The sequence below is a fragment of the Rhododendron vialii genome, chromosome 3a, assembly GCF_030253575.1.
Source record: "Rhododendron vialii isolate Sample 1 chromosome 3a, ASM3025357v1".
In the NCBI taxonomy this organism is placed as follows: Eukaryota; Viridiplantae; Streptophyta; class Magnoliopsida; order Ericales; family Ericaceae; genus Rhododendron; species Rhododendron vialii.
This window is the reverse complement of record NC_080559.1, coordinates 6,365,353-6,506,790: the sequence shown is the minus strand read 5'-3', so window position 1 is coordinate 6,506,790 and position 141,438 is coordinate 6,365,353. Positions and strand designations below refer to the sequence as shown.

Genomic DNA, 141,438 nt, shown 5'->3' with positions numbered 1-141,438 from the left:
GGAGCCAGCACAATTCAAAGAGATAAAGGGGTTGCGTGGTTCTGTTTCCAAGGATTTTCCATACTTCCATGTCGAATTCGGATTAAACAAGGGGTTTGTCTGCGTCATTGACGATGAGCAGCAGTTCAAAGCCAACTTCGGACTCAATGTTATAAGGGGCATGCTGAAGTTGCCGGAAGAGGACATTTATGGTCGTAGGAAGCATGATTCAGAGGAGACACAAAAGCAAGCTGTTTCGAGTTTTGACCGAGATTGGGCACCTTTTGATTGGATGAAACAGCTCGAGTGAACACCTGGATTTGTATTCAGGGGTTTTGAGACCCCAAACAAACAAACGAATCAAATATCTTCCATCCTCTAGAATAGGTGGATAGAATACCCTTGGTAATAATTGTGGGAGTACAACAGTTGTGATATTTGATTCATTTGTAGAGTATAAATGAAACTTAAAAAATAAGTAGATGATAACTAAATGAACAAATGTTAAACAATCGTGCTTGATTAGTTGCTGATACAAAAAATAAGTAGATGATAACTAAATGAACAAATGTTAAACAATCGTGCTTGATTAGTTGCTGATACAAAAATTGTCCGAGAGGGAGGAGTGCAATTTTGTTCACCCTCCTTAAAAAGAAGGTGAACATTACTCTCCCTCCTATTTGTTGAAATGATGTATGTCTCACCCTTGCAATATATTTTTTGATAAGCATGATAATACTTTTTGATGAAATCCACGTTATTTCAATTAATAAAAAAGAAAGTCATATTGACATTCTCAAGGGGAACAAAACTCAATTAATAGAAAAGAAAGTCATATTGACATTCTCAAGGGGAACAAAACTCAACTCGAGAGAAAGTGCAATAAACCAAAGGATCAGAAAAAGAAAGTGCAATAAACCAACAAAGCACAAACCCGTAACCGCTACATGCAAGTAGCATTTTTGTTTCTCCCCACATCTCAGTTCACACAGAAGAAGAAACGCAATAAAAGCAAGCAGCAGGTAACTTCCCATCACTTCTCAAACGGACACTAAAACCCTAACCCTAAACCCCCGCTCTACCCTCCTGTGAATCTCTCTACTGACACCAATGCAAATCCAAACCCAAAAACCCTAAAAGACCAACGCCATGGACACCGATCCTTCCCAGTCTCAACCCCAGTCCACCAAGCACGAGGCCGAGACTCTCCAGCGCGTCACCTCCGGCCCTCTCTCCTCCTCGCTGTCGAAGCTCTCGGGCTCGTCCCGAGGCATACCGTCCGACAAGGACTTCCATTTCTACTACAACTTCGCCGAGTTCAAGTCCCCGGTCAAAGAAATCTCCGATGATGCGCAGCTAATGCTGCGAGCCATCGGATCTTCTCCCGCCCAATTATGGGGCAAGGAGATGGAGTTCCCTCTGGGGGATCTCGACGACGCTTACGACTGGCTTGTGAGCGCGAACGACGAGGTGTTCGAGAGGTTTGATGTTTCGGTTGACGATTTTCGGAGGGCGAGGAAGGAGGAAGAGGAGGGTGGGCCCAGTGGTATGACGGCGAATGCTGAGGATTCGGAGAGCGGGTTTCAGTTGGTGTATGGAAAGAACAAGAAGAAAGGGTTGTTGAGTCAGGTGGTGGTGGAGGAGAAAGATAGGGTTGAGTCGTCGGTGAAGGTGGCTTCTAGAGATAAGAAAACGATGGGGGGTAAGCCGAAGGTTCCGTTTCACGTACCGAGTATTCCCCGGCCGCAGGATAAGTTTAAGATTGTTGTTAATAATTCGAACCAGCCGTTTGATCATGTTTGGTTGCAGAGGAGTGAGGATGGGTCCAGGTTTATACATCCACTGGTTAGTTTGTTGATATAAAGTTTCGAAGTTTTTTGGTTAGTTATGGGTAGTGTTAGTTGCATGTGAATTGGTTGTCTCGTATATTTATAATGTGAATTTTTGATCATAGAGATTTATGTTCTAGAAATGTGGGGTTATTTGGGAGGCATCCTACGTAAATAGGGCGCTTGGAAAACTGCCTTGTCGTCATGAGTTATGTGTTCTTTTCGCCTTGCAGACAAATGACTTCATGATTTTCTCAAATTATAATTGGAAAATGTCGAACTAATGATTACCGCATCCGCATGTTGACAGGGGAAGTACTCTAATCCTTTGTCACAAAAGGCATTTCACCACATGGACTTTGGCTCACAAATAGGAAACTGGAAACTAGTGTACCTTTACGAAGTAGAATATTTAGACCTAATAAAAACCATAAAAATAGGATTCATGTAGCTGACCCCAATTGATTGGAATAAGGCTTGGTTTGGTAAAAATCATAAAAAAAAAAACTTATAGATGAGGAAAATTCAGCAAATTGCATAGCTACTGAAGAATTCCTAACTTCTAAAGCCTTATTGATTAGAAGTGAATCATTCTAACAATCTACTAACTTGCCACATGAAAATCTAGAATTTTCTTTCTTATTGGTATGATACAGATCACCTGTCAATACCTTCAACATATACACCCTGGCCAATTGTTCCTCAATCTCGAATTTATTGAGCGACGAATGAATTTATGGATAATATCATGCATATTTTTGAAGGTACCTCTTTCACAGAGTTAGTTTGATACTATCATGCCCGATCAATCCTTATATATAATGTCATTGTATTATATGTTCTAGGTGCATAGTTTCTAGGTTAATATGCACTTTGTTCATTGTGCGATTTACTTCTTCATATTTGCTGGTTGTAATCATCATTTGTTATGCTTTCAACGTATTGCAGTGTGCTTGAGGAAATCTTGATATCTTGCTTACTACATTTTCATGTTTGCAGGAGAAGTTCTCCATTTTGGATTTTGTTGACAAAAATGTAGGGCATGTTGAGCCTGTGAAACCACCTCCAATTGAGTCTACTCCTTTCAAGCTTGTGGAAGAAGTCATGGATCTGAAGGAGCTAGCTGCTAAGTTGCGTGGAGTGACTGAGTTTGCGGTAAATTTTGTATCTCATTAGCTGGCAGATTAGATATATTTTCCTTTTTCTTTTTGGGTTTTTTGGGGTGAGGGGGATTGGGGTGTAGGAACAGTCTCGAGCTTACGAAAATGATGGTTCGCCACCTTGCATCGTAATCGTGACCCATGCCATGCAATATCATTGACCTGTTCTTTATATTGGAAAACAATAGTACGTGGTTGACACTCGATGCTTCTCTGGAATTTTACCTGGCAATCTCTGTTGTGTCAGTGCTACATAAGCTGTTGGAGTTCAGATCGGTAGTGGCAATTAGGGTTTGGTGAGTGGTAGCAGTGTTTCACCGTTCTGATACCATGTCGTGAATGGAAAAGCGTTTAGGGTGTTGATTAACCTTAACACACGTGTCATTGTCTACAATATGTATAGCGGAGAGTACAAATTACAATGACCAAAATTCCATCACTCATACTAAACTAAATAGCTCCTAAAAGTGGGGAAGAAGCTTTGAAGATTTTTTGATGTTGTGCTCTTCATGTTGTATATTGCTCTATTTGTTGAGCTATAATTTTTTCAGCAGTTGATAATGGCTGCCTTTTAATTGTTTACTTCACCATTATTTTACGGCTGCATGTAATTTCTATTTGTTTGATTCTAAAGCTAGTTTTATTAACTTTGGCATTGCCCAGGTTGATTTGGAACATAATCATTATCGATCTTTTCAAGGTTTGACTTGTCTGATGCAAATCTCAACTAGAACCGAGGATTTCGTTGTTGATACGCTAAAGCTTCGGATTCATATCGGTCCTTATTTGAGGGAAGTGTTCAAAGATCCTTCCAAAAAGAAGGTAGATCTATTTCATTTTTGACCCATCTGTTAAACTGTGGTGTATTCTTTTCATCATGATTATACTTTGACCTAATCAGGTCATGCATGGAGCAGATCGTGATATAATATGGCTGCAAAGGGACTTTGGCATATACGTCTGCAATTTGTTCGACACGGGGCAGGTTTCTATTTGATGCAACTCCCTTTGCTAAAACGTGAACTTCATGTGAGCCTTAATGTTGTTAACATGGTCCTACAAGGAAAGGCCATGCCGAGTTGTTTGTGGTGTAGCTGTTGGTGCTTAGGTGCCCGTATAGAGCTTCTTTTTTTTCTTTTTTTTTGAGATAGCTTGTTGATCCAGAATGTAGATGTCCTACATGCGAGAGGAGATTTGGTCCAAGAAATATATTTACTATTATTGTTATTGTTACTGTTATGAATATGATTATTATCGTCATCGTTTTTATTGTTATTTAGTAGGATAATATCTTGATAATTATTTAGTTCTGACAGGGTAAGATTTAGGTAAGAGTTAGTTATGGTATGTGTAGATGTCAGTTTGTTTTCTATTGGGACTCTAGTTTTGTTTTCTTGTTAGGATTTTAGCTCTATAAGTAAGAGCTGATATATTTTTCAGAGATTAATTAATGAGAATTGAGTGTAAGGCTGTGTGGCCTTGTGTTAGGGCTGTGGCCCGTTTGCGCTACCCTTCATCCCCCCTATCATCCCTCCACGCCCTTCAGGCCCTGCATCACTTGTATTTAGTGTCTCTGTCCATCTTATCTGTGTTTGAAAAGTTTAGGACTTCTTTATCTCTAGCCAGTTCTCTTTTTCCCTGTTACATCCTACCTCCATTCATAATAATCACAACTGGTTGTCCATAATACGCAAATGATGATCGTATTTCGCTCTTTGAAGCTGTTTTGTGATTCTCTTTGGGAAAATTTTGTTCCTAAAACCATAATACGCCACTGGCTTTGTTCGTTTGCCATTTTAGTTTTGTTTTAGTTTTGTTTTCTAATCATTACCCTACTTCTTTCTCCAATCATTACCCTATTTTTTCAATTACTACTTTCACATCTTTCTCTATCTCTCTCCAATCATTATTCCTATCTTCAATCATTACTCTATTTCTGTCTCCACCCACTACCAAAACTAAACTAAACTAAACTCTCAACCAAACACAACCAGTGGCATTTGAAATATTTTCTTCTCTAATTGACTTGGTCAAGCTGTTTCTTCTCTATCAGACTATCACTATTTATGCTTAATTCTCCTTGTAGTACTGACACGATGTTTTCTTGTTATCATGAGGAAGTCCTTTGATGTGATATGAATGTTTAAATAGCTTTTTAAGAAAAACATTCAATTCAGATCTCCCTAGTTCGATCCAAGGATTGTGACTCTGAAGAATTTCCTACCTGTTATACATAGTTTGGGCCTTTGGGGTTTTTAGTTTATCCACCACAAGCAGATTGAAAAGATGAGGGTTTGTTTGGATTTGGTACCACTGTACCAGCAAGGTGGTTGTGGACTGTGCTACCTATAATTACGACCCCTCTGTGATGTTTGTGCTCCTCCACAGCTATTAATTAGCCATGGGAAAAGTTTTTTGCTTGGTCGCCAATTTATTCTTCAGTTAATGTTGACGGATGGAAGTTATTTGAATACCTTTCCGTGATATTGATTTGGGCATCCACGAGGACCTTGCCATGTGGCACTTACCGATGGACTCTGGTCCATCGGTAAGGCGAGCCCTTCAGAATCGTTTCACTGCTCATTCCAAACTAAGTACCCTGGGCTCCATGTTCCTCCATATCTCTCTGCATATCTCTCAGCAAAGAGTAGCCTTATCAAAATCCATTTTGTCGATTAATGAGGAGGAAGCTTTCAAGTTGGCTTCCGTCCTCTCCAAGGTTCCTCTACTATATAAATATGGTTTGACATTGATGATTGACATACAAGACATTGAATACAGGCTGAGCATATTTCCTCTTTGGTTGACCACTCTCCACTGCCAAACCACATCATCGAAGATAGACATACAACACATATTACAGGCTGAGCATATTTACTCTTTGCTTGACCACTCTCCCCTCCCCTGCCCTGAGCTCTCTCCTTCTCTACCTTCGGTGGTCCCAAGCCATTGTAATTCCTTTCATATGTTAGTACAACTCTGTCCCGCGCTACACCCTCAGTAGTTATGATGTAGTTGAAAGTAAGACACATAGGCATGACCTTTTCCTGCATTTTGTTTGGAATACAATGTTGGGGAGGGTAAGAGGTCTTGGGATCTCTGCCATTTTTCCTTCTGCAGTAGTTGAACTATATTGCCCATTTAAGTTTACTCTCATTTGTTACAATGAACTATTTTTCCAGCGAGTGCCAAGTGCAATGTAAGTTGTTTCCCAATTATCCCGGATACACTTCTTGTACGTGTTTCATTTGATAGGATTTGTAACTGTTGATGGCAATTTTAATAACTTTTGCAATTTATTTAGCAAAACAAGAGCATGTATTATGTAACAGCCGTTCTTGGATTGCACACTTGATTTTTCCTTAATTAAATTCTTGTTGGATAAAATTGCAAGAGCACCTTGTTAAGTATCACTGTAACAGGTTAGTAAGCAAATTGGCTTAGCGTGGGCCTGTGGGGAACCTCATTTAAGTAAACCTTTCTTGCCACTTTTTAGGAATTATAAAATTGATTTGGTGAATTGCAAATGCATTAGTTGGTGGTGGCATCACAAGGCGTGTAATGTTGTTCTTGGGAACAAACTTTTTCCTGAATTTATTTGTTCCATGGTATTTTGTATTTCTTCTTGTATTTGTTCTTCTCGTTTGTGATTAATTCTCCAGACATGGCAGAGGTCTGGCTTGCTCTGTTTTGCTAATACATTCTTTGTTTGTAAGAGAAATGTTGATTTCTGGTGAGGGTACAATGTTTGGTTGTATTGATATATGTTTTGCCTTAATTTTCAGGCCTCAAGGGTATTGAAAATGGAGAGAAATAGTCTGGAGTATCTTCTGTACCACTTTTGTGCAGTTAGCGCTAACAAAGAGTAGGTTCTATATAAGACAAGTATCTTCTTATCCCCTTTCTTCTCTTGTTTGACTCTGTTTTTGAACCAAACCCCTGTTTTCTGTGATACGAAACTGATCAGCCAACTTGCTGCAGATACCAGAATGCAGATTGGAGAATTCGTCCTATCCCTGATGAGATGCTCAGGTATATATTTTTTTGGGGACCAATGATCCATGCTTTCCTAATGGCTTGCCTTCCTTTTTGGCATTGAAATATTCTTTTTCTTGTTGGTTTTACTTTGAAAGTACTTTGATTAAGCTGCAGGCTAAGTACGGACTCACTTGTTTGGAACTCCTTATTACTGGAGGCTATCTTCTTTCGGGGGGGGGGGGGGGGTCGTTATGACATATATTGCTTAGAGAGACATGGTATCTATGGCAAGCAATGAATCACACTGTTGCAGCTAGTGAGACAGACTTATATCAGTATGGCATAACAAAAGGGGGATTTATGTGTTTATTAGAATTGGATTTTGTCACTGAATGAAAAAAAATGTATAGTTTTCAAGGGTTTGTATTTTGTGAGAGAGAGGGAGAGGGAGAGAGAGAGAGAGAGAGGTGCTGTTGTGTCAGGTGTCTGCATGATTCGTCCTTCCATTGTCTTGTCGTTGGAACCTGCAGTTTGATCTCTATCCAAACAAAAACATCCAAAATTATATCCCTAAAAAATGACGACCCCTTGAAATCTTCCCTCTTTGCCTTAAGTTAATTCTGAAAACAACTTCAGCACTCCTTCACTCCCTTACTCTCATAGAGAGTGCTCTGTAAGGAAGTAATAGCAGTGGACCCAACAGCCAACTCAAGTGTCCTTTGTTGGTCGGATGGCATACCTCGAAAAGCCACTTACAGACGGGAGTCTGGATGAGAGTCAGAGAAGAGCTCCTACAAATTTCAAAGGAGGGAAACAAAGAGGGGCCATTCAGAATTTTTTTTAATCATGCAAGTATTGTTAATGAGGAATTTCGTTCGAAAAGAACGGAGCAACATATTAGGCCACGTCATGCACTAGATAAAGCAATAGCACAATGCCCTGTAGTCAGAAACGGAAAGCAACACTATAGGCAGGGGTAAAATTGGCCAAAATTTGAACGTGGCAAGCCATTCTTGAACAGTGCTCTTCCACCATTCTTTTTTTATTTTACTGTGCAGATTGTCTATGCAAACACGGCTTTTACTTCCAACATGTATTAATTAGAACCAGGTGGAGCACATTAAAGTTTCTTTTCTATACCTGCACTTACTCGGCAACAAAGAAACAAAGCAATTAGTCTTTTAATGTCCAAAGAGTTCATGGATGAACTTCCTTGTTTAACCATTAAATGTCTACTCAACCTGCTCAAACTTAATAAATTACCCATCTCGCTTACATCATACATGAGGTTTTATCAGTTCAATCCAATTAAGATCGACATAACTCAATCATGGACCCAAACCCATTAAGTTGGGCGGGTTGACGAGTTCAGGTTAGAATTGTCAGCTCTATTTTGACCCCGAGCTGCGGAGCTTATCTAATTCTTTATATCACTCTGTTGTCAGATATGCCAGAGAAGATACACACTATCTGTTGCATATTTATGATTTACTGAGAATCAGGTTGCTTTCAGCATCAACTGAGTCTGAGAATTCTGATGACTTGCTGGTAGAGGTATGGCATTCATAAGCCGTGAACATGTTCTTCTTTATGCATGTGTATGGAGGAGCAAAATTTATTTTTGTAACTATTTCACTTTCTATCTGCGTATCACATTAAACAATCATGACGTGCTTGGTCCTTAATGCCACTGAACTTATATGAGAAGAAGCACATTAAAGATGGATTTTTGCGAGTGAAACATATTAGTATTAGTGCATCCACATGTTCTACTGACATTAGACATGATCAATGCTGGTTACTAATATTGTTGTTCGTCACTCGTTACTTAGTGGTAGACTAATAGTGATCACTCTCATGTTTCAGAAACTTGAACATTCCCTGTGTGTGATCTCTAACAGGCTACAATTGGTACGGTGTTTTGTTGGGTAGGTCACTAAGTTCTTTTTTCTGTGTAGTCTATGCAAATCCTAAATCGCTAGCCTTCACTTTGGAAGTGTGGCAATCAAGCCTGTATAGCCTTACAGACTCAAAATTGACTTCGCACTTCATTAGGAGTTACCAGGCTATGGAACCTGGGGGCTGGGGAGGTAATAAATTAAACTATTTTTGTGGGTTGAAAGAGGGATTTATTAGAGGTTTAGGATATGCTTTTTTCCCCATGGAATTGAATCCAAGTCTTACTCATGCCCACTTTTATTTGGTTTATTCCGGTCATGTGCGATGGAATACTGTTAACACGTTACACATTGGTCTAGAATGGGAGGCAAAGAAATTTTGCTCTAGCCATTAACAATGTGATTGTTGGTGGTTTTACCACAATTATGGAGTTGTTTGTGGTAAAATAATTTTGGCATTGTAATTGCCTCGATTATAGACAGCCCACAAAGGGTTGAAGTCCAAAACTCTCTGTAATTGTTTGATGTGTATTCATTTAGAGTTGGTGCTAGTATGCCCATGTAGAGACATGTATGTGCTCTTGTTTGGCTATCATTGAATGGGTGAATCAAATCTGCCGCTGGCTCTGAAAAGCCACAGATAACAAGACCTTCATGTAGGGGTGGCAAATTGAACCCAAACCCATTAATCAACCCAAACCCATCCACTAACAGATCGACCCAACCCAACCATTTGTTAGCTAGGTTAGAATGAGCCCAAACCCATCTAACCCATTTATTAGTGGGTCTTAATTGGGTCTCAATTGGGCCAAGTTAAATGACCCAACAAGTCATAAACTAACCCACCTCATAAAAATGAAAAAGGACGACAGAGATTACTCGTCATCTCTCGATCTCCCCTCTCTCGCCGTTAAATGAGTTTTTCTCAGCAACTTAATTGAAGCCACGATGGTTTTGTTCTTTTTTTTTTTTCGTAAAACAGCTGGCTCTCAGTTTTGATTCTTTTGAATAGTCCAAAGTGAATTCTAAAGATGTTCATGTCTTCATAATTTAGCAGGAAAATTACTGTAGATGTCATTAAACTATTGTAGAAAGATAAATGATAATTTAATTTCCTAATTTAACTGAAAATTTGCAGAAAACAATTATATACATCTCGCAGCAAATTGAACCCAAAAACAGAAATTTACGGGCTGGTTTTGATTCTGATCGAATGGAAATTTACAATTACAAACAAAACAGATATATACATCTCGCAACAATTTATTACATAGAAAACCCTAGAACTTTATTCAAGTCCTAAATTTTTCTACGAAATGGGTTTGAAATGGGTTTAGAGAGAGAAAATTCAATTTATGAATGGAAAGCTTAGATTTCAGTAGATATGCTGCGATTCGGTTGGCAACACCTTCCCGTCAGCGACGATTTTCATTTTTAGCAGATATTTGTGAGATGGAAAAAGGGATATTTGGTTGCCAACCAGGGACTCTAATTGGTAATTTTAGTTTACATGGGTAATTTGGTCATTTAAATGTATAGGTGTAACATGGTCATTTCAGTGTACATGGGTAGTTAAGTCATTTTAGATTTTAATATATATGTAACTGGGTTAATGGGCAGGTCGGGTTTGATGTTAAATAAATGGTCGGATTGGGTATGGGTAATTAGGCTCATAACTAATTGGGTTTTAAATGGGTCATGATCCATTAAAAGACCCAACCCACTTACAACTTACCCAATTTGACCCATATCCGCCCGTTTGACGCCCCTACCTTCATGGCCCTTCACTTGTACTGTCCATGGGTCTAGTGCTGCCATATGAATACTATGGATGCCAAATGTTAAATAGTTTTGGGGCTCAATTTATATAAGAGAGCACATTCCTAGTGCCAAATGTTAGGTTACAACTCTTTAAGCTCACTGGATAAGAAGGGAGAAAATGAAGTCGAACAAAATCAGTGGGTTTGGGTCCTGAATTCAGTGAAGCCAAAATTAAAGTTCAGAGTGTTATATTTGTTATCTCAAAGCATGGTGATAGACAGGCATTAGTGTGTGGCATTTTTCCTTTGGTGATAGTATTTTCTTTCATTTAGTGATCTCGATTTTGTAGTGTTGGCTCATATTACCATCTATAAATTTACCTTATCCAAAAACTGTCGTGGCTTACAGGTTTACAAGCGCAGTGGTGATTTATGCATGCAGCTTTATGAAAAAGAGCTTTTGACTGAGAGTTCATTTCTCTACGTATATGGGTATGTAATGGCTTCAGTTTGTAGTGTACATCAACAGTATTTGTTTTCCTCACTAAGAGTTTTGGATAATTGTTGCTCCCATTTTCTATATGACTTGGAAGAAAGTGAATAGCAAGCGTGCATTTTCGTTGATGCAGTTTGCAGGGTGCTGATCTCAATGCCCAGCAGCTTGCGATTGTTGCTGTAAGTTTTTTCTTTATATCCTATCACATTGTCTTTCATTAATTACTAATTAGATATTTCCTATTTAATCACTGAAATATGCCATCAACATATTTAATCCACCTTTTTCAGGAATTGCTTGGGACTTATAATGGCACCAATTGCCATTTTGTGGATTGATTTTACAGTTTTTACCCTAGGGCCCTGTTTGTTCCAATGTAAAATGTTTTGCGGTGTGAAAATTTTTACGTAAAAAAGTATTAGATTAAAAAAATTTACAAGACAGAATTTTGTGCCTTCGTTCTTTCTCTTGTTTGCCAAATTGTTTAAAATCGAGAAACGGTGTCTCGATGTACAACTTTAATTGATACTAAAAAAGATCCCGTGTGTTGAGATTTATCTGTTTTGTCGATGCAAAAAGTCTTTGCTTCCTCATCATTGTCGGCATAATGACACCTGAATGGCTTGCAGGGACTTTGTGAGTGGAGAGATGTTGTTGCCCGTGCAGAGGACGAAAGCACTGGTTATGTGTTGCCGAACAAAACTCTTCTTGAGATAGGTATTTGGAAAACTAAACGAATGACTATGAGATGACATTGTTTTTCATTGTACTACTTGTAAATCATGAGACATTCTCATGTTTCCTCTCTCTTGAAATGTGAAAAGCCAAACAGATGCCTGTGACCACCAGCAAGCTACGCCGTTTAGTGAACTCGAAGCACCCATATGTAGAGCGCAGTCTTGGTTCTGTTGTCAGCATAATTAAGCATTCTATGCAAAATGCTGCTGCATTTGAAGAGGCTGTAGAGCTAATAAAGGAGTGGTGCGCGCAAACGGTAAGACTCATATCAAGAAGTTAGAGTCAGAGAACTTCACGAATCTTCTCTTAATCACCATGAACAGATTGCCAAGTTTCAAATGTTCAGTTTAGGGCCTTGTGGGCAAGCCCTGTTAGAGGGATGATGCTGAAAACAATATTCGCCATTTAACTTGCAGTGATGGTTCATTGAATAGATTGTATTTTTTCGGTTTTTAGTTAACCGATTCAGTTTTTGGTTAACTAAGCATAATAACCTCTAGTTTGTGGGTTCAAGTCTGTGGTCAACCATTTTATGAAATTAGCGCCAAAGATTAGGTCTGTAACTTGTATTTTTAGCTAAATTCTCAAGGTAGAAGATAAATTTCCTTCTATAAGACCACTTTCTGCGGTGGGAAATATATATTTTGTGTGGTTTTTGTATCATGCCCTATGTGCTTAACCTCTTTGCCTCTTCAGAGTAGGGAAAACAAAAATCTATGGTTGATAATTCTGTACGTTACATTTCTACTGTGGTGCTTAGGAAACTTCCACTTGGTTTGCTACATGGAATCTGGAGCTTGTAGTCAGTTTGAGGGAACTCCTTTTGAAAAAAAAAATGCAGTTTTTATGTTCTAATAATCCTGTTTTAGCTTCATCGGATTGGGATTTGCTAGGTAAGAGTTTGATTCTCCAATTCAAAAGGTTGGATACCTTCCAAATTGGTGATTAACTCGAACAATTAATCAATTTGAGGGGGATCAACTTTTTGGAAATATGTACGTCGTTTGTGACTTGAGTGTCGTTGTCTTTGAAATGGTTCAGAACAATGTGATAATCTCTGGAACAAATTTTTTGTATTTTTTTATTGACTAGCATATTCAAATGCAGGCATCTGAAGGAAACATGGTCCCTGCAGATGGAAATGAAGCCCTACCTCCTGAAGCTCCTGAAACAATTAAAAGTGTGACTGCTGCACAAAATTGTGGTGGTGGCATTTCAATGGATGATGACATGTCTGGTAACCCTCGAGATTCTGTGCATTTGAGGGGATCTTTGGAGCTTGGAAACAATATTGCTGGAATTTCCAGATATGGACAAGAAAGGGCTTCAGAACATTTTGGTGAAAATGGGCACAAAATGAGTCAAGCAGATAACCATGTCAGTGGACTTCCAAGTGGAAGCCCTATAATTTCAGAGCAGATTAGTGAGACAAATAGGAATTCGAAGGTGTTGCATGCAGTGAGTTTTGGTTGCTTGACAATTATATGTTCTTTTGGTTTGGGAAACAACTGAACAAAGTCTTCGGATTATTTCTTGTTAGGGTGCCGGAGCTACTGTTCAGGTGCTTAAGAAGCCAAGCCGTGCTTTTGGGGCATTTCTGGGGAATTCAACTGCAAAGAGGAAATTTGATACTGGTAACCAGGTGAGTTCTATAGTTTACTTCCTCTGCAGTCTTTTGGTTCACCAATCTTTTGAATTTGTTCTTTGAACTACTATTCTGTTCTATTTGTGTGGCTAACTTTTTGGTTCACCCTTTGCAAGTTCTCTTTTTGCCTCTCTCTCACCATTGCACTCGAAAGACTCGCAAAACATACTATAAACCTCCTCCATTATTTCTAAGATTCGTTGTATTATTATTGTCAAACTACCAATTCTGTGCACAAATTGGAGTATGTACCTACACTTGGGGTCTTCTGCAAGGGGTTTCCCATCATCATTAAAAAGATAAGAAATAAATTATATGGACAACCACAGACATGTTGGAGTTCGAGCTTTTGAGATGGGTGGCCAGTTATGGAAATGTGAAATTCTGACCTATACTGTTGGTGTCTTGCAATGTGCGCATTTCATATGTCAAGTGGAGGCTGTGTAGCTTAATTTTATATCTTCATTTAACTTTTTTTCACAAAATAGGACAAGGAAGAGATCAAGCTGGAGCAGATTAAATCTTCAGTAAACCTTCCATTCCATTCATTTGTGCCCAGGGATGAAACTTTGCAACTAGTAGTAGAAGAGCCTGCCAAAGTATCGCAACGTCTGCTTCTTGAAGAACCTTCTTCCATCCAAGCCCAAAGCTCTTCCTTGGAAGATGTTATATTGTTAGAAGAAAAAGAAGAAGATAATGATGATGAAGAAGAAGAAGGTGGTGCAAATGTAGAGACATCGACAACTATAGAAACAAAAAACGAGCAGTTGGAAATGGATGACGGGGATGAGACCATGTCTCTTGGTGATCTATCCTCCAGCTTCCAAAACTGTTTCAAGTCCATAAGCGAAACAAGGAAAGCCAAGCAACCTGTGAAGCCCAGAGAATCTGGTGGGTTTTTGGAGTTGAAACCCTTCGATTATGAATCTGCAAGGAAACAGGCTTGGCTTGGGAATGAACCAGATGCTGAAATGGGTGAAAAGAGTGAAGGTGGTCGCAGAAGTAGGGCTGGTAAAGCGGACAGGAAAAAGAGTTCAACTGTAGGCCAATCTCGTAATGATGAAGAGAGTGGAGGTTTCCAGCAGGGTAGAAGGCGGCAGGCTTTTCCAGCGAGTGGGAACCGGAGTGCAACTTTCCATTGAGTCTGGACATTCGGTCCCTTCACCGAAAAAGGTGATATTGTTGCATTGAGTCATGGATGTCAACAAAAGAAATTCACAGGCCAAATGATAATAGAAATTGCTTGTAAACCTGTTAGCAGTTTGTGGACCTCATTTGATCAAAGAAACGAGGAGAATTTGCAATATGATAGTGGATTTCTACTCCGGGGATTGTCATGCAAAATTTGTGATTTGTTTGGTTTTATGATTTTTTTTAGGCTAATAAAGGTAAAGAAAAGAGGAGAAAAGTTTTACTTTAGTTTGTTTGGGCTTATAAATAAAATGAAATTGAAACCGACGATCATGAAGCTTTTTTCCAATCTACTCCCCAAGGAGTACTTCCTTATTTTGGTGTATGAGGGTATATAGTGGTTAAATACTGAGATAAACTTTGTAATTGTATTATCCTTCTAAACGAACCGGGACCATCCGAGCTGTCCGTTTGGCAATCCATTGATCCAGATTTTATCTTGGCAATAAATGACTCGGATGCTACATGGTGGAGATGAGATTTGGATTCTTGGATTGCCGAAAGGACGGCTTGGATGGTGAACAACACCATCGTCTCAATCGCAGATTCATAGGTTTTGCGTTTAATTGTTGTCGCCAAAGTCACGAACTCACGATTCACCATATATCCACGACCTGTAGTCGCTAGTATATAACAGGTTTATCTCACACAAGAGGTCCAAACCTGCCTCAGATAATCCGAACACAGAGATGTGGAAATGTAGGAATAATGCATGTTTTGAGCAGAAAGGTCAGGCTTCCTGGGGTGACAAGCAGGAGAGCAGTTGACGGACTTCAGGAGTATTTAGTGGCGAAACAACCGGCTGTGGCAGCGCTGCCCACAGGTGTGGCAACGGCCGAGGGCTGATTCGTTTAAAATCAATGTGGATGGTGCATGGAAAAAGGAGTCGTCGGAAGGAGGGTTTTGGTGTTGTGATTAGGAAAAGCAGGGGAAAGCTAGGGGTTATTCTTCGTGATGTCAAGATGCTGGGTAGGCCATTTCAATGTTACAGTACTGTTTTTTCTTTTGTTCCCCAGCCTTGTAATACACTTTGCTCGTGTTTTCGTGAGTAAAGGTGTGTAGTTGGTGCGGATTCTAGTCTTTTGTGATGCAATCAAATACCAAAGGGGAATCAAAAATTTAAAGAAATGAGTAAAATTCCATTCAAGGGGATAAACCCCAAAGGGTAGTGAGAGAAATTATGTCTTAACTCTCAATCAATATATTCAATATTCTTAATAATCAAAAAGCTACCTAATGAACACTCTAGACTCCTATTTATAGACCTTCTACTACAAAGGACTCAAAATGACATACATACCCTTAAACCTACTGCATCAGACTCACCCTCTCAAAAAAAAAACTTGTCCTCAAGTTAGACAACAAAACACAAGACACTAAATAAAGAAAACATAGAAGTGATTATCATGCAACTCCGAACTAGACACGTGGCTGCATTCCTTGATCAACGCATCACCCTCAGCACAACCAATCTTCAATATTAGCTTCTCCTTGTATACATCCACCGCGGGCCAAGCAAAACATTATCAAGATAATTCTCATCACTTGCTCCCAAAATGTACCTAGACTCCTTGGAAGATTCAAGAACTAGTAACAAACCATACCAAGTACTAGAATCAAAACCCGGTACCATATCGTACCCAAGACTCGCTGGAGTGAACACCATACCCAAGGGGTCTTCAAGTTGTCCCAAGTAGTGCTTACCCTCTATTGGCAACTTTAGAACTTGTTCGGGCACCACAACATCACAATCTTGAACATATTGCACCAAAGACAATCCAAGAGGCATGTTGGAAGAACAATCATCAGATTTTGGCTCCATGAAGTCCCCTAGAATCCGCGGATTGAAAGCAATCTCATTTGTCTTTGGTCACACACAATGCAACATCAATTCCATGCCATTCTTTTTGTATTTGTCCCCTATCTTCCCAATGCAAGAAGCAAGGCTCATTGCTCACAAGAATAGGCATTTCTTGTTCTATACTACTACCACCAACATCGTCAAATCTTTCTTCTTTATCACCACCAAACTCTTCTTCAAACTTGTCATATATTGGTACATCTTCAAAATCACTACAAGTCTTAAAAACATAATCATCCTCCAAATCTTCGTGTGATCAGAGCTCATCAAAGATAGAACAGCATCATCACCATCACTGTCCTCCTTTGAAAACTCATTAAACTTGGGAATGCTTTCCAAAACACCTCCAGAATCTTCCTTTGAAGACTCATCAACGATGGGTAAATCTTCACACTCATTTTCAATGTCAAACACACAATCATCTCCAAAAACACCCTCAAATTCTTCATTAGGATATTCTTCAAAGATGGAATAGTCATCAAGGATGCAATCTTCTTCAACTAGATCACCTCCATGTTCAAAAGTTGGATCATTTTAAAGAGCAACTCCGAATTCTTCACTTGGAGGCTAATCATAGACCAAAATGTTGTCAAAATAACCTTGTTCCATCCCCACATCAAGTTCATTTGGATAAAGACTCAATTCATCCTCAAACTTTTTCCGAAGGAGATATGCGAAGGACTTGGAAACTCATCAACGTTTTCCTCTTTGTAGTCAAATTGATCCGAACGTGAACTATACCAACTTGGAATATTAATAGGAGTCTCGAGTGGACTTCGAGAATCATCACCACCACCTTTGCTTGGAGGTAGCAAACGTTGCACCTTCTCCTTCAGGATAGCAACTTCTCTTTTCAATAACAATAGTTGCATCTTGTTTTGCAAGGTAACAACGTGTTTACTCAACTCTTTAATCTCATTCCTCTTGCAATTTGAATTGCCATAAGTATCAAATTCATTATCAAAATTTCCACAACATCTCTACCTCTTTGAGCTATTTGTTTCACAAGAAACCCAGTAACTCAGCAATTTTCAACCCAAACTTGGTCAACTCAACACAAAACCCAGCAAACTCAATCACAAACTAGATCTATCACACCCAACAATCAGTTAATCCCAAATAATCAACACCCGGCCAACTCAGTCAGAGAATTCAATTAACTTAGACCCCAATGAACTCATCAACCCTCCACAACCCGGGTGACTCAGTAATTCAACTCACTCAGTAGTTACAGCAACTAAGCTAGGGCTTACACTATACACAACATCCAAAATCAACAAACAAAGGCAGAAAACTATGCACAGAAATAGTAGATCTTACCAAACACGAGCCAAAAATCACTTGCATGGTGCGAGTTGAGCCTTGATCGAACAGATTGCAAATTGGATGAGGTCGAAATCAAAGTCACAATCGCCTATGAGACTTGCAACATCAAGTTGGGGCCTCGATTGAGGTCCATCCATACTTTAGGCTTTCGATTGTGGGGTTTCATGCTCGGTTTTGGGTTTTCAAGGTGTATATAGTCAGATTCGAAGGTCGTTTAAGGTTGAGAAAGAGTTTTCGAGGGTCAAATAGCACAGATCGAAGGGTATTAGACTCGAAATCGAAGGGGTTTTGGAGCTACAGGTTCGATTTTGGGTTTTTGGAAAGTTTGCAAGTCTAGATCTAGGGTTTAAAAGTTTGAACAGGGCTGAATGGACTGCGAACAGCTTGAAACCTGTTCGAAATGGTTAGAGCTACCGTGATTAGAGCTCGAAAGTGAGAAACCCAAGTGATTTGGGCTCCATCGAAGTTTTAAGATTCCGGTGAGATTTAGGGTTCCAGATAGGTGAGAAAAGAGCCTAGGATCTAAGCCTAGATGCTTTGATACTAAATGATGCAATCAAAATACCAAAGGGGAATCAAAGATTCAAAAAAATGAGAAAAATTTCATTCAAGGGGATAAACCCCAAAGAGTAGAGAGAGAAATTATGTCTCAATCAATATATTCAATATTTTTAATAATCAAAAAGCTACCTAATGAACACTCTAGACTCCTATTTATAGACCATCTACTACAAATGACTCAAAATAACATACATACCCTTAAACTTACTACATCATTTTGACCGAGTCTCAACCTTAGGCAGCCCTTGCTAAGGGGCACCGAGTCTTCCTCCTCATGTAATCTGCAGGGCAAGCCGGGGGTAAGCCCCACAAGCCCGTCGGCTTGGGCAACAAAAAAAAAATTGTATATATATTAAAAAAATTTGAAATCCAACAGAAAAAAATGTAGGGGCATAATCCAAATTTTTTTTACAAATTCAAAAAAAAATTGTAAAGATGTATTCCAAAAAAATTATGATACTTGAAAAAATTAGGAGGGCAAACAAAGGGTTTTCTATGCCTGGGGTAAATAAGAGAGAAAAAGAAAATTAGGAGGGCAAAAATTAAGAAGACAAATTAAAAGGGCATATACCAGATATAAGAAGAGAAAAAGAAAAAAAAAGGGACGGGAAATTAGAAGGGATGGCCGGATGGCACTTCATTTGCCCCAAAATACCTCATTTAAACCTAATTTTGAAGAAGAGAAATACCCTCGGTAGACAGTAGTAACGAATGAAAATGCTAAGGAGTCAACTCAATCAAGAGGCAAAGGGCAAGAGGCAAGAACAGATTGCAACTGCGGACACCGAGTCGCCGATCAAAGTCTTCTCATCTTGCCTGAGTCGCCTCTTCGGCTGTTCTCATCTCGCCTGAATCGCCTCGGTAGTAACGAACGACTAAGGAGTCTAAACTTTAGCAGTAAGTGGGGCTTCTGACTCTTTCTTCTTCATTTGAATAAGTAATTGATTCTTTTCTTTATTCTTTGATTATTTTGTTCAGTTGAAGTGGTTAGTGGAGGACAGGAGGAGTGTGGAGACTAAATTAATATCAAAATGGTAGTGGAGCATAAATGCATAGTAAATTTATAGTGATTGGGACTGTTTTTTTTTTCATACCTATTTATGCATAATAAATTCAGAGCATAAGTATGAAATGTGACTTTTTTTAATCTCATAGTTGACTAATTTAGTGATTTAGTGATTAGTAGGATTAAAGATTACTTGGTACTATGATTGGTGAGGTGTACTAATATAGGTACTATGACAAACAACGAGAATGACAAGAATAGAGTGAAAGTGCACAAACAAAAATCCGGGTCTCAAAATAGAAAAATGAGGCAATGGAAAGATGCAATGGAAAAATCACTAGTGGGTTCAATATCTAGTCTATTTAATGCGAAAAAACAAAAATCTCTTCTTTCGAGTCAAGTTGAAGAAGCAAGTGATGAAGAATTTAGGGAAGATGATGTGAATGATAATCTTAGAAATAAAGATGTTAATGAAGAAACTAGTGGCGCAAATATGGGTGATGTTCTTGAGGAACTTATGAGTGAAGATGTTGATGTAGCAAATGAAGAATCTAGAGAGGGGCATAATGAAGGCCCTACTCCTATGAATGAAAATGTAGGGAATGAAGAACATGAGAGGATGCTTGACCTTGAGAAAGATGTTGATGTGAACTACGATCCGGGATTGTGGGGAAGCATTAATGATTCGAAGAGGATAATGTTAGTTCTACGAGGTCCCATTAAGATCGTAAGAGAGAATGATGCATTTCCAAAAGAAGGTACTTGTGGGAGACACTTTTCTTCCCATCTTTACATTTGTGATCTTCCAAATGGTGAGAAGCAAGAAAGGAAGTGGCTTGTGTATTCAAATGAGTTGAACAAGGTCTTTTGTTTTTGTTGCAAGTTATTCAAGCATAAAACAATGACAACTAGTTTGGCCGGAGAGGGAACTAGTGAGTGGCATAAGAAAGGAAGTGGCTTGTGTATTCAAATGAGTTGAACAAAGTCTTTTGTTTTTGTTGCAAGTTATTCAAGCATAAAACAATGACAACTAGTTTGGCCGGAGAGGGAACTAGTGAGTGGCATAACCTTCCTACAAAGCTTAGAGACCATGAAAGGAATGTAGAACATATCACCAATCTCATGAGGTGGGTGGACTTGCAAAAGGGACTTCAACAAAAAGCAACAATTGACAAGAAAATGGAAGATCTAATCGACAAAGAGAGAGCTCGTTGGAAGATGATACTAGTTTGAATAATTGGGGTTGTGAAGACTCTTTCTCGAAATAGTTTGCCAGTCCGTGGAACTAATGAGAAGAATAATGGACTTTTTTGTCAACTTATTGAATTTGTTGCGGAATTTGATCCTATTATGCAAGAGCACCTTCGACGTGTGGTAGATAAAGAGATTCAAAATCATTATCTTAGCCACAAAATTCAAAATGAATTGATAAGCTTGTTGGTGAAAGAGATTAAAGATAAAATCTTGAAGAAGATTTTAAAAGCAAAGTACTTTTCGGTTATCCTTGATTGTACTCCGGATCTTAGTCATGATGAACAAATGTCGATTGTTATAAGATGTGTGGATGTTGAGGGTGAAAATAAAGTCAAGGTTGAGGAATATTTTCTTGGGTTTATTAAGGTTCATGACACGTCGGGGCTTGGGCTTTTTAAGTGACTTGAAGGAGTTTTGGTTGATCTTAAACTCAACATTGATGATATAAGAGGGCAAGGTTATGACAATGGCTCAAATATGAAAGGTAAAAATCAAGGTGTACAAAAAAGGCTACTTGATGTAAATCCTAGATCATTCTATATTCCATGTGGTTGTCATAGCTTAAACCTTGCACAATATGTTATGGCAAAATCTAGTGCGAAAGCAAGAGACTTTTTTGGATATGTGCAAAAAGTTTATACTTTGTTTTCAGGTTCACCACAACGGTGGGATATTCTTAGAGCATATGTGAAGGGTTTGACACCAAAGGCATTGTCAGTTACTCGTTGGGAAAGTAATGTTGAGAGTGTTAGAGCAATAAGAAATCAAGCACCGGAATTAAGAGATGCATTGATCGAAATTGTCAATGTTTCTAAAGAAGATATTGTGTTTTCAGAAGCTAAAGGCTTGTGCAAGAATGCTTTAGAGGATTTTGAGTTCTTGATTAGCTTATGTATTTGGCACAAAATCTTAGACAAAGTTAATCAAGTTAGCAAAATTCTTCAACAAGAAAAGATGGATTTTGAAGATGCAATTACAAGGATAAAAGAGTTGATTTTATTCTTTGAAGAGCTTAGAGAAGATAGTTTTGAAAACTTGATGAAGGAAGCCAAAGAACTTGCTCATAATGTTGGTTTTGAACTGATATTTGCAAAAAAAAAGTTGTTCAAAGAAAGAAGCAATTTGATGAGGATGTGTTAGATGATACCCATGAAAGTCAATCACCAGAAGAGCATTTTAGAACTTCTTATTTCCTCCACATCATAGATCAAGCTCTTGCATTACTTAAAAACCGGTTTAAGCAATTTGAACTTTATGACTCAATCTTTGGATTTTTGTTTAACGCGAAATTCAAGAGTGTTAGTGAAGAGCAATTGATGGAGCATTGCACTAAACTAGAAAGTTTCTTGGAATACAAACAACGTGGTGATATTTATGGGAAGGAGTTATTCCAAGAACTTAGACATTTGAAAACAATATTGCCAAGAGAAGTAACAAAATCGATCGACATACTTGATTTTATAAAGTCTTATTGGAAAGATGGCGGTTTCCAAATAGTTTGGGTTGCTTATCGAATTTTGTTGACTATTCCGGTCACAGTTGCTTTGGCGGAGAGGAGCTTTTCGAAGTTGAAATTGATAAAAACATATCTTCGGACTACCATGTCCATGTCACAGGAGAGATTAAGTGGATTGGCTATGATCTCAATTGAAAATGAGTACTTTGATAAGTTAGATTACGATGATTTAATTGAAGAATTTGCTTTAAAAAATGCAAGGAGAAGTTGTTTTCTTTGAATCAGATTGTGTTAATCATAAAACACTATAACCAGGATTCATTTTTGATGTAATTGAAGCTAAGGGCACAATATAATCTTGTTTTTGTTATTGTTATTGTGAGTTTTTTTTTTCTTGTATGGGGTTTTTTTTTTTTTTATACTTAATACTAAGTGGGCAACCAAGCTTAAGGTCGGATTTCGACAACATAAATGTCGGGGCCGGCACTAGTAATCTGTTGGATTTAGCAATAATATTCGTTGTCGTTTTGGCAAAAAAGGAAAACAAAATCTCATGTACGTTGTACATATATAAATATAAATAGGTTAATATTTATGAATTTGTTTATGGATGGAAGGTATGCATAGATTGCCACATTCACATGCATGGCAACTTGATGGAATTTGCATGCGGGCCCCGTCAGAAAGCACACCGTTTCACTAGGAATCTGACGGATTCAACTCCATTCTCCCTCTAGAACTCTCGTATTTAGACTTTAGTTCTTTCGATTAGTTTGCAACTAGCCAGCTATTGGACTTAAAAATGCGGTGAAGTGACCCATATCAATATGAGAAAATCTTTTTAACGGAAGGTTCCGTGAACTGTTGTTTACGGAGGTGAATCATGACCGTCCAATAGTAGAAGGGTCCGGATGCTAATAAAAAATTTTAGGTGAAAAGTTTAAACTCTTCTCTGAAATTTTTTTATTTAAATCCGAACCATCTAAAGCCGAAATAGAAGGTCAAAATCGAGCTACTCTGTAAATAAGGGATTCACAGAGCCTCCGTAAATAAGCAAATCTCTGTTAATATACACCCAGCCCACAGTTCATTTATTTTATGAAACCCACCCCACTGTTTAGTGTTTAGTCCGTTGACGGGTAAACTTTTCGTTTTTCTTTTGACTTTAATTTTAAATTAACCATGCAAGTGCTGCGTGCGTAATGGAGGAAAAGAAAACAGCCGATAACGTAAGTAAACAATATTTGACCTCTGAACAAATTAAACACTTTAAAACGACATTTTTATTCGAGGAAAAGTCTACTCACACTTCAATTTTTACCACCAAACTTTCAACACATTGGCTCCATCGTTTTGATGATAAAAAAAAGTTCACCTAATAGAGCGCGCTGAAAATATTCGTCAGGCCAAAATTCATATTTATTTGATTTCGATAAATGCGTAATCAGAACACATGCATTATCTTCTGTGTGAGTTAGTTTTTTTTTTCCCTGTTTTGATCATGCATTTATCGACATTCTCTATAAGCATGAATTTTCGGTTTTCTTTTTATTTTCAATGTGCACTAGATCTATAAGGTGAACGTTTTTTATTATCAAAATTATGGAGCCTAGCTATACGCTAATGTGACAAATCAGTTGTAAGTTTGATTATAGAAATGAGAGTGTGCGTAGACTTTCTCCCACCAAGAAAGTCAGGACAAGACAACCAAGAAAGTTTTTTTGTTTTTTTGTATGTAACTACTCGGAAGAGTAATTACTTTCATTTTGCAAAAAAAAAAAAAAAAAAATTTGTTAAATGTGCTGACATGAATTTCTATAGGTTGGTTCTACGAAAAAGAGAACATAAATTAACAAGAATCTCAATACCTGGACGAAGAATTAGAGACAGAGAAAGAGATGAGCGACAAGTTGATTCATTTGAAAGAAAATGGAGTGTGCATTTGTGGAATAATTTCTTTTTCTGTTCTCTTTCTTTTCCCAGAGTTGAATAAACCCTAGCTATAATACTGCTAATTATCAACAACAAATCGTGGTTTTTGGTTTTTACTAAAGGGCGCGTACATGTCAAGAGACAAAACCCCAAAAAATAAAATAAAGAAGGCTCTGTAAAAATATATATTTATCATACAAATGCTTTTTGCATTCAATAAAACTTAACATGTACAATAGCACCACTTGAAACACAAGTCATTTTTTTGGTCAATGATGGAGATTGGATTGTCCCAAAAATTGTTTGATTAATTAAATACTAGTTTATTGAGGGTAACTTACACACAAGTCCACTTGAGGTATCTAGGTAGTTACCAAAACCTCCCTGAAAGTTTTTTAAATGAAATTAACTATCGCCCCTTATCAGAGTTGTGACGGCAATATATAGGTAAATTGTAATGACTCTTTCACCCCTTTGCAATTCCCCTTTCCATTCCATGTCTTTTGCCGAATATACAAAACCCCTAGCATTTTTGAATATTTATAAGTGTGTGTATGTACATAATCTATATAATAAAACAGAGCTGTGTTTGAATCCAAAAGATAACCAACGCTCCAGATTTATCTCTTCCTCCTGTATAAATCTCTACCCTCTATTCTACAAAATGGCATGTCCGTAAATTGATAACTTTTTTTGACCATTTTCTAATCACACATTCCCCTTCTATTTTCTATTTTGGAAGAGAATTGGGGAGTAAACGTAGGGGGTGTTCCAGATAACCTTCCTTTTTTAAAACTTCTTTTTCTTCAATTTTCAAACTCAAATATAATGAAAATGAAAAATAATTTTTTGATTTTTCTTGCACCGTATAAAAGATCTCAATGAAATCTATCAAATAAGATCCATATTGGTAGAAAAATTATTTGCGTATACAGATAATTTTTTGGCTTGAAATTATCTTCCTTTTTCCAAAACCTTCCTTTTGTTTAGTTGGAACACCACCGTAATTGCTTAATTAGTGGCAAAAGCTAATTGGCCAAGACAATTGCTTAATTACAGTAGATTTTCGTTAAATCTTTCAACGAATTCTTTTAGTTATTAAATCTTTGATTTGGTCGGTAAATATTTCATCCATTGAATCCGTATATTTTGGACCATTAGATTGGTACATATTTTTTAAACGTAATTAGTTTTTGAATTCGTATATATGGGTAGTATAGCCAGCGACATATTTGAAAAGAATTAATGAAATGAAACCTAAAATACTCCTTCCGATTAAAAAGAAAACATTTGGCCCTTCTAATTAAAATTCAATTTGTATGTATCTCCAAACATTTGAAATCCTATGATTTATGGGATCGATTATAAACTAAAAAGGAGAATACGTACATATATGGAATTGATTTAGTCTATTTTAAATCCATAGATCGATAATTGAAAAGGAATCCATAGGTAATTGATTTAGCCTTTTTAAAAGGAGAATTACGTACATATCACTTGGGATATAGACAAAACTGTATATAAGGAGTCATTTCTGCCTCCTATTTAGGCATTAGGTAAAATATATAAGAAGTCCACAACCTAAAAGGAATATACCTTCTATTTAGGAATGTGTGAGTGATTGGTTCCCTGTGATTTCCTTATCACATAAGATTTAAATTTTAGAAGATTTAAATTTATCACTACGTTTTAGAAGTCCCCGTTTCTTAGAAGACCAACTTACTGTGTGCAACTGATACCTTTTCTATTTAGAAGTCCACATTTTTTGGGTTTGTTTGTCACATGCATAGATTTTCCATGTCCTCCAACTTCTGAACGACCATTACCTATAGTGAGGTAAGTTCGATTTTTTTTAATACTCACTAAAGTTCGATTTCTTTCTTGAACGATTTTTAATCATATTGGGTTTCTTTTGCTAAAAATAACTTCCTGAACGACCATTACCGATAGTGATATAAGTTTGATTTTTTCAGTTCTCATGCAAGTTTGATTTTTTTCATGGACGAGTTTTACTCATATTGGGTTTCTTTTGCCGTAAATTAGGAGTTTCTTGACTAATTTTTTTTAGTTTTATTGCAAGGGATTCAAACATCAAAGGATTTTTTTCATTTCTCATGCAAGTTCAATTTTCATATTGGGTTTCTTTTGCCGAAAATTGGAAGAAAAAATATGAGTGTGCGAGAAATTTTTTTTTTGACAACCTTGCATGGGTCTTTTGCGTTAATTCTAACTTTGTTGTTTATTCTACCATCTTCTTACTTTCTTTTGTTGTTTATTCTACCATCTTCTTACTTTCTATTATTTTACTACAGGAAAGATCACAAGAAATATATTTAGAGAATTCTTGCGTTGAGCTTAAATTCGAGGTACTGCAATTTTTTTTTGGATTGCTATCCTTTTTCATGTAGAGCACTCACAATGATTTTGTTGTTAAACTTATAAACATTTTAATTAGGTTCATGGCCAATTTTATTTGTCGTTTGGAACATGCATGCTGACTCCTTCATCATTTTTTACAAAATCGATAAGGGAGGACTGGGTTTGAATCCAAAAGACAACCAACGGACCAGAATGTCCCCTCTATAAATCTAGACTGTTGGTTGTTCAAGGGTTATCATCATCACATTTTGGTAACCGGCTAATCAAAAAAAAAAAAAACGATCCCTAAGATTGATTCCCTGTGATTCAGGGATTTAATTTTTTACCACATTTAAAAAGATGCATGAGATTGATTCCCTGTGATTCAGGGATTTAATTTTTTACCATATTTACCAAATATTGACATTTAAACTTCTATTGATTATCACATAAATTGGAAAATAATGCTTACAGCCACATTTTCGGGTAACAATGGATCCCTGTGATTCAGGAAATTAATGCCGAAAATTAGGGTGGTTTTCAAACCTTTTTTTTTTAACAGTAAGGTTTGCTACTTCAAACCTTTCATTTTTTCTTTTTTTTTTTTGACATAGGAAAAGAAAGAGTGCAAAACTAATTAACGCCCTATTCTTTTTTTTTTTTAACAGCAACACCCAATTCTTTTTTCCCTTGATAGTTGTCAAAACAACATTTTTTTGCAAAATTAACAAATGGAGTAATTGTAAACCTTTTTTCTCATTTTTTTAAACTTCGTTTCATTAGAACATGTGTTGTTATTTACACTCTTTTAAACATTACCATTTATGCATTGATGAAAATATTATGACGTTAACCAAACACATCGCAAACTGGAGTTTTGTGTTCCTTTTTTTTTTTGTCACTCATTTAATATTATGGGAGTTTATATATATCTTTAAAATGCTTTCTGTTATTATTCCCATGATAACTTTTGACTATTACTCTCTTTCAAATTTCAGATAACTTCTTGAGACTTAACTAATCATGGACAATCTAAGCGTCTATGGCCATGTGAGTTGAACCGTTTCATTTTATATCTTGGTCGTAATAATCAAATTAATTGTTTCCTATGCATTCGGTGAATTCTTCATTTTCTTATGCAGCTCGACGGTAACTTGCAGAAAATGTAAGAACTATTTACTCAATTGCATTGCTTAATTTGATTTTATATATTTGCTTTGTTTTATTTTTTCAGTACAAAGGTTACGTGTCTTCGAGAAAAAAATGTAATTGTGGTGATTCATGATGAGCAAGAAGTTAATCGTATTTTTATGCATGGGGTATGCCTACCAATGCCATTATTACTTTACTCCCTCTGTACTGCAAGGGGTCAACGAATTGATAAAAGAGATGTGGTGTCATATAATACATACCTTTCGAGAAAATATAATTCTCATATCAATGTGGAAGTTTGTCTTGAAATAAAATCTGTTAAGCATATTCACAAGTACATCTACAAAGGTCATGATCGTACCATGATGGTGTTGAGAGACGAATAAACAAGATATAGAATTAAGGTAACTATTATTAGTCATCATTTTACTTTTACAAGAAGAAATTCTTGTTCATTAATTATTTTTTTAGGCTGTTATTCATGTTCCTAATTGTGCTTTTTGGATGAAGTAGATATGCGTTGGTACAAAAACTCTTGGGAGGCAGATGGAGAGACAAATTTCAAGACAATAAGATCTATGTTGAACACCTTTTTTTTCCCCTACGTAGTGTATCAGATTTGACTCTATATAAATTTTTAGATTTTTTATGCATGTTAAAATTGGATTCTATGAATGCAACATGGTATTGGTTTTGAGTTTTGTGGTTTGGATTAATATAGTTCAGTGTGTATCCTATCAATGCAATTAACTCGGTATATGTGATTAGGATTATCATTGGTAGTGATGTACACACGGGTAGAGGCTTAACAAATAAAACTTTTTGTTGCGGAGTGCTGCAGGCATAGGTAATTAGCATATTAAAGTTTTGCAACAACAAAAATATACCGTATTTTACTTTGTTCCTACCCATTTTTTTCAACATGTCATCCTTTTGCTCATTGCTCGATCCGTAGCTTTAGTTGTCTTCAAAATGTGTGGTATATTTTACTTTGTTCCTACCCATTTTTTTCAACATGTCATCCCTTTGCTCATTGCTCGATCCGTAGCTTTAGTTGTCTTCAAAATGTGTTGCGCCGTGCCTTCAGGCACGGGCATTCGCTAGTATATATATATATTACGCACTTAACGTTCGAATAACTTAAAATTATGAATTAATCAAAGTTAATTGATTCGGAATCAAAACTTCACCAAATTGACTAACTTTTACCTGAATCATGTATTTTCAAGGGGCAAACCAATATTGAGTAATCTTTATTCCACTCCAACTAGAACTATAAGTTGTTACCAAAAACTCAAGCTCGATAACTAATACCTGATAATTGGTATGGGCATTCATGTTCCCGAATAATTAATCAATTCTAGGAAAACAAATGATCACTTTGTTATTTAAAAGAAATAAGGTTTATTGTAATACGTTTGTGGTAAAAAAATAAAAAAAAATAGTACGTACTTGGATCTTTTTGGCATACAAGGAAAAATGGTTTGGAATTAGAAAATACCAATGTGGAGTAAATCAACCATTATTTGTACAGGAACATTTGGCAACTATATTATGTTATTGTAGACGAACTATGACCCATATACGATCGACTTGATGTATACAAACACTAAAATCACTACTCTTGGTGTTCATAACTATCAAATATGCCTCCATAGAAAAATGGAATGGTAGCCCAATAGTAGAGACCTTGTACTACGTACGATGAATTAGAGGGTGGTTTTAAACCCCTCACACTCCATTTTTAATCCCCTTAGGTTAGATTAAAATAGGTTCTTGCATTGAACAAAAATCGTAGTCTCAACTGGCCAACGTAAACATAAAGCAATCCTACTTTTGATGCATGTGTACTAATTTAATTTGATTTTTTTTATTGGGAAGATATATATGTTTTTAGTCAGGGATCACCTAAACCATTACTGAGATAAAAGAAAATGAATCCTCAAGTTTAAAAGTGAGATGGGTAATAGTGTGGTTCATGTCTTTAAAAAAAGAAAGTGAAGATTTTAAGTGAATTTATTTAGAGATCAACCAAAAAAAAAGTAAGTGTGAATCGTAACTATTTTAAAAATCGGTGAGTAAATGAGTATGAAGTATTTGTAGAGAGATAAACTTAAGAAGTAAGAAGGTTTACTATAGAGAATGACAATAAATTAACCATTTCATACCATTGTCTGAACAAGATCAATTATTTAACCCAATCACTAATTATTTGCAATAAATAGCCTCATCACCACCATCATCGCCATAGTTGATTTTTGTTTTCTTTCTAACGACAAGATTATGGAGGGAAGGTATATGCATATTGTGAGAAAAAGTAAAAGAAAGCAATGTAATTTTAGAAACTTAAGGGGAGAATCCTATACTTCACAATTACCTCAGGCAAGTAGGTGTAATTTACCCAAAATATCTATATTATACATCATTTATAGGCAAAAGTACATAAACACCTCCTCAACTATCACTTGTTCCCACAGAGACATCCTCACATTTAAAATCGCCCATACAGATCTCCTTAACTAATCTTCGTTGCCCAAGTGACCCCCTTCTGTCTCAAAACCATTTGTGATGAACCCGCTCATTCATAAATCGGATAAAAATACCCTTGTTGCATTATATATATACACCCCCTCTAACCTCTCTTTTTCTTCCCTCTACAAACAGCCTCCAATCAAAACCCAAAATCAGCAGATAGATCTGAAACTTTGGTTCATATATATATATATATATATATATATATGGCTGGTTCAACCCACACAATTTTTGACACTCTATCTCAACCATTAAAATCAATGGTTGGATTAAAACTTAAAAAGATTGTATTGTCCTCCCCTCTCTCAATCACAGGTAATCTCTCCATCTTCATCTAAGCTATTCTCTCTTTATACCCTCACTAACTAACCACTAGTTTCGTCCTACTCTGGCGACCTTCTTTTCTCTCTCCTCCAATACATACCCCCCCTCTCTCTCTCTCTCTCTCTCTCTAAAAAACCTAAACAAGTTACAAAAAATGAGATGAGAAAAGCAACGCAACAACCGCCATGGCCACCGCCGACTGCCACCACCATTCTCCTCCACTTCTTTTCTCCCACACCTCTCTCCTTTCTCTCCTCTTCTTCCCTTCTCATTTCTTCTCAGCAAAAGAACCACCGCAGCACCTGCCGCCGTTGCACCACGATTTTTGCGCTATTTTTGGTGGAATCTGATCTTTTATGGATGGAATAAGTGAAGATGCAATTTTAGGGTCATATACAAAATGTTCTCTTTAAAATGATTGATGTAAAGAAAAAAAAAATTGTATAAAACGAAAAAATGATTAGAACAACGACTGATAGAATAAGGGTATAATATAAATGTTAGGGGGTCTCCGTGGAACAAAGTGATAGTTGAGGGGGTGTTTATGTACTTTTGCCTTATAAAAAAAGGGTATCTTAGTCATTTCCTCCATTCCGTTAACGGAGTTAGCATTTTTTTTTCGTTTCTAGTAGTAATTGAGGTGGTCTTTATGGGCAATTTAAAATGTGAGGGGGTCTCCGTAAGAAAAAGTGATAGTTGAGGGTGTGTTTATGTATTTTCGCCTAATTTATATATAGCTATACAAGGAGCTTTTTCCTTTTAAAAGCTCACGAGGGTATAAAGGTAAATCTACCAGAACTGCCCGCTGTTCTTTTCTGATCCTCAAAACCGTTGGCCGTACAATATGGGCAGTTTATGTTCCAATCTTGGGGCGCAACGGGCGGGAAGATATTTAAACTTCCCATTTTACCCCCCTCCCCAACCAACCCACTAGTTTGTCTCTCTTAGTTTTCTTCAAAAATCAACACCCCTCTCTCTCTCTCCCTTACACCACCCACTTTCTCTCTCCAAGAATCCTTCTTCCATGGCCCCCGGTTTTGCACCTTCTCTCTCCTCTTTATATACCACCTCTAGTCTCCTCCCACTTTTCCACCGCCCATTTCTTATTTTTCCTCACATTTATCTCCATCCAAACAGCCTTCTTTCTCACCTCCATCCACCTCCCCGCATCAAGAACTGAACTGGGTCCAAGAATTTACGTCAGTTGGTGCACTGAATTGAACTGAACTGGATCCAAGAATTCACATCAGTTGGTGCACTGAATTGAACTGGTTCGTTTTGATCCAATTGGGTGAGTTATCCTTTTTCGTGGGTTTTCGATGACAATCAAGGCAGGGTACGTGAATGGACCCGTTCATAAGATGATCAAGAAGAAGAGATGCAAGAAAAGGGCGAATCGGACCCAGGCTGATCCGATGGGGCTTCAGAGGCTGTTCGTGTCGTGCCGAGAGGTGTTTAAAGGCCCTGGGACTGTTCCTTGTTCTAGTGACGTGCAAAAGATGTGCCGCATTTTGGGTATGTTCTTACCTGAATTGTTTATATAATTGTAGTATATACGTATATCTATGACCTTATCCACCGTAGGTCTTGGATATTTCTTCATTGTATCCAGCTTTTTATAAAATGACATCCAGAAACGGATAGCGACAATGACGTGACAGGTCCGATTGAATTTTGTTGACAATCGAAGAATAATCAAGAACATGAAACAAGAACGCAAGACAGAGAGATTTTTGCGTGGTTTTCCGACTGTGCGCGAGTGTTTTAGAGTGTGTATATTTGCGTGGGTGATTGTGATTTGTTAGGCATTGAATTTGACGTAGTTAATCATTGATTTTATGATGTTCTTGACGCTATTTGGTCCGCGGCGATGATAATATTGTAGTCTTGTATGTGTATTTGTGTGGGTATTTTCACGTGGGTGATTATGAATTGTTAGGCAATGAATTTGACGTAGTGGGTTAAGCATTGTGGGTGAAATTATTGTCGTTTCGAGTGTGTTCATACTTGATGAGATATTTCCATGTCAGGAAAATGTATTTGGAAATGCTTGAATCCATATGACAAATAAGGAGGGGAAAAAGATTTAGAATGTATTGAGTGTTAGTTACTTCATATAGAATGTTTCATTTTACTGTATCTTACTAAAAGTAACACACTCCCCAGATTTCAACACTCGTGATGCGAAACAGGTGAACGAATCATGAATCGATTCACCAAGTGTCTGGATTTACTTAGAGGTGAATTTACTCAAAAAGGAAGGGTTTTGTAATGTAGAATCAGGATATGGATAGCTAATAGAAGAGAAAGGAAGGTGGGACCCTTAATCCAACTCGGATTAAGTCAGGAATCCGGCTGGTGACCGGTGAGAAATTCTGACATCATTTCTCTTTTCAAGGAACCATGTTTTTGTTTGGGCACGTGTATCGGTTGTTATTTTCGAATTTTGACGGAAAAGTTTAGCAGTGGCTTGTAGCGGATGATACAGGCATGTTTTTTCGGCCACGTGCTCCATTTTATCGGTCCCGTCCAAGTTCGAAGTACTCCATTTTATCGGTCCCGTCCAAGTTCGAAGTACGGCGAATTAGTTCTGTTTGAATCAAGTGAATCTAGTTTAGATCCTCCGCATTAGGTGGTTGAATTCTGATACGTCCTCTCTTCTTCTTTTTTTAACCTAATGTTCTTTACCTTCGTTGAATAGTGCTTCATAGTATAAGGTGTGCTTTGTCTATTAGTTTCCTTCTTTAGAAGCCGGGATATGGTATAGTTTCTCTTGATATTCTTGATATTTGAGTAACACTCTAGGATGTCTAAAACGCATTGAGCTGAATGTGGTTAAAACACAACATCACTGCCTCAAAGAGCCCCTTCTTGTGCATGTGTGAGCGCGTGCGCTCATATTTATGTGTGTGCGTGTGTCGTTAAGTTAATGCATAGTTTTGAGGAGCTGTTTGATTGTTTCTCTTCCTTTTGCAATGGAGCAAATAGAGGTATCGTTGCCACACTGATAAGCTGACTAACCACCATTCATGCTGTGTTTGATTTCTTCATCAGACCAGTAATTTGTTGAAGACTTGATCGGGTAGCTTGAAACGTGTGATCTTATGTTACAGAATATAGATAGGATCTCTCAAATCGTCCATTTCAGGGCTTATTTGTTTAATCAAGAAATGTAAAGCAAAAGAATCTTCTATTCCACGTACAAGATCTGCATTTTAAATGCGGTTATCTTGTATCTCTTACCTCTATTACCTCAATGTAATGACGGCTTGTTCAAATAGCAGCTTCCAAACTATGTCGTACAGACTTCATAGATTCAGTGTAAACTTATTCGTAAAGCTATCGAGTTATTTATTATCATTATAGGTTTAATTTGGTCATTTGATGAGACAAGTGCGTTAGTAACAAAAGTGGGAAGGATTCTATATAACTAAATGCAGTTCCATGCTACGTACGTAGGATTTAGACGGTGTCGACTTTTATTTATTATCATTCTAGGTTTTGGTCATTTGACGAGACTAGTGCGTTAGTAACAAAAGTGGGAAGGATTCTATAGAACTAAATGCAGTTCCATGCTACGTACGTACGAACGATTTAGACGGCGTTGACTTTTAGGTTGTTTCTTTTGTTTTTCTGTTAGGGGGTTTCACTTTATCTTGAAACTGATGTACCTAGTCAGCCTTTTTAAATTGTAACATCGCTAGATGCACTTACCATATAGATCGTATGCAATTCTTCCGACATAGAGGCATGGTTTTCATGGTCTGCCCAATCAAGGCAACGGATTATTAAATTCAATGTCCAATCTTCTACATATTAAATATAACTAGTTGGAAACGGGCCAGCACTTTATTGACTTTTAGGATTAGCATGTTCCATAACTGGCTTTTTTATTATCTCGCAGATTGCATGAAGCCCGAAGATGTGGGGCTATGTAAGGATTTGCCGTTCTTCAAGGCTAAAAGTCATGCCAAAGGGAATCCGAGAGTCATATACACAACCATATACCAGTGCAAGAATTTTTCTGTAAGATTTCAATGTTCATATCAAACAAATGCCTTATCGGAGGTTAACCAAATTAAATATGCAGACTTCCTATTAGATGCTTTTGAGAGTTACATGTCTTGCATACGCAGACCTTCTTATAATTTTCACCAGCTTTTTATACTACCACCCTACTAACAACCGCTCACGGAGTAGTGGTTAAGGTGCAAGAAATGCCAAAAAGTGCAGAATTTTAAAAAACTTTTGATGCATAGCAATACACTCTCACATGTTGCTATAAATCTTTGATATTTTTCGACTCGTAGTTTCAACTTTAACTACCACCAACTGGCTGCTGTAAGCATTTTGCTGAATGTTATCAGATATCTTAAAACTTGGCATTTTTTTGGTAAGGCCTAGTTTTTGGAGTTTTCTAGGTTTCTATACTCCATGTACTCTCAAATTAGGTCTAATGGTTGTTTCATTTTGATTTTTTGGGAATGCGCTGCAGTTGTGTATATTCTTTCTGCCTCCAACTGCTGTCATTCCCCTGCATAACCACCCAGGAATGATTCTATACTCCATGTACTCCCAAATTAGGTCTAATGGTTGTTTCATTTTGATTTTTTGGGAATGCGCTGCAGTTGTGTATATTCTTTCTGCCTCCAACTGCTGTCATTCCCCTGCATAACCACCCAGGAATGACTGTTTTTAGCAAGCTTTTGTTGGGAACCGTGCACATTAAAGCATACGATTGGGCCGATCCTAGTAATTCAGATAACTTTGTGGGACCCAATCAACGTAAGTGGATCTCTGAGTCTCTTTTTTGCTCCATTCCAAAAATGAACAATGATAGAAAATGGTGGATTTTTTGACCCAATAAGGTGGTTTTGCAGCAAAATTAGCAAAGTTGAAAGCCAACGACGTCTTCACAGCCCCATGCGACACTTCCGTGCTATATCCTACATCAGGAGGCAATATCCATTCCTTCGAGGCTATAACACCATGTGCAATACTTGATGTTCTTGGACCTCCATATTCCAATGAGGATGGCAGAGATTGCTCGTACTACCGAGACACTCCTTGTACTTCTTTATCAAGTAAGAAACTCATCTTTATCCTCCATTTTGATTTGTTTCTTTACTTGACTATTTTGTCGTCTGGGTATGCAATTCACTTTAGCAACAATAATGATTAGTACGTAACCTGGCTTTAAGAGATTTACGCTCTGTCCCGAGCTTGATTTGAAGAGATTTAGGCTCACCAGTGGCTTATGAAGAATGAACGGTATACTATTTGGGAAAGTGATCTCTCAAGAAGTCATCTAGTGTAGACTATTTATTGCCGTTTGTCATACTGGTTTACACTAGGTAATAATTGTGATTCATCTCCCTCTTACCATGTGGAGAAGAAAAATATTTTTTCCATCCTTTGGCTTCTAAACAACGTATACTGTATAAAAGCGTGTACTGTGTATTTCCAAAATGACAAAAAAATCTAAGTAATCGTTTATATTGATGCCAATATCAAAACAAAACCGGGAAGGCAAACTGGTGCAGTGGGTAGATCGTAGGTGTTGTGTATGTTATACAAGGGGTCTCTGGTTCAAACTTAGGCTGCATACCTTTGTCGATATAAAAACAAAGTATCAAAACAAAACCAATCCAATACAAGAACAAAGTCATGTTACTTTTTAATGGATATGCAACATTGAATTTTTATACTGGTGTAACTGTAACTTCAAGAAACGGAAGAATGATTAACCATTTTCTTTATTTCTATCAGTGTTTGCCACATTAAAATCTTCAATAATTACGCTTTTGGCAAGTTACAAATTGAAATTTGTCGAGGGACACTCTTTTCTTGTGCATTTCCATCTGCATCAAACATATCCATGTGGATATGTACCAGATACCGGAGCTTTCTTGGAGAATCCCTGCTTCATGGTTTGAAAGCTTATTGTACTTCATAGCTTGACTCCGTAATTTTTACAACTACAGGTGGAGAGACAACATTATCAAACGAAGAAGGCATCTCTTACGGATTGCTGGAAGAGATTGAGATGCCAATGGACTCCCTGATGGACAGAATCGAGTATATGGGCCCGCAGGTTCTTGATAGTTCTTAGATATCTAGGGAGGCATTCTTCAAATCCGAATCCTTCAGCTAGTTTGTCGGGGTCTTTTTCCCGTTTCCTATGTTTTCATCCGTGGTGTGTTCATGTTGTTTTATTTCATTTTCTACATGTGACCGAATTCTCCCTATGTAGATGAAAGAAATCTTCTTAATTTTATACTCTCTGTATATAACATGGTTCTGCTGTAGCAGTAAGAAACTACGGATACGAACCGGTAGTTTGAGTAGTTTCATATGCACGGTATGTCGCATGGTTTTGACATTTTATTAAGAAAAACTGTGGGTACAGTCCTAGTTTATGTGGGGGTACAGCTCCTAGTTTACTGAGTTGAAAATTCAGTGTAATGTGCTGAGGTGGTCTGAGTTTGGTTATAATATTAGACTATGCTAAAACCACATGAATGGATTTGTAATGTTGCCATAGTTTATTTTTGGGTAACGCAAGGTGTCTCGGGCCTGCTTGCACACACCTTAGATTAATTCATATAGCTCAGGGGGGGTTGAGGTGATCCGAAGAGTTGTTGGTAAGAAAAATTGAACTTAAGACCTTAGGATGCCATAGTTCCTGAAGGAGAACAAGACAATCCATTATTTTGTCCAACAAATTTCTTCAGTTAGAAAAAAAAATCAATTGATCAACCCAACAATCATTTGCCGTTGAAAACCAGCTGTAAAATAAAGAAAACTATGTAGTTTACGAAAATCTTCTACAAAATACAATTTTCGTCGAAAGTTCTTCTATTGTGTTCGCTTCACACTATTCACCTCAACACGGCTCCACCACAATTGAATTCTCCAAGTCCGCAATGATTTGCGAACATGACATATGGGAGAAATGGGGGATGCAGCGCGAGGACTATACCCGGCAACTCTAGGTAAAATTCCAAAATTCCGTGCAAAGAAGTGCAAGAAAAGTCAAGGGAGCTCAAGGTTTCTTGGAACATTTCACAGCACAAGAAGTAGATGGATTACGGAAAGAAAAAAAACATATATGCTACGAACAATCAAAGTAGCAGGGTACAAAATACCAGATCCGGCAGCAGTTAAGGTACCAAATCATGCCAGCATAATCCAATTATCCACTAGTTTTGGTGGTTAAGTGATGTGAATTGTAAAGAAAGAGAGCAGCCGCTTTAGTAATAGCCGAACGCTGCCAACTGAAGAGTAATAGCCGAACGCTGCCAAATCCAGCCCACTGTTATAAAGAATCGGGATTAATGATGGTCGAGTACAGGGGAGCTTCTAAAAGAAAACACCACGCATTCATCAATCATCCTAGTTGAACTTGATAGACAGTAGAAATAATGAAAAAAGAAGAAGATATCGATGGCGAGTCAAGCTTCTCATAAAATAGGAACAAGCATTACTTACATGCTACGTACGGCATTGAGTTTTTAAATAGTTCAATGTTCAAACTCTATTTTAACTTAGTTTTCCCATAGAAGATTTGCAATTCCAATCATAAGTTGCTCATTTTCCATTTGGCAATGCTCATTAACGAAACAACTAGCAAAGATACCCGGTTATTTAAGTAGAGTTCTCTAAGGCTACGTATGCCCGCCGCCATGAGTTTGAGAGGTGGACGGGGATATGATTTTTGGCCAATGAAAGCATCTTTTGGCTACTTACTTGGGATGAGGTTCCCCAACTAACTGGGAATCTCTCAGCCATATCCCCACTCCCCTACAAGAAGTAACTTAATACTCCTACAATCTCAAGAATGGAAAAGTACATTTTGACTAGCTCATAAGATCATAAGATCCAAATAGTATTAAACATTCCGCATTTCTACGATGCATCATAACAGCTCCGAACACAACTAGCTCCAAGCAAATTGACTTGAAACGTGGTTGGTTTCCAAGAGATTAAACCCCACTCATGATCGTTCCCAACATAACCTAGCGAGTGCATATGAAAGAAGATGCAAAGAACTGCGGTTGGAGAGAGAACTAAAATGATTATTAACCTGAGATTTGATTAAATAGGAGAAGAAAAACCCTTCTCTTTGTACATTACTTTACAAACATTTTTCAAACTCCAATCGGATTTCAGTCGGTACGAGAGATGGAAATCGATAACAGCCTGTCACATACTTGCTCTCCTTTTTAAGTACATTCCCAGCTCAAACTAGTAAGCAAATAACCCTTCTGGTTTTCTCCACCCTTTTTTCCCCAAAGAATAATTTAGGACATTGGTACCCTGACTAATACAAAGATTAACAATTCTTGCCTATGTATAGTTTACTTTCATCTGTTTAGGCTATAGAAACTGTAAAGGGACAGTATAACACTGTCTAATTGAACTACATAAGGAAATCTCACTGAAGTGATAAATTTCATCAAGTTTGCAACATAATAACCTATTTAAATAGCTCATAATCCAATCGACGTTTAGTGCACATTAAACTGAATGAGAAAACATACAAACTGAGGGAAATGGCCCCCTCAATGAAATGCAATGAACAACGATCTTGTCTCTATCTCGTAGAAACATTCAATTTTTGTGAACAACAACAAAACAACATCATGAAGGGTTGTCCTAGCCTCCTCGGTGAAAGAACAACCGAAATCCCTAGGCACAACTATAATCTTTGTTTTTGTGGTTAATGACGCAAAGAAAACTATAATCTTCATCACACCCTACTTCATACTTATACACTAAGCATAAAGTTTCATGGATAGTGCTAACACCTGACGCAACTAACAATTTTGTTGTAGTCCCAATCCTCAACCGATCTACGGGTAGACCTCTTGATGTTCTGAAAAGAAACTAAAATGGCATATTCAGTAATTCCAAAGCTGAATCTACTGAAACCAAAGGCCAATGGCTTACTTGCTTTGACCAGCTGCTGCAACCTCATCTACCACTTAGTTACCTGTCCGGTATCCATCTTATTTTTGTGGAATGCCAATATTTCTTTCACAGCTTCACTAAAAACCCCTCCTTCATCGCCATCAAAAGAGCCTGCTAACATATCATCATCCATGACATCATCACCCTCGTCAACACAACTTGGATTAACACATCTTACGTAAACCAGATCAGTCTCTCCATCAGGAACTCAGATTTGGGCAAATGCAAGGATGGTAGATGACAAAAACTTGAATAGAAAGTTTACTCCATTATGGGCATTAACAGTTTTGCCTTTTCGAAGTCTCTCAGCTCAGCAATCCGGTCGCCAGGCACAACAATCTTCCCTTGGTTCATAATATCTGTAACTGCGATGCTCCGAAGCATTTGATGTTTTTCAATCACATCCAACATGATATTAAGCTTCATACATGCATCATCAAAACACCTTAATGCTATGTTAAGTTGCTGGAGATTTTGTATGTCTTCTTCATCCTCTTCCTTGTCCTCTTCTTCTTCATCTTCTGGCAGTAGTTCCACTTTGAGAAGCGAAGCCATGAGAAAAGTAAAACTTTTGTGTTGGATAGTTAACATTGGAGGAAGCTGTGGTACACAGGGTATACCGTATGTCTAAATTATGACAATTTGTGATTTTCATTATGCCAATTTTTGGTTTTTGAATGCATATTTATGATTCTAGTTACGACTTGTACATTAAAATTTACCGGTTGAACAGGTCATTAGCAGGTTATCCATAATTAAAAAATATTGTTATTATGTAACCATAATTATTCGTACCGAAATCCATAATATTTATACCCTAACCAAATATATGCGTACAATATCAAAAATTAAATAATATTACCCACAAATGTTATAACAATACCATAAATTGGCATTATCTTACCACAATGAATCGTACCAAAATTTTTTTGACTCGTATGATATTCCGTAACAAAATCAAAATATGTCGTACCAGAATCAACAATTGTTATACTCAAGCCAAAAATATTTGTAAAATGCCACAAATTTTATAAAATATCCACAATTATTATGACAACACCTAAAATTGTCATTTTCTTAACACAAGGTGTCGTATCAAAAGAAAATATATTTAAATACCACAAATTATATAACAAACCATAATTATTATGACAATACCATAAATTGACGTTTTCTTACCACAATGTGTCGTACCAAATGAAATTAATTAAAATATTCTGTAATAACACATGTCTAAAATACCACAAATTTAGTAATATAATCAAATTTGTTATGACAACACCATAAATTGACGATTTCATACCCACAACGTGTCGTATAAAAAAATTCAATCAGAATATTCAATTAACGAGTTATAATCAACAAAATATCATACCACAAATTCAGTAATATAACTAAAGTTGTTATGACAACACCATAAATTGGCGTTTTCATACCCACAACGTGTCGTATAAAAAAAATTCAATTGAAATGCTCAGTTAATGATAGTTATTATTAACAAAATACCATACCGCAAATTCAATAATATAACCAAATTTGTTATAACAACACCATAAATTGACGTTTTTATACCCACAACGTGTCATATAAAAAAATTCAATCAGAATGTTCAATTAACGATAGTTATAATCAACAAAATTTCATACCACAAATTTAGTAATATAACCAAATTTGTTATGACAACACCATAAATTGACATTTTTATACCCACAACGTATCGTATAAAAAAAATTCAATCGGAATGTTCAGTAAACGATAATTATAATTGGCAAAATACATACCACTAATTATTTTCAATTCCCGCCACATTAGTTTTTAAAATTTTAAAATTTTCACCATATTATCTTAATTTTCGATTCCCTCCATACTATTTTTTCAAATTCTTATTTGTCCCTACACAATACCTCAATAATTTAAACTAAAAATGAAGTTCTCTCACAAAATTTTCGTCCAAGAAATTCACCAAAAAGTAAGTACTATACCCAAATTTTTTAATATAACTACAATTTCCTCTCAAAATATTGTCTAAATCAAATTATTTCTCCTCAAAATTTAATTCAAAAAATCAAAATTCCTTCGTGGAAAAATGAGAGGTCACTAAAAAAATAATTATCCTACTGTCTCAAATGCATACAATTTCAACACTAAAATGGAATACAAAAAAATAAGTGTGAATATCAAAAAATAGATTGTGAAAATTACTCCCTTTTTTGTAATTGGTGAAATTAATTACATTAATACCCAATTTTATTAATATTCAGGGCGATGCACTTAACAATTGGCACTATATATTTGACATATGGATCGGTGTCAAACCTTCACCCTATGCATACCAATCAAAATTTAATGACGGTCCTTGGAACTAGGCCGTGGAAGTAAAATCTAAATAATTTTGTAAGTTTATTGTCATTGTACTTTCTTTCAAAAAAAATTATTATAGTCAACATATTGATTTACACCAATGACATAGGCTATAATATGATCTACAAGTGTAGGCCAGCACTAGGACGGAGGCATTTGAGGTTTCTGTCTTCTCAAATTTTTAGCCTGAAAATAAAGCCCATACATACAAGAAAATATTATATAACTAATAGCCTTTAGAATTACAAATTCTAAATTGTGTACCATAGTGATAAAGTGTTGGAATTTGGACATTTATCTAAAAGATCTGGGGTTCATGTCTAACACCCTTCGTTCCTATTTTTTTTTTAAAGAATGTTGTTATTTTTTAGGATAAATTACATAGTTAGTCCTTAAATTTTCATACTTCAACAAATCTCGTCGTTCAATTTCAATACAACATTAAAATATAATAATGCACCATCTGAGCCCCACGTAAGGTGTTTTTTTTATTTTATTTTTTATTTTATCAAAATCGTCTATCTTTTACATAATATTAAATAAGTCATTCGTACCAAGAATGAAGTTGATGGCTCATAGCTAGACACTTAATTGGATGGACAATATCATTCTATTATTCAATTTGTGTGCCGATGATGGAGCTTTCTAAACCTGATTGAGACAAAAATTTACGTAGGTGACTTAATCAACAAACATAAAAAATTCAATGGATTTGATCGTTATTATTGTGTCACAGTCGCATGGCTACATTACATTCAACTATAACAGAGGACTAGGTTTCATACCAAATACTATAAATTGACTGTACAGTCTAAATATCGTTAGTGAGTGTATTTTTAAAATGATCAATCAGGACTGTTAGGATGTTAAGTTATATAATATTTAATTTGTGATATTTTAGACATGTATCTTGCTTGGGTATAATAATTATTGATTATGCTACGATATCTTTTGGTCATGTATCTAGTATCTTTTGATCGATTTCTTTTGGTACGACACATTGTGGTAAGAAAGTGTCAATTTTTTGTGTTGTCATAACAATTGTGGTTATGTTATATAATTTGTAGTATTTTACACATGAGGGAGAGGGAGAGAAAGGCAAGGAGGAGTGAACAACCTGTTACCTGCTGAGCCCTTTTTTTATTTTATAAATTGATTTAATAAATGGATGGTCCGGATTATTTACTTTGAAATCCAAGGGTTTAAAATCATAATGCGTAGGGTACACCCCCTAATAAGGGGTGTGTACCATAGGACTACCCGTTAACATTTGATTATTTGAGAGAGGCAAAAAAGGAGAGAAAAGCTCTTATTTGTGACTAAAGGCCCGACGCATGTGATGCGTGCACAAGTTGAATTTTGGTAAAATATGCACAATAACTTCCGACTTATTGTTTGATCTTCCATTTGATGAATGTCTTCATCAAACGGAAAGCTCTGCTTCAGGCGCAACAAGTAACCAACTTCAAAATGTAAAATTTTAGTGAAGAAGTTGTGTAATACCTTGCAGAAAACAAAGCGTGTGCTGGAACTTCCATCCAAGCCATGTGGACTCAACTTTACAATCTGCAACATCACAACTTTAGTTGGATATATGGAGAACAGAAACAACAAAGTAGCTGACGTCAATACATTTACCACAGTGAGCAACCCAAGGAAAGTCATCATCATAAAAGCTTTACATCCAAGATGAATAAGAGAAGGGCAGATCATAATTAAGGAATTGAAAAGATGTTTATAGTTCACAGTCATGGACTCGTATTTTGCAATTTTCACTAAGCAGAGATATTCAGAAGGAATTAAAAAGTTAAACAACTCTAGAGCAATATTTTTAGACTTTTAGTGAATTGGATATTCCAATAATGCTTCTGCACATAACATGTGACGCACCAACTTCCATGAAATTAATTATCTAGATTAAATCACGTCAAAGCGGCAACCAATTTCATAATTACCAAATTTCTACCGAAATATATTAAAGAATCATAATAACTATATAATCAAAAACATAAATGAATCCAAAGAGAATAACTTCACTCGTGAAGGCAAAACATAGTACAAGAAAAAAGGTGTGTATATAAAAAGAATCTAAAATAAAAAGGAAGAAGGTAAAGGTAAAGGTAAATTGAGCATAAATTGCAGCACACTTTCTGATATTTAGGGCAACCAGATATGGTCATAAATAAGTGCAATAAAATTGCAAATATCTTACGAGCTAAAAACCAACGAGATAAAAGTCAAGGATCCAAACAATTTTATTGAGCATGGCATCAATCAAAACATAGAGAATTACTAATTATTGAATCTCGTGGTTGGTGGTTAAAGTTGTCAGTTACGTACCAATGATAATTAATTGATTGTTTAAATAGAGAATTACTAATTAGGTTTGAGTTTGTTCCATTGTTTGGATGGGAGAGGGGGGGCGGGAGGAGAGGGGGCACGGCTGTTGATGAGAAGCCGAAGAAAAGAATAGATCATTTTTTGTCAATCAACTAGATACGCGATAGAAGGGAACAATATACAAATGACAAATGTGAGGATCTTAACTTTAATGTGAGGTTATTTGTTTATGTGGGAGAGGGGGAAAATTTAATGATTTACGGAAGGAAGAGAAATTTTATCCAAAATCACATTGACTGAGCCAAGATCAATTCATTTGTAGAAGCTAATTCTGATATATTAGATACCAAGTAAATTGTAGTTATAAGTAGTAGGATTTCAAAAAAAATTGCAGGGCCAGCCCCACCACGCCCCTGCCTCTGTCCACTCCTGGCTACATAGGCTTGAGTTGCACATAAGGTATGTTTGAAGTAGAGTTATGGTTTGTAAACCCTGTACATTGCCCAAAAGAGGAAATATTGCTTGCAACACTTGACCAGTACGTTTTCAATAAATGAAAGGTACAATTAAAGCATGTCGAGTGTCGACCATATCCTAGATTTACCATTCAAGAAAAAAAACATGCCTTTTTATCAACACAATGCCTTTTAACTTTAACAACGTCCGACTTACTTTATTATATTTCTTCAATAACTTGTGTTAAGGTAAACTGCACAATACAAATAAAGGTCTTACATACATACCTCCCACATTTGGAATTAGCTACTAGCCTACTACTAAGCCATAGAGAATCGGCTCTAGCTTAAATGATAATCACATGTACATATCACAATTACGCAAGATTTTGGAACATAAAAGGTCAGTTAGCATTTTCATGATGTCAGTGAGTATAAAAAGTATTACAAATACAAGTATAACACAAAGTAGGAAAAGCCTAAAAATTTAAGAAAAATAAAGCAAAACTCACTTGAGGGGATATTGTTATTACCTCCAAATGATATGCCATGAACAACGACCTTGCTTCTGCTCATGCATCTATACAATACTGTTGTAAACATGCCAATGCTGCACGCAACCAAATAAACCTGCAAATACATAAAACAATAAAAACACATTAGCGAGCCAAATGATAAGAAAAACAAGTAAACACTAACAGGTGGCTCCAAAAAAAAAGGTTTTGTGCGCGCAACAAAGAAGTAAATTTTAAGTATTTAACAGTACTCATGACTGTATCACCACGAAATGAGAAATCTAATAATCTACAGCATGTTCTAACACCTCCTTACCACCAACATGTTTGTAACTCATCGCAGGTACAACTGGTAGTAAGGCTGTTGGAGCATGTCAAGGGGCCCTGAACAAATTTGCTGCACTAACAGTCTATGCCTGGGATTGTGTCATGAGCGTCAGACATAATCAATAGATTTCTAAGGAACTTATATTAGTGGAGACTAGAGAGCATAAGGACATCAATAAACTTCTCTCTACATTAAATCTCTCACTGGAGTCAGAAAAGGTTTTTTCATGCGGTAATGGTAAAGTTTTTTTTATTTTATGAAGTAACGGCTCGTTTGTTGGACAGATAGAGTAAAAGTTGTAAGCAAACACGTAGAAGATGTAGAAGAAGCTCCTACAAATGTGGGATTTGTTGCGAGGGATGGATGGAGAGGATGTGAATTAGAAAGGGATGTACTGGCAAATGTAAAAGGATGCACCAGGACCTGTGTCCCGTCTCCACTTAGGTTAGGAATTAGAGGATCTAAAAGCATGCACCAGGCTGTACTAGCGAATCTTAAGTATTAGCCATCAGGGACTGTTGAATTCCCAAAAAACGTTTTTTCATTTATTCAACGGAAGAAAATGAAATCTCTAAGGAAGAAGGCACTGACGAGGCCTGCGCTTAAAAACCACCCGTATTGGGATCGAATCCTGTCCATTTGGCTTCAGATCAGCTCAGTCCATTTGGTGCATCCGAACCGTCTGATTTAAAGAGGGTGTTTTTTATTATTATTTTTTTAAAAACACCCCTTTAAATCGGAGCCATCCAAAACACTTTTGGACAACTCGGATGCACCAAATGGACTGAACTGGTCCGAAACAAATGGACGGGATCCAGCCCCACCCGTATTTCCCATCATCTCCCAAAATGCAAACCACCACTTAGCAAAAACAAAAACCCTGAAGCCAAAAAAAACAAAAACAAAATCATCAATCTGGTTCCAAAACCATATAAAACTGAGGTCAATTGAAAATCCGATAAAGATAAAAATAAGTTATCCGAAGCAAATAAATCATCAATCTGTTGCATGGTAAAAATTTTTAGCCAATTTACAAGCAATTCAACTAATCCCGGGACCAATCTCACCGTCCATTAGCAGATCTAAGAAAGCTCTGTTACATGATAATCTAAGCAACACCCGTGTCACATGACAGCGGCATCACCCACAAAATGCGAGCCAACGAAGGGGTGTTTTAGACTTTCCACTTTTCTGTAAATCAGTAAACTAAACACATGTAAGTTGTGGTTAAGATCAAATGTTAGGTTGTAAATCGCACCCGAACTGTACCACAGGAAATAAATAAATAAATCAGATGAGCCTGGTTTCCACCCCACCCCAGAGAGAATCGTTATCGCATTGAAAATTTTCTCGTACCACCGGGGGGTAAATTAACATTTTCAAACCTAAAATCTGTAAGTACAGAGCGATATGAGAATTGAAAAGGAACTGAGACCAGGGTACGAATTGAATTGCAAGTAGATTACCTCTGAACAGAGATTAAACTCTTCATCAAGGGTGCTTTGAAGCACCCGGAAGATCAATTGCCTCTCTCCAATCTTTTCAAGTTTTCAATAGCTCTTTAGGCACCCACAACACTTTGAAAATCTCCCTTTGGACCGTTCAGAATGGTGACTTATATAGGTGAAGATTAAGGCTATAATAGACTATTTGCATGCCCAGATCAACGTCCCAAAATGTGACAACCATTCAAAATGTGGTAACTACTCAAAATGGTCACAACTATGTACTCATCCAACTGGCCATAATAAAATTTCTTGGATTCTTGCTTTATTTTGCGGGTCCCACAACATTTGTATGGTCCACTTGTCCGATAAACAAGTCTTAAGATTAGGAGAAATTTTTGGGTACCAGGTGGTACTACTAGTGTCCGTCGGCGCATCCGGACCATCTATTTCGGTTTTAAACTGTTCGGATTTAGAAAAAAAAAATGAGAGAAAGTGGTGAGGTGAGAGAAAAGAGAGGATTTCAATCTGTGCTATCCAACACACTTTTGGACACCCTGGATGGACTGCTAGGGCACCATATGAGCACCACCACGTGGTACCCATCCGGCACCCAGAAATTTCTCCAAGATTAGACAACAAATCTGGGTTTAGTTCACTTTTTTTTTTTTTTTTATCCGGTTTAGTTCACTTATTTGGTAAATGCTTTCAAATGGACAGAAAGTTTCATTTTCTTTTAATTAATTAATTCAACATCTGATGTTATCTTTAAGGATTTTCTTTGAAAGAAATTAATAAAGCAATGAATATAAAAGTTGTCATCCATGCAATCTTTTCCAGATTTTCTTTGAACGAAATTAATAAAGCAATAAATATAAAAATTGTCATCAATGCAATCTTTTCCAGATTTTCTTTGAACGAAATTAGCAAAGCAATAAATAAAAAGGTTATCATCCATGCAATGTTTTCCGGATTCGCATTGAAAGAAATTAATGAAAAAAAAAAATTTTGAAGGTTGCCATCCATGTAATCTCTTCCGGATTCACTTTGAAAAGTAGTTAATCAAACAACAAATACAAAGGATGTCAATTATGTTTGGTGACGAAAATCGAAAGTGATTGACTTTTTCCAGTAGCCGAGTGTGGTTGAGGAGTGTGGGGCTCCGATCAAGACGATCCGCTCCTTTGGATCTGGGGTTTGAGATTCGCTCTTGATCTTCTCCTCGTTCTGCAAAATGAAGCACGGCTACAGATCACACCGGAGGCTCTTCGGAATGGCCCTCCGGTGCAAGAATTAGCATTTTTGCAAAGAGAAGTTAAGAACCAAGAGCTAGGATTTTTCCCATGTTTGAGAGTGCATGCCTCTTCTGTAGAGGCATAATGGCATATTTATAGGAAACTCTTAGCTTGGCCTCCAAGAATGGACATGTGCGCGTCACGAGTTGGCTGACGTAACCCTTACATCATGATAGGATTCCGTAACCGTTTGTAGGATGAGCTGACATCTTCACGTGCTTTCATCATTGCTCCAATAATCGTTCGTCTGACGTCATGAACGTCACCATAGCCATGGCATGGCTGCATTTCCCATGTGGGTGAGCAAGAATCTTGGCCCCCACATTCGTTCAGAGCCAAAAATGATAACCGATCGTCCAAGGGTCAGTGGGCCAAACGAATTATGTTGACAGAATACGATGAAGGCGTCGATGTTGCACCGTCGGCTAGCCGAGGCGTGAGGTCAACACCTCGGAATAGATAGGGCCATGTGGGAAGTGGTTCGGTGTCCCGCTTAGGATGGCATGAATCTTTTCGCTCGGCCTGCTACAAGGAGGCCGGCACAGAGGATAGTCGTGGTCACTCTCAGTGCAAACATTCACATTGCTTACAAAGCAATTAATTGTTTGTGACGGATAAAGTTTTAGGTGGATAAGGAAAAATGGTGAATATGTTATACGGGCTGATTAGTTAAGGAGGAGTTTGATGGATAAATATATACACACACTTGGTTTGTTAGGTAGATATGAGTAGGTAGATGAAGAATTTAAAGGGAAAGAATAATATTTTTGTAATTACGTAGCTGGATATGAAGAGGGATAAGATGATGATAGGGGTAGGGTGAATAGTCTCGGAAGAAGGGACTATCTTATTTGCCTTCTCAATTGCTACCAAACACCGGATTAGGCTCAAAGAGGATTACTCATCCGGCAGATTGCTTCTCCACATAGTCCCCCAACAAATAGCCCCAAGTGGCCTGTTTGTCAGACAGATTAGGTTTTGGGTGGTGGATAAGAGGTGGACATGTTATAAGAGAAAATTAGTTAAGGATGAGGGATTAGCTTGTACTTGGCTCGAGTAGTAGTTGATGTGGATGGATAAGGGTGGGTTAATAGGAGTGAAAATTACTTAATTACTCTCATTAAAAAATTGTATTGACAATACAAAAGAATTTGAGGAGTAAATAGGTCTTTTTCTCCACTCGAATAAGCTAATCCTAAGGTTGGAAGTGGGATAAGCTAAGACCTTTGGAGGAGGATAAGCTAAGCTCTCCCTCTTCACGCCTCCCTTATCCCACTAACAAACACCCTCTCCCTTATCCTCGATTCCCCCTCCCTTTTCTCCAAACAAACGGGCCCAAAGGCTCTTGTCAATTCCAATATACGGCCATTGATCAATACAAATCACTAGCTAAAACTCATAGTTGCAGTTAAATTTCAGTGTAATGTGTTGAGGTGGTCTGAGTTTGAGTGGGTGTTTATCGAGTGCAATTTTGTTCACCCTCCTTTAAAAGAGAGTGAAAATTACATTTCTTTTTATTGGTTGAAATGGTGTAGGTCTCATCTCTGTAATAAACTTTTTAATAAGCATCTTTGAGATGGGCACCCCATTTCAACCAATAGAAAGGAGGGTAATATTCACCCTATTAAGTGAAGGGTGAACAAAACTCAACTCGTATTTATCGGGATTAATGATGGTCCAGTAAAGGGGAGCTTCCAAAAGAAAACACCACACCTTCACCAATTATTTCTGTTAGCCTGGATATACAACAGAAAAAATGAAAAAAGAAGACGTCGATGGCGAGTCAAGCTTCCTTTAGAATAGGAACAAGCATTAGTCGCATGGTACGTACGCCATTGAGTTTTTAAAAATTTCAATGTTCAAAACTTAATTCTTTCATACACAATATACAATTTCATTCATAAGTTGCTCAATTTCCATTTGGCAATGTTCATTAACGAAACAACTGGCAAAGATACCCAGTTATTTAAATAGAGTTCTCTTAGGTTGCATATGCCCGCCGCCATGAATTTGAAAGGTGGAGGAGAAAATGATTTTTGGCCAATGAAAGTCACTCACTGTGTCTGGTTCATATTTTTGAACTTTTATTTCAAAAAGTTAATTTTGAATGCAAACTTTTTGTAAAGCAAGGGGACCAAATAGTAATGGGTCCCTTGAAAAGAAGGGGGTCCCGTCTCTCTCTCTCTCCCCGAGACTCTCTCTTTCTTCTGAAATTGTGTTTGCTTTAAAAAAGTGAGGTTGGGAGATCAGAACAGACTTTTGAAAACTTGAGGCAACCCATGAATATTTTGAGTTAAAATGTAAAAACATGTGATTGGATATGAGATCTCAAATTGAATGGGGACTTGAGTGGGTCCCCTTGATTATCTCATCAAAAGGAAAAAAAAAATAACTCACTCCAATTTCTCACAGAAGAAAAGCCTCTTTCTTCGTATATTACTCTACAAACATTTTTTCAAACCCTAATCGATAGCAGCCTGTCACCTACTTGCTCTCCTTTCTAAGTACATTCCCAGCTCAAACTACTGAAACTAGTTAGCAAATTACGCTTCTGGTTCTCTCCACCCTTTTTTCCTCAAAGAAAAATAATTTAGGATATTGGTTGCCTGGTTAATACAAAGATTAACATTTCTTGGCTATGTATAGTTTACTTTCGTCTGTTCAGGCTATAGAAATTGTAAAGGGAACAGTATAAGGAAACCTCACTGAAGTGATAAATTTCATCAGGTTTGCAACCATAATACCCTATTTAAATAGCCAATTATCCAATCAACGTTTAGCCCACATTACACTGAATGAGAAAACATACAAGCTGAGGGAAACTGGCCCCCCTCAATGAAATGCAATGAACAACGATCTTGTCTCTATCTCATAGAGACATCCAATTTTTGTGAACATCTGCAGACTACTGCGGCGACAACAACAGCAGCATCATGAAGGGTTGTCCTGGCCTCCTCAGTGAAAGAACAACCGAAATCCCTAGGTACAACTATAATCTTCGTCTTTGCGGTTAAGGACACAAAGAAAACTAAAATCTTCATCACACCCTACTTTATGCTCATACACTAAGCATAAAGTTTCATGGATAGTGCTAACGACTGGTGCAAATAATAATTTTGTCGTAGTCCCAATCCTCAACCCATCCACGGGTACACCTGATGGACACCACATTGTTCCGTACTCCACTTTGCATAAACAGGTTCAAATTTCTGTGTCACAGTATCATAAACGCACTGTTGAACTTACGTGCATCGAAGACTTCAAATACATCTAGATCAGTATTCACGTCTGTATTCTTAATATTACTCGTCTCTCGTAGAGTTAACCACATTATCAGCAATGCCCGGGCATCCATCCAATGCATTCTTTTCACAAGCCATGTGGGCTCAACTTTAGAATCTGCAACATCACAACTTTAGTCGGTTACTATATGCAGTACAGAAACAACAAAGTAGCTGATGTCAATACATCAACCGCAGTGAGCAACCCAAGGAAAGTCATCATCATAAAAGCTTTACATCCAAGATAAATAAGAGAAGGGCAGATCATACTTTAGGGAATTGAAAAGATGCTTATAGTTCATAGTCATGGACTCGTATATTTGCAATTTTCACTATGCAGAGATAATCACAAGGAATTTAAAAGTTAAACAACTCTGCCCCAAGCAGAGAAAACAAAAGCATGGGAACTTGCTCAACCCAATAAAGTTTGGTTGTAATATTCTCTTATCAATGCATTTCTAACAAGTTCCCAAAAAAAAAAAAAAAATTAAGTTTGGTATTTTCCAAAACCACCGATATTAACCAAAACAATAAGTCTACCCCACTGCCAAGTTCCACTGCTCCACCCACCACTCGTCTACGTGGAGGTGGGACCCACCAATTTTTAAATAAAAAAAAGAGGCAGAAAAGGAAGAACGCTTCTTTTCGGGGAGAGAGAGAGAGAGAAGGAGGAGGAGGAGGAAGACCCAGTACGCGTGCCACCCCATCACCACTGGCGACCACCACCACCACCGGCTCCACCTCCGGCAACCACACTCTGCAATATAAATCAGGGTCCAACAAATCCCTCCGGAGTCTCAACCAAATACACAACAATCATCATCAATCAATGGTCCAAGAAAATAAAACCACACACAGACAAATCTGTAATCCAATGGAAAATATGAAAGTATTTATAAACTTAAAGGTACTATAAGCAAACCCTCAGAGAGTTCACCAGCTTTGATTTGGAGGAACTTGAAGGAACCGAGGATGAATCCATATCCCTTTCAGCTTCCGGGTTTCGCCCTCTTTTGAAGCCTCAATGTTCTCGTTCTGGACAATAGTGTCACCATGATATGTCCCACACGTAGAAATTGAAACATCCTCCCCCAAATTCAATCAAGCTTTCAGAATCCCATTGCCCATAAGATAGCTCTTGCTGCAACAAAACGGCAAAATAACAGTTCCAGGCACTTCTGAATCCAACAGTATTCTAATTGCAGAGTGTGGTCGCCAGAGGTGGAGCCGGTGGTGGTGTTGGTCGCCGGTAGTGATGGGGTGGCACACCCAAAACTCCATAGATCTGCAATTAACCAAAGAAAATCTCAAACAAAATTAATACATCTGAATTTAGCCTAACCAAATTCCAAAAAATTGCTAGATCTGCGTTTCACATAACAAAATCGACAACGTTGTAGGTAAGTTTGCATTTTTCCAACAAAAGACCTAACAAATAATGGTGAATCTGCATTTCGCCGAACCAAAGCCCAACTAATATCAGTATATCCCCATATACAAAATAATAACATAACTAAATTTGCATTTCGCCTGACACAGCGGAATCATAGTCAAACCAGACTTGATTCACCGTTTCAACTGATACATAAGCAACCTCCATGAATAACTGGATGAAAGGGATATGCATAGGGACAACATATCTGTCAATCCATCTATATATAAATATGCCTATCTACGTAAATACGTGTACATATAGAGAGAGTGCACTGTCTCTCTTTGAAAAATAGAGGTTTGCATAAGCAAAATGGAGTGGTGAAAGTTAAATTATAGGGGGGAGAGAGAAAGAAGATGAAGTAAAGAGATAAAAACTTCCTTACAACAGTGAATCCTTGTCATTATTAAAACACATGGTATCACCATCTGATAGTGAACTCCAAGTATGCATGATGAACCCCATTACGCAGTGTGGTTGGACTCGGTAGTTACGTTCGAAGAGTAGCGTTCACAACCCTATTTGTTAATACGTTATTAGATTGTGACCTCACATGCAAAATGAGGTGATATCACCATTTTAACAAAGTTTTCCCGAGGAAGCAGAAAAAGTTTATTACAATGGTGATAAGTGATCACGAACCAATGATGTTACCACGTCATCATGTACACATGGCATTACTAACCAATCACAAATTATGATGTTTGTGTAGTGATCCTCACGATACAGATGCCGTAGTTAGGCTGATTTGAATGAGTTGGTTTCATTCACATTACAGGTTCACGTTACATGGTAGTTTGAAATTGGTTGGACACACCAAGTGCACATGATGACATGGTATAACCATGGCATTGAAGCTTTATTCCAAAATGTCGAGGTACAAAAGAGAGGGGATAGCAATATCTCAAAATGGCTACCTTTTAACACGCCTCATATCATAGTTATAACGATAACTACCCCCAACAAAAATAGTACATTGCATTGGACAATGATACGGAGTTTTACAAAGCCAGGTGAGAGTTCATACTACACTGGCATGTTCTCAAACACAGCATAGAAAAGCCGTTGGTCATTAATTTCTTAAAGTGAGAGGAAGGATAACTTATCTAATCTTTTTTGATGATTTCTATGACAGGACAAAAGGACTGTATGCATTTGATATGCAGAACAATAGTTTTAGTGAATTAGATATCCCAATAATGCTGCACATAACAAATGACACACCAACTTCAATGAAATTAATTATCTAGATTAAATCACGTCGAAGCAGCAACTAATTTGATAATTTCCAAATTTCTACCGACATATAATAAAGAACCATAATAACTATATAATAAAAAACAGAAATGAATCCAAAGAGGATAACTTCACTCGTGAAGACAAAACATAGTACAAGAAAAAAGGGGGTATATATAAAGTAACACGCCAAGTATTAATCTTCTTGTGGAAAGCTTGTAGTTAACCACTTCCTCAAAATGAATCAAAAAAAAAAAGGAAGAAGGTAAAGGTAAAGGTAAAGGTAAATTGAGCATAAATTGCAGCAAACTTTCTGATATTTAGGGCAACTAGATATAGTCATAAATAAGTGCAATTAAATTGCAAATATCTTACGAGCTAAAAACCAATGAGATAAAAGTCAAGGATCCAAACAATTTTATTGAGCATAGCATCAATCAAAACAACAAAGGCGAGAAAAAAATTGTATCCTGAATTGCTTAAGTGTGCTCACTTCTAAAAGATACATAATTGCCAGGGAAGGATGCAAAGTAAATTTTTTATGATGCTGGTTATTTTCTTAGGAATGAACTCATTGAGAAGGATACCAGTTATTTAGGTAACCTAAGCGTTTGGAACACAGCCCTTGTCTACATGGCAATTGAGGCAGCAACTGAAGATGCTAAGGTCACTTTATTATATTCCTTCATCGGTAATGTCACTTTATTTTATTCCTTCTAGAATGCCATTGACAACTTACCAAGTTAACCCTCATCTGGTCATAATTATTCAACACAAAATAAGAGAAAAAAACGCCATCAAATTGGGAAGATATACTTCAGTTAAAGTTCCGCCTAAATATGCTTCAAACACATTATAGGAAAGTCAATATATCAACAACTAAGGCATGATTTGAAGCATGACTCTCAACCATGACATGACAGTAACCATCATGTGTGAAAAATTAATGAGGATACGGTAGGCATAACCAACGTGTAGAGACCTAGGTAGGACACGGTAATGTAACCGCGCATTAACTTTTATTGCTATGATTGTTCGGTGAAAAATAAGTCGGTACTCGTTCATGGGAGTGCAAATGCCAAGTGACATAGACTAGGCGTGACACAAGGACAAGGACTCATTCCCCAGCAAGAAATGGCTCAAGGACTCAATCCCCAGCAAGAAGTGGCTCATTATGCTACACTTTTTGTCTTCATCAGAATTGCATTTCATCTTGTAATTGACAATGTTTTCAAAGGCCAGTCCGGGGCTTGCCTTGAGGCAAGGCATGGCAAAACGCCTCTAGGCTTTGATTGTTGGGCATAGAACTACAAAGGCATTCCCCATCCATTGGAGGCACATTGAGGTGTGTGCTTTTCACGCCTTTTTCGCCTAGATGACAGAGGCGAACACATCAAGAGTCAGTACATTATAAGTTGAGGCAAGGACAAAAGAATTTTCGTGTATTTTCCTAACGACTTAGAGTACTTTTAAAAGTTGGATCTATTTATACACTATTTATTATACCTTATCATGCTTTTTTGTGAATTGTATTTACTCTTTTCTTATTTCTTGTGATGCACCTTTGTATGGCGCAAACAATATCCCCCTCTTACTATGGGATTTTTAATAGATTTTTTATCTTTTTAAATAAAAATTAGAAACTCTAAAGGCTTATGCCTCAACACCTTGAGGCTTACGCCTCGCCACATTAGAGGTTGACAGCCTCGCCTAGCGCTTTCGCCTCTAAAAACCAACTTCATCTGTTTTTTGAGTTTGTTATCTCAAAACTCTTGTGCCTTGTTCATTTTACGTTTTGAAAAGCATTTTTCAAAAAATTCTCCATACTTCCAATCATTTCTCTCTCTATCTCTCTCCACTTATTACCCCTACTACTCTCATAAAAAAAATTTCAAAAACTCTTCCAAACAAAGCACAAACTAGTTCCTTAAGTTATATACGTAGAAAAAAGTCCAATGTTTTCAAAGGCAATTATGGGGCTTGTCGTGAGGCGAGGCGCAACAAAAATGCTTTTGGGTGTTGATTTGTGAGCGTAGAACCACAAAGGGGTTCCCCCTACATCGGAGCGATGGAGGCATACACTTTTGACACCTTTTTCACCCCAATGACAAAGACGAAAGCATCAAAAAAGTTGGGGTTTTTGGTAAGTGCAGAGGGGGTTCTTTATAAGTTGATGGAGTGAAGGGTTTTCATGTATTTGCGAGACGACTTAAAGTGCTTTTAAAGGTTGGATATGTTAATACCCTATGTTTTGACTCACTATTTTCCTATTGTTAGTAAGGCACATTTGTATGGTGCAAACATTATCCCCCTTTCCAAAGTACTTTTAATTAATTTTATGGCTTATGAATAAGAATTAAAATCTCCAAAGGCCCAAAGGCTTAAGCCTTAACGTCTTGAGGTTTACACCTCGCCTCGTGAGAAGTCGACTGCCTTGCCTTGTCCTTTTGCCCTCAAAACTTTGGAATAAACTAGTTTCTTTCTAGATTGTAACTAGTAAGTCTCAACGTATGCATACTCAAGAGGCGCATATGTTAACCAACGCACCAATTCGCTTTATTGGTAACATTGTAAATATATAAAGTCTTTAAAGTTTGCTATTAGTTATAGCCTTTTCGGTTAAAGGGAACAAGCAACCAAAGTAATCAATGCAAAAAGCTCAGGACATAAACAACAATCTTTCAAGTATCTTGGCTAAATTATTAGAGTAAGCAAAGAAGTTGTAGAAATTTTAGACCTAGTTTCTCATAGTGTTTGTTGCCTGATACGACCAGGCTTAATAATGGTGATCTCAAAGTGTCGGTCCTAAGAATGTAACATGTTAATATCAATAGTGCAGAGTTTGAAATTTTGGGATCTAACCACCATTAGGACTTCGATATATGGAAGTAACACTTAGATTGGAGGACCAAGCTAGTGGTTGCGATCCAATTGCCTACAACTATGCTCTAGAGTGAAGTCCTATTGCCATTTATATCGGAAGGCCGGGCGCGACATCCCTCTATTTTCGTCTTCTGATCTTCTCTGCAGATACTCAAGGAAAGTAACTTCTTGGAAACTGAAGATGGATATGATTGCATGTACCATTCATTAATAATCATGCCTTGAGCTATACAATTCTCCAAGTAAGGTTGATCATCGAGTGGTGCTTCTCTCAATCTCTGTAGTCTAGCTTTGCGCAAAGCAGTCTGTGTAATCTCCGTAGTCCAAGAGTTGTTGATTGCCGAGATGAACGACCGAGATGCAACTGCAGAAGCTTCTCTACTATCCAATTGTGCAAAAGCCAGGCCCATATCATATCCAGGATGTCATCCAATTCAAGCCAGTGCGTATTTGTCATTAATCTTACGGCTTGTTATTTTTCAAGTTAAATATTGGGTGTACAAGTCTTAGTTGTACAAAGCAGGAACGGGAGTGGGATCGGAAGCGGGAGCGAGAGCGCGGGTACATAGATAATCCTAAAATGTTGTCAACCAATGCTAACCATCTTTAAAATGGTTTAGACAAAAAAAAAAGGAACAACTTAAAATTCTTGGAGTTCTTGGAGTACCGAGAATACGAAACATGATGTATAAAAATGGTTTGTTGGACTAGTCTCATCATTTCCATCTAATTTTGCAGGTTTCACTTGAAGATTGACTTTCCTCCCCACATTGTTGATCAATTTTGGTAAAACATAATGTGAGCAAACATAGCAATGCTGAACAAAGTAAATTAAGCAAACTATTCCAAATGCCCCCTCTCATGGAGGTTAATGCTTGGCAACCAGCAGAATATCATTCATGAAAATGGGAGAACGAAGTTTAACAAATAATATATGCCTAAATTCTTAGGAGATTGGTTAAACGGCGGTAGAATACATACGATTGTCCTTACATTGCACTAGATTTAATTAACCTTTCATTATTAAGACCAACAAGTAATGACAAAACAATACAAAATAAACCACAAAAATGTACTGTACATAAAAATCCAACCATGAAGGCTAATAAGAAGCAAAAAGCACAAAAGAAGTGCTTTGCCGACAGAATCTTCCACGGGAATAAGAAGCACCCTATTGGAAAAGATCTATATGGAAAACATCAAGCTTCTTCTCTGAATCAAATGTAACAGAAGTCCTTGTGATCCTATTGTTGCACACTAAGAAGCACTAGCATGCCATGCTTACTCGCTAGTGTCCTGAACATCTGGGACATAGACACGCCTTTGACCATGTCCCATTTTCGTATTTATATTTTCTTCAAAGATACAAGAGGGATATGCTAGTGACACTGCTCGAACATGAAGAGGACAAGGGGGGGGAGGGGGGGTGTGGCACAAACTGAATATATGCCCCTATTGACCAGATATCAAACTGAATCAAGGGATCACCAACCAATACCCTAGCAATCGAGACTCCAGGTGCAGCACGCAGGCAAAGGGCAGTCAGACAAGTGAGTGCTCGAATCCACGCTTCTTAATTGCAACATGATAAACACGGTTGCGTGGACAAATCAGACAAGCTTCTGTTCTAAGCGCAATGAGATACATCCTCTTCACGATGGTTGCAGTGCTATTTACTTGTTTAGTCTTCCGGTGTGGAGCAGTGCATTTTATGATAATCCATTGGCTGTAAGATTTTGCAGTGATGGTGCCACCTCTCTTGCCTCCATCATATGACAAGTAAAAATGGTGGACACAGGCTTTATAATATGGGGGACCAAACCATACGAACTTAACCGAATGGGACTCAATCCTCACATTGCGTAGTAGAAGAAAATCAACCTTTAATTATTGAATCTCGTGATTGGTGGTTAAAGTTGTCAGTTACATACCAATGATAATTAATTGATTGTTTACATAGAGAATTACTAATTAGGTTTGAGTTTGTTCCATTCCTTGGATGACAGAGGAGGGGGGGGGGGGGGGGGGGGGGGGTTGTGGGGGGGGTTTAAATGAGAAGCCAAAGAAAAGAAAAGATCATTTTTTGTCAATCAACAAGATACGCAATAGAAGGGAACAATATACAAATGACAAGTGTGAGGATCTTAACTTTAATGTGGGGTAATTTGTTTCCATGGGAGAGGAGGAAAATTTAATGATTTATAGAAGGAAGAGAAATTTTATCCAAAATCACATTGACTGAGCCAAGATCAATTCATTTGTAGGGGCCAATTGTGATAGATATTAAATTGTAGTATAAATAGTAGGATTTCAAAAAAAATTGCAGGCCTAGCCCCCCTATGCCCCTGCCTGTGTCCACTCCTGGCCACATAGGCTTGAGTTGCACATAAGGTATGTTTGAAGTAGAGCATGGTTTGTAAACCTTGTACATTGCCCAAAAGAAGAAATATTGCTTGCAACACTTGACTAGTATGTTTTCAATAATGAAAGGCACAATTAGAGCATGTCGACCATATTCTAGATTTACCATTTCAAGAAAAAACATGTCTTTTAATCAACACAATGCCTTTTAACTTTAACAATGTTCGCCTGACTTTATAATACTGCACAGCACAAATATAAGTCTTACATCTCTACCTCCCACATTTGGAATTAGCTACTACTGAGCCATAGAGAATCGGCTCTAGCTTAAATGATAATCACAATGTACATATCACAATTACGTAAGATTTTGGAACATAAAAGGTCAGTTAGCATTTTCACGATATCAGTGAATATACAAAGTATTAAAAATTCAAGTATAACACAAAGGTGGAAAAGCCTAAGGACATGGAAATTCATGATAAATCAAGTAAAACTCACCTGAGGGGATATTGTTGTTATCTCCCAATGATATGCCATGAACAACGACCTTGCTTCTACTCATACATCTATACAATACTGTTGTAAACATGCCAATGCTGCACTCAACCAAATAAACCTGTAAATACATGAAACAATAAAAACACATCAGTGCACTGAATAATAAGAAAAATAAGTGAACACTCACGGGTGGCTCCAAAAACAAGGTTTTGTTTGCGCAACGAAGAAGTAAATATCGGATTTAACAGTACTCATGACCGTATCACCACGTAATGAGAAATCTCATTTTCTACGGCATGCTCTAACACCTCCTTGCCACCCACCATGTTTATAACTCATCACAAGTACATGAGACCCACATAGACATGTGGTAGTTAGGCCGTTGGAGCATGTCAAGGGGCACTTAACAAATTTTTTGCACTGAACAAACTTGCTGCACTAACAGTCTATGCCTGGGATTGTGTCATGACCATAAGAAATAATCAATAGACTCCCAAGGAACTTATATTATTGAATACTAGAGAGCGATAAGCGCGTCAATAAACTTTTCTCTACACTCAATCTCTCACTAGAGTCAGAAAAAGTTTTTTCATTCGGTAACTGTAGAGTTTTTTTTAAGAAGTAAATGTAGTAAGCAAGCACTTAAAGAAGCAGAAGAAACTCCTAAAAATGTGGGATTTGTTGTGAGGGAGGGATGGAGGGGATGTGAAATAGAAATGGAAGCAGAAGAAGCTCCTAAAAATGTGGGATTTGTTGTGAGGGAGGGATGGAGGGGATGTGAATTAGAAATGGATGTACTAGCAAATGTAAAAGCATGCACCAGGACCTGTGTCCCTTCTCCACTTAGGTTAGGAATTAGGGGATCTAAAAGCATGCACCAGGCTGTACTAGCAAAATCTAAAGGATTAGAGACTGTTGAATTCCAAAATAGATTTTTTCATTTATTCAACTGAAGAAAATGATATCTCTAAGGAAGAAGGCACGGACAAGGCCTGCGCTTAAAACCCGCCCATATTGGGATCGGATCCTGTCCATTTGGCTTCAGACCAGTTCGATCCATTTAGTGCATCCATATGAGCCGTCTGATTTAAAGAGAGTGTTTGTGATTTTTTTTTTTTTTAAATACACCCCTTTAAATCTGAGCTGTCCAACGGATGCACCAAATGAACCGAATAAGTGCAAAGCAAATGGACGGGATCTGGCCCCACCCATATTTCCAATCAATCTCCCAAAATCCAAACCACCACTTAGCAAAAAAAAACCAGAAGCCAAAAAAAACAAAACAAAATCATCAATCTGGTTCCACAACCATATAAAACTGAGGTCAATTGAAAATCCGATAAATTTAAGTTATCCGAAGCAAATAAATCATCAATCTGTATGATAATTTTGTTTTTAGCAAATTTACAAGCACTTCGACTCCCGGAGCCAATCCCACCGTCCATTAGTGCCTACCAGAAAAGCTCTGTTACATGATAATCTAAGCAACACCCGTGTCACATGACAGCGGCATCAACCACAAAATGCGAGCTAACGAAAGGGTGTTTTAGACTTTTCGCTGTTCTGTTAATCCGTAAACGATCAAATGTTAGGAGGTTAGTACGTAAATCGCACCCGACCTGTACCACAAGAAAAAAAATTCAAATAGCGGCCTCTCTCATATGATGCATGTCCATACATAAGTGTGGATCCCATCCCGTGTAAGAGAATCATTATTGCATTGAAAATTTTCTCGTATCATTGTGGTTAATAAACTTTTTCAAACATACAAATTTGGACACTTTTTATTCCTTCTCAAGTATAGAGCGATATGAGAATTGAAAAGGAAACGAAAATAGATTACCTCTGAACAGAGATTAACCTCTTCATCATGGGTATGAAGAAGTACCCCGAAGATCAATTGCGCTCTCCAATCTTTCCAACACACTCACAACACTTTCAAAGGCTTCCTTTGGACCTTTCATCAGAAGGGTGATTCATATATAGTGAAGAGAGATTAGGGTAAAGGCTATAATAGACTATTTGCATGCCCAGATCAACGTCCCAAAATGTGACAACCATTCAAAATGTGGTAACTACTCAAAATGGTCACAACTACTCAAAATGTGACAAATTTTTAGGATTCTTGCTTTAAATTTCTAGGATTCTTGCTTTATATTTGCGGCCCCACAACATTTTTAGGGTCCACTTGTCCGCTAAACGAGTCAAGATTAGACAACAAAATTGGGTTTAGTTCACTTTTTTTTTTTTATCCGGTTTAGTTTACTTGTTTGGTAAATGCTCTTAAATGGACAAAAAAATTACTCCCTCCATCTCAAATTAAATGTTTCTTACGGGAATTTATACATTTTCAAATCCCAAAAATATTACACCAAATTAAAGTACTCATTGGATACTTTAATTTGGTGTAAAAAAATAAAATAGAAATATATATTTTTGGGGTTTGAAAATGCACAAATTCTCATAGGGAACATTTAAAAGGGAACAGAGAAAATATCTTTTTTTTTTCTTTTAACAAACATTATCATTTTCTTTTAATTAATTCATTCAACATCTGATGTATCTGTAAGGATTTTCTTTGAAAGAGATTAATAAAGCAATAAATATAAAAGTTGTCATCCATGAAATCTTTTCCAGATTTTTCTTTGAAAGAAATTAATAAAGCAATAAATATAAAAGTTGTCATTTATGCAATCTTTTTCAGATTTTCTTTGAACAAATTACTGAAGCAATAAATAAAAAGGCTGTCATCCATGCAATGTATTTCGGATTCGCGTTGAAAGAAATTAATGAAACAAAAAAAAATATGAAGGTTGTCATCCATGTAATCTCTTCTGATTCATTTTGAAAGTAATTAATGAAACAATAAATACAAAGGATGTCGATTATGTTTCATGCAGAAAATCGAAATTGACCGACTTATTCTAGTAGCCGAGTGTGATTGAGGAAGCCGGCACAGAGTGGATAGTCGCGGCCACTCTCAGTGCAAACATTCACATTGCTTACAAAACAACTAACTGTTTGTGACGGATAAAGTTTTAGGTGGATAAGGAAAATGGTAAAATATATGTTATACGAGGTGATTAGTTAAACAAGAGATTATGAATAGATGACTTGTTTGAGGGATATAATAAAGGAGGGATATATATACACACACTTGGATTGTAGGCCTGGTAGATATGAGTAGGTGGATGAGGGAAATTTATAGAAATGGTCCTCCTAATTTCACCCGAGTCTCATTTTCGTCCTCCAAATATCAATTGCAACTCTTTTGACCTTCAAGTTTGTTTTTCGTACCAAGTTGGTCCAATTGATAACATCATTCAACCAAACTGGATGAAAAAAATCAGATTGAGGGCAAACGTTATCAATTGGACCAACTTGGTACAAACTGCAACGTCCAAACTGCCATCAATCTGATTTTTTCCATCCAATTTGGCTAACAAAAGATATCAATTGGACCAATTTGGTACGAAAACCAAACTTGAAGGTCAAAAGAGTTGTAATTGATACTTGAAGGACGAAAATGAGACTCGGGTGAAACTAGAAGGACTATTTCTATAAATTTCCCGGTGGATGAAGAATTTAAAGGGAAAGAATTAGTTTTGTAATTACGTAGCCGAATAAGATGAGGGATAAGATAATGATAGGGGTAGGGTGAATAGTCTCGGAGGAAGGAACTATCTTATCTCCCAAACTATTTTATCCGTCTTCTCAATTGCTACCAACACCGGATTAGGCTGGAAGAGGATTACTCATCCAAGTAGATTGCTCATCCGCCCAAATAGTCCCCCAACACGCTTTGTCGGACGGATTGGGTTTTGGACGGATAAGAAAAAAGGTGGATAAGAGGTGGACATGTTATGCGGGAGGATTAGTTAAGAATTAGAGATAAGCTTGTAATTGGTTTGAGTAGTACTAGTATGCATGAATCTCACTAGTGCTTCATTGGGAAAGCTTTTCTTCAAGAGGGCAAACAACTCATAGATCGATGAAACCTATTGAAGCATGATTAACATTTAAAATTGATCAAGGCAAATGATCTAGTATAACATTTAAAATTGATCAAGCCAACAATCGTTCACCGTCGAAAACCAATTGTAAAATAAAGAAAACTACATAGTTTACAAAAATCTACTACAAATTACACTCTTTTTTTCATCAGAAATTCTTCTATTGCATTCGCTTCACACTATTCACCTCGACAACGGCTCCACCACGATTCAATTCTCCAACTCCAAAATGGTTTACCAACTTGATGTCTGGGAGAAATGGGGGATGCAGCGCGAGGACTATACCCGACAACTCTGGGTAAAATTCCAAAATTTCTGGCAAAGAAATGCAAACAAAGTCAACAGAGCTCAAGGGTTCTTGGAACATTTCACAGCACAAAGAGATGGATTACGGAAATTTTTTTAAAAAAAGAAGCATATATATGCTACAAACAAGCAAAGTAGCAGGGTACGAAATACCATATCCAGCAGGAGTTAAGGTACCAGATCGCCTCTTTAAGAGTAAAAAAAAAGAAGGTACCAAATCATGCAAGCATAATACAATTATCGACTAGTTTTGGTGGTTCAGCATCAGCGATGTGAATGGTCAAGAAAGAGAGCAACCACTTTAGTCAAGAATGAGAGCAACCATTTTAGTAATAGCCGAACACTGCCAACTGCTGCCAACTGAGGTAAATCCAGCCCACGGTTCTCAAGAATCAGGACTACTGATGGACGAGTAAAGGGAAGGTTCTAAAAGAAAACCCCACACCTTCATCAATCATCTTTGTTAACCTAGATATACAGTAGAAAAAACAAAAAAAGAAGAAGATATCGATGGCGAGTCAAGCTTCTCATAAAATCGGAACAATCATTAGTTGCATGGTATGTACACCATTGAGTTTTTAAATAGTTCAATGTTCAAACTAAACTTCCAACTTAATTTTCCCACAGAAGATTTACAATTCCATTCATAAGTTGCTCATTTTCCATTTAGCAATGTTCATTACCGAAATAACTAGCAAAGATACCCAGTTATTTAAGTAGAGTTCTCTAAGGCTACATATGCCCGCCACCATGAGTTTGAGAGGTGGAGGGGAATATAATTCTTGGCCAATGAGAGTATCTTTTTGGTTACTTAACTGGGATGAGGTTGGACACAACTAAAACGATAATGAACCTGAGATTTGATTAAATAGGAGAAGAAAAGCCCTTTTCTTTGTATATTACTTTACAAACATTTTTCAAACTCTAATCTGACTTCAGTCAGTACTAGAGATGGAAATCGATAGCAGCCTGTCACATACTTGCTCTCCCTTTTAAGTACATTCCCAGATCAAACTAGTTAGCAAATTACGCTTCTGGTTCTCTCCACCCTTTTTTCCTCAAAGAATAATTTAGGACATTGGTACCCTGGCTAATACAAGATTAACATTTCTTGGCTATGTACAGTTTACTTTCATCTGTTTAGGCTATAGAAATTGTAAAGGGACAGTATAACACTGTCTAATTGAACTATAAGGAAACTTCACTGAAGTGATAAATTTCATCAAGTTTGCACCACAATACTCTAGTTAAATAGCTAATAATCCAATCAACGTTTAGCGCAAATTACACTGAATGCGAAAACGTACAAACTGATGGAAACTGGCCCCCTCAATGAAATGCAATGAACAACGATCTTGTCTCTATCTCGTAGAAACATCCAATTTTTGTGAACATCTGCATACTACTGCAGCGACAACGACAACAACATCATGAAGGGTTATGACACAAAAAACAAACTATAATCTTCATCACAGCCTACTTTATGCTTATATACTAAGCATAATGTTTCAGGTATAGTGCTAACAACACCTGATGCAAATAATAATTTTGTTGTTGTCCCAATCCTCAACCCATCTACAGGTAGACCTCATGGACACCACATTGTTTCGTACTCCACTTTGCATAAACACGTTCAAATTTCTCTGTCACAGTAGAAACAGTCACGAAATCAATTTCTATACAAGGAATTGAAGGAAATATAATGGTGGTGATCCTACTACAATGCCTACATGGAGTTCAATCTCATGTCAGCAAAATTAAATAACAGTCACTTGAGCAAAGTATGAAGAGTAAGCATAGTGACTCTGGAATTGTGGTCACACCTGTTGCAAATGATAATCTTGTTATACTCCCAATCTTCAACCCCAACAACAGATCCATAGTCCACATCACATAAACAGGTTCCTTGTATCTGTTACATTAGAACCAATGACAAATTCAGACACACAGATGCGTACGGATTCGTGCCCGTGAGTGTCATTAAAGCACTGTTGAACTTACGTGCATGGAAGACTCCAAATACATCTAGATCAGTGGTCAGATGTCTATGTTCTTAATACTACTCGTCTCTCATAGAGTTAACCACATCGCCATTGTTGGATAGTTTACATTTAATTATTTGAGAGAGGCAAAAAAGGAGAGAAAAAGCTCGTATTTGTGACTAAAGGCCGGACACACGAGATGCATGCACAAGTTGAATTTTGGTAAAATATGCACAATAAATTCCGACTTATTATTTGATCTTCCATTTGATGAATGTCTTCATCAAATGAAAGGCTCTGCTTCCGGCGCAACAAGTAGTACATAAACCAACTTCAAAATGTAAAATTTTAGAGAAGAAGTTATGTAATACCTTGCAGAAAACAAAGCGTCTGTGGGAACTTCCTCGCAAGCCATGTGGACTCAACTTTAGAATCTGCAATATCACAACTTTAGTCGGTTACTATATGGAGAACAGAAACATACATCAACCGCAGTGAGCAACCCAAGGAAAGTCATCATCATAAAAGCTTTACATCCAAGATGAATAAGAGAAGGGCAGATCATAATTAAGGGAATTGGAAAGATGCATATAGTTTATACTCAAAGTCATTGACTCATATATTTGCAATTTGATCACTGCTCAGAGATATTCACAAGGAATTAAAAATAAACAAGTCTGCTCGAAGCAGAGAAAACAAAAGCATGATACACCCATAATCATAAAAAAAAATCATATAAGCTTAGTTCAACCCAAAAAAGTATGCGAACTTTCCAAAATCCACGGACATTAACCAAAAGGATTACCAGGTAAAGAAAGAATACCAAAACTCCATTGGTCTGCAATTAACCAAATAAAATCACTAACAAAATTGATAGATCTGCATTTAGCCTAACCAATTAAATTTCTAGATTTGGGCTTCGCATAACAAAATCCCTAACGTTTTATAGGTAAGTTAGCATTTTTCCAACAAAAGACCTAACAATAATGGTGTGAATCTGCATTTCGACGAACCAAAGCTCAATGATATCAATAAATCCCCATATAGAAAATAATATCAGTAAATCTGCATTTTGCCTGACACAGCAGAATCACAGACGAACCAGACTTGATTCGTCATTTCAACTGATACATTAGCAACCTCCATGGATAACTGGATGAAAGGGATATGCGCAGGGATAACGTATCTATCGATCTATCTATATATAAATTTGTCTATACATGTAAATTATGCATACATAGAGAGAGAGAGAGAGAGAGAGAGAGAGAGAGAGAGAGAGAGAGAGAGAGAGAGAGAGAGAGTGCATTATCTCTCTGAAAAATAGAGGTTTGCATAAGCAAAATGGAGTGGTGAAAGGTAAATTATAGGGGAGAGAGAGATCTCAGAGGACAAATAAAGAGAGAAACTTCCTTACGACAGTGAATCTATGTATCATTAACACATGGTATCACTGTCCAATAGTGAACTTCCAGGTATGCATGATGAACCCCATTAAGCAAATGTGGTTGGACTCAGTAGTAACGTTTGAAGAGAAGCGTTCACAATCTTATGTGTTACTATGTTATTAGATTGGGATATCACATGCAATGATGAGGTGATATCACCATTGTAACAAAGTTTTCCCAAGGAAGCAAAAAAAAATTATTACGATGGTGATAAGTGATCGCGAACCAATGATGCTACCACATCATCATGTACACATGGCATCACTAACCAATCACAAATTATGATGCTTGTGTAGTGATTCCCACTATACAGATGTCGTAGTTAGGATGATTTGTATGAGTTGGTTTCATTCAAATAACGGGTTTACGCTACATGGTAGTTTGTGATTGGTTGGATACACCAAGTGCAAAATGTATGTCATATCATAGTTATAACGCTAACCACCCCGAAGCAAAATGGTATGTTGCATTGGGCAATGATACGGAGTTTTACAACGCCTGGTGAGAGTTCATACTACACTGGCATGTTTTCAAACACTGCATAGAAAAGCCGTTGGTCCTTAATTTCTTGAAGTGAGAGGAAATAAAACTTATCTAATTGTTTTGATGATTTGTATTACAAGACAAAAGTATTGTACGCATTTGATATGTAGAGCAATAGTTTTAGTGAATTGGATAATCCAATAATGCTGAACATAAAATGTGACACACCAACTTCCATGAAATTAACTATCCAGATTAAATCACATCGAAGAGGCAACTAAATTGATAATTACCAAATTTTTACCGTTATATAATAAAGAATTAGAATAACTATATAATCAATAATAGAAATAAATACAAAGAAAATAACTTCACTCATAAAGACAAAACAATAGTACAAGAAAAAAAAGGGGTGTGTGTGTGTGTGTGTATAAAGAGAATAACTTCACTCATAAAGACAAAACAATAGTACAAGAAAAAAAAGGGGTGTGTGTGTGTAAAGTTATATGCCAGATATCAATCTTGTTGTGGAAGGCAGTTAACCACTTTCTCTAAATGAATCAAAAATGAAAAGGAAGAAGGCAAAGGTAAATTTAGCATAAAATTGCAGCAAACTTTCTGAAACGATATAAGGCAACCAAAGATATGATCATAGATAATAAGTGTAATAAAATCAAAATGTCTTGCGAGCTAAAAACCAACGGTATAAAAGTCAAGGATACAAACAATTTTATCGAGCATGGCATCAATCAAATCAACAAAGGTGTGCAAAATTTTGTATACAATGCTCACTTCGAAAAGATTCATAATTGCTAGGGATGCAAAGTAAATATGATATGCACGTTACTTTCTTATGAATGCAGTCATTGACTTAGTTGCACGAAGCGGGAGCGGAAGCGGGAGCGGAAGCGGGAGCGGAAGCGGGGGCAGGAGCGAGGGAATATAGAAGCTCCTAAGGTTGGGAGCGTGTACATATATTGTGAAAATAATGTAGCATAGAGTATTCACTTTAAAAGTACAATCATTTTAGGAACTAAAAATATGGGCAAAGTCCTCCATAAGTGTACGAAATGGGCTAGTGTTACAATATAGTAGGATTTTCTTTTCAAGATATCATGACTTGGGCTAGATATATGAGTTCATCAAAAACCAATTAATAAACCAAAGTGAAAATCCTTATTTTACTATACAAAAGCTCCCATCTTTGTAAGGAGTGAGCTCCCGTCAAGCTCCTTAGTTGGGAGCGCAAAAGCGGGCTCCCAAGGTGGGAGCGGCACCACTTTAGGAACTCCCTGCAACTAAGGTCATTAAGAAGGATAACAGTTAAAACTTAGGTAACCTAAGTGCTTGGAAACGCAGCCCTTGTCAACACGGCAATTGAGGCAGCAACTAAAGAAGCTAGGGCTATTACCGTAGTTCATTTATTTCAATTTTCAAACTCGAGATGTTATTTTCATAGGTAATGTCACTTTATTTTATTCCTTCTATAATGCAAACAACTTTCCGAGTTAACCCTCATCTCGGCATAATTAATCAACACAAAATAAGCGGAAAAACACCATAACATCGGAAAAAATGCTTTAGTTAAAGTTCCCAAAAAAAAAAAAAATTCAACCACATTATAGCAAATCTATATATCAACAACTAAGGCATATCTTGAAGCATGGCTCTCAACCATGACATGGTTGTATGAACAATAAACGAGGATACGGTGTGCACAACCAAGGTGTAGAGACCTTGGTAGGACATGATAATGTAACAGTGCATTAACTACCATTGCAATGTGTGATGGATGAAAAATAATTCGGTACTTGTTCATGGGACATAGGCTAGGTGTGAAATAAGGACACAAGGACAACAACTCATTCTCCAGCAAGAAATGGTTCATTATGCTACAGCTTTTTGTCTTCATCAGAATTGCAGTTCAGCTTGTAATTGATAATGTTTTCAAAGGCCAGTATCGGGCTCGCCTTGAGACAAGGCATAGCAGAACGCCTCTAGGCTTTGATTTTGGGGCAAAGAACTATGGAGGGGTGCGCTTTTCACGCCTCTTTTGCCTGATGACAGAAGCGAACGCATCAACAGAGTCGGTTCATCAAAAGAATCGGTTCATTAAAAGTTGAGGCAAAGAGAGAATTTTCGTGTATTTGCAAGACGACTTAAGAGTACTTTTAAATAGATTTGTGAATTGCATTTACTCTTTTCTTATTTTTTGTGAGGCACCGTTGTACGGCGCAAACAATATCTCCCTCTTATTATGGTATTTTTAATAGATTTTATTTTTGTAAATAATTAGAAAATCCAAAGGCTTATGCCTCAACACCTTGAGGCTTACGCCTCGCCTCATGAGGAAAATCCAAAGGTTTATGCCTCAACACCTTGAGGCTTACGCCTTGCCTCATGAGAGGTAGACAGCCTCGCCTTGCATTGTCACCCCTGAAAACAACTTCATCTGGTCTATTATCTCAAAAAATCAAACTAGTTACTTAAGCTATATACGTAGAAGAAAGCCCAATGTTTTCAAAGGCAATTCTGGGGTTGCCGTGAGGCGAGGCGCAACAAAAACGCTTTTGGGTGTTGTTAATTAGCGGAGAACCAAAAAGGTGTTTGCCCCTAAGTCAGAGGCATACACTTTTGACGCCTTGTTCACCCCAATGACGGAGACAAAAGCATCAAAAGAGTTGGGTTTTTTGGGAAAAGTAAAGAGGGGGGTTCTTTATAAGTTGATGGAGCAAAGATGAAAGAGTTTTCATGTATTTGTGAGACGACTTCAAGTGCTGTTAAATGTTGGATCTGTTAATGCCCCATGTTTTGATGCCTTCATATGCTTTATTTGAATTCTATTTACTATTTTCTTCTTGATAGTAAGGCCCCTTTGAATGGTGCAAATATTATCCCCCCCTTTCCAGAGTATTTTTAATTAATTCTATGGTCATACATAAAAAATAAAAACTCCAAAGGCTTAAGCCTCAACGCATTAGGGCTTACACCTTGCCTCATGAGAGGTCGACTGCCTAGCCTTGTTCTTTTGCCCTTCAAACTTTGGAACGAACAAGGTTCTTTCTAGATTGTACTCCTTCCGTCCCTTTTTAAATATCCCAGTTTGAAAAACACACAGTTTTAGGAGTCAACTTTGACATCTACTTAACACTTTTCCCATCAAATTTTCTCTTCACTTTACACTTTTCACATCAACTTTTACCAACACTTTCCCAAATTATCCTCCACTTTATACTTTTCACATCAACTTTTACCTCCACTTTATCCATTGACTTTTCAAAGTGGACACTTATTTTGGAACAACCCAAAATGGAATACTGGACATTTAAATAGGGACGGAGGGAGCAACTAGAAAGTCCCGACAAGCGCATACGTTAACCAACGCACCCATTCGCTTCATTGGTAACGTTTTAAATATATTGTCTTTAAAGTTTGCAATTAGGCTTTTCGGTTGAAGGGAACAAGCAACCAGAGTAATTAATGGCAAAAAGCTCGCAGAATAAACAACAATCTTTCAAGGATCTTAGCCAAATTATTAGAGTAAGCAGAGAGGTTGTAGAAATTTTGGACCTGGTTTCCCATAGTGTTTGTTGCCTGATAAGACCAGCCTTAATAATGGTAATCTCAAGATGTCGGTCCTACGAATCTAACATAGCCATATCAATAGTGCAAAGTTTGAAATTTCGGGAGCTAACCTCCGTTAGGACTTTCATATAGGGAGTCCCAGTTAAATTGGAGGAACAAGCTAGTGGTTGCAATCCAACTGCCTACAACTATACTTTGGAGTGAAGTCCTATTGCCATATATATCAGAAGGTTGGGCTTGATATCCATCTATGTTTGTCTTTTGATCTTCTCTAACACATACTCAAGGAAAGTAAATTCTTGGAAACTGAAGTTGGATATGATTGCATGTACCATTCATTAAATTATAATCATGTCTCAAACTATATATACAATTCTCCAAGTAAGGTTCATCAGCCTCCGATTAGCTATCAAGCAGTGCTTCTTTGTAGTCCAGCTTTGTACTAAAGCAGTCTGTGTCATCTCGGTTGTCCAAAAGTTTTTTTTTTTTTTTTGCTTTTTAAAGTTGTTGAAAGACTCTTATCCAGAAGAATAAACTCATACCGAGAAGAGTCATTTTTAAAATCTAGGCCATTGATTGCCGACATGGATGACCAATATGCACCTGCAGAAGCTTCTCTACTATCCAATTGTATAGAAGCCAGGTCCAAATCATATCTAGGATGCCATCCAATCCAAGCCAATGTGTATTTGTCATTGATCTTACAGCTTTTGTTACATTTCAAGTTAAATGTTGAGCGTACAAGTCTTAGTTGCATGAAGCGGGAACAAGAGAGTACATCCTACGACATAGTTATAAGGATACAAGCGTTGTCAACCAACGCTAACCATCTTAAAAATGGTTAGAAAAAAAAGGATCTAACTTAAAATTCTGGGAGATCTTGGAGTATTGAAAATACGAAGTATGATACATAAAAATGATTGATTGGAGGAGTACCGTCATTTCCATCTACTTCTGAAAGACCATATGCCATGAAAGGGTTTCGCTAAAAGATTACTTTCCTTCCCACATTGTTGATCGAGTTTGGTACAAACAATGCACAAAACATGATGTGAGCAAACATAGTAATGCCCAATAAAGTGAATTAAGCAAACTAATCCAAATGTCCCCTTTCATGGAGGTTAATGCTTGGCAACCGATAGAATATCATTCACGAAAATGGTAGATCGGAGTTTAACATATATGCCTGACTTCTAAGAAAATGGATAAACAACGGTTGAATACAGAATCGCGAATCTAACGATGAAGGCTAATAAGAAGCAAATTGTAGCTGCAACTGAGAAGTAAGCTTCAGGCTTATAGACATCCAACCTTCCCATGAAAGCAAAGAGCACCAAAAGAAGTGAGTTGCCTACAGAATCTTCCGGAATAAGACGTCCCCTTTCGAAATATATCTATATGGCTAACATCAAGCTTCTTCTCTGAATCAAATGTATCAGATGTCCTGTGATCCTATTGTTACACACTAAGAAGCACCAGCACGCCATGCTCACGCACTAGTGTCCCGAACATCTGGGACACAGACACGCCTTTGACCATGTCCCATTTTCTTATTTATATTTTCTTCAAGGACACAGGCGGGATATGCAAGCAAACATGAAGAGGACGAGGGCAGGAGAGAGTTGGGAGGTGGGGGCAATTGACCAGACAACAAATTGAATATATGCCCCATAGGTATCAAAACTCCATTTGTTGAAGACAAATCAAGGGATCACCAGCCAATGCCTCAGCAATCGAGACTCCAAGTCCAGGAGCAGCACACAAGCAAAGATTAGCCGGACAAGTCCCTGCTCGAATCCATGCTTCTTAGTCGAGACATGATAAATACGAATGCATGGACAAATCAGACAAGCATCTATTCTAGCTAAGGGTTATAAGTGCAATAAGATACATCCTCTTCTCGATGGTTGGAGTGCTATTTACTTGTTTAGCCTTGTGGTGTGGAGCGGAGCTTCCATAATAATCCATTGGCTGTCAGATTTGCAGCTAAGGTGCCACCTCTGTTGCCTCCATCATATGACGAGTAAAAATGGGCCACATGTTGCTACATGTCAAATATCTTAAACTAGTCTTATTGAATATTGTTTTATTTTATAGGTGGCTTAGTGAATATTATTTTCACACCTTTGTAACATTCAATGGCGGATGTGGGATTTATAATATGCAGGGCCAAACCATACGTTTCGATCCTCACCTTGCGTCACAGAAGAAGAATCAAACCTCCAAATTATTGGATCTTGTTATTGGTGGTTGAAGTAGTGTGTCACGTACCAATGCTAATTAATTGATTGTCTACATAGAGAATTACTAATTAGGTTTGAGTTTGTTCCAATGTTTGGATGAGAGAGAGAGAGAGAGAGAGAGAGAGAGAGAGAGAGACGATTGTAGATGAAAAGAAGAAAATAATAGATCATTTTTTGTCAATGGACTATATATGCGATAGAAGGGAACAAGATACAAATGAAAAATGTGAGGAGGTTAAGTTTAATGTGGGGTTATTTGTTTCTATGGCAAGGGGAGAGGAGGAAAATTTAGTAATTTATAGAAAGAGAAATTTTATCCAAAATCTAAAGGAGCCAAGTTCAATTCATTTGCACAGGCCAATTCTTTTATATATTAGATATCAAGTAGATTGAAGTATAAATCGTAGGATTTTGATAAAAATTGCAGGGGCCCAGGCCCCCGTATGCCCCTGCATGTGTCCACTCCTGGCTACATAGACTTGAGTTGCAAATAAGGTGTGTTTGAAGTAGAGTATGGTTTGTAACCTTGTACATATTGCCTAGAAAAGTTGACAGCAACACTCAGACTAGTACGTTTTCAATAAATGAAAGGTACAATTAGAGCATGTCGACCATATTCTAGATTTACCATTTCAAGAAAAAACATGCTTTTTTTATCAACACAATGCCTAGTAACTTTAACATCATCCGACTGACTTTATAATATTTCTTCAAAAATTTGAGTTAAGGTAGTGCACAGTACAAATATAGGTCTTACATCTCTACCTCGCACATTTGGAATTAGCTACTACTCAGCCATACAGAATCAGCTCTAGCTTAAATGATAATCACATAAAAGGTCAGTTAGCATTTTCACGATACAAACTTACAAAGTATTACAAACATAACACATAGTTGGAAAAGCCTAAGAACATGGAAATTCAAGAATAATCAAGCAAAACTCACTTCAACGGATATTGTTATTACCTCCAAATGATATGCCATGAACAACGACCTTGCTTCTCCCTCATGCATCTATACAATACTGTTGTAAACATGTCAATGTTGCACTCAACCAAATAAACCTGTAAATACATAAAACAATAGAACATCTTAGCCGAATGATAAGAACAAGTAAACACTCACGGGCGGCTCCAAAAAAAAGGTTGTGTGTGTAACGAAGAAGTAAATATTGGATTTACACTCATGACCATATCAACACGAATTGAGAAATCTCAATTTACAGCATCCCTGGAAGTATGAAGGGAAAAAAAATACAATGTTTCTAGGGCATGCTCTAACACCTCCTTCCCACCAACATGTTTATAACTCATCATGCGACCCACATAGATACCTGGTAGTTAGGCTGTTGGAGCATGTCAAGGGGCACTTAACAAATTTGGTGCATTAACAGTGTATGCCAGGGATTGTGTCACGAGGATTGATCATTAATCGATAGACCAAAGAACTGATACTAGTGGATACTAAAGAGCGATACGGGCGTCAATAAACTTTTCTCTACACTCACTCGTTAGAGTTGAAAAAAATTCTCGTGCGGTAACTGTAAAGTTTTTTTCTCACGTTGTAATGGTAGAACATTTGTTTAAGAAGTAAAGGTTCTAAACAAACACATAGAAGATGTAAAAGAAGATCCTAAAAAAGTGGGATTTGTTGTGAGAGATGGATGGAGGGGATTTGAACCAGAGTTGGCTGTACTAGGAAATCTAAAAGCATGCCCCAGGACCGGTGTACAGTGTTCCTTCTCCACCTGGGTTTTCTTCTAAAGGATTAGGGACTTTCAAATTCCAAAAGAGATTTATTCATTTATTCAACAGAAGATAAAATCTCAATGGAATAAGGCACTGAGGAGGCCTACGCTTAAAACCCACCCTTGTTTCCCATCATCCCCCAAAATCCAAACCAAAAACTTAGTAAAAGAAACCCAGAAGCCAATAGGAAAAAAAATCAGCAATCTGATTCCACAACCATCGAAAACTGAGGTCAATTGAAAATCCCAAGCAAATAAATCACCAATCCGTTGCATGATAATCTAAGCTGCACCCTTGTCACGCAACAGCATCGATTGATTAAGACAACGCAAAACTACTAGTACTAAGTAGATTGTGATTACCTTTTGGTAGAGATTAACCTCTTCATCTAGGGCTTGAAGTACCCCGAAGATGAACTTCTGCCTCTCTCCGATCTTCAACAGCTCTTTAGGCGCTCACAACACTTTCAAAAGCTTCCTTTGGACCTTTCATCAAAAGGGTGATTTATATATAGGTGAAGAGATTCGGGTTAACCTAAGGCTATAATAGACTATTTGCATGCCCAGATCAACGTCTCAAAATGTGACAACCATTCAAAATGTGGCAACTACTCATGATCCAACCGGCCGTAATAAATATACCTAGGATTTCCTGCCTTAATATGCAGTGAGGATGCACCATTGTGGGTCCCACAACATTTGTGTGGTCCACTTTTTCGAGAGAAAATCTCAGTCGTTTGTTTCGGCAATTAATGATTCGATCCGAATTTAAAAATAAAACTCTTTCAGGAAATAGTTTTTTTAAAATTCGGACCGTCCGAAACACTTTTGTACGTGCACAATTGAGCGCCGTAAAGTATATTCACGACTCCGCCGTAAAAAAAACGTTTAAGTTATTGGAGAAATTTTTCGAAATACTAATCTCAACTCCGATCGCGTGTCACAAATACTAATCTCAACTCCGGTCGCGTGCCACAAATATACAAAATTGGTATCTAAAATTTCAGACTTCTATGTTCAAATGAAGAAATTAAAATCCCATAATTGATTTTCAAGAAAATAACCACCGTATTTGAACTTCCTTTAAGTGACCAGATCATGGAAGTAACAAAAGAAACTAGGTTCGCATTTATTACCCCATTGAAATTTAGTTCAACAAGTATAGTATGATGTTAAAACTGTTTTTGTTAATTACTAATGCACTAAAATTTTGACATTGACAAACATAGTTTTGGCATTATTCCATTTTCTTTTAGTAAATTCGTTCAACATCTGATGTTATCTTTAAGGAATTTCTTTCTTTGAACGAAATTAATAAAGCAACAAATATAAAAGTTGTCATCCATGCAATCTTTTCCAGATTTTCTTTGGATGAAATTAATAAAGCAATAAATATAAAAGTTGTCATCCATGCAATCTTTTCCGGATTTTCTTTGAACGAAATTAGTGAAGCAATAAATAAAAAGCTTGTGATTAGTAGAAAACATAGAGCTTTGATACCAAGTAGAAAAACAAAGAAACGAGGGCAAATGATCATTTGTTATGTTTGGAAACGCACAGCGGAATATGTTGAAATATAAGTGTGTGTAGGAGACAACAAAGAACATAAATGAAGATGTACAGCCCGAAGGTTGTACAGAGCTCCCAAAGAGCACGCGTGCCTAAGCACTCAACAATATACTCTTTTATATATTTTCTGAAGTTAACCGAGATATTACAAACTGCCTCAAACACTTCAAGAATTTATAAGACTATCCTATCACGTACCTAGTCAAGTATGCAAACTTAGACAATAAATAGATTCATGAATGGCCCTTAGACTCCATACATGAATTTTTACACACACCCCAACACACATAATACATGTACCACCAACACACATAGACTCTTCATGTACCTAGGACATGAATCTCTATTAACAATGTATTTACCAATTCTAAATTAATTCCAACATAATCCATGCATCCTTTTTCCAGATTTGCGTCGAAAGAAATTAATGAAACAAAAAATACAAAGATTTTCATCCATGTAATCTTTTTCGGATTCACTTTGAAATAAGTTAATAAAACAATAGATACAAACAATGTTGTTTATCTTTCGCGAACTCTCTATAGATCATATGGATAGACGTGAAAAACTGAAAATTGAGAATCACCAACTTGTTAATGTAGCCGAGTGTGATTGAGGAGGCTCGGGCAGAGTGGATAGTTGTATGGTCACACTCAGTGCAAACATTCAGGTTGCTTATGAGTTATGACACAGCTAACTGTTTGTGACTCAAAGGCTCTTGTCAATTCTAAAATACTGCCATTGATCAATACAGATAACTAGCTAAACCTCACAGTCGCCATATGCTTTAGGTCTAGAAACCATGCGATCGACTACAAGGTTTAGCCCTTTCATCACCACAGATAGGTTCAGGCGCCAAGGTACCGAAGGCATTTTAATCTTAATATTAACCTCTACTCATCACTAATGAGGGGTTGGTTTAGCGTATGATTGTCGTGGCGTAGGGTGCCAACCTAAGTGAAATGATACTCTCACGTTGTGATGCTATCTTATCTTTGCCCTCAAGTTGATGTACTTCTTTTCATTATTAATAAAATTCCTTTTTTTTCCATTAAAAAAAAATAGAGAGAGAGGGGTTGATTCAGTGGTTAGGAATTCGGACTTAGTTGGACAAGGCCCAAGTTTAAGTTCCCATAACCCCTCATTGAGGCTAAACATACTTCGATGTAGGTGTGGTGGGATTTCCTACCGATGGTGTGATGTGATGGGGTACTCTCTGGCAAATCATAAATGAGAATCTAACGATGATGAACCCGTCGTCTTTCACATCTTGAATGATGGTTGAGGGGATGAGGTCTGGTCACTATTATGTACTTATCAAGGAAAGTTGGGTACGAGGTCCCGTATGAATAATCAAGCTATGTCAATGACTACATTAAATTCATTGTATTTGAGTATTGGTCTATGTATTTTATAGTTCTCACGTAATTTGTGGTTTTAGATACCGGACGGAATAGTGGCTGCCGAATTGAAGCATTTTTTAGGATTGCATTTTGTGCAGTATTTTTGTTTTGGGAAAAGTCTTCTTTCACTCTCTGAGGTTATCGTCATGTGCAGATATTCCCTCATGGTTCAAAATTGAGCACATAACCTACCTGTGGTTTTGAAAATGTGCAGATGGACCTACTGCCGTCATGTTTTTCATCCATATTAACGGAGGTGTATCTCACACGCCTCTAGAATGTAATCTGAGTCGTTCATAATATATTAAATAAAGAATAGAGTATCTCTGTAAAAAATCATCTCGACCAAGCATCAATAACCAGTGATCTAATTTTTAGTAAATTCAAATTTGAAATTTTAATTTCATACCAAAATCGATTCGACCATGAGTTTTTCATTTTTTGATTGACTTGAATTTTGGCATAAATGTAGTACTTGTCAAAATTTACAATATCAACGGTTTGTATTCAATTTTTGGTATAGGGGATGGTGTGGTTAGATTAAAAAAAGAAAAAGAATCAAGGGACTTGATGAGGGTATATCAGTCTTTTAATGTTGTGTCTGTTAATATGAATGGAAAACATGACGGCAGGGGATCTATCAGCACATTTTCAAAATCACAAATAGATTATGTGCTTAGTTTTAAACCATGAGGGGATATCCACTCATGATGATAACCATAGGGGTCAAAATGGACTTTGCCCTTTTGTTTTTTTAAGAGTTTATGTAAAATTGAGGAATATAAAGTCATTTTATACTGCCAGACATTAGGACCCATCAGTTGAATCATTTGGAAAATTATTGAGACATGATAGAACATTCTGATCGTTATATCAAATCAATTAGTACTATGATTATTACCAGGCCTTGAAATCCCGTACCAACAATTAATTGCGAAGGAGGGTATTACAATTTGTCAATCTTCGTCTTTCATGAATGAGTTTAAGTTCTTGTCCGGATGAACCGGAAACCATGGTTTTTTCGCTATCGTTCATTGTAGACTCTGCTAAACGTCCACTGTAGTAATTTGAACCGTTTATCTTATAGATCTTGCAAAATAATATATTATTCATGCATAAAATTAAATTGACCGAATATCAATAGTTATATCAAAAGTTGATTTCAAATTTTTTAAAGAGGACTTTCTGATTCTATAACTAATTTTTTAAGTTAAACTGTTAATTGCAGCTTATTTTATAAATCATAATCTAATTTTTGACAGTAGTTCAGAGATTACAAACGCAAACCCAAAAGGGAGAGAGAGAGAGAGAGAGAGAGAGAGCGCGGGGGGGGGGGTGGGTGGGGGGCAACTGGAGAAGAAGGGCCACACACAGCTTAGAGATCACGAACGCAAACCCAAAAGAGCAAAAAGCCAAAGTTGGCCTGAAGTACCAGAAAGCGAAAGCTCACCTTACCGACAAACACACCCATTTACTAATGTTTTCCAAAACCATTCAAAATCAACTTAAAAAAAAATCTAAAATATACAGCCCTGCTCTATTGCCAGATTAACATTGGCTCCATCCAGAGCACGGATCAACAACTCAAAGCTTCAAACATGAATTCTGCTCTGGCAATAGAAGTACCCACTAAAGCAAGAAATTTGTGGCCTTCCACTCTCATGCATACAAAGCTTATAATTTGGGAACATTTTTGCAGAGGGAATAAAGGGTTCATCTTCAGCAAGAATCTTTCTTTCTCTTTTTCTTCCCTCCTTTTCTTTTGCATTTTAACAGAGGCCTCTGTTAAAGCATCAAGAGCACATATATAGGAGTAATTTGGAAGCTTCAAGTCTTCAACTCTAGAGAGAAAGAATTACCAAAAAATAAAAAAAATTAGAGAGAGAGAGAGAGAGAGAGAGAGAGAGAGACGTTGTCTGTTTTGTTGAATTTTGGCTCTATGTTTATTGAACCCATGTAACTGTTGGTGTGTGTATAGTACCTGACTCTTCGAAAAGGCCTCTACTTCAGAGTGAGATCAAGGAGCATAATTTTGGGGGGAATGGGGTAAGGCTTTGCTGTCTTATCTTAATTAGTATATTTTTCTCGGCAAAAGGTAGTATTGTTGGAATAAGTAGATTAGTACCTTGGAGGTGGAGTTCAACTGAATTCCTGACCTCCTTACTCCTAGGACCTAAGTGCATCTGATGCCGTTGGGCTAAAGGTGCATCTTACTTAACTACTTTGGACAGTTGAGTTGTATGCATTCATGTACATGTTCATACGTGCTTGTGCATGTGTGTGTATTTTTGTTTACTTTGTGGTGGGAGTGAAAGGATTGAAGAGTGGAACATATCTGAAAGTGCTTAATTTGAGTTGGGTTTGTGTCATTTCACAAGGGTTTGTTTGGTTTCAAAGTTTATGGTAGTTGTAGTCATGGCAAGTTCCTTCATTTTACAGGTACATTGTTTTCATAGAGTTGGTAGATTTTGTTCTTTCCTCAGGGCAATAATCAACAAAAATTTGGGGCTTTGACAATGGTTGCTTACCCTCCTCCTCCTTTGGTTTTATATTCCTCTGTTGAGGGCTGGTAGTCTCCGGGTATATTTTCTCCGTTCAAAATGAATAAATTAATCTCTCTCTCTTCCATACTTTAAAGAGGGAAACTCTTCTCTCACTGTGATTGGTTTCTTCCCTTTAGAGAGGTAAGTTCATTTGCAATTAACTTGAAATAATTCTTCGAATAGTTTCTATAGTTATCATTTTTCTTATGGTCCTTCCTATAGTCTGTGTTCGGTTGTGTTTTAATGACATTGTAAGGCAGCACTTGGTTTATGGGAATCAAGCTGGATTGGAATGGTCATTCCGATATTTCGTTTGCTAGGAAATAACAGAATACCAAAGACAAATAGAATCGTTGTTCACTATAATTCAGGTGAATGACCATTCTACTGGAAGGCAAAGAATGGCCATTCTGTTCCTTGCCCAAAGCATTCCAGGCAACCAAACACTACCTAAATGCAATATTCACTAGCTAAAAGAACAAATATCGCACCAAATAACTTGCAACATGGTTTCAAATTTGAAGAAGGTAGTAGATCTTTAGACAATGGTAAAGATCAAGTCATAATAGCATTATTTTTCTTTCTTTCTTTCTTTTTTTCTCGAGTAATCCATCTTCTAGTGTCAACTTAATTCCTTTTGCAGTTGTTCGTATGCGGAGCTTGTGTCATTATGGGTAGCTGATCCAGTACTTGAGAATCTCCGAGATTCAATTCGCTCAAAATACTTTCTGAAAGATATATAGTAACCAACCTCTTTTTGATTGGTAATATTCCATGATATCTATCTTTCGAGTTATTTAGTTGGCTAGCCAGTTTGCCCCATAGCTACAGAAGATTTGTGCTATGGCAAAAACTTTTGGCCATTCTGCACTTCTGGTTCTGATTTTCCTATCCATTTTGTCCGAGTACTCTGAGCAACTACAATCATCTCAAGTGCAAACCCTTTTGAGACTCAAACACCTTTTGAATTCCCCAGCTGCTCTAAGCAGCTGGACTAACGACACAGATTTTTGCAACACAGAACCAAGTCCATCTGTAACTGTCGTGTGCTACGACAAAAGCATAACCCAGCTTCTTATCATTGGGGAGAAGGGGACTCCTCCATTGCCTCGTAGTTTCTCCATAGATTCGTTTTTCACTACCCTTGTTAAGATTCCCACCTTGAAAGTCCTCACATTGGTCTCCCTCGGCCTTTGGGGTCCACTACCCGGCAAAATTGCAAGATTATCATCCCTGGAAATATTCAATGTCAGTTCAAATTTCATCAACGGTGCCATTCCACAAGAAATCTCATCCTTAACAAACATCCAAACGCTCATACTGGATGACAACATGTTCAACGGTCAACTTCCACATTGGCTGAGTTCACTTTCAGTTTTGTCTGTTTTGAGTTTGAAAAGTAATTCTTTAGAAGGGGTTTTACCAGAGTCATTGGGAAGCTTGGAAAATCTGAGAATTCTTGATCTCTCACATAACCATTTTCTCGGTCAAGTGCCTGATCTTAGCAGTCTAACAAGCCTTCAAGTTCTTGACTTGGAAAATAATTCCCTCGGGCCTCAATTTCCTCGTGTCAATAAGAAAATAGTTTTCCTTGTACTGAGAAACAACAAGTTCAGCTCGGGCATTCCCAGTGAAGTGAGCTCCTATTATCAGCTTCAGAAGCTAGATATTTCTTTGAACAGATTTGTCGGTCCGTTTCCCCCATCATTATTAGGACTTCCTTCGATTACTTTTCTGAGTATTTCCGGAAACAGATTTACTGGAATGCTTTTTGAAAACTTGTCTTGCAATTCTGGACTGGAATATGTGGATTTGTCATCAAATCTCCTGACCGGAAAGCTTCCCGACTGTTTCCAGTCTGATTCCAAGGACCTAACTGTGCTTTATTTTGGGAATTGTTTAAACATGGGTGATAAAAGTCAACACCCGTTTTCATTTTGCCGAAATGAAGCTCTAGCTGTGGGAATCTTACCTCATCGCCGGAAGCGTGAACAAACGTCTAAAATAGTTCTTGCCGTCAGCATATCTGGGGGGATTATTGGAGGAATTGCACTTGTTGGTTTAGCTTTCTTGATTGCAAGAAGAGTTCATTTGAAGCAGACAAGGGGATTAGTACCACCGCGATCAATAGCAGAGAGTGCATCAACTGGGTACAGCTCAAAGTTGATGTCAGAGGCAAGTAAGATTTTCATCTTTCTCTGTGTCTGTCCGTACAAGTGTGTGGAGTCAGAGTTTGAACGAGTTGAGATGCATAGGTGAGAAGTCCAATGGCCGATCTAGAAATTTAAGATAAAGGACAATGCCATAATACTAACTTTCAAAATAGATTACCAAGCACAAAAGTCTCTAAAGATAAGGTCCATAAGGACATAGTTTAACAAAAGTCTCTGAAGAAAGGACATAGTTTAACTGTTCATGGAGATAGTTTTTCATGCACACTTTCACAAGTAAACCCCAAGTTGTCATCTGAATAAATTTCTTGTCATAGTCAACTTATTTGGTTTGTATGCTTAAAACAGGCTAGCTCAAAATACCAGGGGTTTGAAACAATTTTTGGGCTCAAGCATAATTGTTTAGGGAGGTAAATGAGAATTTCTATGACTACATAGGGGCATGATTGTTGTTATCAACTTATCAGAAATTCAGGGGGTCACTTGCCCCCTTAGTCCCATGCTACCCATTGTCCTGTGCTAGATCCACCAGTGGTGACAACAATACGAAATGGAGTATTTTGATGAGAACAATTTTATTTTATTGATGTTAGAAAATTCATTTGAATATCAAGGTTGGTGGTGGTTGTTAATTGAGAGCGCGATAGTTGCAAGGAAATGGAGGCCAAAAAAAAAAATTTAAAAAGGAAAACAAATATATCATGTTTAGTAAGGATGACTGATGCCTTGACTGTAGTCCACCTGTTCTTCCAACATCTTATGTATACGAGATGTGAAACTATGAATCTTGTCCCTTTGAACTTTGAAGGATATGCATCACAAGCAACGAGGTTAGGAGCTCTCGGCCTTCCTGCTTACCGAATGTTTTCACTGGAAGAACTTGAAGAGGCAACAGATAGCTTTGATACATCGACTTTCCTGGACCAAGGTTCACATGGACAGGTATTTACCAAACCATTTCCAAATGCATTTCAAGGAGGAGGGACATTGCCAATGTTGATCTTTTAGTATTGAATCCGGCAAATACTTTTCATGTTGCTGCTGTTGAAGTCCATTTTCAAGCGCAAATGAGTTACTTTTTCTGACTAATTTCTTTTGTCTAAAATATCTGCATTTATTCGTTTTCTTCTGTACATCTGATTTCAGTTTTTCGTAAAGTTACTCAAATAATTTTACTGATTCCGTCCAGTGGCTGCATAAGCTAATTAAATCCATGTGTTATTTTCCCTTGTCTCACAACAACTTTCTTTTCCAAAGGTTAATGGTGATGGACTGTAGTATTTTTGCAGTTTCATGTTATAAATGGAGTTTAATGAATTTGATATTAACTTGCGCATCGTGGCTCACTATAAATATGATGACTTTGGTGGGATCAATACATTTTTTTTACTTTTACTTTCGATTCTGTAGCAGACTTATGGATTTAATGTCTACTCGTGACGAGGACTGATGGCTTCTTTTTCAATTCAGATGTATAGAGGACGCATGAAGGATGGTTCCTTTGTTGCTATCAGATGCCTGAAAATGAAAAGAAGCCAGACCACTCAAAGCTTTATGCATTACATAGAGTTGATCTCAAAACTTCGACATCGCCATTTGGTCAGTGCTCTGGGACACTGCTTCGAGTGTTACTTGGACGATTCAAGTGTCAGCAGATTATTTCTTGTCTTCGAATTTGTTCCTAATCGAACCCTGAGGAGCTGGGTATCTAGTAAGCCAACACATGTTGTTTTCCATTTGCAACTTATTTAGCTATCTTAATGCACAAGCATAAGCAGTCGTACTTCTAAAAGGTTGGTATTTGGATCCCTATTCTTGGTTTTAGGTTAAATAGCTCAAAATAAGTTGAAACGTTTGACATTTTAGTAGCTGAGTTTCAGGTGGTTTTTTTAAGCAAAAGTCAAAAAATTTAACCATAAACAAATTGGGTCGACATAGGTAGCCCAACCTTGGGCCTTGGCTCAGTTGGTCATTCCCAATGGGTTAGAATTCTGAGGGTGAGGTTGCGGGTTCGAGCTGATGGAGCAGGCAGTCCGCCCCTCGTAGTAATCTAACTTACCAACAAAACTAACATCTTACCGTGTTACAAAAAAAAAATAGCTAGCCCAATCCTAGAGTTATAGTTCTGAATCATTGTGTCAAGATGGAGAGTACAAAAGTTAGAAGCTTGTCTTCCTTTAATCTTAATCTTGAAATTTTTGCACTTTCTTCAATGTTTTTTCGTAGAAGATACCAATTGCTCTAAATCCTGTGAATGGATGATTTTTTTTTTGGCCTGGACATTCCTCGTGTTCTATGATCCCTCATTTTTTTTCCTTTTTAATTTGTGCCAAAGATTTGCTATTTCATCAAAATGCTGGTCATGATACTATTTCCATGCATATGTCTCTTACGAGAAACAATATGTACATTTACGTGTGTAAAAGAAGTCATTCCTTTCATCCATCACAATTGCTGCTATTACTTGTAATGGTTGGTGGCTTCCCATCCCTTACAAAATTGTTTGGCAGAGAGAGGTGCAAGACGAACACTTACTTGGGCACAACGCATAGCCGCAGCTATAGGGGTGGCAAAGGGCATCCAATTCCTGCATACTGGAATTGTTCCGAGCGTCTTTGCGAACAATTTGAAAATAATTGATGTTTTCTTGGATCAGAACCTTGTTGCAAAAATTAGCAGTTACAACCTACCTTTTTTAGCAGAGAGCATGCGGCAGGTATGGAAGCCAACCTTTCTTTAAGTTTCAGTATTGCTCTCACTTTATGAAAATATAGTGTTGGTTGATACATGTGTTTTAAATGTCACAGGTTGGTGAACAAATTTCTTCTGGTGGATCCAAAGGGCTTGACAAAGCAAGGTTTGTAATGAGATTTCCCTAAGTTCAAAGTTGCGTAAAAGTTGATTGATATATTTGTTAACTTACCAATAGTCCCAAAAGCTTGAGTTGTTAGGAAACGGGACGAACAGTGTTTATCAAGCTATCTAACAATATTCCTAACTAAAAGGCCTCAACTCTCAGGTCATGTAAAGAATGATATTAACTGGTAGTCAGCAGGCAAACTTGCGTGGCAAAAATTTCATAGACATGGAAGTAATCTATCTCCATCCCTATTTTTGACGAGTAAGAAATGTTATTGCCAAAAAGTAGATTTTAGATAGGCTTGATACATAACTGACAAAGATACAAGGAAACACTTCTCAAGTCGGCTAAAAAACTCCCACAACCCCGAGATAAAGAACATAGTCATAGAAAAGAAAATCTCACAACACGAGAAATAGCAACTATCTGAAAAAACGAGGTGAAAAACCTCATATACGTGTGGCTCAAATAGAATTTGCACCCAATGCCAGCCTTGAAACTGAGACTAGGTTGGATGCAGCCCACCCCCCCGCCCCCCCCCCCCCCCCCTCAAAAAAAAAAAAAACAACAACAACATATTGTTTACAAGCACTTGGCTGATTGTTTGTGGGCTTGAGACATGGAGCTAATACATGCACCTTAATATGATGGCATGGAATTTCAAATAATGTGTTCAAAGGAGAAACCAAGAATAGTCATTAGGGAAACCAACTGACTGAAGAACAGAAAGAGGATTAAATAGGACTGCTCACAGCATATCAGGACGTCTTTTGCTAACTGAAACGCAGCTAGTTCAAATGTGGGCTTTAACCAAATAGTCGTTGTACTTGGAGAGAAGGTTTTATATTTGTTGGCTTGCAAATCAAGAACAAATATGTCCCTCAATTCTCTTCATGTTAAAGTGATATCTTCACTCCATGATTTTGGTGTTGGAAGAGCCTATGAAGCAATTTTAATTTCTTAGCACAATGGACCAACATGCTGTTTTCTTACAGCTGCTCTACCTTGGTTTCCACAGGGTAAAACATGAGGAGAAGTCTGATGTTTATGACTTTGGAGTTATATTGCTAGAAATCATTATGGGAAGACCACTTGATTCGACGGATGAATTGGATGTCGAAAGAGATCTAGTAAGATTGATGTTCTATGTCTCAAGTCTTTTTCCATATCAGTTTCTGAACATTTGCATAAATTTGGGAAAAAATAGATCATTTTAACTGCACTTGATTGCTTAAACTTGGGGAAAAAATAGATCATTCTGCTCCTGCATCATTTGCAAAACATGGAACTTATCAGGCTTTTAACCCGTGGCGGACCCAAAAATTTACATTATTGGGATTTGGGAGAACATATTATTTATGATGATGAAACAGATTCACAAACAAAAGGATAGTGAATTTCAGTCATCATTTTTCAGCTGATACTCTTTTTGTCTTTCTACTAAGAACTTACAAAAAGATCCTTATGTCTTTAGTTTCTTACAATAATATTTATGTGACCATACATGTAATTTCACGTCATGATAAAACAAAAAGAAGGGTGTTTGGAGAAAAGCAGAGTGAAATTTACCACTCTAAGAAAAACCTAGCAAATATCCACATACAGGAAAATAATAATGTCATTCTATCGACACTAACATAATTTTAAGGGTATAAGCCAAGGGTAACAATGTCATTCTAAATGAATGGGTTGGGGCCGTGCCCCCGCCGACCTCTTGATGTGTTCGGCCCTGCTTTTAACCTTTCCATTCGGCTATAATACTGGAAAGATAGCCCTTTTCATTATAATACGGGCACAACTCTCTTTCAACTCCTGCTGTCATACAAGTGCAAGTTTTTTTTTTTTTTTTTTTGATCATTAAAAGTGCAAGTTTGATTGTAGATAATGTCAAGCTAGTAGCCAAGATGAAAGAATCCCGTTAACAATATTTCGGAATGTGGTCACTCCCTCCAAGTGGAGTGGTAGTCAAGTGGTAGGCACCATGTACTCACATGCATTTGACAGGGTTCAAACCTCTGACCTTTCTAACTATAACTAACAATGTGACTTGCACTGAGAAGAGAAAGGTCACTACTCCTTTTAACTGAGATTGGAGCATCAAGAATTCCATTAGTTAGCATCATTCTTTTGTGATTATGAAATGGAACATCTTGAGAATTGTGTTACTCAATAGACTGAAAATTGCCTTACGCACTATGGTCAAACTATTTTATTTGCTTTTTATTCGAGATATTAGTAATTGTTCTTTTATATGTTTCTGGGATTGTAATTACATGCTCACATTGGCTGACGTTGTGCAGTTACAGAGGGTCATAACAGCCGACAATGCAGCTCGAAGGAGCGCAATTGATCCAGCAATTCACAATGGATACGCAGACGAATCAGTGAAAACAATGATGGAAATATGCATCAGATGTCTAGTTAAGGATCCAGGTGACCGGCCATCTATTGAGGATGTTCTTTGGAACTTGCAATTTGCTGCACAAGTTCAGGATGCGTGGCATGGAGACACCCAGAGCAGCGACGGGTCTCCCATCTTGCTTGTCCAACCTCCACGTCGGCAGCGCAATCTACAATAGGAGCGAACTTTTAAGATTCTAGGTACTTGTTTTTGCTATATAAGAAATAACTCCCCTTGATTAGTTTACTACATTCAAAAGGTTCTTATACTTGCACAAGATTTCCAAAATTATTGGTTAAACTTCCGAATGGGATTAAAGCATGATTTTATATCTGTATAAGCATATATCTAGGATAATCAAGTGTGCATGTATGCGAACACTTCTGAAATGTTTGTTCTATCTTTCATGTTTAGGCATAAAGAAAACCTGCCAGTAAGTGGTAAAATCATATTTCGTTTATACATAATTCTCATACAGAATGGTGCGGCCTGGTATCGGTTCGTTTCAAACTAAAAAACCGAACGAAGTGGCTGATCGTTTCGATCTAGAAGTGCCACATCATGCTGGGTGGCTTTAAAAGCCACTATGAACACACCTAACTCCCAAGTCATAATGTTGTTCGAATGAACCCGTAACGCTAAAGGTTTCTTTATTTCCCTCCCCTTCTTCTTCCCATTTTTGGTACAGAGAGATGAAAATAGCAAGAGGAAGATGGAGTTGCAACAATAAAATTATGGGGTGAGGCCTGCTACTTCATTCTTCCAGCCATTATAAATTTACATTATTCTTATAACTCAGTAGTACTACACCTTTTACCTTTCCATCTAATGCATTTTCCTCTCATTTTCGCGTAATTGTTAAGTTCACGACCTTCCTCTTCACAATTAGTGGAATTTCGCGGTATTGTTTGTGTCCCCAGCGCTGTTTTCCGCTGCTTTTTTCCTTTTCAGCTTCATGACTAATCACCATGAATGGACTTTCTCAATGAAAGCAAGCCCAGGTAGAACGTTACGACGTTTGCAAGTTTAATTTGCATGGTAAAGGTGAAGCAAGCCTAGGTTGAAAGCAAGACCATGTTTCCTTTTTGGCTTAATAGAAAGTTCAAGGATAATCAATCATTAATCCACATGGTGAAATGTGTTTCCGGCACTTCAATTTATCAAAGCGGAATTAAAAGAGCTGATATTGAGAGTGTAGGAAATTTGTTTGTTGTAAACTGAGAATCGAATTGGTGGAAGCATTAATTTTTAAAACGCTAAAGCATCAATGATCCACTTTCCAAAATGCCAGTGTTCGTTCACAGCACTTGTTATTGCCCATCAACCAAATTGCTGTCAAACAGATGGTGAACTACTTGCGACGCAAAACCAAACTCGGAAGAGCAAAAGCACCCTAATAAGCATGAAATGAACCACACGAACAAAGGTAATTTTCCTTTTTAGTATGTTGATTTTTTGTCAAAACATAACCCATTACAAGAGCTAAGGGGCATACCCCAGACAAACAAATCAGGCACAAGGCCAACAATGCTACAAGTAAACCAAAACACACGACCTTGGAATTAGTAAAGGGAATAGCATCCCTAAACACCAGACACCTGCTTACAACCAAATGACTAAGAAACCTATATTCAATCCAGACATAACAATCTATTTTCATCTGATTTCCTCAATTTCCTCCAAGAGCTGACGTAAGAGCTAATATCTGAAGCCACTGCCATTAAAACTCGGGTTGCATCAGAACTCTTGTGCCGGAAAATACACCTACTCCTTTCCTTTCCTACCACAGATGGCATACAACAGCTGCACAAGACAATGACAGAAGCAGATGCTGCAAATTAGATCCCCTTCTATGAAGCCTGATCCACTCAAACTCTTGAGCCAAAGAAAGACATGCCATTGTTCATCAGAAAGAGCTGCCAAAAATGAGAGAAGGGGCAAGAAGAAGAAGAAGAGGTGTCCATGAGATTCGTTACAATCAGCAACCCCCCAAGTCCCAACTATGTAATCTGTCCCTTGTAGCCAACCTCCCAAAAAAAGCACATCCACAGAATCATAGCCCTCCTGGGCACGTGGTGTTAAAACCAAATAACTTTGTGCCAGTCCACTACAGAAGCACTGGTTCTAGCAGCATTCCACGCAGATTATTGTCCATGTGTCTCAACAAACAAGCAGACTGCGTGAATATCACACATAATAATTGCCAAAAACAAATAGAAAATAATTGGGACACAGATGTCCATACACATCTTGTGGGGTCCATGTGCATCGGACGACTCTGAGTACATATGTGCCTGGACATATGTATTAGTAGCACTGCTCAACATATATTCATATTCATAATAGCCAAATACTGAAATGATAATTTTTTTTCACGTAGCAAATCTGTGTATTAACATTACACTCAAAAACTCTTCCCGACTCTCCCTGTTGCTATACACGTCACAAAGACATACTTAAAAGTGGATACATGAAACTTAGATGAAGGAAGAATTAAGGAGTGGGAAATCAAGAATTCAAGCAGAGGAGTCTAAAAGCAGAAATCAAATTCTTCAAAGCAATTCTCTAAAAGCAATGCACACAAACAATATTACACTTGAGCACATAGGTTTGGAGAAGAAGCCACCACACCGAACACTACTCCATTCCTTAACTTCTTAATTGTTTTTTATGGAATACAAGTCTGTGGTGGCGCCTTTTCTTTTGATCAGTCAGCAGTCCAGCTCTGCTCTACTATTTCACGAACTCTTCTGTTGTATTCTCGCTTATTTTCACTGAACATACGGGCTGCTTCAGAATTTGCAGGGGAATTTGGGTTTGGATCACAAAGCAGTGACTGCGGAAAACAAAAGAAAAATGCCTCATTAGCTTTATGACACAAGAACTTAAAAGGCACGCTCACCGCAGATGACACAACTTATGTTTTGTGGTTTTTTCTTTTATTATGTCAAAGTTAAAAGTTTGGTAACAGCTTACAAAACTGTTAAAGCAAAAAAAATAGGAAAAATCCTCAATTATGCGGAAATCACAATACATGGTGCAGCGTCCCTGTGGTGGAGAGGACAGTGTTGGAGACCAGTGAGGGGTGGAGTGGTCAAAGAGGTGTTCTCTGTTCTGGATTGAGAGAGGGGGGAGGGGGTACAACGAGGCCTGATCTGTTCGTATAGGGAGATATTGTGAGGGTATATGGGTCATTTACAGATTTCCGCGTCAATGGAGTTAAGGTCCCCCTTAAGAACTAATGTTTAAGTCGTTGATGGATTTTCTAGTTGAACGGGGTAAAGTGACGCTGAGTTACGGCTCTGGGACTGTTTCTCAAAATAACGCCAGTTTATAGCTGTGGTTAGAAGACCAAGGAGATGAAGGGATTCATACTAAGCTCCTATTTAACCTCCATGTTAGGAATTAATGGATTTGAAACATGTGAAACCATGAACTTAAGCAGCATATGAAAAGATCATGGAAGTATTTGAATTTCATGCTACAGTGGGTGCTATAACCTAACTCAAATCCTTGTACGCTGTTACCATCCATGAAAAGCTCATTCTCTTGTGCTCCTTTGCTTACCATCCTAAACTCCTTTGATGCACGCAATAGAAACTCATACAAGGTTTCACATTCTAACACTATTGAAAGTTGCAGAAAATGTTAAAGGAACAAGGATGCTGTCCATGATTACTCTAAATTTGGAAGAATCTACCAGCCAAAAGACTCAAGCCCAGAAAATACATCAGTCCCGTCACATTATCCAAGTTATGATAAGGGGTAGAGACGATAGGAATAACGAAAAACAGATGTACCTGGACAACTACTTTCCATATTCCTTCAAGTTCTTCGTTGGAATATAGATAAGCTAGTGGTCATCCTCATCTTGTGCAATGAATGGCTATATATGCAAAAGCATGCAATAAAAGTATGTACAAAGATGTCACCCTCAGCTGACATGTGTACATGCAACATGACACATGGCCAAATTTAGAATGGAAATGTGGACTACAGATGTGTCAATTCACGGGAGAAGAGTCTCGAAGCCCCCAAAAGACTATAAAGCCCTTTAAACAATGACAATCCACCACCGTGGGGAGACTTGAGAATCATGTGACACGTCCCAAACAGTTAGAGAAGTAATATTTCATCGGTATCCATGTAACATCATTTTAATCGGTTGCTTGGACCCCAAGGCATGCCAATATGCTTTAAATAGATCTCTTCTCACAAGAGATAAGGACTCAGCAGGTATAGTCTTGTAGAAAGGGATACATGCCCAGGTAAATAAAAGCAGATGGATACGAGAAAAAATGAAGTTCTGACATAGTTTGCAGATATCATTGACACTTTGACAGCAATAAAAGATGGCGTGATGTAGTGACTTTTGTAAAGTTCAAAAGATGCTCTTATCCTCAATACGGAATTCATATGTTGTAGTCTGCAAGTCACCGATTAACAGAGAGTGGATCACTAAACAATGAATTATTGCTTGATTTGTGTCATGAACTATTAAGGAAAACTAACCAAAGGATGTATAACAACAACAGCGACTTCAACAAAATCAAGTTGGACAGAGAAGTATAGAAAACTTAAGTCTGCACATATTTCTGAGATAAGGCAATTAATTAGAGCAACTTCCTGCAAGAGGGACACAGTGATGTGCGAATAGTGATAAGGATTGCTACGGATGGTTAAAATGAAACCCTGATACGCTCACCCTTTAATTTTCTCACTTTCATTTACCTAATTTAAATGGGCCATAGTACACTCTCATAACAAAGTGATAAATTTGTAGGCCTTGTTCGTTTCTCTTTTTAACTTTGTTTTAGTTTTGTTTTCTAATCATTACCCTATTTCTCTCTCCAATCATTACTTTCATTTCTCTCTCTATCTCTCTATTCATTACTCCTCTCTCCGATCATTACCTTATTTCTCTCTCAATGATTCAATATGATTAGCATTTGTACACAAATGCAAGCAACATCAATCATTCACAGCAAGCTCGATCTTGTTAAATGACTGATGGTGGAGAAAAAGCTTGAAATACTATACAAATGCAAACCCAAATGTGGAAGGAAATACCAAGGTAGCAACTATTCTCAAACTAAAAAACAAGTCTACTGAAATCAACCATACTCAATATCCAATCATCCTTCCTTTAAAAAAAAGAGTCAAGACAACATAATAAAGAGGCCACACCTGAATAGAAGTGAGTATAGCTGCGACATCATATATAGGGCTCCACTGATTTTGTAAGATATCCAAGCAAATACTCCCATCTGCATAGACTGAACATTTCAGAGACACATGGTTAGATAAAAGCACAGAATATTGATGTCACAGATCAGGACAATGACAACTACATATGCTCGAGACAGTAATAAGATCTATGCATAAGATCCTGACATACTATTTGGATGGAACATGCGTGAGACAAATCGGACTGTTGGCGGTTTATTAGGATAATCTTCTGAGAATTGCAGAGTAAGCTTAAACGTGCCTGCACCCATGGAAGCACAAACAACAAGTAAAGGACAAAAGATTCTGTGCAAAGATAGTATAAAAAGGACATATCCAAGCAAAATAAAAGATACATGAAAAGGAATTCCCAGGTCAAACATAGCTGGCCAATCTTCCTAACATGGATACTTTCCCACGTATAGCTAACCTATTCAATTACTATGTACACTACTAAGCCTAGCACTGAAGTATTAGGCCAGAGAGAAAACCGAGATAGATGATTTTCAGGATATTCCGGCTCTGTTAGGAAATAGGGAGTCCAACCTCAGCTTAAGCTAAAACCGAGCACAACCTATTTTGTTTGAACCCTCAGTAGCAGGATCCTTCTAAGGGGGTGACCAATCCACCTCGAAACCGCGCTCCTGCGCTCCCAAGTCAAAATCTTCTAAGAACCATGCTCCTACTGAGAAAGGAGATCGCTCCCAACTAGGGTTCTCAATTATATGCATATCAAAAGAAAAACACACACCAAAAAAAATCTACCAGAAAACAACGACAAGACTACGAAAAAATCAAGTACTCGGTATAGAAATAATATTTGCAATGACAGCAATAGTTCTAATTGACACACACACACTAGAACTAGCAAACAAAACAATAGAATTAGGGTATCTACAGTTTTATTTACATATATAAACATACACACACACACACAATGTTTACCCACACGCTCCAATAGATGCTCCCAACCTTAGATTCTTCTATGTCTGATAAAATAAAACATAAAATTAACACAGTTTGTTGGCATCTTGTCAAAATTTAGGTGTTCATTTCATCCGGGACTTCTTTCGGTCGACATAGAGAGGTTGAGGAGTTGGTTGAGATTCTGCGAATAGCAGCATTAGAAGAGTCTCGGGTACTCTTCGAAGCTCTCCCTAGGCCTTTCTTTTCCGATTGTACTGATTTCATCTTTTATCTTTTATCTTTGTGATAATGAAATTTCCTTTTCCCAATCAAAATTAAACTCTCAAATTAACACAACCCATGAAACAACCCTAATTCAACCACAAAAGAAGTGAAATTTGAACTAACCTCCATCCCAAGGAGTGTCATCAGGCCTACAAGTTGCAAAACACAAAAGGAACAAAAACAAAACAACACGAAATTACATAATCGGTAGAAGAAGAAAAAAAAGACAGGCAATTGGCACACGTATATACGTTTTTGCGTACGCGTATATGTACGTGCATACGTGTACATATGTATGCGTGTGCGTACCCGAAAATTACGGCGTTCCAGAGCATGATGTTGTTGTCCTGTGGGGCGCCGCTGATGCCGGCGGGCGGATCCTGCTGCAGCCTCTTGAAATCCCTCATCAGCCTCTTTCTCGCCGGCGTCGACATCTTAGAGAGAGAGAGAGAGATCTGGAGAATCTAAGAAAGGGACATTGTCATAAGGGAGAAAGGGGTTTGGGGCTTTCGTTCTCGTTTCTTTCTTTAACGAGTCAAGCACGCCGACGCCGAATAATTTAAAGAGTTATTGTTACTCCTTCCGTCCCATAATATTTAGCATTTTTAAGAATGCGTGTTATTTTTAAATTACATATATTTTTCAATTCATAATGTTTTAGGTAATTTTCTAAAAAATATTATGAATTAAAAGATATCGTTAATTTTTTCAAAATGCTGGAATAGTGAAAGTGTCAAATATTATGGAACGGAAGAAGTAGTAAAATTACACTTTAATCCTAGTATTTTGCTAAATAACTCGGTGCACCCAACTGTTGTACTTTCTGACATTGAACCCATCCGTGATGAATAACCGAGTATCTGGTCAGATTACGCGCACTCTAACTAAATCCAAAGCCTTGAAACTATCAAACAATCCAAATCTGCAGCAATCTCAAGATTTGAAGCGTTTGACTTTCATAAAATTCGACCTTACGACAACTAATAAGGCTAGCCGTGATTGATGTGTCATATCACTCGGCCAAACCATTGTCCAAGTAAGCGAAGAGGCCATTATGCAACAACTAGTTTACCTGAGTAGTTGAGACCTCACAACAGTGAATTTCCTCCTCCTTTTTTTATTTTTTTTGTGCTTTCTTTACATTTTTCCTTCTACGTGTCGTCTCTCTTATGGAATTCTTAAGTAAAAAACAATTTGATAACTACGATATTAAATTGAAATCTGGATTTCTCCTTTCTTAAGTTGATACTCCTTCCGTCCCTTTTTAAATGTCCTGCTTCGTAACTCCAACTTATTAAAAAGACATCATCATTATACCTTTCACATCAACTTTTTCCTCCATTTTCCCTACTTACCCATCATCATTACACTTTTATTCACTAACTTTTCAAAATGGAATCTACTTTTAGGGACAAAATAGACAATTCACCAACTTTTACCCACTAACTTTACAAAATGAACACTTATTAAGGGACAGGCCAAAATAAAATACTGGACTGTAATAAAGGGACGGAGGGAGTAATCATTATTCCAATATTTACTTAATCAAAATTTATATTCTTGTTTGCTTTGCGTCAAATAATTATTGTGAATTATATTTGATGAAAAATTTACAAACTAAACAATTTTGACCAACAGATTTTAAAAGTTCATAAAAAAAATTCTAAATTTGTATTATATATTTTATCTTTAGTGAACTTTTTAAAGATTTTTCTCATTAATTTTTAATTTGTAAATTCCTCTTGCCAAGACGAACTAGTAATCCACAAAAAATTTGAGCAAAACAATCGAAAGTTCATTCTGTCATTTTGTTTTGCTCAAACTCAAACTTATACAATAATAAAGTTAGGCCAAACTCGCGTAATTGTTTTGTTTTGATGCAATTAGGGCTAGAACTAATTGCATTTTGTTACATAAAAATAAGAAATTAATTGGGCCCACCATTTGTTAAAGACCGGTAATTTTATCTACATATTGAAGGAGATGTACCTAGGTAGGGTGTTGGAATTCACCCATGTGGGAGATGGTGATGGCTTGCCAAGAGTCAAAGATTGAGTAGCATAAATGGAATCCAGAAGATTTAGGCATGTTCTGGAAGATCTTGGCAGGGCAGAGCATTTATTGCTCTTGGAAAATCTCCATCCCCTGTTTTGTTTTGTTTCTCTCTGGTTTCCCTATAAATACTGATGTATTTGTTAGGTTGAATGTGTGGCAGCAGATATGTGAGTTGAGAGGGTGAAGTCGAGCGTGGGGAGCAGATTGTGGCTCCTCCGGTGAGGTTTTTTCATGTTTTTGTATATTTGTTGATATATACTGAGTAAACAGAATTTTTCCTCTGTCATCTGTGTATTTGGTGCGTGTGAGTGTATGGACAAATTTGGGGCACAATAATTGGTATCAGAGATGAGGAGAGCAAAAGTGGGTGCTCTGTTAAAACTTGCCAGGAAGGAAAGTTAGCCGAATCCAACTTTTGGTCACACCAATGCGAAGCTCTGGTCGATAGGAGTTCAACGACCAAAACGGTGCAGAGATCGGACCACCGAGGTGTTCACACAGGTTGCCGGAAGCAGAGCCTCTGGGTGCTCTGTATTTTTTTCCTCCTCCAGATTAATCTGGAGTGTCGGCAGGAAAAGGGAGGAATATTTCAGTGCCAAGCAGGTATTGCATACGTGGCACTCACTTGGCGCATCCGAGCCGTCCGATACATTTTTGGGCGGCTCGAATTAAAACATTCTCTCTCCTCTTATCCCAACACTTTCTCTCTCCAAATCTGAGCCATCCAAACACATAATGGACGGCTCGGATGCGCGAGCGGGCACCACTTGGTACCCGCTCAGCCAGTGGCGGATCCAGGATTTCTATAGAGATGGATCACCTTTCAAGCATTACCTTTTTTTTTTTATCAACAAATTTTTTGCCCAACGTCCATAGGGAATCCATGGTGAGAAGAGATTGTCTCACCGACACCATGATGTACAAGAGACACCATAAATAGCATGAAAAAACTTTGTACAACAACCAGCAGCAGAAACAACATAGAGATAGATAGCAACAGTATAGAAACAACAGCCAAAAGCACTCCAAACTATTATTCAAAAGCATGGATTACTTGTCACGCCCTCGATTTTCAACATAAATTAACAATACCATTTGAAATACAAAGTCCTCACAATCGTACGTACAATACCCCAAAATACAATACAGTTTCTGATTCCATAAATTGGTCTACAAATACAATCTTTCAAAGTAGGAATTTCATAACAAAGTCGTTTGTTATACAAGAATAATAAAGTACTCTCCGAATAGCTTTAATCGATAATGTCAGCATGCACTCCAAGTACTCCATGACCATGACCATGACCTGCAATGAACCTGAAATGGTAGGTTGAGCAAACACGTGCCCAGTAGAGAAATCTACACAACTATTATATACGAATGGGATGACAGGTGGAATGAATAATAGAAGTAAGGTATGGTATCTCAAATGATGAAACGAAACACAACTAGTAATTTTCCCAAGGTCGAAGACATAAATGGAGTACCGTGACTACACACCAAAACTCTAATTCAACCACGAAGACTTACTATCTATATGATTTTCTCATGATTGCCACTGTTCCTCATACTACTTCGAATCACCAATCCGATATCTTGACTTATGAAACTATCGTAATCAAAGAATCGCAACACCAATGTCTTTCGTATCACTTACACTTTCACAATGATAGCCCATTTCCATTCACATCGTGTCACAACTTCCTCATCATTCTGTATCATGAGCAAAGCTCCTGCCGGGCCAATTAAGAAATCCCGATACTCCCCACTAGTTCCGTCGTCACTGATGGAGCTAATTCAAGTCACACATCAAAGGTCACCATACCACAATCCCTTTGATACACTTTACAATTTAGCCATTCATCTCAGTCACATATAATGAATTCACAACGAAAACTTATTCACATAGAAGTAATACAGATAATTTCATCTCAATCAACTCGCAATCGTTACGTTAGTAGTTTCTCATCACCATACAAGCACTCACACATCAAAAGATAAACTCTCACAACGAGTTCATAGATTTCCACCTTGCAACTCGCAAAATCGTATAAGTTACACAAGAGGTGTACCACATATCAAACACAAGAAAATGTCTCATGTATCCATGCCTAGCATTGTTTAACTCAAAGAAGTGTTCTAAGTGTTCGTTTTTTCACTTCGCATGTCATCACATTCAACCTTCGGCCACCTATACTCCTTATATTCTCTAAACCCTTGTTTCGGTGGATCAAACGACTCATACGGAACCCAATGACCACTACCAAGCGTTAAGTATACCACTAATCTCGTCAAACCATTCAACTAGTACTCAGGGGAACCTAAGAACAACCATGTTTCACCCAAACGATTCTAAGGAAAAAGGATTTCCCAACGTATACGAACATATCTATCTTATTTTGGCTGCCAAATCTTATCGGTTAAGAATTGGAAGATGAGACCACCACCATTGGAAAGTACATTTCCGGTACATGAATTTCGATATAAAATTTGCCCAAAACAGAGTTCGGATGAAAAAGTTATGCCCGTTCGAAATTTTGCCAAAATGCTGAATTTTTCATTTCCTACCGGTAGGACACAATTTCCTACCCGTAGGAGACCACGATTTCACGAAAATGACATTACTGGACAGCTTTTCTACCGGTAGGACCAAAACTCCTACCGGTAGGACCTGGGTTTTCAGTGCACAATTTTCAGACTCCACTAGAACATTTCTAACAACGAAAACAACGATCTAAGGCACGATTCAAACACCAAATCAACACATACACACATAATAGAAATGAGAAATCCCTACCTCAAGGGTTTTGAGTAAAACCCGACCCTTTGACCCAGTCAACCGTAGCTCCACGAGGTCCGATCATGATTTTTCTTGGATATTCGGAAAGCCCGTACTCCCAATAGCAACTTTAATACTCAGGCTTTGTCCGGAATCTCACCCTAGGTGAATGAAATCGAAGAGAGAAGAGAGGAGAGAAAGTTTCGGAGGAGAGGAGAGAGTTTGGCCGAGAGAGTGAGAAAAAGAGAAAATGGGAGAAAGTAGTCTCCTGGGGAAATTATTGGCATGGGGAGTGATCCCATGCTCCCACCCCACACACACACACGTGCACCTCTCGCACAATTACTCTTATATCCTCCCACGAACACGTCACACCGAATATCCGAACCGTCTATTTCAACGGGCCGTACATTAACAAAGGAGAAAAAAAAAATACAGCCTAAAATAAAAATAAAATAAATCACGGGTCTCTACATTACTTCCTAAAAGTTATTACAATTGACAACGACGGGTTTTCATGTTCTGAAAGCTTTGCATGATTGTATCGTTTTCAATCCCATCAAAAACATCTCTTTCTATGTACACTACCAAACTATTATTCAACCACTAATCATTCATTCGATTCCGCAGTCGATTCTTCACAATGTTCATCGCAGAAAACACTCTTTCATCAGTAGCAGTTGCAACCGGTAAGATCAATGCCAATTTCAAGAGCAAGTAAACTAAAGGATATAGTTTATCTCTCCCGGTCTCTACCATTTTCTTAGAAAGATCATTAAGTCCATTTAACCTCGAAAAATCCTCATTCAATTGCACATCAAAGATATATGAATCAAGCTGATCAAAAAGAATCATGAGCTCTACTGGAGAAAATTCTTTTGGATAAAACTCGACAAGACGAATCAATTTCTCCTTTGCAAAATCATTGAAGCAGTTGGATGGATTTAAACATGCCACACAAAGTAACAACTCACTATTTACCTCGGTGAAACGAGCATTTAGTTCTTGAAATTGCATATCAATAACTCTAGCAGAAACCTCGACGTGATAATAATGCAAGTTAGTAATTTGTTGTGCTTTTCATTGGCCTTTCCCTTCAACAACAAATTTATCATCCATGTTGGGGACATTAATTCCATACTTTTCACAAAAGGATGAAACAACAATAAATAAAGAATCTCAGCCACTATCCCTCGTCACCTGGAGTCTTCTTTTTGATGTTTGAACCAAATATATAGCATTCACAATATCTTGATCTTTTCTTTGTAGCGCTTGTGACAACTCTGATGTAAAAGCCAACACTGCACCTTTCAAAAAAGAAGAAGCCAACACTGCTTTCATCAAGTGAAGACTGAGAACATATTCAAAAGACCGCATCAAGTTCTTCAATACCTTTGCTTCAGATCGTTGTTCTGAGTATGTACCCTTATCAAATATGATTTGAAGCACATCAATCACAGGTGAAAACATATTCATTATGCTTATTAAAGTACCATAGTGCGAGCCCCACCGTGTATCACCAAGATGTTTAAGGTTAGTTTCTTGATTTAAGCCTTGCCTACTTGAAAGCTCTCCAACACTAAGTGCCTCGACAACATTAGTGTAGTGTATCCCTTTTAGAATATCAAGGCGTTTACATGATACTCCAACACTAATCACCATTTTATTAACAATATAAAACAGCATGGAAATATCCTCATGATTCTTTGCCACAACCACAAGTGCTAGTTGTAATTGATGTGCAAAGCAATGCACATAATATGCACATGAATTCTCATTTAATATTAAAGTCTTAAGGTCATTAAACTCACCTTGCATATTACTTGCCCCATCGTAACCTTGCCCCCTTAATCTAGACATACTTAATCCAAGTCAACAAAATAACATCTCCATTGCTTCCTTCAGTGAGAGAGCATCGGTATTTGCAACGTGCTCAATGCCCATAAAATGCTCAATCACATTACCTTTTTTGTCCATATACCGTATTGCAACTGCCATTTGCTCTTTGATTGATATGTCCCCAGCTTCATCAACCAAAACTGAAAAGAGTGAATCATCAAGATCTTTCACAATCGCTTTCATAGTTTCAAAAGCAGCTGCACTTACAATGTCCTTTTGAATATTAGGAGAAATCAACTTCAAATTCTGTGGAGCATTATCCAATGCAACACCTTTGACTTCTTCATTCTGGTCGGCAAGAAACTTTAAAAGTTTAAGAAAGTTACCTTGGTTACTTGAATGTTCAGATTCATCATGACCACGAAATGCAATTCCTTGTCTAACGAGAAACCGAATACAATCAACCGACGCATTCAAGCGGATTCGATAATCAATTCTAGCTTGGTTTGATTGATTGTCAAATACTGTTTGAATATGTTGCCTTTGGTTTATCAAGTCCTCACACTTACCCCAAGCTTGATTATGAGCACTATTCGGGCCTCCCACATGATCATTGATTATCTTCTTCTTCTTCCAATTTGAGTAACCCTTACCATCAAATTTATCCCCGCCCGCTTGATCTCTGATCTCTGGCTTGAAAGGATAACAATAAAGGCAAAATGCGGCATCTTTTGCTATGCTATACTCTATCCACGTAGGAAACTGGTTGCACCACGCCTTGTTACGTCGATATTTATTTACAAATAGCGTCTGCGGAAAAGTATGGTCACGTGGTTGAAAGGGACCCTTTTGCAAATAGTATCTGCGGATTTGGTCTTGCTCATTAGGATTATAATCACCAATTCGGGGTCGAAGTCCAAGATCAGCGGGAAGGTTTTCCAAGTTAATTTCTACACGTCTTTGTTTTTGTGGTCGAGAATTATCATCATCCTTTTCCAAATTGGGCACCTCTACCGGCAAATTAGGCACCTCTACAACTACAGGTTTGTAAAATCTCTTCATGACTAACTGTTAAGAGAAGAAAAAAGAATTTTAAGCCCTATTTTTTAGAATAGAAAATCAAAACAATCTATACCTTTTCAATTAAACTAATCAATAAATTATTGTGCCTAGATTAAACTAATCTATGAATGAGAGAATGAATGAATTAAACTATTGTATTAAACTAATTAGATTAGATTAAACTAAACTAATCGAATAATAAGAAGCAAACTATTGTATTAAACAAAACTAATCTAAGTAAATAGAGGCAAACTTTTGCATATAATTAATCAACGAACTTATTACCTGCTTGGCTGCTTGTGGTTTGTGGATTGATCGAGAACGCGAGTCAACGAGATAACGAGAGCCGAGAGCTGAGAGGATTGGGATTTGGGATCAAGGATTCACGATGATGAGGGTTGAGGCTTGAGGGCGTCAGCAGACTCGGCACCGTTTCATCTTTCAGACTGATTCCAGACTCAAACAAGATGACAAGGGTTGAAGTCTTGAAGATTGATTCCAAACGATACGTTGAAGATTGATTCACGATCGATACTTGAAGATTGATTCTGAACGAGGGTTTCCGCCGTTTGGGCGAGAACAATATGTTTAGAGAGAGAAGCGCCTGTGGTGGGGGTAATCCACGTTTCGGTTCCAAAAGTTATAAAATAAAAAAAAAATCCCCAAAATTCTAGGTGGGTCACGTGACCCATCTGTGCTCATGCCCAATCCGCCCCTGCGCTCGGCACTGAATTTTTTTTTCGAAAAATGGAGAAGGAAAGCTGCGGAATGATTAAAGGATGACAAGAGAAATTATCCGGTGTGGTAGTCACCTCTAAAGGTATGTGCAACCGTACAGGTGAATGGTACCATACATGGGAATAGTGCCGTATGGGTGAATAGTGCTATACGGGTGAATAGTACTGTGATGATATGTGGCTAAAATTGCATTGGATTACGTTTGAGTCCCTAGAGTTGTAAAAAGTTGCAGTTCAACCCCTAGACATGTTTTTGGACCGCTTCGGATCCAACCTCGCACTCCATTTTTCGCGTGGAGGCTCCTAAGGTGGTGCGATTGCTTAGTGGAGTAGGAATCGGACATTTGGAGGCTGATCAGGTTATGAGGAGGCTGGTTTGCAACAAAGTGAGATGGGTCGTGATCTATTGCAGTGAGCAAGGATACATTCTTTTGAGCGTTGTATTCCAATTTGGGGGGGGGGGGGGTGCTAGAGAGCTCATTTGGTAATGACACAGGCGCTTATTGAGAGATTGATCTATTATTGATAGAGATCGATGGCTGCTAAGAAAGCCTGGAATGGAACGGGGGTGGACAGATAGGGACAAAGGAGTTGATGGTTGGAGAGCACACACAGACAGTGCAAGGAAGCTACCCACCAGGAGGATTGACAGACTTGTGATTGGAAGTTGATCAGGGCAACCAAGGTGTTTGCGGAGATGATCAACAAGAATCGGAAGTAATCTGGATCAATCCAGGAAGACCTATCATCCGAACATGCAGTTTTTGATTCGGGTTGTAGGAGGAGCTGATTGGATGGTTATTTTCGGTCTAACAATGAAGAGCCACCTATGCAGGCTTGAGGGAGTGCAATGGCAGAATAGAGCTGATGCCAAGCATGGTTAAGTAATATGGGTGTGTATCAACAATGAACAGAAGTTGCAGACGAGGCACGAGAGTACAAGGAGTCGCGACCTAAGACATACTGATATGTGTGCCTGGGAATGAATCAGGAGGTGTGTAGGATACTAGCCGATCATGATAAGTGCAACAGCTTGCTGGGAAGTGTTCATTGGTGCTCCGGATAGAGGAATTGAGATGGAGACGAGTTGAAGCTTCACTGGATCTCTTCCTTCGTGGATTTTGTGACTGGATCCTCTCCTGGAAATATGGCCATATGAGAAGGAAAGATGGTGTCTCTAACTTTGTTTTTCGTGACTGGGCACGGGCGTTCGCAATTTATCGAACGCAGTTATTGGCATCCGGAGAAGTGATGCGGGCGTTTAAACAACGGAGGAGCGTAATATAAATGGACTCTATTGCGGAATACTTGCAAACATTGTGAATTCTGGCAAAACAACCTAGGGGTTGAAGAAGAATGGTTTTTAAGGAGGCTAAGTCCCCACCATCCTTTCCTGGAAATTCACAATGGTTGATGGCAAATGGGTCATCCGAGTTCAGATGTGGAAGTATAACAGAGAGACAGGCGGGGATGTTGAGCCAGTTTAATTCCGTTGGGTTCTGCTAGAGATCGGTCATACGCAGGCCGAATGCAGACACTGTTTCTGGGGGATGCGAACATTGTTCTTGTGGATGATGGATTGAGAGCATCTGATTTTGGATGCAAGCACTCTAGTTAGGGGGTGCGGGCACTCCGGTCAGGGGGTGTGGTATATCGGCGACTATGCTGGTATGGGCCACTGAGATCTAGTAGTGATAAAGACATCCCAGATTCGCGAGTTGTGTATCTTGGCTTGGAGGTACGACGTAGGTCAGTGAGGGATACGGTATGTCAACAGAGACAGGAGTCAGCCTCTTCCTAGGTGGTGTGTGAGATCATCTGGCGAATGGAGCTTCTGGTGTGAGCAAAGGAAAGCTGTGTTAGTGCTCTGGTACACGGAAGATGCTAGAGTGGCAGTATTGCAGTCGAACAGTGTTGTGAGTTTAGTCTCAAAAGATCTAGTCAAGTAAGGAGACATTCAGTTGGGCATGGGTACTCTGGTGTGAGAGTGCTGAAAGCTAGACTTGAAGTGACATAGGCATTTGCTAGATAGGTTGAACAGGTTTGACAATTACCCCACATTGAGTGAAGGGGGTGATTGTTGGAATTCGCCCATGTGAGTGATGGCGATGGCTTGCCAAAAGTCAAAGATTGAGCAACATAAATGGACTCCGGAAGATTTAGGCATGCTCTGGAAGATCTTGGCATGGCAGAGCATTTATTGCTCTTGGAAAATCTGCCTCCTCTATTTTGTTTTGTTTCTCTTTGGTTTCCTTATAAATATTGATGTATTTATTAGGTTGAATGTGTGGTAGCAAATATGTGAGTTGAGAGGGTGAGATTGAGTGTGGGGAGCCGATTGTGGCTCCCCCGGTGAGGTTTTTTTATGTTTTTGTATATTTGTTGATATATACTTAGTAAACGGAATTTTTCCTCTGTAATATGTGTGTTTGTTGTGTGTGTGTATGAGTGTATGGGCAAACCTGGGGCACAACATAGGGTCCCTTATAAGGAAAACCTATAGGGACCGACGGGTTCGGCAACGAAATTGTACCGACAGCCGTGCCGGGCTGTCTCCGGCCACCAGACGGCCGATTCAATCTGTCCAAAAATTCTTTAAAAAAAAAAACGAGGGGGCTTGCGCGGGAATCAACGGCATCGATATGTGTAAGATGCTTGATCCAAACACCCTATTTTTCATGTATATATGTATATACATGTATATATGAAAAAATGGGGTATTTAGATCAAGCATCTAAGCACGTCGGATGTTGTTGATTCTCGCATAGGCCCACTCAGTTTTTTTTAAAAAAAATTTGGACGGCTTGGATCGACCGTCCGGTGGCCGGAGACAGCCCGGCGTGGCTGTCAGTACGATTTCGGTGTTGGACCATCGGTCCCAGTAGCAGCACTCCCCTTATAAATAAAAAGAATTTGGGCCCAAAATGGTTCGCTACGTACCATGGCTTATGGCTCTGTCAACATCTAAGACATGCACAAATCTGGATCATTGTTGAGAGTGAGGGAGAACTCACACACCAGGGATATGACGGTTGTTATTAATTAGCCAATACATATGTTTTGCTTTGGCATAACGGCCAATTATTCAACAAAAAATGAAAAAAAAAAAGAAGAGGAAATTGAGCAGAGAATTAATTAAGTCACTATCTCGAACGAAGTATCTGATCAGCAAACGGCACCGGATCCCGACTCTCGTCCTCGTCTTCGTCCTCCTGATCTTCTCGCGGTCGCGAAACCGGAAGAGGCTCGAAACTGTGCGAAGACGGGGCCGTTTCCCCACCGCCCGACACAAGGTCGAAATTCGAGTTGAAGTTGCTCGTGCTGGTGTTGAGGAGGCCTAGGTGGTGTGAGTTTGAGGAGTGGTTGGAGTAGGCCGGCTGCAGCGCTGCAATGTGGTGTTGCTGCTGGTGTTGGTGTTGATGGTGTTCTGTGTTTTGGAAGGCATTGGCTACTGCTATCCTGCTGTTTAGCAACTGGGTGTGGACCATTGCAAGCTCGGCTTGGAGAGATGCCACCTACATTAATATTGGAAACATTGTGACATTTATTTTGGAAAAGCTAATTCTCGGAGAATCAATGAGTGAAAGAGAGATAGATAGAGAAAATGTATTGGAAACCATGCACAGGAATTTTGAGACCCACAACGAACACCGTTAGCAGCTTGCAACTACATGCACTAACTGTTCTTAGTTTCATTTTCATCCGATTACACGAAAATAATTCGTACCATAAACTTGTCTCGCGTTTGAACCTTTTCAGTTTTCAGTTTTTTATTTTTAAGAAACTAGAAGTAGAAACAGGTTTATGTTTTAATAAAAACAAAAATAAGAAACATGTTTGGTAAGATTAGTGAATTCGACTGCCACAATTCCAAGCCATTTATTTGCACGATTTTCTCTCCGTTACAGGTTTATCTCACTCCTATTTTCGCTCGTGGATGCGCATTATGTGACCAAATTCCAAGCCGCCATTATTTGCACGATTTTCTTTTTTCTTTTTCTACTTCGTGTTATTTCCCTTAATTAGAAACATATTAAAAAAAAATATTTAAATAGACCTGTTGCTGCAAAGCAAGTATAGTTGACACACAACCATAAACCGGATCCGACAATCTGGCCTGGGCTTCGTAAGATATTGTCACCACGGCATCACTCCGCCGGCTCACCGGAATGTGCAGCAACAGCTTCGACACGTTACTTGCCCCAAACACCTTGTGCACGGCCGCAAACCGGGCCGCGCCCTGGTCCGTCCCGAAATGCGGAGCAAAGATGCACCCGCTCATGCACTTCCTCCTCAAGAACTTGCACGCCCCACACGGCGCCGGCGCCATAACCGGGGGCACCGCGGCATCGCCTGCGGCCATTGCGCGCTTTCCGGAGCCCCTCCGGCGGCCCTCCGACGTCTCGGCCATGTAGAGAGAGAGAGAGTATGAGAGAGAGAGAGGGTTGGAGGGGTGTTTATACTAGAATAGTGTGATGGAGAAGAGTAAATGCATGCTAGTCTCGTGAAGGCAAAGGTGAAAGTGGCAAGAATCAGTGGAAGAGAGAAAGAAAGAGACGGCATGGTTGGTAAATAAGAGAGAGAGAGAGGGAATGAGTGAAGAGGAAAACAGTTTTGGTGTGAGGGGTGCACGTGCAAAGGGAGTGTTCAATTTGCACTTGTGTTCGTTGCGCATGCATGCATGTAAGTTACATACTTCTTCGGTCCGAGATTCCAACTTATTAAGAAAACATAATCAATGCAGTTGTCATATTTTTCTTTTTTCTTTTTACCCTTTTAACTCTTTTAAAAACATCACCATTGCCTTTTTTTTATTACTAGTGATTAAGTTCAAAAGTGAAGGGTAAAAGAGTAATTAAACTCATAGACTTTTGCCCATTACTTTTCAAGTGGAACAATTTTTTTGGTACAATAATAAGAATCATCAAAAGGGAAAAAAAAAAGTAAATGATTTTGTCACTCTCTTTTTTGTTAACGTCACTCCCCTGCAAGTATTTTTTTGCAACAAAAATACACTTACAGGAAAGTGGCGTTAAAAATAAATAGAGTGGCAAAATCAATAACCAATAAAAAATAGGAACGGAGTGGTTTGTTTGCACAAGAGAGATTACGGTTTGGGTAGCTGTCTTCTTGGGAGAGCACAAGATTTGTGCTGCCCGTGGGGCGTGGGATGGTACACGTGGCTTCCCAAAAGTGAACACCAAAGACAAGACGGAAAATTACTAGCTAGTTCTGACTTCTGATTGGAAAACGGTTTTTATAATAAGTGCCTAAATCACCGGAAATGATCAAGCATAGGCCGTAGCGGTCGTAAAACGGTTAGTCAATAAAAAACGGACTGATATGTAACGAGAACAGACTTATTCGCATGCGATTTTTCATCTAACCGGGATATCGAGATGTAATGGTATCGAAAAATCCCAATACAATACGAAACAACCGATATTTAAAACCTTGGGAGTACCACGTGGGTTACTCCTTGTCTCATCATACTCAACAAAAATGCGTGTTGCTCCTTGAGCTTGGCTTATTATGTTAACCAAATCAGAATTGAATACACTTCGCTTCGGTAACTTGTAATTTTGTATTAACCAAACAAGCTACAAAAGCACAGCGGCATTCACCAGAAGTAGCAACAATCAGACCGACCTAGACCATCAATCTACCCCTATAACCAGGAGCAACCAAATCTTAGCCAACACACCAGATTAACAAAACAAGCTAGACCCTGCAGATTAGGCTAAATCAAAAAACTCTAGCTGATATGTTCCATTCTAGGCATAGCATCATGTTACTATCAGTCTTCTATACTCTCCTCCACGAGCTAATGCAGGCTCTAATTCGGTCAGTCATGATCCTGGAATGCACCTGAAGAACACCAGCACTCGAGTGTCCTCACAATATTCTTCTATTCCTTCCCCTCCCAACATGATACAAAGATGCAGCCAAGGAGAGTCCGTGCAGTAGATGCAGAAAATTTTAAGCCTCCCTTGTTCTGCACCGCCCAGTCCAGTAACTGTGATATAGTTGTACAAGCCGGACAGGCCCCATGTCTTCCTTGCATTTATCCCCAAATCTGAGAGGATCAAAAAGGGTAATGAAAGAAACATGGTCGAGGGTTTCCCCTGCTGTATTACACAAGACACTGATCATCGAGTAACATCCCCCATATTTGCAATCTATCCACGGCAAAAAAACCTACCAAGAATGCCCAAACATAGGATTATTGACCTCGTTGGCACCGAGTGTTTATACCATACAGCCTTGTACCATGTAACTAGGGGTCTTGCACGTGCTTCTATGTGCATGCCAAGCAGAATTAACAGAATATTTCCCAGTAGCAGTAAGGTTCCAAACCACTATATGTCTTCCTGAGATGCATTAGGCAGCAAAGACCCAGGTGTACTGTCCATGATCTCCTGCGTAACAAAATTCCTTCTTCTAGGCCATACCATTTCCAACCAACTTTAGCATTAAGATTTCTCCCCAAGTGGTAGACCACTCTTGCTCCAAACTTGTTATGTAATTGATCAAGAGGATGCCAGTTGTAACAACCTCAAGAAGGTTTTAAGTCCATTTCCCACCACATAAGTGATCCATGGCAGAAGTAAAGGCCCGAGCTTGAAAATTTTTGTAATGGTCCATGACGCACATTCAGGAACAAACATAGACCACAAGCATTGTCTCTTAATGATGTAGGCGCGGATCCATTTATCCAGAGTATCAGCTTAAAGGGAAAGAGACCCCATAGCACAGATGAATTGACTACACTTAAAAGCTTGATAACTTTTTAAGCTCCTTTGAATAAGCTTACGTTGCATAATGGAGAATTTAAGGATTTTGGGTCGTTCTGTTAAACTCAAGCAAGTAGTTAACTTGGGGCATTACATAAAAGCCTTCTTTAGGTGCCATTGGGCGAGTTCTTCCCATCACGGGTTGGAAAAGGCTAAAGTTAGGCTACCACTTAAGCCACCATGCAACTGCCCCTCCCGAACCCATTCGAATCCATACCAGTCTGCACCACCCTAATGGAGTGAAAATGAGACAGCCCATCCTTTACAAAGGCCTCTTAAGCTACAGCAATGTCAGATTCGACATTGCGCACCCTCACACTTCTTTGTTGATGACTTGACTCCATTCCCCCGTATTAATAGATCTAAACTAGAAGCTAACCTCCCTTCTCTTAATTGGTCCAACCCTCCAACAATTTGTTGCCCCTTCTCAAACTTCCAAGAAAGCTCTTCCTTGCTACCCCTAAGATACCTCCAACATCTTCTTCCCACGCCAATAGATCACAAACCCCAGTCACATTAGGGACGATCTTCCTCATGATTTGTAGCATCATCATTTCACAAACAAAACCATGATCAAAGGCCAAATAGAGAATGTTTGAACCAGATTATAGGACTCCCACAACAAATGGAGACCCAAGGAAGAATTCCTAAACAACCACCTAAGAAAAAATCAGAGATCGAAGGAAGTCTAAAATCTCAACAAATAAAATAAAATAAAATAAAATAAAGCAAAGGGCAAGTAAAATTGAGATCAGAAACCCTAGAACAGAAGATCGAGTTTCTATAAGTGGTATCATCTGCATTTTGTTCACTTAACGCAAGGAATTTCTGTATCATCAAACAGAATGGATGCATGCACTAAAAAATTGCTGGAATACCCATTCTCTAAGATCACTACATATGTGTTGTTATTTCTCCCAAACTATTAACATGGTGAGCTAAGCAAATTTGCATATATCTATAACAACGAGAGACCAGTTTGAAAAAATCCGGTTACATGAATATAAATGGTCGGGGTTTACTAAAACTATATAAATTGTCTTACACAGAGATATCAACCTAACAAACAAATCCTATTAACCGCAAAGTCCAATCAATGAAGAAGCTAATAGGATACCTAAAATATGAGCTTATATGCTCTACCAAAAATTTCCCTCCACAACTTTATGCATAGTAAATTGTACATCCAAAACTGGCTTCACATCTAGCAGCATGTCAGCGAGAACAAAATAATTACTAGTAAGAGACAAGCTGGGAAAAAATATTATTTCCTACCTCGAAATTCAAGTACTTTCTGAAGGCAGTACTCCAAAACAACTAGAACTGCCACAGAAACACTGCAACCCTTTTGACTTTAGCCGAATCTCCCCATAACTAAAAGTGATCTCTTCATCTTCTTGGATATCTCTGGAAGCAAAGAAACATAGGCGAGGTAACAAAGCTCCTGAGCTTCTCATCAAGACTGTTGACAGATTCCCACCATCGCAAGAATGGTTAATGAAACGTGCAACATTTCCAATCCTCGTGGCATCAATATTAATCCGCATACAAGCTTTCCCCGATGGAAGATGCTCCCTCACAACCAAAAGAGCAGAACAAAACCGACCACCAGATGTAAGTTGGTCATATATTTGTTGTCGCCTTCTTGTTTCTTTGGTTGTCAAAAGTTCGCCTAAATAACATATATTTCATACAGAGCAAAGTTAATGGTAATTCATCTCCCATAAATAGCAATTTCTGACATACGATAATAGAGTCCAATCCATACTATCACATTTAGAATTTGCATCGCACCTACATTCTATTCCACAATATCATTCTTTTAGCTTCCTTTTACCCCTGCACAAAGCATAGTGCACATTCGTGCGAGCAATTATTCACTGGTCTTGGGGCACCGTCACATGGTGCCCCAAAACTTTCCTCCACCACATATGAGTGAGATTCACACTTAAGCTACACATGAATGTGTGCAAAAAAATTGTGTTCAGACACCACGTGGTGTTCTAGGAGCCCTAATAAGTTTCCCCTTTGTGCGGGTATAGATGGCAAAAACACATACTTGTCTCCCCTAAATCCACCTAGAATATCTATTATCTTTTACTATTATTATTACCATTGTAAAAGGGAACAACCCCACTATGGTGTGAAAGCCGGTTCAGGTTGGTTCACATTTTTTTTCCCAAACTACTCCTTTAACTACCGACAAAATTGTCAAAGAAGAAGAAGTAAAAATTCTGACACCCCGATTTTCTTTCTCCCTTCTTTTCTACTTTCGCATTGCATTACTTCACATTGCATTACAGATTTTCCTCCTCATTATTCGCATAACACGACTTACACAGGCATCGCGTGGGCCCAAACCTCTAGTACATTTTTTTTAATAACTAGTAGGGCTGCTAAGCAGGTCATGGCTCGGCTTGTTAAGGCTCGGCTAGGCTCATTTAGTAATTGAGCTGAGCTCGAGCTTGAGTTTGAGGCTTGTTTACTAAACGAGCCGAGCTCAACAATCAAAAGCTCGACTCGTTATGTAAACGAGCCGATCTCGAGCTCGAGTTTTAAGCTCGTTTAGTAAACCTCAAACACTATAAACCTCGGCTTGGCTCGTTTGCACCCAGCACCCCTATTAACTTGGTGTACGGGCCACTTACATACACCTCGACCAGTACACGTGCATGAACATATCTACAAATTCGATAGAGTCATATCAATTCTACCATATTGGTTGCAACGCATACCAGCATATTCACACACAAATTGACCGCGCCGAATGAGCTGACCGGCGCGCAAGCCCCAACCTTTCCTCTCATCCTTCACAACCCTCAGCCGCACCGAAACCCCTCCCTGAGTCACCCGATGCCCACACTCCACCCCGCACCGGCAACTCGGCCCGCACTCGCGAGCCAACTCGCCCGAGTCCGAATAATCCCCGCCGCAAGGGCACCCCGCTTCCCCGTCACACCTCTCGCACTCGCACCCGTGCGCATCGAAGACGGGTCGGGTCCGGCGCTGGCCGGGGCCCAGGGTCTGGGTCGGGGTGTACGCGAAGTAGGCGTAGGGCTGGCCGTCGACGGCGTTGGCGAAGGGGATCGGGAGCTTCTCGAGGCCTCCGGAGGCGTCGGAGGTTCTGCCGGCGGTGACGGATTCGGCGATGCGGTGGAGGGTTTTGCAGGTGGATGAGGTGGCGGCAAGGTCGGGCGGGTGGAGGAGTGGGAGGATGAGGCGGGCGCACTGGAACAGAGCTCGCTCGTGGGTTTTACGGCGGTCTGGTTCTTCTTCTTGGTCTTCGGTTCTCGGACGCTTCCCCATCGACGGTTTATGCATTAATATTTGGTGCCTTATTTTTTAGCTGAATTCGACATATAGCATACGAGAATAACTTATTCACGGAGGAGTGGTGAACAAATTATTCATGGAGGAGTGCAATTTTACTCGTCAATTTCAATAATTACTGGTTGAGATATGTTTTAAACTTTAACCGGTAATAAACATCTCGAGTCAATTTTGGCCAACGAATTTTGAAAAAGCCGTATTGATATAGTTTGAGATGATTTTTTTACATAATTTCATAAAATAATGTTTTTTTTTTAAAAATGTGCAGTTCGGATAATCGGTGTGGAACCCGAGATTGGCCCAACGAAGAATGTGTGTATGATGGAGTATTCTTAATTTCTCTGTGCAAAAAGACTTATCGGTGTTCTAATGTTGTACCTCCATCCACACAAAAAAAACTTTATTTGGACCGCAAAACAAAAATTAAAAAATAATCTTTGTCGGAAAAATTTTAACTTTTTGTAACTGGTTATCAATAAGCTCTTTTATATTATCAAGTTAAAGTTTGATTTTTCGCGATGAAAATATATTTGTGCAAGTTCTCGTTTTGGATCAAGCCTGGGAGGTGGACGGGAGTGTAACATTATTCTACCAGCACATGGAGCAACCAACAAACTGCACCCTTGATGAATCTCACCTATTTCCAGCAACCTTGAGCACCTTCCAAAACCGGGATCGGAGACCCTGTAGTGCATAATTCTATCTGTCTAAAAGTGTTTTCAATAGTTCAGATAAAAGAAGAACTCTTTCAGGAAAGGAAAGAGCATACTCTTCCATTGAGGAGGGGTTTTTTTTTAAAAATTCGGACGATTAATTATTGAAATGGACGGCTAGCGCATTGCACTACTCTGTAGTGCAGGGGTGCACTACAGGAGCCCAAGCCTCAATCAAAAGCTGGTTTATATTCTCCCAAAAAAACTGGTCTATAGCCGCTGCATCTAATCACAAACCTTTTTATGTCCCTTTAATTTCCAAAAGTAAAAAAAAAAAAAAAACAAATATTGCACACCGTTTCCCCTAATTGAAATTATTTTTCGGAGTAAAAACAACAAATGGAAACACACAAAATTCTCCTGTTGTCTTTCTTGCAGCATTTAGAACGATTATCGAAAGATGCACAAAGAATATATGCATGAACATCTTTATTGGATATGAATTGCACTTGCTCGAGCCAACAATGTAATCGATGCTAATTTGGTTTTAAAGTCAAAATTGGATTCATCTCTGTGTATGGAATCAAAATATAGTTACAAGACCTATACCCAGCTCTTCTGCAAGCTCATCCCATACAGGAAGCAGTGTCAACATGACAAGGATAATAGCCACAGTCAGGACTGCTCTCCTCCATCCTCCAACATCTGTCACATCGTCCAAGCATGGTTTCTCTGGTCTCCTCTGTACATGTATTTCAATAAAATTGGGTTTGTGAACCATCATCTTGTGTTGATAAAAAAATTACCATCTTGCAGGTTGTACATTTTCGAAAACCCTGAAGAAGGGATTCACTTTGAAATCTAGGTTTCGTTATTGTTCTTATCTAGCTTAGTGATATCATACCTGACATATCAACACATAGAGACCCCAAGGAAGTGACAAAGGTCCACCGAGCTGCAAGAAGAAAATAGAAAAAACACTACAATAAACTCAATTTAAACAAAATGTCGCGTTCAGATGAATATAGATTCATGGCGCTGATTTGTGATTGAGAAACATCATCAACAAGAAAGCAAAAGTGGTTAAATACAAGAAGCGACCAAATCAAGGAGTGGCAGAATCCAAGATTCCAAATACTTGCCTAGAGGGGACAAATTAACTCTCGTCACAGGTACCAGGTGAAGCTTCACTTAGTAAGTCTTGCTGGTTTTTTGGGACCCAAACACAACGCAAACGCACCAGGCAAAAATAATGCACTAGCAACTCACTGGGTTTTTATATCCAAGTGATTTTTGTAATATGGAGCTTACCAGGATAAATACAAAGGGTTGTGGGAGAGAACCCTATGACTTCTCCTCCGCATCAGCTCTCTTTTCTCCCCGTTTCTTAACTTGTAGATGTGCTTACTAAAGTAGAACCTAATGCGTTGTTCTTCTCTGGCCTCATCAAGCTGGGTACTAGAAACATCTTTGCACCAGCTTGAGGGGGGAGTGCTGAGAGTTACAGTCCTTTTACCTTTTATTAGTTTTATCTCCAAGGGTGTTTTTTCTAATATGCACTAATGGAGCTTACTAGTATAAATGCAAAGGGTTGTGTGTGAGAGCCTAAGACTTCTTTTTTTCTTTGTGAGCTCTCTCTTTCTATACTCTCTTCCATTTTTCTTTGTATATTACTTTCAAGTCATAAACCTCCATGGGTAAAGTGCAATTGCTATCTGTTAACACATGACATCACCAAAACTAAGTAGAAAGTGACCTGTATATAAAAATCATATTAAGCTCTACAAAGAAAAGCGGAAATGCTGACTTACCGCTCCCAATCCAAGCAATGCATAGGTTGTGAAACCAAATCCCGTTAGTGCATCTTTTCCAAAGGCACCCTGTAAAATAAGTGACATGCTAATAATAAGGGGAAAAAAAACTACTATGGGAGTCGAAGAAGCCAATCCAAGGCTATACTATGCCGAAGTTATAAACGACAGTCATAAGGAATAATCACTCTTAAGGAATTCCATTGCATCACACCGTGTGAACCATTTACCCATCTCCTCTTCAATGGTTGAAAATGTAGTAGGACAACATTTATTACAAGGAGGAAAATTAGTAAGGCTCCTAGAGATGTACTTTTGCAGCATGGTTTCTAAGTATTGCACATATAATCCTGTTAATGATTGTTGCTCTTTCTTGTTCAGGTTACTGAAATGAGCTAATACAAATTACAAACTAATTAGTACCCAAATGCTCAATTAAGGACTTGAAATCCCTCCGAGAAAACGTCACCTAGAAATCAAACCATAACTCTCTTGGGGACCTGATGTAAGACCAAGAGCATATGCTTAATGATTCATTTTCCTGCATGTATTCCATCCCAGTTCTCATGCAACTACTGTCAAAAAAATGGTGGCTCCAACAAATTTATATTTTACCAATTATGAAGCTGGTCAAGTGCTATTTATTTAGCCCAAATGTATTTACTACTGTCTTAACCAAATTGTTAGGTCTACGGACTATACCACTAGACTCCAAATGTCTAATTAGACAAAACTTCCGAATGAGCTAAAATTCCATTCGAGTCAGACAGGGGAAATAATTTTTGTACTCGCTTTTTCTGTATCGGCATTCCGTATAGGGTTTTTGATGTAAAATTAGAGCATTTCCTTCATATGTGAAACTGTAAATTGTTAATCACAGCAGGGTAGTTTCGTAAAATGAAGACGAAATAAGGGGAGAGTGCTATGGGGAAGTGCTAAAATGACTTCCCACAAGTAAAAATCAAACAAGGTGATAAATTCAACGGAGTAAAGGTGCTCTCCAAAACACTTTAGGGGAATGCCTGTGCTTGTGTGATCAAGGTGAGTTAATTCAGGGTTTCAAAAAAAAGCCCGTTGCGTATTGCATTTGCCGTTACGTGATGGGATTTCGGACCTCCAATGCCATTATTTACTTAGGTATCTGCCGATATGGTCCAATATCGGCCGATATATGGCTATATCATTGATACTGACATGCTGTTAGGTTTCTCGATACCGCGATTTAAAACCATATGAGTGGTTGAAGACCTCAGTTGGTATTCAAAGGTACTTTGCAGAGCTCGAAGTGTTTGAGGGGCACAATGAGGTGATTAACATGGACTCGGCAAGTAGTCTAAGGACCGCGAGTAATGGGATTCGTGTTCAAGGTATTAGGTAGTGATGAAATTTGTTTTCAACGTTGAGATAGTGATCGACTCTCTCCCATGGCTCTTCCCCAATTTTGGTTTTTAACGTCTATCCTTTGTCTTGTGTTTGCTTGTTCTTGGTACATGTGGCGTACCACATTCCCATTCATGTTCCTCATACCTGAAAAACCTGTGTTCCAGGCAATACAGAGCCAGCATCATCTACTAACTAAAAGTGGCTCTTCTCCATGTTCTGTGCATCATGACTGAAAAATCCATCCTAAAGAAGCTTTCATTGTCTTGTTTATCTTATAGGTGGTCTTATTATCTAATCCTTTACCTTATTCGAGGAGTTGTTTTACTGATTACCATGATGAGTTTAGGTTCCAAGTGCTACAGAAACACCAACATGCTTCCTGATCTTCACTTAAGCTCCCTGCTTTATCAGACATTGGAAATTTGAAAGAAGGATACCTGTACAGCTCTTCCACCATCAAGACATCCCAGCGGAAGCATATTAAAAGCTGAGGTAGTTAAACCACACCTACAACAAGGACATATATTCTCAGCAATCCATATATTGTGATAAAGACATAACGTTAACAATGGTACCTCACCAGCCTGCAATTACGAGAGGATGGACCCAAACCGTCGCTGCATGCATTGCTCTACAAACACAAGTAGGCAAAATGTCAATAACTATTTTCAAGATAACAAGATTCTGAGTCGACCTTAAATAAACAAATTATACATCAAGCATGCATTTAGCTAAGAGAAGATAATCGTGATACCATCAATCCTTTAGCTTTCTAGTAGTAGCACACTAATCTTTATTTCTATTTTTCCTTTGTTTCTCTCTATCACTCGGGAGTACTTAGATATTAGTTAGTCCTTGTAGAATCTCAGATTATTCTGGAAACCATTACATTCAGTAAATCTGTCTTTTTTAGCGTCCTAGTGGGATTACTTCTGATGTCATGTGTTGTGTTCCAAAGGTACTAATTAGTCTTTTCCTGGGCAGAATCTGGTCAATCACTATTGCATACAATTACCTGTTTACAAGTAACCTATTTTGTAGGATTTTGTGTCTTTTATGCTCTCTATTGGGTAGGGCAATTTCGGAAGAGTTTGTTTATCTTTAGAGTTTTCTAGTGTCTATCGGAATCGTCAAAATCGTCCCTTAATGAATTCTCAACTTAAGAGTTGGAATACCAGTTTTTCTTGGTTAAAGAATGAGGGTGGACTCTTCTTTGAATTGGCATGTTGATCCCAAGCAGCCCATGTGGAGTAGGACTTCCATTTTACTTCATTTCCCTATTTCATAAAATTATTTTCTTCTTATCTATCTGAGGTCACTTTAATAGCAATAACCACCAATCACCATAACCTGAAGTTATTGGTTGCACTTGCACCCAATTAGTTTCCAAACCCCAACCCTGTTAAATATAGAAACCCACCCCTTTTCTTTGGCATTACAACCCTAGAATACAGAGATATTAAGCTCTGTTCAGGAAAAGAGCAAGCATATCAAGGATCAATAAAAGATCTTTACTCCAATGTATTAATCCAAAGGGGGAATTGCAACAACTAGAAGTTGAAATTGAGTGATATCTGCGTATGTACCATCTATTGACCAGCCAAATATATGCTAGCAAGGAAGAAACATACACATAACCCAAAGTGGCTCGGCTGATTAATCCAAGAAGCAAAGAACCTTGAAATAGCATGCCAGGAACCTGCACCAAATCCCCTGCAGCATCTGGGTTCGATGAAAGCAACAAGCCAACAGCAAACATAGAAAAAGACAGTGCAGCACCAGCAAATGGACCCGCCAGAGAAATATCTACCATTGTCCTTCTATCAGGAAGAATAGATTTGAACTGCAGAAACCAAGACTTGATCATTATTAACCGCTAACTAAGAGGTACCCTGGATTTATGGTCTCACTATCACAGGCAGCATCTCTCAACTGTCGAAACTGAGAAGAAAGTTGTGAACGATGAGGGAAAAGGACATACATAATCTCCATTCAATCAGAAAGATGGAAAAAAATAACGACCAAAAGATAAGGCCAGAAAATATGCAATGTTGAAGTTCACACAATTGAGATCATTCAGACCCACTAAGCTTTCATACCCCAGCTCTCTCTCAAACCCAATATGAATTATTCAACAGACTGAAAGGCATCATGGTAAAAGACAATTAGAAAAACAAAAAGGAGCAAAAACAAACAAATCCACAACTATATTATATGTGTAAACGAAGAATATAATTTGCAATCATGCAAATGGCTCAAATTTCTGTCATCCTAACCTTACTTCTCAAACATCGTGCGTAAAACCATGAGAACCAAGTACATCTCGTATGGACTTAAGACGTGAGCACAAGACTTCATACAAGAAGTTAACCAATTCATTGTACTTTTTGGACTACCCTACATATATTTGGCATGAAAAACTTGATTATCAACAATCACATGCAACTTATTAGACCAATGTTCGACCATTGCACAAGGCACAGGGAATAGGGGGATGGGGAGAGACTGGTTAAAAAAGGAGGGGTTCTTTCACAAATATAATAACAAGACTAATATGAATTAACATTACCTGAGTGATCGCTCCGAAGCTTCCAAGAGTAATATTAGGAATGAAGTAAGGAATGCTTAGTTTTACTTTCTTTGGGAAAGCAGCCAAAAAATGCCCAACTTCCTGCAGCAAATGAATTTTCTCATTTACATATTCAGATAACAAATGATATGACATGAATGACAGCTAGCCAAAACTTACTCTTCAAAAAAAATAATATAGCCAAAACTACGAGTTCGGCATTAGGTTCTGCCAGATAATGTATGGATAAACACAACGAGAGTTTTGTATTTACCTGGCTTGGTCTGCTAGCAATTGAAGGCACTTCACTAGAGTGAGTTATCTACCTAGAAGAAATACACCCAAAAATGGGGTAGCCACCCCGGTTCTTTTGTTTCTAATGTGGGTCCCTATTTGATATATGAAAACACTCATTGCAAGGGTTGTGAAAATATGCAGAAGTGGTGAGAGAGAGGGAATATTCAAAAAGAGGGGGAGAGACAAATACTATTGAGGAAGGGCTTGGGGCTTGGTATGCTGTATCTTGTATTAATTCAATTAACAAAGTGGAATTGTCTGTATATGAACCACGTTGGCTGTTGCTCATGAAGGGGGGATTGTGGCCAAAACTTTGTGATATTCTTTCTACATTCTTTTTGTGTTATTTCTGTTGTGCTTTCAGAAATTCCAATAGGAAAAAAAAAACTAAGAAGCCATCACAACAAATAGTTGTGAACCCTTTGAAGTTAGATCTTCCTTACAACAGTTAGGCTGGTTTAATGAGCTTGAGACTTATTAGTTATGATGCTGTGACTGTGTCAATAAATGATTATGAAAGAAGTCCAAATAATTATTTCTGCATGGAGTCCAACATAGAAGATTCTAATACACAAGGAACATTTTTGTCCCCACAAAATGCCTTCACTGAACTCAATGAACAAAAAGATAGAACTCCTCTTACATGAAACAGCTGAACCCCAAGGACACCATAAGCCAAGGGCAAAGCAGACTCCACAAATGGTACTAGAAGCTGCATGTCTGGTGGTTCAACGACATTTGGATCAGTGAAGTATTTAACTACCTCGGGTGGAAGCCTATTTAACTGCATCATGAAGAAACAGGAAATAAATTAAATAATCCACTCCTATGTACCTATCCAGAATGACAAGAAGGAAATGACTAATGAAAATGAAAGCAACACAAATTATCTGCATAAAAGCAATTGGCAACACCTGAGATGCAATTCCTAGCTCCACGGAGGAACCAATAGTGAGAAGAAACAACAACACAGCAATCACATATTGCCATAGTGTCGTTGGCCCAGGTTCTGAAACCTCTTTACGCAGCATACCAAAGCTGACACGGGGCCCACCACGTGGATCCAGTCCTTCCGAATTGGGTTCCTCAACCATAAATAGGTTGTACTTATCCCCCATGAGTTCAGCCAACTGGCTCTGGAGTTTGGCAAAAACGTCCTCGCTCTTTCCCCTCAAGTTGCCAAGAAACAGAATGCCCTCACCGAGATCTCCAAATGGCTCTTCTTTGGTAACCCAGAAGGTGGAGTATCCAAAAAGCTTTTCCTTGATTAGCTTTACATCAGTAGGATTGACCTTCTCTGGTGCAAGGAGTTCCATCAGCTTGAAAGAGTCAATTTGGAAATTATCATAAGCCGGTCCAAAAGGTGAAACTGTCGATGGCTGAAGAAGGGGGAAAAAATAAAATAGAATCAGCATTGTAATTGGGTGTCACGTAGAAGTATACTAACTCATTCACTTATTTTCATTTGTCATTCCATTGTCATTGCGTGTCACTCAGAAGTATACTAAGTCATTCACTTATTTTCATATGACATTCACCCAGTGTGTCGTAAGAAAGTGACGATGTTTTGTTGTAAATGTAACCAACTGTTTTGGCATAGCTACGAAGTAGTGCTCCACTAGTCAGTATGCACATTGGGATGTTACGCTATCAGAATTTGTGGCAATAATTTTTTTGAAATTTGTGATGGGGTTTTTTGGATGTAATTAGTTGTGTTCATTACCAAACATTGTTTGGGCACATGATATGCATGTTTTTAGGACTGTCTATTATAGCTTCCTCCTTCTGTTAATGCAAAACACACAATAGAACAATAACACAGGTTTATATCTATTGTCCATTCTAATAAAGAAAGGCAGAACACCAATTTGGTGACTCCTCCTTTTGTCATTGTGTCGACTTTCCATCTTCCCGAATTACCCATAGTAGTGGGCCGGAATAGCAATTATAGTCCAATGGGCTGATTGGACCCATATTCCCATTAGCCCAATTGTTTGGAATAGGAGCATAGAGATGCCCTGCCTGTCTAGCGGACAGCCGAGTCGGGGCACTGGCCCCTGGTCATGATCAGGCATCTTAGTGGATCTTAGGTTCTCCGAACGATTCGGTCCGGCCATGTGGCGGCACTCTGGGCAAACAGTAAATGATGAGCTTGCCGCACAGTACTACTATGGCCCGGCCACGTGCCGTCATCTGGTGCCTACACGTGGCGCGGTCCCCAACTAGGAAATAGCAAGTCTTTCAACAGTTGTCGGTACGAGCGTACGGGTCCAACCCGGTGCGGCCATGTGGCTCGACAATGCGCTGGCTGACAAGCTCGAGGCTGCTCCACTATCTGGCCAAACATTCAAGAGGATGGTTGGTGGTCGGAGACGACACCTCGCCACAGGGGTGGCATGCGTGCCAACTTGGACTCCAAGGCTGGGCAGTCCCCTATATCAAAGTTTTTAGAGGCGAAAGCGCAAGGTGAGGCGCTTGATCCTCCATGGGGCGAGGCGTATGCCCCGAGGCATTGAGGCGTAAGCCTTTTGATTTTTGATTTTTTAAATAATTAAATTAATAAAATAACTTTAAAATACAAAAAATGTGCAGTTCATAAAAGAGAGATTAATACAAAAAGATAGCATAAAGTAGAATATCAATTAATGACTTATTATTACCTTATTAGTTAATAACTAATAACTAATTGAGAAACCCTATAACATCACTTTATTAGTTGTTAACTTTTTATCTTATTAACTTATCACTTTATTAGCTATTAACAAAACACATCAATTCGTCCTTTAGTAAAGAAAAAAAAAAGTACAACTGTTTAAGAAAAACAGAGCCCAACTGTAGATGATGATCAACTTCAACATGGCAGCAAAGAGAGGGGGTTTAATTAGGAAATTACCAAAATTAGATTAGGAAAATTTCTCTCCTTAGGCTTACGCCTCACCTATCGGGGCGTAAAAGGCGACTGAGGCGTACGCTTCAGCGCGCCTAAGGAAATTAGGCAACTGCCTATGTGGTGCATCGCCCAAATTTTGAAGCCCTGAGGCGTTTTGGCATTGCCTCGCTGCCCCAAGGTGAGCCCAGAAAACGCCTTTGAAAACATTGCCCTAACAGGTATGCTCTTTTCTCTCCTGCTAAGTTGGTTTTCCTCTCTTTGAGCCGGAACTAACTTAGCCATCGGAGTGCCCACCGGCCACCTTCAGCTGGTACGGAACTAACTTAGCCATCGGAGTGCCCACCAGCCACCTTCGGCTGGTAGGCACTAACCGTTTGCTTCTTGTGTAGTGGACGGAAGGGAGAGAGGAGCTAGGCAACCCAACTCACAAGAGAACTAGAGAAAGCCTGAGAAGGAGAGGCTCAATCCAGAAGACTGAACACCACCCCACACTCATAAATACAGAAGAGTAAAATACTCCTTTTCTAACCACCCCACGTTCAATAACTGACTCAAAATACGCCTAACTACATCTAGAACCCAAAATTCCATCATCCTTAAAAAAGAACTACCCCTTCAAAAGGGATAATCCTATATTGAAGTGAACACTTATAGTTTCTTCTCCCCTTTCTCTACTTTCACATCTCATATCTGATCCCGAATTAATCTCAGTTGTAGATTTTCCACTTTTCCTCTTTTACCTAGTACAATTTGCACATGCCTGCCCACATGTTAAAAAGAACTACCCCTTCAAAAGGGATAATCCTATATTGAAGTGAACACTTATAGTTTCTTCTCCCCTTTCTCTACTTTCACATCTCATATCTGATCCCGAATTAATCTCAATTGTATATTTTCCACTTTTCCTCTTTTACCTAATACAATTTGCACATGCCTGCCCACATGTCTAGTGTGTGTGTATAGAGAGAGAGAGAGAGAGAGAGAGAGAGCGCTCACCCTCGACGAAACAGAAGCCGGTGAACCCTCCTTATCCAACTCACTCCCGCTCCGTTCTTCCGCCTCGTCCCTCGACGCCGTCGCCAGATTCGAATCCTTTGACGCACCGTCGCTGCCCTCTCTATCACTATCACCATCACTATCACCGTTCTCATTCACAGCAAACCGCCTAAGTCTAGCAAAATCCCTACCCAGAAGAACTCGTTCTTTGCACAGGAAACACTTGCTCTTTCGCTCGACCAACTCAATCCGTGTCCTGGAAGTACTTCCGGTTGTACTCCATCGGAGCTTCGGGTTCACAATGCCGAAACTACAGCTCGTCAGCGTTCCCATTAAATAATATATATGGCCTATACGTGCATATATATTCGTATGTAACTGCGTCTATCAAGGCCTTCCGAAAGTGTTCGATGTCAAATTAAGCAGTGATCGATGGGCTTCAAATAGCGGTTAGAGAGAGAGAGAGAGAGAGGGGGGAAGAAGAGAGGAGTGCTTGGGCAATGGGCAGCGATATCTTCTTTTCTCTAGTAGGTTTGTATGTGCCCGAATTCTGCCAATAGTTCTCTTGGTTTATCCGTTCTAGATTTTTTGTGAATATGTACCATTTTGTCATAATTCCGTCCCACTTTGTTTCGCCTATTTTCTTTTTTGAAACGTTCTAAAAAATTATTTATATCTCACAATTTATAATTTACCTAATAAGACACAAGGTGTGATAATCAGACAAACACAAATTCAAAGAATAGTTGAGATTCATTTGATCCAAATGGTTGACAAGGAAATTTGCAAATGTAATGTAAGTGCTCACATTCTTTGTAGTAATTGCACAAATGCCACCGATCTTCCAATTCCAAAACCCTATGTGCAAATTGATTAGGGGTGTTCAAGGAAACCGTCCGAACTGTAAAACCGATCCGATCCGGACCGAACCATCCTATTTGGTCTGGTTCTGCAGTTCTGTGATCAGGTTATGGTTCCAAAAAAATAAGAACTGTTAATTTTGGTTCGGTTACTGGTTTTCAATTAAAAAACCGTGGTTAGAACTGGACCGGACCGTTTAAAACTAATATATATAATTATATAAAAATAAATACATGTGTAGAGATTAGTCTACTTTTTGAACATGAAAAAAGTTAGTACTACTGATTTAAGTAATGTTTTGGACATTGGAGTTGCTGTTTTTTACTTCAAGACTTGCTACTATATTTTATAGTTTATGATATAGGTTAATTTTAGTCCTAAATATAATTGGTCATTAATGTTTTATGTCGCTGAATTTAATTATTCCATAAGTGGTTTTGACTACTTTATTGGTGGTTTTCATCAATGTTTTTCGGTCGAGTGTCAAGTATTTTGTGAATCATATTGGGTTTTGATTCTTAATAAAATGTCTATTATTATTTTATGAGTTATTTGATATTTTAAATTTTATGAGTTTATGTTTTGTGAATAAGTGTTTGGATGCTAATTGGATAGAACTGGAACCGAACCAAAATCGGACCGGTTTTGCGGTTTGGTTCTGGTTAAGTTCCCGCATATATTGGTTAGGTTTTGGTTCTCAATTTCCTAAAACCGTTGGAAATGGTCCGATTACTGGTTTTATAGAGAACCGAACCAATCCGGACCATGTAAACCCCTAAAATTGATAGTTATTTGTATTTGTAGCTAGCTTAAAAGTTTAGTTGGAGAGTGCTGATAGGTGCTGAAAAGCACCCATTTATTCCGCCTAATCTATGCTTTGTCGGTCCATTTATATTGTTACTTGGTATGTTTTAACGTTTTGTGGTGTTTGTAGGTCTCAGAGACCAATGGGTGCGAAAAATACAATTTGGATGGTCTTATGGAATGTTGCCGCAAAAATGGGAATCGATCGTCTACAACCCGTAGGTGCACGTCTCAATTCAGCCTGGACATAAACCAAATTAATATTAATTGGCATTCGGGTAATGGCTAATTGTGCACGGTGAAATTGGGTCTTATGTTCAAGGATTCATTAGCGGGCCCAAGTATACTAAGGAATTGGAGAGGTTTGGTTAACATATAATCATTTAGACATAAACCAAATTAATTGGCATTCGGGTAATGGCTAATTGTGCACGGTGAAATTGGGTCTTATGTTCAAGGATTCATTAGTGGGCCCAAGTATACTAAGGATTTGGAGAGGTTTGGTTAACATAGAATCATTGTTCCTTGAGGAAATTTTGGCACGGCAATTATTATAAAGGTGGGCAGGAGCATCATATAAAAGGAAAAAAAAAAGATGGTTTCGTGTTTTGGGTGGAATTCTCGAAGAACAGAGGACAGAAGCTGCGCATATCACTAACTTCACGAACGAGAATTCCGGCTCCCATGACCGGCTAACTCCTCTCTAGGGGAAGCTGAAGCCTCATACCAAGTAACCGTGCTCTTTTGCGTAGATTAGGGTTTTTATTCGAATCGGATTATGTGTTCAAGAACTCATTCTATGATATCAATGGAATGGTTTTAATTATTTTTATTGGTTGAGTATTTGTATCCATGGTTTTCAAATACCGTTCATATAATGGTTTTTATTGTTCTCAATCCGGGTGATTGAGATGGGTTATGCTTGTGAGACGGACCGTGCCGTTAGGCAGCTAGATCGCGCTAGTGAGACGGTTCGTGCCGTGGGATAATCCATGCCGGTTGGCAGATTGTAGAAATTTACTTGGCCACTATCGATAGGGATTGCAAGCCCCAGCTATAGTGATTTGCGATTCAAGTGTTAACCCGGTCTATGCGATACACGGTTATGCAGTTAGGGTGGATTCTAAACCCTAGACCTTTCCTTCATCGTTTTCAAACCTTTTAATTAATTGCTCTAGTTTAATTAGCAGACTCAAGGCAATCCAAATCAATCAATCTTTTCTCTTCCGAATTAATCGTAAGTTAATCGAATTTTTAGTAACTTAGCCAATTTGTCCCTGTGGATTGACATTCGGTCTTGACCACTGTTCTATGGAGTAGTAGTTAACTCCAAAGTTTTATAAATATATTTTTAACACGGTACGACGCGGTCAAGTGCCATAAGGACAAGTAATTATATTTCGTGTCACTAAGAATAGGATCACATACTACACATTAATGAATCGATTTAGTGTTTAAACCACTAGCTAGCAAGTGTCTTAGGTATGGGCAATTCCAACCGAGGTGCATAGTGCCGTAGGCATGGAAAAACACTAGTATTTTATATATTCAATATGGATCTTGTTTGGTAGATCTCAATTTATTTTTTTAAACAAAGTTTTCGAAATCATAAAAAATATTATAGATTATAAGATATAAACAATTTTTTTGGACGTCCAAAAAATGAAACAAACACAACAAAGTGGGACGGAGGGAGCTAAAACACGTTGCAGATTGTGATGTAAAGTGAATGGTAAACATATTGTAAGGTTAGACCTTGTAATTTACATGAAAAAATCAAACTGATTCATATATTTTCATTGATGTTTGATCATATTGATTTTTAACAAGCATATTCTTCTCTCCATATTTTGCGAGTTGAACAGTTTAAATCATTTTGTAATGGGATAAAATTGGGAGTATGAAGGAGTTGGAGAGACAACTGATTTTTAAGAGGCATATTCTTCTCTCCACGTTTTGCGAGTTGAACAGTTTAAATCATTTTGTAATGGGATAAAATTGGGAATATGAAGGAGTCGGAGAGACAATGTAGGGTGAGAAGCTCATCCCCTTGAAATACAAATAAAAACAACTCAATGATGGATCGTTAAGATTTTAAAATTATAGTATTGAAAAATCAATGAAGAGTATATACAAGCGTGTGGAAATGTATTGAAAAATACGGAAAGTTTAGATAATTAATTTTGGTTTGATAAAATTAAACAATTTTATTGGAAATCGGTGAAGAGAATAGAAAAGTGCGTCAAAATGGATTGAAAAGTATAAGAAGGAAAGAGATTTTCACACACATTTTTCGATACGTGCACTCATTTTCTTATCTAAAAAATAGTTACATATATAAATTTTGTAGATAATTGATTTTGACACATATTTTTTGATAACGGCACTCCTATATTTGTCTTTTATGAACCCTAAAATTTAGAGTGTTTGTTATCAAATTTTTTGGGGTTTCCATAATTATTTCCCAAAATATTTTGGAGTATGTTTGTTAGTACTCCAATATTTTATTTTTCGAGAAACAAGAAAAATGGACGATCAATCATTTACTATCTCCAACTAACCTATGTTATTATAGATATACTAGTGTTTATCCGTACCTACGGCACTACTTACCCCAGTTGGAATTGAAATTACCATTTAAATCTTAATAGTGGCTCAAAACATTATTTCAATTTTTAGGTAGTTATAAAAAAATTAGAAAGGATAAAGGAAAATAGAGAAAATGATAACCAAAACCAAAAAAGTAGGAGTACTATGTGTCAGAGAAAGACCGAGAAAGAATGTTACCGAGGATAGTGGATTCCGAGTTCCAAGTGACTCACCGGCAAGGGCGATGACTGTTTGTGGCCGGACAATCAGAGGAGAGACTTTGATGAGAGAGAGAGAGATGGGGCGGCGACTGCTGTTTTTTTTTTTTATCAACAAAACAGAAGTTTGTACTGTAATATATTTGTAAGAGTGTAAGTATTTTCTTAAGAGAGTTGGAAAGCACACATGAGCCATTGGATCAAATGAATCCTAAACACTTCAACAACTTGTCCCCCGTCCTTTTGTTTTATAATAGAGATAGTACTGTAATCTTACAAAATGAATAATTCAAATCATCATAATAGAATCTCGGTACATACTTTACTTGAATTTATGTTGCGAAGAACAAATGAATCGGAGATTGTCTAAACTCCAAAACAGTATCCCACTCTTGGACCCTTGTTCCACATTTTTTCCAACATTTAATTTCTAAGAGGTTAAAGGAACCGAACAGGAGATTAATGGTTAGGAGAAAAACTTATTCATGACGGGGCGGAGCCGTGAATACATATTTAATTAGGAACATCTTTAGGAACATACATGTATTTGTGGTTACTATGCCAATTAAATTAAAACATACATATTTAGGAACATCTTTTTGTTCTGACACTGGTAATTCGTATCTTAAAATATCTCATTTTATTAATGATTACATAGTTTCATTTTTTTCGTTTCCTTTTTTTTTTTTTTTGAAGAGGATTAGATAGTTTCATTTCCTTCCCTTTATATAAAGCGTTAGTTCTTGGGACCGAACTTTCTTTCATTGTTCATCGTAAATTGTTTGTTTTGTCCTCGACCCTTGCAACTGCAACTCAACCGTGGCTAGCTTTTTCTTGATAAATATATGAAGCGTGAGCTCACATGTACAAATGTGTGGTGGGAAAAAGTTGCATCCATGTACCTTGTCTCGACGAACTGACATGTTTCGTTTTCTCTCTTTAGACATGACAAACTACCCTCTCCTTTCACAAATAATAATAATAATAATAATAATAATAATAATCTCTCTTATTAAGTACGTGAATGGGAACAGATTGTGTTAGCTTTCTATGATATAGCTCAATGATTCATAAATGGCAAAGTCTTAACAAAGTTAAATTTTAGAGCATCCGCAATGAAGTTTAATATATTTGTGTGTTAAAATATTTGTTAAAAGGTGTATTAAGATAAAAATAGATCTCATAAATGTGTGTTAGACATTGATAACGTAGCAGTGTGTTAGAAAATTCACAATGAGTTTGATAATTTTGTGTATTCAAATATTTGTTAGGATAAAAATGGATCTCACAAGTGTGTATTAGAAGTAGTTGATATTTATATTTCATGATTGAAATTTGAACTATAAAGATGGGATCCACTTATTGTTTGTTTGCATAAGTTTTTCTCCTAACCATTAATCTCTTGTTCGGTTCCTTTAACCTCTTAGAAATTAAATGCTGAAAGAGATGTAGAACAAGGGTCCAAGAATATGATACTATCTTGGAGTTCAGACAATCCCATTTCATTGATTCTTCACATCATAAACCAAAGCGTACCAAGATTCTATTATGACGATTTGAATTATTCATTTTGTAAGACCACAGTACTATATATTTATAAAAGCGTAGGTTAGTTGGAGATAGTAAATGATTGATAGTCCATTTTACTTGTTTATTGAAAAATAAAATATTGGAGTATTGACAAACATACTCCAAAATATTTTGGAAAATAATTATGAGAATTCCTGTTTTATTGATTTGGACCACTGTTTTGAAATGTAACGTAATATAATTGATTTGGAGAAAATAAATATTTATACAGCGGTGTAAATAATTTATGCTGATATAAAATTTGGGAATCTGAAATTCTGAATGGCGGTTGACCCACAAAATAAAAGTAAAAAATCCAAAAGAAATAGCGCCATTCCTAAGCTGCGTTCGTTTTGTTCATCTCTCTTGTTCCTTCCCGTTTAGAGAGAGAGAGAGAGAGAGAGACTGATGGGCTCTTCTGCTACTCTTCGTCTCCTCTTCCCTCTCTCAGTTTTGCTCTGTATTACTTCTTGCTTAAGTCACGCAACTATATTCCCAGGTAATTGACATCTCTCCCCTTCTCAAATCCTCCGCTTCGTTTGAACTGGTTAAAATTGGGGAAGCTATTATTGGGGATCATTGATCTGGTAGAACTCCTTTTAGATTTGTATTTTACTTTTTTCCCGTATCCTGTAAACGCATGGTTAGGGTTTTGCTCTTTAGTTGCTTTTTTCCTCGATGTGAAAAAGTGGCTAATGTTCTTGAATCTTTGAGAGGTTCTTTATTTGAATGCTTGAGTCTTTTTCGTTTTTTAAACTTCGTTAACGCGGTTGCTTCATAGGTTCAATATGCAGTTCTTGTTTCTTTTTGCATGTGTTATGGTTTGAAATTTGAATGCTTACGTTTTTTAAGTTCTTGAATTTTGTTAAGGCGGTTGCATCATTGGTTTAATAAATTCTTCCATGTGTTATTCTTGGGATTTAAAATTGTAGATATGGACTCCGACTGAAGCAAGGATAGTTGAAAAATCGAATCATCTTCGTCCTTTTTCTTCTTTTTCAAAAGGGTATTTTTGTTCCCATAGCGAAAGTTCTTGTAATACGATCGTCCTCAACTAATTGGAGAGAATCGGGGCGCTTGGCCCAACGGTTAAAGCATTCATTGCACCTATGTGCAATGAAGTTGTGGGTTCGATTCGTATGGAGAGGAAGTCGACACCGTTGGGTAGTATAAATGTTTCTAGCTTATGGCAAAAAAAGAAAAACTAATTGAAGTGACATTTTTTTTGATAAGTAAAAGACTATATTACCAAAAAGGCATGAAGGGAATGCTGCCCGTATAAAAGGCATTCTTTGAGGTGTTGGCCGGTTATCTCAGTCTTTATCTGCAGTACACTATCACGACATATTGGGATTGGGAAAATTGGGACTCTTTTGGTTAATTCAGTCATCTGTCTTTGTCTATTGTTGTTCATGTGACTGAACCAACTATAATTCAACTTTTTTCAGAACATTTTGAACAGCTTAAAGGCTGAATTTCTGGGTCACTCGAGTAATGAAATTCTGAATTCAGCGGGTACAAGAATGTATCATGCAGTTCTTGGAACAACTTACTTCCTTTGTTATCTAAGTTATACCTACTTGCTTTTACGTCCCCTCTTCTGATATTCCTTTTTGGTAGTTAATTATATCCAGATGTAACAATGCAGGGATTGACTTGGAAAATCCAGTTATTGATGTGACTCCATCCCTCCTCTCTCCTTGTACCTCATCTCCTCTCGGTGCCAAAGAAGTATTATGGTGTGGGCGCATTCGAGTTGCTGGTCAATCGAGACTGAAACTTGGGAGTTACGCTACTGCATATCAGGTTACTTCGGCCCCATCCGTGGTAATTCCTGAGAAACTACACAACAAAATTCAGATATGTTTTCACAAGTAAGTGAAATGTCCTGGACTATTGGCTCTTAAGTTCCCTCCTCCCGTTTCTTTCTCTGTTACCTTAGTGCACTGGTTATCGTGATTGAGACTTGCGTATGACTCAGGATGCGTTGTGCAGGAATGCTTCGCGTGGTCTATGTCAATGCGAAAAAGATGAGTGGAAATCTGTTCAAAATGGGCTTTGGAGCTCTGTTATGTCACCTTATGGGGAAAGATTTGTCGATGTGAAGTTTGCTGCAGATATTCCTGGTTCTGTGACAGTAACAGTCAAAGAAGGTTAGGCATTTGTTTTCTGGTGCCCGAGTTTAGGTTTTCATTGTGTTGTCTCTCTCTCTCTCTCTCTCCCCCTGTGTTGTTTGTGGCCTGTGTTGTTTGTGGGGTGTGATTTGAAGATGTTTGTCCTGTTTTGTGTTTTGTGCAGAGTTTCAAAGATGGCGTCTCCTTTGTCTTGCTCTTGGGTTTATTTTGTTGCTGCTGGCACCAGTGGTCAGCGGTTGGGTTCCATTCTATTATAGCAGTTCGATGGCGATTGGAGTTTTACTTGTCATCATAATCATTCTTTTTCAGGTATTGGCATTTTGGTGTGCATCATCTATGTACATTTTGATGGTGATCTGCTGTGTTTCTGTTTGTTCTACTCTTTCACATGGCGTGGCCTTTTTTTTGTAAGGGTTTCAAACCCTATCCCTAACAACATCCATGGTTCTCATGAATGCCTGAACAAAAAATGTTGTTGTTTATGCATAATCATTTTCCTTCTAGGTTGGTTAATAATTGGAAAATACATTTACGAGGGGAGTTATTGGAACCATAGGAGCTGAAGTCTATGAATAATATTTTCACATGGGTGTTTCTGTGTAGTGTGTTGGGCCTGTTGGCCTTTTTGTTAGAGCTGAAAATGATCAAAACTTACCTTGTAGTTTTTGGAGCAGAGATGGTGGGTTTGGAAGCCTGATTTGGTTTGGCTGGCCACTCGTGGATGATTAAAATCCTTAGGATATCCATTGCAACGAAGGAATTTGGACTCTTTTGTCCATTCGATACACAGTAAAATACTAGTCTGAAGATGTACCCAATTGGGGACCCCGTAAATATGTGTCAAGCTTTGATTGTTTGTTTAGCTTGATTGTGATTCGTGCGATTGCGTGTGTGGGGTTTTGGGTTGAGTCTGCAGCAGAAGTATGCTGACCTTTCTCGAGAGTTACCTTTAGTACAAATCCCTTCCCCCTCCCCTGTGGAGAAGTTGCGCTAACCTCCACTATCCATGTTTGTCGTTTAACAGAGCAAATGGGATTCGGATAATGACTTTAATGTCCTCAATTAGGTTCGAAGATTACCATACTATCCTCTTCATCTTCCTCTCTCATAATCTCACTTGTGTCTTCTATGCTTTCTTCCCCAATGCCCAACATCCTCAATCAACCGCCACCATTGCTAAATCTACTACATGCGAAATCAACTGCTGCCATCAACCTCCAGCCGCCGCCGCCTCCACTGCCACTCTGCACCAACACCTCTCCCTCACCGGCCATATTGCACCTCCACCTTGCGCCCACAAATTAGGCATCAGCAAAAATTTCCATCACTGTGATCATGCCAACAAATCATCACCGTTACAAGCAAATCCCTCACCTTACAAATCAACTTTCCCAACAGCCGAATCCGTCCTCAATACCACATTCCACCGCCACTGTCCCCTATCATCCATTGCCCTCAACATCATCCACTACAAAATCCAAACCGACTGCTGGATTTGGATTTCGCTGAGACCAAAGGTGGAAAGGGGTATGGGCGGAGCAGTGTCAGTGACTACAGCACAAGTGTCATGTGCCACCTCTGGTCGAAATATATCAAGGAAGAGTGGGAGAGCAATATTGAGATTAGCTGTTTGTGGCGGTGGTTCTAAGCTGTTCTGGCATCTATGCTTCTCTTGGTGGTCCATGATGGTGGTTGAGGCCTGCTCGTGATGGCGGTCATCTGAATTCTGAGGCTGCTTGTGGGGATTCTTGATGGCCATTGTCGGTGGTGGTTCATTGTCGGTGGTGATTCATGGTGGTGGTGGTTTGGGTGGCTGTTGTTAAGGAGGATAAGGGGAAGATGGATTTGAGCAGGTAAATTGACTAACAGATGGGGTTTAATGAATTGCGACTAATAACCTGAAGGAGGTCAGTTTAGTTTCTCAAAGATAAAAGGGGATATATATTGAAGGCAAGCCCCACGTGTGGTTAGTGTAATTGTCCTCATTTTTGTTTCAAGGAATTAGACTCCTAGTGCCATAACTGTTGTGGCACAAATTTGCTTACCATCATGTTTGTATGAATTTCTGTGGAAAACAAAAATACAAAAATTCTTTATAGTTATACCTCATCTGAATATACGAATAAAACGTATCTCATTGGATTGCTGATGTAATTGTTTTAGGGGATGAAATTATTACCAACTGGGAGGAAAAGTTTCTTCTACTACACTATTTATGGTTCAGTGGTAAGTGCTTTCGTCTAGTGTTGTTTGGAACTCATTCTTATTATGTTTATTGTCCTAAGCTTGTAAACTGACTTGTGTTTATTGTCAGCTTGGAGCAGGGTCTTTCCTGTTAAATTACTTTTCAATGTTGGTCAATTCAATTCTTGTCAGCTTTGGGCTGAGTGAAGAGATGCACAATCCGGTATGTAATACAAATCTGTGTATGCAATACTTTCCTCTTTAAGTACTGTAATCCTGTTTTTTCCTGATCTGGAACCTATTGTTGTTGAAATTTTGTACGTGAATTTGCCATAGTAAACTCTATCCCTCCTCTGGAAAATGATTAGTACTAGCTTTATCTCTTCAACTGAAACTGACAATGGAGAGTTCTTGGTTGTCTTACCATTTGACCTGCCATTACACCTGATGACTGAAGAAGAGAGGAAAATGCCAATAGTATCTGCAGTTGTCTTTGGCTCTGTTTGGAGCTTGTGAAAAGTGAGGGAAGAGAAGGGAAAATAATTAACAACGAAAATGGGAGATAAAAATTGGGATATTTTACGGAAAATCCTATGTGTACCGACCATTTTTGGACCGAAACCGTACCGACGGCCGCGCGCGGCCGTCTCCGGCCACCGGACGGCCGATCCGAGCCGTCCAAAAATTTTAAAAAAAAAAACCGAGGGGCCCAACGCGGGAATCAACGTCATCCGATGTGTGTAGGGTGCTTGATCTAAACACCCTATTTTTCGTGTATACATATATACACGAAAAATAGGGTGTTTAGATCAAGCACCCTACACACATCGGATGACGTTGATTCCCGCGTTGGGCCCCTCGGTTTTTTTTTTTAAAATTTTTGGACGGCTCGGATCGGCCGTCCGGTGGCCGGAGACGGCCGCGCGCGGCCGTCGGTACGGTTTCGGTCCAAAATGGTCGGTGTATATAGCAGTACTCATATTTTACTATCCTTAGAAGTTAGATCTCTATTTTCCATTTTCTCTTCTCTTCTCTCACAAACCAAACAAGGGAAGGGAAATTTTTTAAGCTTTCCCCTTTCCCCATGTTCCAAACAAAGGGCCTGTCTCTGAAGTTGATTACTTTGCACTTCCATCCACATTTACAAACTTGTGAAGCTTTGATAATTTTCTCGCATGATCTGTTCAAGTTATCACTTTCTTGTACATGAATTTGATTATAAGTGAATATTCTCTTTTAGTCATTAGTTTCTTCCTTGGGCAGACGACCTTTTCCATTCTTGTTTTTCTATTTTAAATGATTTTGAAAGGAAACAGGAGAAACAACCTTAGTACATGCGTTATAATTTATAAGAAGAGAAGCCTCAGCAAAACCTACCTAATTGAGGTGTCCATGTTCCTCAAACGTTTGGAAAAGGGAAGATCTTAAAGGGAGTCTCCCCTGAAAGCTTAAACGACTTGGGACTTACCAAGATAGGTTTCAAATGTACTCAGATAATAGGTTATAAATATTGTCAAATTTGACACCAAATGAATTTCCATGAGGACATTGGTGGAATCGAGCAGAAAGATGATCAACAGTCTTTTAGCGAAAGCATGTTGACTAAAACCACTGGAAATTGGAGAGAACATTGAAACAAAAGCAAACAGATCATCAATATCCTGGGTGCGCTCCGCTTATGGCTTTTGAGATGAACAAGGGGATAGACCCTTTCTTGCATGTACAGTTGAAAGCTCTCTGTCTTCATTAGTTCTGTTTTCAATGTCATATGCCTTAGTGTTACTGTATCCATAACCTCACTTAGCTGTATCCTAATTTAGTCTTTCCACGGGGCCAAAAGACTAAATTTCCTTTTTTTGCTGTAGTGTCTTGTTTTAAACTGTAAGGTCCCCAATGTTTTGTATTTTTAGCAAGTTTTATGAAGGTATCTCTGTACAATATACTAAGCTTGTGTATGACTTGCGGTGTTCAAATAAAAAAGTTCCACAAATATTCACGTCAACAGCTTATTTTTCTCTCCCCTTTTAGTTCGTTTTTCCACTTGGAAAAAAACCCCATTCAAACTTCCCTCGTGTTCAAACTTTCTTTCTTAATAAGATCACCATAGTTAATGTTAATGTGGAAACTTTATATCCATCTCAAAATCAATTGGCAATGAGTGGAGAGGTCCCGCATGTTATTAAGTTATCACTCATTCCACTCCCAAACAATGTGGGACTATATTTCTTTAACATCCCCCCTCATGTGTAGCTACATTTGATGTCTGTCACGTGTAGTCTCTTTTTGAGTCTATCATTGTGCAGCCTCTTTGCTGGTCTGTCATCGTGGAATGTGGATTGTGATTTTTTTAAAATGGTGGGTGGAATGGGCCCCGCTCTAATACCTTGTGGAAACTTTATATCCATCTCAAAACCAATTGGCAATGAATGGAGAGGTTCCTCATGTTATTAAGTGATCACACATTCCACTCCCAAACAATGTGGGACTATATTTCCTTAACAGTTAAATTGTAAATCAATGAGGGGTAAATACCGTTAAAAATAATAGAATTTGAACATTAATGTGCCTATTTCGTCATGCATCGCACGGGGCACAGCTTGTTAAGAACTGTTGTGGCGCGATTATTTGCATGCGGTACTTAGATGAAAAGTTTGTGTATCTCTAGCTTTTTGATAATTTTCCTTGATACATTTGTGGTTTTTGACTGCTTCCCCATTTATTTTTCTGAAGTATTCACCTTGCTTGGTGACAGGTTTCTGTTTTTGTGCTACTCTTGATTGTCCTTGCAGGAGCTGCTCTAGGGTATTGGATTGTGCGGAAATTTGTTATTTCCGAAGATGGAAGTGTGGATGTTGGCGTAGCTCAATTTGTGAAATGGGCCATGCGCGTCATTGCAGTCACGTTTATCTTCCAAGTAATGTGATGTTTTGGTTGTGTATCACTTGACCTGATGGAAATTGCACAAAAAGTGCAATTTTGTTTGAATTCTTGCAATTCCTTTCTATCTACAGAATTGCAGTGCTTCTAATATTTGGTTCTTATTGTATGTCAGAGCACTCTTGATATGCCTTTGGCAATGGGGGCATTGGGTTCTTGTTTGGCTATCTGCTCTCTTTTTACTTCCTTGGAGTGGAATGGTCCAGAGTAAGTTCCTTGTACCGTTTCTTTCCTGTCCTCTCCCCTTGCACATCATGTCGGTGGACTGGGAATTCTTTACCAATTAAATTTTCACATGAAATGCTTTATTTCATCTCTTCAACTTAATTAACCCTAGTAAATGAAAAACTTTGTGAAAGTTGTTGAGATTTTTTGAGTATGTCAAGTTTCTTTCAGGATGGTTGATTCAAATAAAGTCAGCGACTCAGCATCAATGCTGGATTTGTCAAAACTCGTGGTCTGCTTGGTTGAATGTAGATATGGCCATAAGTGTCGGTATTGATGTTTTTGTGAAGTCGATAATTCCATCTCTGTTTCTTTCTAGCATTTGGCGAAAGCCTTTGGTATGGGATCAAGGGTCTAGGATAGAATTTAAACGGAAGGCACTGTTACTTTGGCTATAGATAGGCCTAGCAATATTTTTTGGTTCTGCAGTTTTGGTGGAACAATCAAAAGCTTTCATATTTTTGGCATTGACACATTTCCTATTGTTAATGTATTTCGTAATTTGAATGTAGTGATATCGCTACTTTTGGGAATTCCTTGTATTCTGGAAGTGGGAGTCCTTGGGGGAGTGGAAAACAGTTTACTTCAAGACAAAATCGTGCAGAATTTCTCAGCAGATCTGGCAAGTTGGGTCCACGAGGAAAACAGTGGAACAGCCCACAGAGATCTCCTGCTTGGTCTGACTCTCCTTCGAAAGGTACACACTATGTTTAACCTGGTATTTCCTCTCCCAACATTTGTTGCATCTCCTCAGACATGTTTCACTAAAAGGAGGTAATTCATCAAAACAACCCTGATATTCTTCTGGTGGGGCCACTGGGCTCATCCAATTATATGCTGGCTACTACTCCCTCTTCTTTTTCCTTTACTGTCATGGTTCATGGATACCTTCTGTACAGGGAATTGGAAGCTGTAGCTGATATAGAACTTATACTAGTATTTATTACATGGACTGAAAATATTGAGAGAGATGGTAATGGTATGGCAATATGTGATATAAGATTGAACAATAGTGTTAAGTGTTAGATACTTGGGTCATTAAGAAAACGTCGCATTATATCTTTGGGATGATAATTATATCGATGCTTATTTGGGAGAGTGAAAAAATGGTTCAAAACTTGAGCGGCACGTTTGTCAGGAGTGTACAGACCTTTTTCAGTCGTTGCTGACCAGTTCTTTCATTATGCTAGAGGTCTCACATAAAATTTCATGAGTGTCTTTTGTTTTCTGAAGCCAGTTCAAGGGTTTGGTTCCATCCAACTACTGGAACCTGGCTAAACCTTGCGTCTTCCAATTGCACCAAGCCCACTCTGCTCACCTTGTTTTCTCCACTAAAACATCTTTGGTTGTAGACCTCTTGAACTACAATTAATGTTGTGCGTTTGCTTATGAATAGTTGTCTTCTTCGAAGCACCACACCTCTTCCAGACATGACATGCTGTGGACACCTGTCAAATATGACTGAATACATTTATGGTTCTTTGATATAATCTTTTGATCAGACACTTTGCAGACGCATTGGGGCACACCAAATGCACACTAGGAGGTTAGATGCAATGTTAAAACTTGGGCCTGCATAGTTCAGGAATACTTCTAGTGAATGTTAGCAGTGTTCTTGTCTTTTATCTCAATTTGATAGAAATAATATTCTGAATTTCATGCTAGACGAGACGCTTACTTACCTGCACTCTTTGCGTTCCCGTCGGGAAACATGAAATCCTCTTCCTCGGTGTCAAAGAGAAGTAAAGGGAGATCAATATTTTATTAGGATCCTGAGATGAAGACATCTTGAGTGTTACTCCAAGATGCAATCCATAAAGGGGGATGGAGGTGGATCCAAATTAGGTATACCGGGATGGTTAATATTCTTATACGTCTATTCCACTACATTCTCGTGTCCTCAGGCTAAAGGCCCTTATATCAGCATATATTGTATAAATAATTGAATAGATTACTACATTCTAGAATCATTAGGCTAGAGGCGCTTATAGGAACAGATATTTTATATGAATTTCATGATGGAGATGTCCTCAACATCTCTGTATCCTACTTTTTAAAAAGATGACTCGTCTGCTTGTCTGCGTCATGTCCGTATCCACATCCACATCTTTAGCTTTTCTTGGAGGACATCCTTGTCTATTTAAGTGTTGGGGCATTGCCAGTTCCCCTTTGCGTCAAGTTTTTTCTCCGTCCATAGGTTTTGTTTTATTGACCTATGACAGAAATTATCTATTTGGTGAGCGAAGCTGGGTTTTTTTTTTTTGGGAAGATCGTTATGGTAGAGAATGATTTATGGAGATGATTTCTTCACAAAAATTTCTACCATCAATTTGCAAGGTTAACTGCACTACAATGTTAATATGTTTAAAGCAAGGTTTTTGGCCTTCTAACCTATGCATGCTCTTCATTTGCTTTCTGTGTGGCTGTTTCAGGCATAAGATCTCCAACCACTGGTAGGTTGGTAAGAAATCAGCCGGATCACTATTCAACCTTCCACAGGACACCCAACAGAAAAAAGTACTCGAAAAAGGAATGGGAGGAATTTACGGAGAAATCAACACGGCAAGCCATGGCTGAATTGGCATCCTCTCCGGAGTTCACTGACTGGATTATCAAGAATGCTAATCGAATTCAACGTATTCCGGATGATAGTTCACTTGATACAATTGGAAGTGGGTCAGATTCCACAGACGCGAATGTTGCAGAGAGTTGTGACCGATTTAGTTTCTTCAAATGGTAGCTGACACTGTATACCTTACCAGTTTCTGATCCCGTCTTGGCATTAGGATAGCAATTTATTGGGTACCTTTTTCCCCAACAACCTTTGGGTACCTTAGTTGTACAATCATGAGTTGGAGGCTTGACATACATCTCCTTTGTCAAAATCATTTTTCCCCGTGTCAATGTGTAAAGTTATATTTGATCATGTTGTTAACGATTTATTTTTTTATACTAAACTTGGATTGAAAACAAATGGACCCTACTTTAGTTATGTTTAACAAATATGGCAACCCCTGTGGTTTTCAACTAAGGCATTATTACTATAGTATACCAGAGGTACTAAAAATTACAATCCTGGTTGTATTCGCAGTATTGGTCGGCAGTTGAGTCAACTAACCGATTATGTTTATGTCGGCTGTTATGGGTTTTTTTTTTTTTTTTTTGATAATAGCCGTTATGATTTTTGAGATACCAAAAGTAATCCTTGCCAATTTATTACCATATTAAAAACTGACTTTACCAAAAGTATATCATTTGTGGAAGTGAGAGAGCTACATGTCTCTTTAAAAATTAAATTTTGCAAAGGATTGTCTATCTGGAAGTGCGGAGTATGTATGAGTAATCAGAAAGATTTTTCATTATATCCTTAGTTCTCTAGGCCCCTCGGCCACTAGTGCATCACAATTTTTGAGATTAATTATTCGTTGACGAGAGGAATAATAAAATATACTAACAGAAGTTGTAAAATATTCAAATTTGACGACACTAAACACAAAAAAGACAGTTCTTGCGGAAAAAAAAAATCTCGTTTAGGGATTTTTTTTGTTGCTCTTGGTCGTTGTATTTTATTTTTTGGACACCTCTTATTGAGATGAAAGATCAATCCAAAAAAATATAACACGAAAAAGACTAGAAAAAACCAAAGTACAAATTTAAGAAGAATTGGCCCACATCAACGTGGGGCTGGTGGTGGAACACGAAACAACGTTT

At 38.1% G+C, this 141,438-nt stretch overlaps 13 protein-coding genes and 1 long non-coding RNA gene across 26 annotated transcripts; 5 read left to right on the top strand and 9 right to left on the bottom strand.

The window, feature by feature from the left end:
• Positions 1 to 946: 946 nt before the first annotated feature.
• On the top strand, positions 947 to 14,808 carry LOC131318472 (protein RRP6-like 2). 2 transcript variants are annotated; one of them, XM_058348279.1, is made up of 14 exons: positions 947 to 1,824; positions 2,808 to 2,963; positions 3,632 to 3,790; positions 3,870 to 3,953; positions 6,754 to 6,833; positions 6,950 to 7,000; positions 8,392 to 8,500; positions 11,014 to 11,096; positions 11,234 to 11,279; positions 11,730 to 11,817; positions 11,925 to 12,094; positions 12,946 to 13,284; positions 13,379 to 13,480; positions 13,972 to 14,808. In XM_058348279.1, the coding sequence occupies exons 1-14, from the start codon at positions 1,129 to 1,131 to the stop codon at positions 14,623 to 14,625; spliced, it is 2,817 nt and encodes a 938-aa protein (XP_058204262.1). In that variant the 5' UTR covers positions 947 to 1,128; the 3' UTR covers positions 14,626 to 14,808. The 2 variants fall into 2 exon arrangements, with proteins under 2 accessions (XP_058204262.1, XP_058204261.1); XM_058348278.1 differs by having other exon boundaries at positions 12,946 to 13,296.
• A 6,456-nt stretch (positions 14,809 to 21,264) lies between these two features.
• Positions 21,265 to 22,466, top strand: LOC131321077 (uncharacterized). Its single transcript, XM_058352092.1, has 3 exons — positions 21,265 to 21,754; positions 21,889 to 22,351; positions 22,454 to 22,466. Exons 1-3 carry the CDS (start codon positions 21,265 to 21,267, stop codon positions 22,464 to 22,466), a joined length of 966 nt encoding a protein of 321 aa, XP_058208075.1.
• An 8,949-nt stretch (positions 22,467 to 31,415) lies between these two features.
• On the top strand, positions 31,416 to 36,901 carry LOC131318471 (plant cysteine oxidase 1-like). The gene is made up of 5 exons (XM_058348276.1): positions 31,416 to 31,951; positions 34,341 to 34,462; positions 35,065 to 35,221; positions 35,317 to 35,520; positions 36,421 to 36,901. The coding sequence occupies exons 1-5, from the start codon at positions 31,756 to 31,758 to the stop codon at positions 36,546 to 36,548; spliced, it is 807 nt and encodes a 268-aa protein (XP_058204259.1). The 5' UTR covers positions 31,416 to 31,755; the 3' UTR covers positions 36,549 to 36,901.
• A 1,998-nt stretch (positions 36,902 to 38,899) lies between these two features.
• Positions 38,900 to 61,832, bottom strand: LOC131318468 (uncharacterized). 4 transcript variants are annotated; one of them, XM_058348268.1, is made up of 5 exons: positions 61,686 to 61,832; positions 59,843 to 59,960; positions 52,367 to 52,714; positions 43,274 to 43,336; positions 38,900 to 39,946 (listed from the first exon to the last, which is right to left on the bottom strand). In XM_058348268.1, exons 3-5 carry the CDS (start codon positions 52,409 to 52,411, stop codon positions 39,671 to 39,673), a joined length of 384 nt encoding a protein of 127 aa, XP_058204251.1. In that variant the 5' UTR covers positions 52,412 to 52,714; positions 59,843 to 59,960; positions 61,686 to 61,832; the 3' UTR covers positions 38,900 to 39,670. The 4 variants fall into 4 exon arrangements, with proteins under 4 accessions (XP_058204251.1, XP_058204254.1, XP_058204252.1 ...); XM_058348271.1 differs by lacking the exons at positions 52,367 to 52,714; positions 59,843 to 59,960 and adding an exon at positions 45,099 to 45,195 and having other exon boundaries at positions 61,686 to 61,780; XM_058348269.1 differs by lacking the exons at positions 52,367 to 52,714; positions 59,843 to 59,960; positions 61,686 to 61,832 and adding exons at positions 45,078 to 45,195; positions 46,875 to 47,026.
• A 3,546-nt stretch (positions 61,833 to 65,378) lies between these two features.
• LOC131318469 (uncharacterized) lies at positions 65,379 to 76,280 on the bottom strand. Of its 6 annotated transcripts, XR_009197700.1 has the most exons (6): positions 76,010 to 76,261; positions 74,845 to 74,963; positions 66,515 to 66,577; positions 65,985 to 66,073; positions 65,692 to 65,804; positions 65,379 to 65,566 (listed from the first exon to the last, which is right to left on the bottom strand). XR_009197700.1 is itself a non-coding variant. In XM_058348272.1 (5 exons), exons 2-5 carry the CDS (start codon positions 74,911 to 74,913, stop codon positions 65,491 to 65,493), a joined length of 321 nt encoding a protein of 106 aa, XP_058204255.1. In that variant the 5' UTR covers positions 74,914 to 74,963; positions 76,010 to 76,280; the 3' UTR covers positions 65,379 to 65,490. The 6 variants fall into 6 exon arrangements, 4 of the variants coding, with proteins under 4 accessions (XP_058204255.1, XP_058204256.1, XP_058204257.1 ...); XR_009197701.1 differs by having other exon boundaries at positions 65,379 to 65,804; positions 74,866 to 74,963; positions 76,010 to 76,280; XM_058348272.1 differs by lacking the exon at positions 65,985 to 66,073 and having other exon boundaries at positions 76,010 to 76,280.
• A 3,692-nt stretch (positions 76,281 to 79,972) lies between these two features.
• LOC131318466 (probable inactive leucine-rich repeat receptor-like protein kinase At3g03770) lies at positions 79,973 to 89,512 on the top strand. Of its 2 annotated transcripts, XM_058348266.1 has the most exons (9): positions 79,973 to 81,302; positions 81,805 to 83,340; positions 84,141 to 84,274; positions 84,803 to 85,043; positions 85,843 to 86,048; positions 86,140 to 86,189; positions 87,211 to 87,322; positions 88,493 to 88,793; positions 89,282 to 89,512. In XM_058348266.1, the coding sequence occupies exons 2-8, from the start codon at positions 82,005 to 82,007 to the stop codon at positions 88,769 to 88,771; spliced, it is 2,358 nt and encodes a 785-aa protein (XP_058204249.1). In that variant the 5' UTR covers positions 79,973 to 81,302; positions 81,805 to 82,004; the 3' UTR covers positions 88,772 to 88,793; positions 89,282 to 89,512. The 2 variants fall into 2 exon arrangements, with proteins under 2 accessions (XP_058204249.1, XP_058204248.1); XM_058348265.1 differs by lacking the exon at positions 89,282 to 89,512 and having other exon boundaries at positions 88,493 to 89,053.
• Positions 89,513 to 90,944: 1,432 nt separating this feature from the next.
• Positions 90,945 to 95,571, bottom strand: LOC131318467 (ubiquitin-conjugating enzyme E2 2). Its single transcript, XM_058348267.1, has 5 exons — positions 95,320 to 95,571; positions 95,134 to 95,159; positions 93,992 to 94,081; positions 93,781 to 93,869; positions 90,945 to 91,429 (listed from the first exon to the last, which is right to left on the bottom strand). The coding sequence occupies exons 1-5, from the start codon at positions 95,442 to 95,444 to the stop codon at positions 91,301 to 91,303; spliced, it is 459 nt and encodes a 152-aa protein (XP_058204250.1). The 5' UTR covers positions 95,445 to 95,571; the 3' UTR covers positions 90,945 to 91,300.
• Positions 95,572 to 98,096: 2,525 nt separating this feature from the next.
• LOC131318465 (uncharacterized) lies at positions 98,097 to 100,242 on the bottom strand. The gene is made up of 2 exons (XR_009197699.1): positions 99,863 to 100,242; positions 98,097 to 98,382 (listed from the first exon to the last, which is right to left on the bottom strand). It is a non-coding gene; the product is annotated as an uncharacterized LOC131318465 (long non-coding RNA).
• Positions 100,243 to 100,383: 141 nt separating this feature from the next.
• On the bottom strand, positions 100,384 to 100,966 carry LOC131318464 (uncharacterized). The gene has a single exon (XM_058348263.1). It carries the CDS (start codon positions 100,859 to 100,861, stop codon positions 100,451 to 100,453), a length of 411 nt encoding a protein of 136 aa, XP_058204246.1. The 5' UTR covers positions 100,862 to 100,966; the 3' UTR covers positions 100,384 to 100,450.
• Positions 100,967 to 101,716: 750 nt separating this feature from the next.
• LOC131321076 (uncharacterized) lies at positions 101,717 to 102,745 on the bottom strand. The gene has a single exon (XM_058352091.1). The coding sequence runs from the start codon at positions 102,743 to 102,745 to the stop codon at positions 101,717 to 101,719; it is 1,029 nt and encodes a 342-aa protein (XP_058208074.1).
• A 3,753-nt stretch (positions 102,746 to 106,498) lies between these two features.
• On the bottom strand, positions 106,499 to 107,940 carry LOC131318463 (LOB domain-containing protein 20). The gene is made up of 2 exons (XM_058348262.1): positions 107,540 to 107,940; positions 106,499 to 106,997 (listed from the first exon to the last, which is right to left on the bottom strand). Exons 1-2 carry the CDS (start codon positions 107,891 to 107,893, stop codon positions 106,626 to 106,628), a joined length of 726 nt encoding a protein of 241 aa, XP_058204245.1. The 5' UTR covers positions 107,894 to 107,940; the 3' UTR covers positions 106,499 to 106,625.
• A 902-nt stretch (positions 107,941 to 108,842) lies between these two features.
• LOC131318462 (histone-lysine N-methyltransferase SUVR3) lies at positions 108,843 to 113,644 on the bottom strand. 2 transcript variants are annotated; one of them, XM_058348261.1, is made up of 3 exons: positions 113,012 to 113,644; positions 111,552 to 111,948; positions 108,843 to 110,935 (listed from the first exon to the last, which is right to left on the bottom strand). In XM_058348261.1, exons 1-2 carry the CDS (start codon positions 113,595 to 113,597, stop codon positions 111,560 to 111,562), a joined length of 975 nt encoding a protein of 324 aa, XP_058204244.1. In that variant the 5' UTR covers positions 113,598 to 113,644; the 3' UTR covers positions 108,843 to 110,935; positions 111,552 to 111,559. The 2 variants fall into 2 exon arrangements, with proteins under 2 accessions (XP_058204244.1, XP_058204243.1); XM_058348260.1 differs by having other exon boundaries at positions 108,843 to 110,923.
• A 1,089-nt stretch (positions 113,645 to 114,733) lies between these two features.
• LOC131318461 (probable zinc metalloprotease EGY1, chloroplastic) lies at positions 114,734 to 124,745 on the bottom strand. Of its 2 annotated transcripts, XM_058348259.1 has the most exons (11): positions 124,600 to 124,742; positions 124,206 to 124,555; positions 121,234 to 121,698; positions 120,963 to 121,103; positions 120,023 to 120,124; positions 119,085 to 119,296; positions 118,034 to 118,084; positions 117,891 to 117,960; positions 116,071 to 116,139; positions 115,164 to 115,214; positions 114,734 to 115,001 (listed from the first exon to the last, which is right to left on the bottom strand). In XM_058348259.1, exons 2-11 carry the CDS (start codon positions 124,536 to 124,538, stop codon positions 114,843 to 114,845), a joined length of 1,653 nt encoding a protein of 550 aa, XP_058204242.1. In that variant the 5' UTR covers positions 124,539 to 124,555; positions 124,600 to 124,742; the 3' UTR covers positions 114,734 to 114,842. The 2 variants fall into 2 exon arrangements, with proteins under 2 accessions (XP_058204242.1, XP_058204241.1); XM_058348258.1 differs by having other exon boundaries at positions 124,206 to 124,745.
• A 5,827-nt stretch (positions 124,746 to 130,572) lies between these two features.
• Positions 130,573 to 140,701, top strand: LOC131318459 (uncharacterized). Its single transcript, XM_058348253.1, has 10 exons — positions 130,573 to 130,745; positions 131,895 to 132,120; positions 132,242 to 132,399; positions 132,545 to 132,690; positions 134,545 to 134,607; positions 134,696 to 134,788; positions 137,318 to 137,479; positions 137,618 to 137,709; positions 138,240 to 138,424; positions 140,160 to 140,701. The coding sequence occupies exons 1-10, from the start codon at positions 130,655 to 130,657 to the stop codon at positions 140,465 to 140,467; spliced, it is 1,524 nt and encodes a 507-aa protein (XP_058204236.1). The 5' UTR covers positions 130,573 to 130,654; the 3' UTR covers positions 140,468 to 140,701.
• The last annotated feature ends 737 nt before the right edge of the window (positions 140,702 to 141,438 follow it).

Bases quoted from the DNA above. Each gene is read 5' to 3' on its own strand.
- LOC131321076 (XM_058352091.1), bottom strand. From the start codon at position 102,745: ATGAAGAGATTTTACAAACCTGTAGTTGTAGAGGTGCCTAATTTGCCG.
- LOC131318468 (XM_058348268.1), bottom strand. From the start codon at position 52,411: ATGGATTCATCCTCGGTTCCTTCAAGTTCCTCCAAATCAAAGCTG. The intron at 43,337-52,366 runs GTGAACTCTCTG...GTGATGTTGCAG, and splicing joins GTTCCTCCAAATCAAAGCTG to ATTGTAAAGTTGAGTCCACA. The intron at 39,947-43,273 runs GTATTACACAAC...TCGCTTCTCAAA, and splicing joins CACGCTTTGTTTTCTGCAAG to GTGGAACTACTGCCAGAAGA.
- LOC131318471 (XM_058348276.1), top strand. From the start codon at position 31,756: ATGACAATCAAGGCAGGGTACGTGAATGGACCCGTTCATAAGATGATC. The intron at 31,952-34,340 runs GTATGTTCTTAC...ATTATCTCGCAG, and splicing joins AAAGATGTGCCGCATTTTGG to ATTGCATGAAGCCCGAAGAT. The intron at 34,463-35,064 runs GTAAGATTTCAA...AATGCGCTGCAG, and splicing joins ACCAGTGCAAGAATTTTTCT to TTGTGTATATTCTTTCTGCC.
- LOC131318464 (XM_058348263.1), bottom strand. From the start codon at position 100,861: ATGCAATTTCAAGAACTAAATGCTCGTTTCACCGAGGTAAATAGTGAG.
- LOC131318459 (XM_058348253.1), top strand. From the start codon at position 130,655: ATGGGCTCTTCTGCTACTCTTCGTCTCCTCTTCCCTCTCTCAGTTTTG. The intron at 132,691-134,544 runs GTATTGGCATTT...TAATTGTTTTAG, and splicing joins TCATAATCATTCTTTTTCAG to GGGATGAAATTATTACCAAC. The intron at 137,710-138,239 runs GTAAGTTCCTTG...ATTTGAATGTAG, and splicing joins TTGGAGTGGAATGGTCCAGA to TGATATCGCTACTTTTGGGA.
- LOC131318466 (XM_058348266.1), top strand. From the start codon at position 82,005: ATGGCAAAAACTTTTGGCCATTCTGCACTTCTGGTTCTGATTTTCCTA. The intron at 83,341-84,140 runs GTAAGATTTTCA...TGAACTTTGAAG, and splicing joins AAAGTTGATGTCAGAGGCAA to GATATGCATCACAAGCAACG. The intron at 84,275-84,802 runs GTATTTACCAAA...TTTTCAATTCAG, and splicing joins ACCAAGGTTCACATGGACAG to ATGTATAGAGGACGCATGAA.
- LOC131318463 (XM_058348262.1), bottom strand. From the start codon at position 107,893: ATGGCCGAGACGTCGGAGGGCCGCCGGAGGGGCTCCGGAAAGCGCGCA. The intron at 106,998-107,539 runs GTCTATTTAAAT...ATATTAATGTAG, and splicing joins TACTTGCTTTGCAGCAACAG to GTGGCATCTCTCCAAGCCGA.
- LOC131318467 (XM_058348267.1), bottom strand. From the start codon at position 95,444: ATGTCGACGCCGGCGAGAAAGAGGCTGATGAGGGATTTCAAGAGGCTG. The intron at 93,870-93,991 runs GTATGTCAGGAT...TGAAATGTTCAG, and splicing joins ACGCATGTTCCATCCAAATA to TCTATGCAGATGGGAGTATT. The intron at 91,430-93,780 runs GTGTGGCCTCTT...TGTTTTCCGCAG, and splicing joins CTATACTCACTTCTATTCAG to TCACTGCTTTGTGATCCAAA.
- LOC131318461 (XM_058348258.1), bottom strand. From the start codon at position 124,538: ATGGGAACGCTGACGAGCTGTAGTTTCGGCATTGTGAACCCGAAGCTC. The intron at 121,104-121,233 runs GTGTTGCCAATT...TTCATGATGCAG, and splicing joins AGCTAGGAATTGCATCTCAG to TTAAATAGGCTTCCACCCGA. The intron at 115,215-116,070 runs GTAAGTCAGCAT...TTCTTCTTGCAG, and splicing joins CATTGCTTGGATTGGGAGCG to CTCGGTGGACCTTTGTCACT.
- LOC131318462 (XM_058348261.1), bottom strand. From the start codon at position 113,597: ATGCATAAACCGTCGATGGGGAAGCGTCCGAGAACCGAAGACCAAGAA. The intron at 111,949-113,011 runs GTATGCGTTGCA...TATGTTATTTAG, and splicing joins ATTTGTGTGTGAATATGCTG to GCGAACTTTTGACAACCAAA.
- LOC131318472 (XM_058348278.1), top strand. From the start codon at position 1,129: ATGGACACCGATCCTTCCCAGTCTCAACCCCAGTCCACCAAGCACGAG. The intron at 3,791-3,869 runs GTAGATCTATTT...TGACCTAATCAG, and splicing joins AAGATCCTTCCAAAAAGAAG to GTCATGCATGGAGCAGATCG. The intron at 11,818-11,924 runs GTATTTGGAAAA...AAATGTGAAAAG, and splicing joins CAAAACTCTTCTTGAGATAG to CCAAACAGATGCCTGTGACC.
- LOC131321077 (XM_058352092.1), top strand. From the start codon at position 21,265: ATGGCAAAATCTAGTGCGAAAGCAAGAGACTTTTTTGGATATGTGCAA. The intron at 21,755-21,888 runs GTTTTGAACTGA...TCCACATCATAG, and splicing joins AGAACTTGCTCATAATGTTG to ATCAAGCTCTTGCATTACTT.
- LOC131318469 (XM_058348272.1), bottom strand. From the start codon at position 74,913: ATGCATGAGGGAGAAGCAAGGTCGTTGTTCATGGCATATCATTTGGAG. The intron at 66,578-74,844 runs GTGAGTTTTGCT...GTGATATTGCAG, and splicing joins TAATAACAATATCCGTTGAA to ATTCTAAAGTTGAGTCCACA. The intron at 65,567-65,691 runs GTGTTGTTAGCA...TTGTCGCTGCAG, and splicing joins AAAATTATTATTTGCATCAG to TAGTATGCAGATGTTCACAA.